The sequence below is a fragment of the Zootoca vivipara genome, chromosome Z1 (genome assembly GCF_965207765.1).
Source record: "Zootoca vivipara chromosome Z1, rZooViv2.hap1.1, whole genome shotgun sequence".
NCBI lineage: Eukaryota > Metazoa > Chordata > Lepidosauria > Squamata > Lacertidae > Zootoca > Zootoca vivipara.
The window spans coordinates 4,343,803-4,487,604 of record NC_142583.1 but is presented as its reverse complement, the minus strand read 5'-3'; the positions used below and the strand labels follow the sequence as shown (position 1 = coordinate 4,487,604).

At 44.4% G+C, this 143,802-nt stretch overlaps 3 protein-coding genes across 7 annotated transcripts; 1 reads left to right on the top strand and 2 right to left on the bottom strand.

Annotated features, from left to right (window-relative positions):
* Positions 1-31,002: 31,002 nt before the first annotated feature.
* CPZ (carboxypeptidase Z) lies at positions 31,003-73,065 on the bottom strand. Its single transcript, XM_088657660.1, has 11 exons — positions 72,731-73,065; positions 61,086-61,115; positions 60,101-60,475; positions 58,087-58,296; positions 56,634-56,830; positions 55,832-55,993; positions 54,968-55,126; positions 48,264-48,399; positions 37,407-37,546; positions 32,786-32,885; positions 31,003-31,542 (listed from the first exon to the last, which is right to left on the bottom strand). The coding sequence occupies exons 1-11, from the start codon at positions 72,813-72,815 to the stop codon at positions 31,178-31,180; spliced, it is 1,959 nt and encodes a 652-aa protein (XP_088513786.1). The 5' UTR covers positions 72,816-73,065; the 3' UTR covers positions 31,003-31,177.
* Positions 73,066-75,501: 2,436 nt separating this feature from the next.
* Positions 75,502-104,166, bottom strand: TRMT44 (tRNA methyltransferase 44 homolog). The gene is made up of 11 exons (XM_088657652.1): positions 103,646-104,166; positions 102,603-102,720; positions 98,638-98,857; positions 97,182-97,250; positions 96,402-96,509; positions 94,911-94,982; positions 93,218-93,318; positions 89,420-89,603; positions 87,238-87,622; positions 78,452-78,568; positions 75,502-75,888 (listed from the first exon to the last, which is right to left on the bottom strand). Exons 1-11 carry the CDS (start codon positions 104,073-104,075, stop codon positions 75,644-75,646), a joined length of 2,049 nt encoding a protein of 682 aa, XP_088513778.1. The 5' UTR covers positions 104,076-104,166; the 3' UTR covers positions 75,502-75,643.
* On the top strand, positions 104,130-129,778 carry ACOX3 (acyl-CoA oxidase 3, pristanoyl). Of its 5 annotated transcripts, none has more exons than XM_035112270.3 (18): positions 104,130-104,621; positions 105,711-105,885; positions 106,613-106,846; positions 109,438-109,512; positions 111,996-112,085; positions 112,781-112,924; positions 114,536-114,624; positions 116,535-116,631; positions 116,897-117,079; positions 117,774-117,896; positions 119,445-119,565; positions 119,673-119,795; positions 120,922-121,035; positions 121,901-122,016; positions 123,883-124,057; positions 126,103-126,170; positions 127,917-128,003; positions 128,891-129,778. In XM_035112270.3, the coding sequence occupies exons 2-18, from the start codon at positions 105,727-105,729 to the stop codon at positions 129,008-129,010; spliced, it is 2,118 nt and encodes a 705-aa protein (XP_034968161.3). In that variant the 5' UTR covers positions 104,130-104,621; positions 105,711-105,726; the 3' UTR covers positions 129,011-129,778. The 5 variants fall into 5 exon arrangements, with proteins under 5 accessions (XP_034968161.3, XP_034968163.3, XP_034968159.3 ...); XM_035112272.3 differs by having other exon boundaries at positions 104,316-104,535; XM_035112268.3 differs by lacking the exon at positions 104,130-104,621 and adding an exon at positions 104,828-104,959.
* Positions 129,779-143,802: the final 14,024 nt, after the last annotated feature.

The window sequence follows — 143,802 nt, the reverse complement described above, 5'->3', positions numbered from 1 at the left end:
ATGTTCGTAGCTTCGAGAACACTGTCCAACCATCTCGTCCTCTGTCGTCCCCTTCTCCTAGTGCCCTCCATCTTTCCCAACATCAGGGTCTTTTCCAAGGATTCTTCTCTTCTCATGAGGTGGCCAAAGTATTGGAGCCTCAGCTTCACGATCTATCCTTCCAATGAGCACTCAGGGCTGATTTCCTTCAGAATGGATAGGTTTGATCTTCTTGCAGTCCATGGGAGTCTCAAGAGTCTCCTCCAGCACCATAATTCAAAAGCATCAATTCTTCGGCGATCAGCCTCCTTTATGGTCCAGCTCTCACTTCCATACATCACTACTGGGAAAACCATAGCTTTAACTATACGGACCTTTGTTGGCAAGGTGATGTCTCTGATTTTTAAGGTGCTGTCTAGGTTTGTCATTGCTTTTCTCCCAAGAAGCAGGCGTCTTTTAATTTCGTGACTGCTGTCACCATCTGCAGTGATCAAGGAGCCCAAGAAAGTAAAATCTCTCACTGCCTCCATTTCTTCCCCTTCTATTTGCCAGGAGGTGATGGGACCAGTGGCCATGATCTTGGTTTTTTTGATGTTGAGCTTCAGACCATATTTTGCGCTCTCCTCTTTCACCCTCATTAAAAGGTTCTTTAATTCCTCCTCATTTTCTGCCATCAAGGTTGTGTCATCTGCATATCTGAGGTTGTTGATATTTCTTCCGGCAATCTTAATTCCGGCTTGGGATTCATCTAGTCCAGCCTTTCACATGATGAATTCTGCATATAAGTTAAAGGACTTAGCCAATACACAAGCTCAAATTAGCTTGATGGACATGTTAAAGGTGGACGTCACACGGAAGTGTTATCATCATCATTAAGAGGAGGTACCGTGTTTCTCATATTATAAGACATGTCTTATATTAATTTTTTCCTCAAAAAAACACGACATGGCTTATTTTCAAGGGATGTCTTATTTTTTAATAAAGTGCACGCGGGCGCTGTTTGCCAGGCTTGTCAAGCCCAGCAAACAGCGCCCGCCGATCTTCGGTGACAGGCAGGGGTGGGGGGAGAGCGGAGAACGATCTCCGCTTCCCCCCCACCCCGCCCGTCACACAGCACAGGGCCGAAGATCGGCGGGCGCTGTTTGCCGGGCTTGTCAAGCCCAGCAAGGAGCGCCCGCCGATCTTCGGTGACAGGCGGGGGTGGGGGGAGAGCGGAGAACGATCTCCGCTTCCCACCCCACCCCCGCCTGTCACACAGCACAGGGCCGAAGATTGGCGGGTGCTGTTTCCCGGGCTTGTCAAGCCCAGCAAGGAGCACCCGCCGATCTTCGGCTCTGTCCCCCGATGCGCTACGGCTCGGGGAAGCAGGTAGGGAGCTCCTGCTGGGTCCCGCGGCTTCGCCTCTCGCTCGGTCGGGGCTTTGCGATAGTGCTTATTTTCGGGGTATGCCTTATTTTTAACCAACCCTTTGAAATCCTGTCATGGCTTATTTTTTGGGGATGTCTTAAAATATGAGAAACACGGTAGTCTCTTCTTATCTCTCATAAAGGTCTATAAAAGAAAAGCCTGTTTCCTTTACACCTGTACACCACACCTGTAACTATCCAGCCTTCATGAAGGGCATTGAAATCACATCACTTCTTCCTTTGGATCCCCTTCCTGATTTTATTCTCCATCTCAAGAGCTTCCAGAGCCTATCATCTGGCATTGCTGTTCACACAGGTTTTGTGGAGGAACCTGCCCCATTTGATATTTCTAATTTATTTGACTCGTCCCCTCTGTGAAGTATAGAGCATCGCCCCCCCCTGTACACCATTCATTGTCTTTTCTATAGAGTTAGTATTCAGAGATAACTGTATCCCATCGTTTCTGCCCATTCCACCACATGTCTGTTATGCCTACTATACCAGGGCAGTCTCGAGCAGGTCGCGTGCCCTGTTGCTGAGGGGCGGAGATCGCTCCGGCGCCCCCCGTCCTCGCAGGGTGCAGTATGGTTTCCGCGTGGCTTTGCCGCGCAGTGCCCAGCCTACCGGCCCGGTGCCCTGGCTCATCACACCACCGGGGGTCTATCTAGAGCCGGCCCTGCACTATACATATTGTTCTCCTTTAAAACCATGTTCTCTAACTCTCTCATATTGGCTTGGAGGCTTCTGGCATTAACATAAATGCCTACACAAGGTATTTCTGCAAGGTATTTTTGCAAATATCTCTGGCTACCTCTGCCTCCAGGTCTTTAGGACCGGTTTTTAAGACCTACTTTATGCTCATTTCCTAGCTCCATCACATGCCATTTGGACAGGCAGAAATGCAGCCCTTTTCCCTCCTGATGCAGTCCTGAGGGAAATTCTTCCTCTGTTTGCAATGGAAGGAAATCCCTCTTTGGCACTAATAGGACAATTTTTGGGATTTTGGGAGGGGGTGTCCTGAGTCTGCTGATACCTCCTCCTTTTTTCTCCTACAGGCCTCCCTTTGCACACCAGCTAATTTTGCTGTTAAAGGGAATAACATACCGGTAGCTGCAGATAAAGTTCTTTGATGTTCCTGACATAGAAATCTGCCTGTACTCAAGTCTCTGCAGACAAGGGATTTATAATATTTCTATATAGGAAGGCCTATGAGGGGATTCAGTGATCTTTAGAAAGCAAAACATCTTGAAGTAGCAATGTTTTTATGTGGAATATTTTTTGAGGTGTAAGCCATATGGATCACTCTCAGGGGAAGCTCAGGAAATGAAAAAAAATGTCATTCCTCAACCCCAGAAGTGTGGGATGTGAAACACAACAGCAGTCAAGTACAACATCTCTAGAGTGGACATAAAAGGGGATGTCTGGACCAGCTAGTCAGAACTTCCTGTTTCTCCTAGGCTGGGACAGACTTCCTCTGCATGTAACTGGAGGTGGGCATGGCCTCACCTGTGCAGGTAACAAAAGCATAGGGCTGGCCTCCATCTCTCTCTCACACACCACATTCGTCAAGGACGCAACATATGCTTAGCCTAAGATGCCCTCTTGGCTTCCAGCCAAGAGAGGACAAAGGAGCTATCTCCGTATGGGATAGTTTGCTGGTGTATGTTACTTTTCTAAGCTAAGTTTGCCTTCTGGGATCCTATTGTGAACAGAATGATGTGTGAGTAAACTCTTTTTTATACTTTTACAGAAGACTGTGTCGTGTCTTATCTTTTATTGGGAAATAAAGGGGGAAATGCCAGGACAGTAGTTATAGAGGCTTTAGCGAGCCTGAGCAAACGCATCCGCTGCAAGTTTAAAAAGGGGAATGTTACTCTGCTAAATTGTGAAACTTGTTATCCCAAGTTGGAAAGGCTGTAATCAAACAATATATCCTCTCCTGCATCCCTGAACATTCCCATAAGAAGAATCACATTCCCATAAGAAGAATCACATTCAGATCTGGGTTGCTTCTGAACCTGATAGTTTTGCTGCTATGGCATTTTGCCAACTTCATCTGGCAGCTGTGTCCCTCTTAGGAAAGTAATGATAAATGCTGCCTATATGGGTATGGAACCCCATATTGGAGGCACCCCATATTGCGCATGAGGCAGTGCTGCTCTGGCCACTGAGAGTTCACATCTGACGTGGGGTCCTACATTTGAGCTATGGACCCATACCACAAGATGGCTTGTGGGAGTTCCTGCAAAGTAGCCAAGTATTATGTCTCCCATTCTCAGTCCACATGTGCAGCAGGCACCTGTGAGCTAGCCAGTGCTAGCCTAGGACCAGAAGATCCCAGGTTCAAGCTCTCTGATTGGCCCTGGGCTGTTGATCAGCCCCACCCACTTCACAGAGTGATGATGATAAAATCGGAAGTGAAGGCAGATATCATTTATGCCACCCTGAGCTATTTGAAGGGAGGACAGGAAGTAGAAACATAATGAATGAATAAGTTGGCAGTACCCCAGCCCACACCTTCACTTAAATTACAGCATGGCCAGGTTCATTAACATGGAACTACCATTTTCTTAATGTAACAGACCTTGCAGATCTACTCAACAGATAAGCAAGGAAAGGATAGTTGTATAGATTGTGCTTGGGGCTATATTATGTACAGTGTGTGTGTGTGTGTGTGTGTGTGTGTGTGTGTGTGTGTGTATGCACACACTGTGGTCTATATAAAAATCAAAGTAATGAGTAATGAGTTAAGTGTTGGGTACTTCCAGATAGCCTACAATTACAAGAGCCATTGAGTCCATAATGTATCTAAGAAAAATGTCCAAACTGAAGTTCATAAAGATCTCAGTAATCAATGTGGGGGAATCTGTGTGCACAATGCAAGCCAGACAGGTTAATCTTCATACAGGCCCTAGAAAAGCCATTATGAACAATATAAACAATTGAAGCAACACAGATCTTGACAGTGGATTACATAATATTATATTTTCTAATTCAACTATAATGCACAATGGTGAAAACTGTACTAAAAATACAATCAGTTCAGTGGCAATGGGTCAAGATGAAAGGGGAGTATTCTAATTTTCTTTAAAACTGAGCTATGAAAATTATTCATGATGATATGTCAGTTCTTATTTCAGTTCTGGTCTATGAAAGTCATGATGTTCATTCCAAACAGAACCCCTTCCAGCTTTCCTTCCACAAAAGTATCAGATGCTGTCTTTTTTAAATAATATTTTTATTAAGATTTTCTATTATATAAAGAAAAAAGAAAAAACAATTCATAACAACAAATAGATCTAATTTAACAACTCGTTTTCATTCATGGACTTCCCTGAGCTCCTTTTCTAACGGTTCATTGGTTATCATATTTCGCAGGTTCTATTCATATTTTCTATACCTAATTACAATTGTTACAATTTTTTCATACTCTTTCACTTCCATTGCAACATTCTAATCTATATTTTACAATTCTCTCTCTTATTTCATAACCTGCAGCGTACAGAAATGCTTATATTTCTCTTCATATATCAATTCTACAATATTTTTTATAATAAACTCTAAATTTCTTCCATTCCTCTTCCATCTTCCCCTCTCACATCTTTCATAGGCAATTCTTTTCCAACCATGCCCAATAGGAAGGATTCTGGTTTCTTAATAAATGTGTATTTCAACACCTTTTTTAATTCATTATAAATCATTTCCCAGAAATCCTTAACTAATGGGCATGTCCACCACATGTGATAGAATGTTCCTTCAGCACTTTTACATTTCCAGCACTTATTATCTTGGTTATGGTAGATCTTAGCAAGCTTTACAGGAGTCAAATACCATCTATAAAACATTTTCATCATATTTTCTCTTAATACAGTACATGCAGTAAAATTCATGTTCTTCTTCCATAACCTTTCCCAATCCTCCATCATTATATTGTGACCCACATCCTTTGCCCATTCTATCATGAAAAAGTATCAGATGCTGTCTTGGATATGATGGGCTAATTCAAGAACATGATAGGATTATTTTCTAAAGAAACAACCACAAAAAATCCACAAAGTAAGCTGCTATTTTACCAGATTATTAATCTTGAATAATTCCAAGACCAGCCCTTTGAATTATAAATCTGCCTCCCCCTAATTCAATCGGCATTGTCACCCCAGCAACCCCAAGTGGTGATCACCCTCCCTTAAGAAAGGAGCATGGCCGTCTTCTTAAAGGGGCTTTTCCTGAAACAATGACGATTATTCAGAAATTTGGGCATGGTTCATTTTGCTTGCTCCTTCTCCTGCTCTCTGCCTGAGGTTTCTTCCAATACAGTTTAGAAGTTTGGCTGACCAGTTCTCTATCCAACTATCACTTGACTCTCAATATCCTTTTGGATTTCAGAGTTGTATGACTGTGGTGAAGGGAGAACGTACCTTTGGCCAGTGTGGTGTAGTGGTTAAGAGTGGTAGATTTGTAATCTGGGGAACCCGGTTTGTGTCTCCACTCCTCCACATGCAGCTGCTGGGTGACCTTGGGCTAGTCACACTTCTCTGAAGTCTCTCAGCCCCACTCACCTCACAGAGTGTTTGTTGTGGGGGAGGAAGGGAAAGGAGAATGTTAGCTGCTTGGAGACTCCTTTGGGTAGTGATAAAGCGGGATATCAAATCCAAACTCCTCCTCCTCTTCTTCTTCTTGGCAGAATCCTCTCTTCATAGTCTACAGTGGGCAACCTTGGGCTTGTCTGCACTATATGTTTTCAGCTATTTGCATTTACATTTAATTTGTGTACTCTACATGGTGTTTACTTCCAACAGCACCGGACTTGATGCTTTTCTCCTGTAAATTTGAGTCCATCCAATATGGGGATAATCTGATAAATCAGGGGAAATCAGACACCAAATCACTCCACTCAGAATTGCAAACTATTTGTTTCAGTGTTTTGGAGAGCAGGGATGGGAGGGGGTGTCTGCTACTCCATTTACCATGTTCACTGCTTCCTCAATGTTTTCTTTTCATTTCTGGCTATACATATAACTCTTTCCAGCACACTCCTGGACCGAGGAGTGTAGACACACACACACACACACACACACACACACACACACTTAATGTTTGCACAAAACCAGAAAGCTGCACAAGCAAATCACATTCAAAGTTTCTACACCTGATATAATGGGCAGTAATCGGAAAGGTGCCATGGTCCATGGGGTCACGAAGAGTTGGACACGACTAAACAACAACAACAATCGGAAAGGTGTGTGCTGTGATTTTAAAATGGCTTGCATTTCTTTTCCAGCATAGTAAGGGTACGAGCGAAGTCCCAGCAAGGAGCGTCAGGACTGGGGGCAAGATGGTAGGCACAAACGTCCGATGAGCAGAGGTTCAAGGGACAAGAAGCACAAGGGAAGAAGGCACAGTCCAAAGGTCGAAGCACAAAGTCACAGTCCAAGGGTCAAGGCACAAAGTCACAGTCAGAAGGTAAGGAGGCACATGGCGAGGCAGAGAGTGCATTGCTGTGGCAAAGAGCTGAGGGAAAATGCTGACCTTATATTCCCTGCCGGCTCTTGCCACCAAGTGCAGCAAATACCAAGGGGCCTCACCTGTGCGGCCGCGCCCTGCCTCTCTGGAACAAGCCAAAGAGGATCCCAGTCCTGCAAAGCCCTGCTGGTCCCAGGGCCCGGCTCCTGCACAAACTCCTGACATACATCAAGAGCTCAGCATTTTTTATAAGCAGTTTTTCTTTTGATTCCTCATATTTGCACAAAACCAGAAAACTGTACACACTAATAGGACTAATAATGCTGGGCCAATAATGATTTTACAGACAGGTGAAACCTGCTTTCATTGCTTTCTCCTGTGTTACTACAAGAAATATTTTGGCTCATAAAGCTATACAGAACCAACAAGGCCAAGGTTAAGGAAAGTGATGTGAGTAACTTCAGCTCTCTCGAAGTCGGAGGAATATGCCATTTTCCATATTTGGTAACTTGATTAGGTAACCTAAAAACTTTAAAGAAAGAGAAAATTAGATTAAATAGTCTCTTTCCTTTTGACAAAGCAGCCTGACAGGTACAATAAAGAACTCTGTAATTGTTCCCTCTGATATTCCCTGTTATATATTCACTGGTCTGTGTTCGCCTGAGTTTGAGTCTGGACTAAGGAATCTGAGCACCTGTGTTCTGATTCGATACATGATATCCAATCACATAGCATTATCAGGATTTGGGCTACTGGAATAGGCTCTTAAGAGTTACGATTTGTAGCTTGGGGGTTTAGACAGCCAATAACATTGAGAGTGGGAGTGACCCAGGCCTTCAGAAATGTATATAAGCAGTTGCTTTGCCCTTGTTTTGTTCTGTTAGCTCAATAAAGTCTCTTGCTGTTACTGCTGCATCTCGCCTTGTAGAGACCCATGTATTTCATTCTCCATGACCAGAAGGCCCTAGGCTTTGTTCTACATGCTTAGTTAAACAGTTTCTTAATCTCACATAAAATCCTGGGAAGCTACTTCAGACCACCTCAGTGGTGATTTAAGTGGGTTTTCTCCTGCTCCCACTCTAACTGCTTCTTGTTAAATAGTTTGACATTTATGCGTCTAGACTTGGATTGTTCTGATATTGATTTTGTACATAATGATAATGGAGCACAAGGGCTACATCACTTTGGCCATATATACTAACAATATATCCTCTTGAGATGCTAAGCTTAACGATGAGAACAAAACCTCAACATTTAGCAAGGGTTTCCATGGTGCTTGGGATTGGATCTCTCTGCTTTTATCACAATTTTTAAAAATTTCCTCTAGCAGTTCTTGCAAAACGTGCAGACTTCTTTAATGTTCTCTCTCTTGGTGCTCTCATGCAGATGGCAATGATAAAGTCTGGCTCAAAGAAACTTAAATCTGCATCTGGTGGAGTGCATAGCTGAGAGATTGGGTGGTGTGAAGCTTAGTTCCACTGCTCCCTCCTGGCTGCCCTTCACAGTGCAATTCAGGAAGGGGTCTAGCAGAAGTCAAGTGCTTATTTGTATGCAGAAGGCCCCAATTAAAGGATTGTCAGTAAAAGGGGTGGGAAGAAACCTTTGTCTGAGAAGTTGGAGAGCTGCTGTCAGTCAGAGTACAAAATAACATAAAATAAAAATGGGAAGGTTTTAGACACAGGAAATATTTCTGATTTTTTTCCTGGATGCTCCTGAAACATGAGAAATATGTACAAGTTTTTTTTTAAAAGATCTACATTGGCTCCCAGTTCGTTTCCGAGCACAATTCAAAGTGTTGGTGCTGACCTTTAAAGCCCTAAATGGCCTCGGTCCAGTATACCTGAAGGAGCGTCTCCACCCCCATCGTTCTGCCCGGACACTGAGGTCCAGCGCTGAGGGCCTTCTGACGGTTCCCTCGTTGCGAGAAGCCAAGTTGCAGGGAACCAGGCAGAGGGCCTTCTCGGTGGTGGCGCCTGCCCTGTGGAACACCCTCCCATCAGATGTCAAAGAGAAAAACAGCTACCAGATTTTTAGAAGACATCTGAAGGCAGCCCTGTTTAGGGAGGCTTTTAATGTTTAATAGATTATTTTATTTCATTTTTCTGTTGTAAGCCGCCCAGAGTGGCTGGGGAAACCCAGCCAGATGGGCGGGGTATAAATAAATAAATTATTATTATTATTATTAAAAAGGAAAATTCAAATGTGATATATCTGAATGTAAACCAGCAAAATGGGAAGAAAAATGCTATTTCAAACTTAGAGATTTCTATTAAAGTGGCAATCCAATTACCACAGAGTGTTTAAGAACAGATATTGGAGAACTTGTGGTAGATTGGGTACAAACACATCAATTACAATATATCTTAAAGAGGATGGGATTCAAATGCATGCAAACTACCTGCTTTTAAAAAATGTGTTAGAAGCAACTAATTCTCTGAGCAGGGTCTAGAATCAAAACTATATGCGGAACTAATTAAAACAAAAACTGGTTTAAAGATAACCTGGGAAAGTGTTACGGAACTGTCTATAGATGATTGTGACTGTAAAACTATTTGGCTATTTAAATCCATGCAAACTATAGTATAGAATAAATGATATAGGACAAAAATACAAATTTGCACATTTTGTAAATGGAGTTTCCATAACCTGCTAGCATAATTGTGGGCATTGAGGCTCCTAGTATAACCTCTACTGGGCTTGTCTGATGGGTGTAACTTTTTGGGAGAAAGTGCAACAGGAAATGACTTTGTTTTTGAAAGAACCCATACTTTTTCTATTTGTTTGAGGGTATCCTAATCTCGATATTAAGTCCCCCAGAGTTGCTTATATTACTCATAATACCAGCTAGATTATCTATATTGAGAGACATAGGTAAACCAAGGGATTTTTGTCTAGCATGGCAAGCCTTTATTTCACATACAAATTAGAAGGGTGTGCATTATCCTCCAATTTCAGCAGCCCTGCAAATACGGAAACCATTTATAAAAAAGAATAACAATAACAAAAAAATAATGTGGTTGGACTTGTATTGTATCTTAGCATAGGCTATTCTGTATTTAAGCTTATATTTCTCTTATCCAAAAACACAATCGTAATCTTGGACCCTTTTTCTGCACAGGTCTATTCTTATTTCCACCCTTACTTACTGCCATCACTACAAAGCCTGTAGCAGGATCTCCAAATGGCTCTCAACCTTGCAAGATACGACTCTTTAGCACCATATGACTCACCCCTAAAGCACTGTCCTGTTTTATTGTAGTGTTTCTATCAGATAAAGTCATAATAGGAGAAATGTATGCTGTCTGTTCTTCACTTATAAAGAGCTAATTGAATTGAGAACCACTGGGAGGCTTCCACAAGTCAGACTTTGATTGGGCTTAAACAACATGAACTGTGAGGTCACCCATCCATTGATTTGGTTGTCTTGATGTCGCTTAGCTTTCTTTGGGAAAAAGACATGGTTTATCCTTGTTTTTCTTCAGGTTCCTGTGTTATTTGTACATTTTGTACATGCCGTGTTCTCTATGACTGGTATGGGCAGCTGCATAAAGGTAAAGGGTAAAGGGACCCCTGACCATTAGGTCCAGTCGTGACCGACTCTGGGGTTGCGCGCTCATCTCGCATTATTGGCCGAGGGAGCCGGCGAATAGCTTCCAGGTCATGTGGCCAGCATGACAAAGCCGCTTCTGGCAAACCAGAGCAGCACATGGAAACGCCGTTTACCTTCCCGCTGTAGCGGTTCCTATTTATCTACTTGCATTTTGACGTGTTTTCGAACTGCTAGGTTGGCAGGAGCTGGGACCGAGCAATGGGAACTCACCCCGTCACAGGGATTCGAACCACTGACCTTCTGATCAGCAAGCCCTAGACTCAGTGGTTTAACCCACAGCGCCTTGCTCAATTAGCCTAATATTTATTTGGGATTGATTCCTGACATCTAGAAATTACCATACACCTAACCTTAACAGCTGTATATATATATAGTTCTTCACTGAGTTCTACATATTACAAAATAGAAAGCCATTATACAATCATAATACCACAATAAATAAACTGCCACCCCCTTTACACAAAAAACAAGATCCAGACCCTATGCTGAAATTCAAGGCGGAATATGAAAAATGACAATACAATTAATATAAATCAGTAAGCTCTCAAAAGCAGTATTTGAATATTTAGGTCCTTCCCTTCTTTCCCTTCTGTTGCCTTAAGACAAACGCTATGACTGGCTGGACTCCCAAACAATCCAATCTCATGTGTCAATACCTTAACATCTAATTGAGTTGTATTGGATTCTGAAAACCCAGCTTTGTTATCGCTGTTGTATAGTAGCTGTAGTAAGGGTGTGCATTGGTTCTGTGATTTTAGGTAGCCTTTCACGTTACTGAGTCAGATTGTACCATGAACAAGGCATTTTCATGAGGACCACGGAGTGCCCAACCTTCCAAGCAGCTCTGTTGCCATAACTTTCCCTTAAACTTAACAGTGTGGATTATTTTAGTCAAATTTGAATTGGAGGGATTTGTGGATTAAATGTGGACAAGCCCTAAGTCATTATTGGCCTGCAGAGAGGGTAGTAGCATTTCTACTCCGTGTACGGAGTCAAAGGCCACATATTTTCCCTGCCCCTCTTTCTTCCATTCTGAATGGAAGGGTTTGTACTCCTACAGCTCAGACTCTGGGGAGCAGAAGTAATCCTTCATTTCTTTTCATTTTTGTCTCTAGCTTCATTGGTCTGAGTTCATCAAGGATTCCACCTTGGAGTGCATTCCACAAGATGCAGGTGTGGTCACCAACTTGAGCAGCTTTAAGGAACGATTAGACAAATTCATAGAGGACAAGACTTTTGGGGGGGAAATATATATAATAAGAAAAATATTGGAAAAACTGGGTATTGAAACCTGCTTAATCTAAATCATATACCCCAGTTTTCAGCGGCCCTTTAAAGTACGCTTCACACAGAGTATACGCAGTCAGAAGTTGACCTGGCTAAGAAAACACCACCAAGAGCGTAGGGAATTATCTCCCTTATATGAAACCCCTTACTAGTTGTACACTTGTAAAAGTACAGTATACAGAAGAAAATACAAATGGTTGGGTTTCTTTAACTGAAAAACAAACTGACTCTAAAGAGACTTTAAACTAAAGATAAATGCTTTCTCTCTTAGCAACTTTATCTACCCACATTCCAACCTTCAAACCATTCCAAACCTCCCACAAACTCGCACATAACTCCCATTAAACTACCCAAGAATTAACAGCAAACTAGCTTTATAACTACGCAACTCTCATACTAAGATTCAACTGGGAATCTCTTAAACTGAGAATTAAATCACACTGAGAGATATTTAACTGAGAGAGTGATCTACTAAGAGATCTAACTAAGAGATACAGAAGGCTTTCTGGCAGAGCCTTATATACAAGGAGCAGGGCCTACGCCTGTGAGCAATTAACAGAAATCACCGGCACCTGTTTCTCTTAAACAGACAGTATTTACATCAGACCGGCTCTAAAGTAACTTGACTATTCAAAAAATCCAACAAAGACATGATGGCTATCTTCTACCTCCAGTGCTAGAGACTGTTGCTGGGAATCACGAGTAAGGAGTCCAGTTCTACTCGGGTCCTCTTACGCAGGGTTCCCATAGGAATCTGTTTCGTCGCCTGTCAGAACAGGATGCTGGACTAGATGGGCCTTTAGTGTATACTTACCAGATTTTTTTTCAATGAATCCAGGGACACTTTTTGTTTTTTTGAAGCTGAGTAGCAACAGAGAGTCAGTAGTGGGGATGGTGAGGCAAAAGACCCTGGGCCCAAGCACACATGCATATTGTATAAAGGTGCAAAGCCCTTCTTTTGCACCCTGTGAAACATAAATACGCAGAGTGTTTTTTTAAAAAAACTGAGCAACAGCCGGGCCGCCTGCGACTCCTGAGCCTCCCCCGATCAGCCAAAACAAAGGGGGAGGGGCAGGAGATCGGGGAAGGCTTGGGAGTCCTGGGCGGTTGGGGCGCCGTTGCCCAGTTTTTAAAAAAACTCTGCACATTTATGTTTCACAGTGTGCGAAATAAGGGTTTTGCACCTTGCCCGGCAGAGAAACCACGTGCCTTGTGCCCCTCCTGGGCAATGGTGTGCCACCCGCCCATGACTCCTGAGCCTTCCCCGATCTCCTGCCCCCTTCCGCCTTTGATGTGTACCACAGGACATCCCCGGTTCCCTTTTAGCAGTGCGCAACACAATCATATGGGGTCTTCCAGTGAGGAAAATGGTGGGTGCCATGGCAGTGAGCAATGATTAGCTCCTGAAGCTAGCCAGAGCCAACTGCGCTACCAGGCTGGCTCCGTGCTGCTGAGGCTGCCATTGCCACGTTTCCTGGGGGCAAATTTGCAAATTTGGGGACATTTCGGAGATGGAATTTGTCCGGGGACAGATTTGCAAATCCGGGGACATCTGGTAACCCTACTTTAGTGTGATAAAGTGAGGCCCATCTTATATTTGTTTTTTGCAGTTATGACTCATCCACGGTCCCAACTGGTTCTAATTACTCAAATGCACCTCTGCTTTGGATATGTGCTTCTTGAGAGGAAACCATCTTCCCTCTGACATTCAACACACTCCAAAGGCTCCCCTGATAATCTTCATTCAGACAAAGATGTAACTGTAAACAAGGCTTTGTTCTTTGCATGTAATTGAATGTAAGACTCTGTTGCCCAACTACATTTAAGTCGTTTCTTAGTCTCTGAGAAATCAGAGCTTCTTACCCAACCACAAGGGGCAAACACTTTGCCTGGACATCCCGTCCTTCTTATTACACAGATAAGAAACTGATATACTAAGCTGAAATCATTGCTTAGTCTCTTCAATTTTTTACTTGGATGGACCTCAAGGGCTACAATTATCTTAAAAGCTTTACCCTCCACAAAACCGATGCTGTTGAGATAGTATGAAAAGTATAAAGGCTGAGTACATTCTGATGTTTAGGACCCTGAGAAAAACACATCTGAAATGCATAAAAAAATTACAACATCACTGTGGTCAAGGATATTGCCGAGGGAAAAAAGATGACATAAATCTGGTGATTGGGAAATAGCAGATGTTGTCCCTCAAGGGTGTAAGTAGGACTATTATTACAGGGAGAAACAATATAATGTAGAGCAGAAGAGCTCTAAGTATTCAGTCTAGGTGGACGCAGATTGACAGAATGTACCTAATTTATCTTTGATGCTAAGGAGACAGAATGAGAATCGTTTTTTCTTTACATCAAGTAGTGGTAGAAGAAAACTCAAAGACATGAACAGAATCATTAAGAACGTAAAAAGGAACATAAATGAGGAAATAGCATTCGGGCCACTGAGTGTCCAACAGCATAACAGTTTGCAGCTCTGGGGCATATTAACAGTCGCCTGATCTTTGAATCAAATAATCTAGGCCAGTATAAAGCAATAGAGGTATATATATAATAATTCCTGGTGTAGAGAAAGTGGATAGAGAAAGGCATTTGAATTTTGGAAGGGTCGGGGCAGACAAAAGAAAGTTCACACAGTGGAACATGGTTCAACTATGGAATTAATCCCTTGCAAGTGGCAATGATAGCTACCAATTTGGATTACTTTAAAATAAGATTAGACAAATTCATGGAGATTAAGGCTATCAATGGCTACCAGACATGATGGCTGTGTTCTGCCTTCGCTGTTGGAAGCTGTATGCCTCTGAATGTCAGCTGCTGGGGAGCAGCCATTGAATTCAGGTCCTGCTTTCAGGCTTTCCATAAGCATCTGATTGGCCACTGTGAGAACAGGTGCTTCACTAGATGGGCCCTTGACTCGGCCCACCAGGCTCTTCTGATGTAACTGAAATATGATGACAGTCGCATATACTGTACCTGAAATTCTAGAGTAGGGGCGGGGAACCTTTCCAGCACTTGGGAGCCAGATCTCTCTGTGGCCCCAATCCATGGGCCAGCTTTCACAGGTAGGCAGGGTGGGAAACCCACCTGTCAATCACGTGACATAATTATGATGCCCATGATTGACAAATTGGTTGCTCCACTCACTTGTCAGAATGCACTGCGTATGGATCCCGTGCTTGGGAACTACAGTGCAAGGGGTATTGCTAGCTCTATGGTTTGAAAGCCACCCACACTGCTTCCTTCTACCCAGGGGCATCCCAGGTGCCGTCCGCCCTGGGTGTCACCCTGAGGCGGTGACAAAATGGCGGGCAGAACTCACCATGGGGGCTGCAGTGCACCGCATCAAGTCTCGGGCGCCCGCAGGGTCTGCCGAGGGCGCGCATACACGGTTTGTATGGACACCACTCACGCGCTGTCCGGCAGTTCACCCCACCCCTATGGATGGTTTGCCCCACCCCTCAGCACCCTGCACCAGGTGCCAGAGAGGCCTCCTCCACCACTGCTTCTTCCTCCAATGGAGGTGGAGGAAAGGAGCCATAGAGGGTGGTTTCAAAGAGCTCCATTGGGAGGGAGAAGCAGTTTCTATTGAATGGAGACTGCTTCCCTCTCCCTGAGCAAGGTGTGCTTCTACCACCCATCAGCTGATAGGGAGAATGCCCTGCTTCAGCAAAAGAACAACCAGAAGTCCGCTGTGGGTTAAACCACAGAGCCTAGGGCTTGCTGATCAGAAGGTCGGCGGTTCGAATCCCTGCGACGGGGTGAGCTCCCATTGCTCGGTCCCAGCTCCTGCCAACCTAGCAGTTCGAAAGCACGTCAAAGTGCAAGTAGATAAATAGGGACCGCTACAGTGGGAAGGTAAACGGAGTTTCCGTGTGCTGCTCTGGTTCGCCAGAAGTGGCTTTGTCATGCTGGCCACATGACCTGGAAGCTGTACGCCGGCTCCCTCGGCCAATAATGCGAGATGAGTGCCGCAACCCCAGAGTTGGTCACGACTGGACCTAATGGTCAGGGGTCCCTTTACCTTTACCTAGTTCCTCTAAAGCCCCACCATTCCCCACCCTGTACCTGACATCTTGAAGGCATCAGGTGTAGGGGGTGTGTGGCTCCCCCCCCCAAATGGTCTCATGAGTCAAATCAACCACCTTCCATTGAAAAAGAAAACTCGACATTGCTTAGGAAGCACCTTTGAAGTCCTTCTGAAAATGTCAATAAGAACTAGATCTGTGCCAGATGCTCTCCTGTGAACATTTTGGGAGTGAAAGGTGGGCTTTTGAGAAGGCAAACATGTTATAAACACTAACTTTAAAAACGTTTACAATTCTTTTGCCACTGTTCACCACCCCAATCTTCTCCAGCTTCAGCATCCTTCTGTCCTTCTGTCAACATTCTTTGGATTCCCTTTGCCATGTGATCCTGCACCACCATTAGCCATCAAAAAAGGCAAACCAAGTTAAACCTATTGCCCTCATTCTGAACAGGCATCACGAGAATGGGCTGCACTGCCTTGACAGCTGGGCTGAAGCTCCTTTCCTATCTTGTGCTACAGCACCTGCATAGCCCGCAGTGTAGCAGAGCATGGAAATCTTGCCCAGTGGACTCAGCAGTGGAGACAGGATGCCACCCATCCCCACCCCCTGCCTCTGCATGGAGGGGGAGGGGGGATACTTCTGCTTCCTTTCACAGTGACCTCTAAATCATTGCCAAGTGGGAGGTACTTTTTGCAAGAAGTGAAAGTCTTTCATGCCCTCAGTGGGTGGCACTGTGGTCTAAACCTCTGAGCCACTTGGGCTTGCTGATCGGAAGGTTGGCAGTTCCAATTCACGGGGCAAGCTCCTGTTGCTCTCTCCCAGTTCCTGCCAACCTAGCAGTTCAAAAGCACACCAGCGCAAGTAAATAAATAGGTACAGCTGTGGCAGGAAAATAAACGGTGTTTCCATGCACTCTGCCACTTGTCACGGTCCTCCGTGTATCAGAAGCGGTTTAGTCCTGCAGGCCACATGACCCGGAATGCTGTCTGTGGACAGTATAATAATAATAATAATAATAATAATAATAATAATAATAATAATAATAGATTATTTATACCCTGCCCATCTGGCCGGGTTCCCCCAGCCACTCTGGGCGGCTTCCAACAAAATATTAAAATACAGAAATCCATCAAACATTAAAAGCTTCCCTAAACAGGGCTGCCTTGATATGCTGGCTCCCTTGGCCTGAAAAGCGAGATGAGTGCCACACCCCATAGTTGCCTTTGCCTGGACTTTAATCATCCAGGGGTCCTTTACCTACATGCCCTCGGTTTTGGTTCACTCCAGTTCTAACTTAAATGTCATTGACCTCAGTAGGCAACCAACTTTTATGTAAATTGCTTAAATGTTTGTGTTGATTCTTCTTATTCTTCTTCTTCTTCTTCTTCTTCTTCTTCTTCTTCTTCTTCTTCTTCTTCTTCTTCTTCTTCTTCTTCTTCTTCTTCTTCTTCGGCAACCACTCGTAGCCGAGTAAGATTGTCTTCCATAAGTGACTGTGGAGGCCAATCCATAATTATGTTGATTAAACTGTACATATAATACCTTGCCAAAAAAAATAGTTAACTTTCTCTGGACATCTAATGGGGAATAGATGAATATTCAAGTAATCAATGCAAGGCCAGGTAACAGAGATGGATAATATCTGATTATCTGATTATGATTTGAAAAGTCCAGACTAGTCATAGTCATTACTATTTTTATGACCCTTTATCCATAAGACAGAGATTGCAGACACAGCCTTTTGTCAATTCATGTAAGGTGGCAATCCCTTTAAAACAAGATGGACCCCCACACATCATTTTTAAAGGATGTTTCTGTTGAGTGTTTTACAATCTAGGTTCATCATTGTTCCACAAAACTGTGTATCGCTTTAAAAGAAAGAAAGAGATGTAGTGGCCTAGTTACGCAGCGGTGGGATAGCACAGCAGCTGATGTCAAGTTGTACTGATTGGGGCGTGTTAGCAATCACATACAGTAGGACAGTAAGAGCTGTTCGGCAGTGGAATTTGCTACCAAGGAGTGTGGTGGAGTCTCCTTCTTTGGGGGTCTTTAAGCAGAGGCTTGACAGGCATATGTCAAGAATGCTTTGATGGTGTTTCCTGCTTGGCAGGGGGTTGGACTGGATGGCCCTTGTGGTCTCTTCCAACTCTATGATTCTATGATTCTACAGTATAAGAGAGGTCTGTGTACCTTGCTCAGTATCCATCTCTCTCTCTTTTCCTCTGATACTCTTAACCTCTGCTTGTTGAATGGGTCATGTCTCTGTAATTATGTAACTACGATTAGTGTAACTTTTGTTGTTATATTTCTTTAATTAAATCCACTCCTATTTATACTCTGCAGGTCTCCTCCAACCGCTTTTTGTTGCGCAATAGCTACTCTGCTTATATATACGCCCGAACTTTCATATCCAGTTGTTTATAATTTCCTTCTCCTAGCCATCCATTGCATCTCCACATGGAATTGACATGTTCAAAAATGTGTGTGTGTTTGTGTGTGAGAGAGAGAGAGAGAGAAAGAGGGGGAGGGACTTGGAAAAAATGTTGAATTTCAAGATAGACAAATTTAATAAAAAATAATAACCTGGAGGGGAATTCATTTTACTGTCACTCTGTCAGCTGCCAGTCATTCACATTTATTATCCTTGTCTGATTTGTGGTTTGACCTCCATGAAGTTTATTTTGGGACATCCCCCCCCCCCCGCCTTTCATTTTAAGCATAAATGCAGATTCCAATAGTAATGTAATAATAACAGAACTATAGCTTAATACCAAGCTAATTGAAACAAGAAAAACACTTTATTAATCAGCAATTTATGGTCAAAGCTATGGCCTCTCCTCTGCCTTTCAAACACTGCCCCACCCCACCCCATTCCAACCATATTCCTACAGGCCTGACAGACATTTTCTTCTCAGTCTGAAGTTAGCCTTGTAATAAACTGCCAGGAATGTTTTATGGTTCTCTGCTTGATTTAATAGTCATGTCTTTCAAACTGGAGAACTGCTCAATTAACTCTAACCAAATGCTAACATTCTTTGGGGCATTTTTGGATGCAAGCCTGTGCAACACATTTTTCTCATGTTCCGTTTTCTTTTCCTTTATGTGTGGACTAGTGTGTGTTTCACTCTGCAGAAGTCTTGACAGTGCTAGAAAATTCCCACGTGTTGAGTCAATCCATGAAACACGCAAGACAGTTTGAACGAGCTGAAGAACCAGGCTCTTGTTTAGCAACTGTTGGTGGAGCCACTGCAACTACAAATGCGCACTGTGCACAGCTGAAAGTCAAGAACAGAATATTCTACTGTCATAATGGTAAATATTTGTGGTGTGGAGATGCTGGGTGCCATGTCAAAGAACAATGACAAAAAACCCAGGAACAAGTGAGTTGGAAGAAGAAGAAGAGTTTGGATTTGATATCCCGCTTCATCACTACCCAAAGGAGTCTAAAAGTGGCTAACATTCTCCTTTCCCTTCCTCCCCCCCCCCACAGCAAACACTCTGTGAGGTGAGTGGGGCTGAGAGACTTCAGAGAAGTGTGACTAGCCCAAGGTCACCCAGCAGCTGTGTGTGGAGGAGCGGAGACGCGAACCCGGTTCACCAGATTACGAGTCCACTGCTCTTAACCACTACACCACACTGGCTCTCCCTTGAGAGTCACTCCCTTAGAATCAGGGGTGGCCTGTAATGTTTTGCCACTGTAGGCATATGGTATATGCCCCCCACCTCCCCACTGCCACCAAAGCAAAAATGCGGCATTTGTGGTGCAAGGGTACAAGCAAGGGTGCTGTAGTGGCAGGGGTGGGGGGCAAAGGCACGGTGGTGCTGGTAGTGGAGCAACGGTGGGGGTCGGATCTAATGCCTGAGGCAAATTGCTTCACATTGCCTCACTGAAGCGCCGACCTTGCTCAGGATCCTACAGCTTGCAAGTATATAATGGCAAAGAGGTCCTCATAACAAAAAACGCCTCGGATCATTGCAAGGGAGGGAGTGTCCACTCAGCACCCATCTTGAGCCCTCACTGTCAACTTCCCCTTTCCTCCCCACACCCTGAGATCCCAAACTTTCCTAGGGCAGAGAAGGAAGAGATAGTTGAAATGAAGGTGGCATTGTTTAAGTATACCTTTCCCAAAAAAACCAGAGGCTTTTCTATTGGGACTAATGGGAGAGGAAATAGCAAAAGGAGACCAGAGATTATTTATGTATGCCACAACCGCGGCAAGGACTTTATTAGCCCCCAAATGGAAACTACAAGACTTACCAACGATTGAGGAGTGGCAGACCAAAATGATAGACTATGCAGAATTAGCAAAGTTGACCTACGCGATCCACGGCCAAGGAGAGAGAAAGTACCAAAGGGAATGGAGTAAATTCATTGACTATATGGAGAAAAACTGTAGAAGTTTAAAGACACTTGCAGGACTGAAGTAAATCCTACGAACTGGTTTAAAATGTGGGTAGAAAGAAACAGCGAGGCAAGAGTGACCAACAAAGCCGAATGGCGGGAGGGAAGTCATCGCTCGGCAGAGCAAAGTGAACTGAGATGAGGGGATATAAGAGTAATTGAAACTGTGTTTGTTGTTTGTGTGTTTTTTGTTGATTTGGAAAAGTGAATAAAAATTATTTGAGAAAAAAAATGAAATGAAGGTGGCATTGTGGGGCTCCAGATCCTTAGCAGCTTCTTAACATAATTTGAAAATAGGGACATCCTAAGCAGGGCCGTCTTAAGCATATCTGTCTCTGTGGTGCAAAGCTCCCCCTGGCGCCCCCCATTTCCCCAGAGTTGCCGACTTTTTTTAGGGAGAATGGCACTGCCGGTGGGGCCGGAGGAGGTGGGCAGCGGCTGGAGGGCAGCTCCTCTGGTGGGGAATTGGCGGAGGCTGGACGCGGCGCCTCCTGGCTCAGCTGGTCAATTCGTGCCGCAGTGGCCACGGCAGACGGAGTCTCTGGGCGCGGTGCTGCTTCGGCGCAGGCAGCAAGGCAGAGGTGGGCAAGAGTGGCGAGCTGATGCCAGGAGGCACCGCGTCCAGCCTCTGCCTTTTCCCTGGTGCCCTCCAAAACGTGGTGCCTCTATGGGTAAGACGCCCCTGAGTGGGACATTCCAGGATCAAATCAGAAATGGGGCCAGCTTCTGTAAATCCAGGACTGTCCCTAGAAAAGAGGAACACTTGGAGGATCTGAAATAACCATGGGTGTTCTACATGCTGCATGCACTAACTTGGGAGTGCACACAAAAGGGTCAAATCCCTTCGGGGCAACCCTCTTACCACCCCTGTGAAACTCCAGAGTGGGGAATGGAATCAGGAGGGAATTCCACAATCCACCTCAGGCTCTGAAATAGCCTTCCACAGTGGAATGGAAGTCCTTGTTCATAATACACCAGACAACTTGGATAATGCACTGAGAGACCAAGAGCAAATCAAGTCACCACTAAGCTATTCTGTTTGTGCCCAGGGTGACATGAACAACACTGTGTTGCCCTGTAGTCCTCTAAACATTCATGAAGTACAGCAAGTCTTGGAGACATTCAGCATTGCTTAATATAATCAACAGTACATTCATTTTTTGGGACGCGGGTAGTACTGTGGTCTAAACCACTGAGCCTAGGTCGGCGGTTCGAATCCCTGTGACGGGGTGAGCTCCCGTTGCTCGGTCCCAGCTCCTGCCCACCTAGCAGTTCAAAAGCACTTCAAAGTGCAAGTAGATAAATAGGTACCACTCTGGCAGGAAGGTAAACGGCATTTCCATGTGCTGCTCTGGTTTCAGTGCTCCATTGTGCAAGAAGCGGCTCAGTCATGCTGGCCACATGACCCGGAAAAACTGTCTGCGGACAAACGTCGGCTCCCTCGGCCTGTAAAGCGAGATGAGCGCCGCAACCCCAGAGTCGTCTGGACTTAACTGTCAGGGGACCTTTTTTACATTCATTTTATTTGTCATCACATTTATCCTTTGTCTCATTTAGGCTGATACAAAACTAGGAAGGATGGACTGAAAAAACTTCGAAGAACGGGCCAAGTATTCTAAATCAGCTCAGTACCATGGTCCCTGTTCTTTCGGTTCTGTTTTCATGGTTTAGGTTTCTAGATTGATGTTTTATTGGATTAGTCTGTTTTTATATTGGACACTGCTTAGAGATTATTATAGTAATAAACAGTTTAGAAATGCTTTTGCACACACAAATAGGAAACGAAGGAAGCTTGTTCTTTCCTGTTAGCGGGTCAGTGGGGATAAAGAGGACGTAGAAGGAGGAGATGGTGGCGAGGCCTCTGACACATCACTTGCAGGGGCGAAGAGGATTTACTGGACCATCTTCCTGAGATGGAGCTGTTACCTGGACTCTCTTGGGGTGCAGCTGCTTCACTCAGCCAAAGCTAATGAGCAAGTGGGGTGATGAGGCAGGCCTCTCTCAACACACCTGGGGCCATGAGGAGATTGGGACAGTTATATAACTGCTTCCGGGCTCAGAGCCAGGCTGGTGCTCACCTGGATTTCAGCGGATGCAGCAAGCACTGGATGAAATCCATTGTCTCAAGCCTCAGCAGTAGCATATTCCAACTGGGGGTTGGAAATAGTGGGTCGTTAGATTATCCCACTGTTAGCTAGATCCTGTGTAAACAGTCAATAAAGTTGCGGCAAGAGGTTTTTATCCCACCTCCTTATTTCCTGGGTGTGGGTGCAATAAGAATGACATTAAAAAGGTAAAGGGACCCCTGACCATTAGGTCCAGTCGTGACCGACTCTGGGGTTGCGCGCTCATCTCGCATTATTGGCCGAGGGAGCCGGCGTATAGCTTCCAGGTCATGTGGCCAGCATGACAAAGCCGCTTCTGGCAAACCAGAGCAGCACATGGAAACGCCGTTTACCTTCCCGCTGTAGCGGTTCCTATTTATCTACTTGCATTTTTGATGTGCTTTCGAACTGCTAGGTTGGCAGGAGCTGGGACCAAGCAACGGGAGCTCACCCCGTCACAGGGATTCGAACCGCCGACCTTCTGATCAGCAAGCCCTAGGCTCAGTGGTTTAACCCACAGTGCCACCTGGGTCCCTTTAAGAATGACATTAAGTAGAGACAAAATGCTTTCTACAAAGCAAAGATTACTAACAATAGGAATCTGGTCTGCAAACTGCTGATTGAGGTGGGGGGGAATCAATTCTAACCTGCCCAAACTCCAAAAAGAGTTGCAGACACCAGAAATCAACTTCTGATATGCACAGAGAGGAACTTTGGAGGGGAGAAAAAACCATATTGGTTCTGGAACTGCTATTTTTCAAATGAAGGGTGTTTTTTTAAAAAAAAAAACAGAATACTAGTAGAGCAGGATTTCCGTTCAAGAACATTTAGAAAACAAAACAAAAAACAAAACAAAACAAACCCCCACCCACATAACAAGTTTGGGCTTTGGGAGTCTCCTCCAACCATAGGATTTTACAGTTGTTAGATGGAAGTTCTGCGAAGAGAGGCAACTGCAAAATGGTGAGAACAGTTTCTTGTAAATAGCCTAGCCAGGTCTATTAAGCATCTACTTTATTAGAAAAGCTTGGGCCAAAGGCTTGTTATAGAAACTAGCTAGCAGAAGGGGATACTGTCTCCTCCTCCTCTCCCAGCTGGAGGGGATGCTGTCAAGGTCTGTGTGCACCTAAGAGCTGTGGCAGCTGGTGCGTGCTAGACTACTAGAAGTTCACCGGAACATGGCCAAGTTGTTCTGGTTTTCCCCCTTGCAAAGCTGCTATGGATGCTGAAGCACTACAATTTTACAAATGGAAAGTGAAAAGTGTCTTGCTTTAGTTCAGAAGGGGTCTCACTCAAATAAGTTTGCCTGGGTGTGCTGTGCAGGAAGGGTACCATTCTAAACCTTAAGAAAAACTGGAATGCAAAATTTTTCTATAGATCTGAAACCTAGAGACACACCTAGAACCCCTACTGTTCCAATAGCACTTTCAAGTGTCCTCCCCCATTCACAAAAATAAATGCAACCCTAAACAACATCCTTCTTCTGTCTAGCTACGAATGAGTGACAGCTTAAAAATAAAATAATAAAATACAGTTTTGAGCATGCTAAGGTGGCCCTACTAGGCCAACACTGAGAATGTTGGATAGCCTTCATAATAACCTTCAGGCAGTCCATTCAGTCACACGTTTTTCCTGCCTCAAGACTCTTTGCCATAACAATATTTTTGGATTAGGGTTAGCCGAGTGCTGCAGAGACCCCATTTGGCCAGAGAACGGGAGATGGGCAGGAATGTTTGCAGAGCTTCTGAGAGTTGGAATAAAAGTATAAAATGTGTGTAGCACAGGAAATAGCTTTGAGATTTTTTTTGGGGGGGGGGTGGGATTGTTTGACATTCTCTGTGGGAGGGCTGGGCCCCAATAGCCTTAGTAGGCCAGCCACCACTATATGAGACCATAAAGAAGGCTGATCGCCGAAGAATTGATGCTTTTGAATTATGGTGCTGGAGGAGACTCCCATGGACTGCAAGAAGATCAAACCTATCCATTCTGAAGGAAATCAGCCCTGAGTGCTCACTGGAAGGACAGATTGTGAAGCTGAGGCTCCAATACTTTGGCCACCTCATGAGAAGAGAAGACTCCCTGGAAAACACCCTGATGTTGGGAAAGATTGAGGGCACTAGGAGAAGTGGAGGACAGAGGACAAGATGGTTGGACAATGTTCTCGAAGCTACGAACATGAGTTTGACCAAACTGTGGGAGGCAGTGCAAGACAGGAGTGACTGGCGTGCTATGGTCCATGGGGTCACGAAGAGTCGGACACGACTAAACGACTAAACAACAACAACAAAAGAAATTAGCACTCAAGGGACTGGAGCAGGAAAAGAGACAGGAACTTCATGCAGACACACTCCCAGCAACTAGGTCTCTGGCTTCCCTGTCCTTTTATGCCTGCAGAAAAGGAGTTTTGTACTTCTTACCCCTGCGGAAAGCTAAGGGGAAGAAGGACCTGTGAGCCTTCCATCGCACATTCAGCCTGTATATGCGTGTAAATAAGCCTTTTATCACAGAAATGCCCCCAGTCTCCAGTGACCGTCAGTAGAAGGGAACCAAACAAGGCATGCACTGGGGTTCCAGAAATTCTCCTTGGCTGGAGAGTGCGGTGTGCGTAACAATACAGAAATGTGCACGCTCAGGGTTGGGTAGCAGTGCTCACCTGACCTCCGGTTGGCTGCATTGCTTTTGCCTGCCAAGATGTAGAGGAGAGAGGTCAGCACAGTGGAAATGCCCAGTGTAGCCAATCCTCACAGGAGGTCAAGTGCCCCCCCGCCCACCACTAGAAACATGCACATACACAAAATAGTACCATAACATTTGAAATCTGTTTACAATATTAAAATTTGGAATCTGTAATATTAGTTATGTTTTTAAAAGAGTGGATTTTACTGGAATGAACAAAGACATAGGATTCTTATCTCATTATACATGATCAAGCTTTCCTTAGCACCTCAGCCCTTGCTCCCCCCCCCGCCGCGAGACCAATTGCAGTAATTAACAGTCGTTAACAGTCATCAACCGGTTTACCACTCCTATCAGCCCATCACCCATTCCCATCACCCCACCCTCTGAATATACATAAGGGTCTGGCTACTTCTGTTTCAGTGTATCTGATGAAGTGTGCATGCACACGAAAGCTTATACCAAAATAAAAACTTAGTTGGTCTTTAAGGTACTACTGAAGGATTTTTTTAATTTAAAATAAAGCAAGAGCAGACCTTCTGTTTACTGCAGAAATGGCAAAAGAAACACAACCCTGCTTAAGAATGTAACTCACTGAAAGAAAGAAAATTACTTTCACGGCTAGGCAGAAACCTACGACGTGGAAATAACAGAAATCATTATGATGGGTTTCCCTAGTAAAATCCTACTGTAAATTACAGCAGCCTGACACAATAAACTGATAGAAAAAATGTCTCCTTGTTACTGTCTCTGAATCAGCAACCAATGCAGTGCAATGAAGCATTGACCGCTATAACCTACCTACTAGTGGCCCAATACTAATTTGAAATGACAGCCGAGAGCAACTGCTTACAACTTTCTTAGCTTCTCCAACTAATTGGTAACCTTTGACCTTATCCCATATTAGTAGCTGGGGGAACCACTCCTAGCTAAGCGGGCAGGTCAAGTCAAAGTCCAATGGCTAAGGCTTCAAGCATGGGACTTTCTTCCTCCAATTTTCTTTCTCACACCTAAACATCAGGTCACTGGGCCCGAGATCTGCACTTTGATCAGGGCTCAGAGTGATTTGTTTACCTTGTAAATTAGCCCAGTCAAATGTGCTTGAACTGTGAAGTATCGTTTTCCTCCAGACTTTAAAGTTTGCATAAAGAAATACTGTTATCATTTAACAACGATCTTGCATTTCTGCAAAAAGTCGACAACGTTAGTAATGCAAGCCTGATGAACTTTTAAAGTGCAGATTCTGGGAATAGATGAGGTTTTGCCATTTCCAGTGTTCATGTTAACACTGCAATGTTTAGAACCAGCCTCATGCAACATGGTTTAATGCACAGAAGTTTCAATATCTCACTCTCTTGGTTGTTTCATCCTGTCTCAGCAAATTTCCACAACTAAGGAAGTTGAGGAAATAATTTACAAGCCTTTACTGGTTGGGGGAAAAAAAAAGATTTTTGGAGCTGGTCCAACTGAAAATATTTTGGAGAAAATAAGATACCCTTGGAAACAAAATGGTACAAGTAGAACCTAAGAAAAAAAAGAAAAGAGTAAGAAAACATCAATTAATTAGGTATAGTGACAAAGCCTATTTTCTGACATAGACCAACGGTGCCCCCTTGAGTGTCTGTGATTCAACACTCTACTAGAGTTCCTTAAAAGGCAGTTATCCAGGGTGTTATTTCTAAAGACACTCCCCCAAATTCCTTTGACATTTAAAGTAGTAAAAAGGCAATTCTTTTGAATTTATCATTCATGCCTTCCCCCATGGTCTAGACTTGCATGGCTACTAAGCTACTCCTGCGTCATCTATGGTTTGTTCAGGTTCTGCAAAATTTGATGCCACCTGGGTTTGTAAAAGTGAACCCAAAGTTCTTTAAGATTGGCTCTCTCTTTCTGACCTTGGAGAGGGAGATCTTGTTGGATTTTTTGAAGAGTCAAGTTACTTTAGAGCCGGTCTAATGTAAATACTGTCTGTTTAAGAGAAACAGGTGCAGGTGATTTCTGTTAATTGCTCACAGGCGTGGGCTCTGCTTCTTGTATATAAGGCTCTGCCAGAAAGCCTTCTGTATCTCTTAGTAAGATCTTTCAGTTTGGTTCATCTCTAAGTAGATCACTCTCTCAGTTGTTCTCAGTTTAAGAGATTCCCAGTTGAATCTTAGTGAGAGAGACTCTCAGTTTAAGAGATTCCTTAGTTGAATCTTAGTATGAGAGTTGCTTAGTTATAATGCTAGTTTGCTGTTAATTCTTGGGTAGTTTAATGGGAGTTTTGTGGGAGTTTGTGGGAGGTTTGGAATGTGGGAGAAAGCATTTATCTTTAGTTTAAAGTCTCTTTAGATTCAGTTTGTTTTTCAGTTAAAGAAACCCAACCGTTTGTATTTTCATCTGCATACTTTTACAAGTGTGCAGCTAGTAAGGGGTTTCATATAAAGGAAATAATACCCTACGTTCTCGGTGGTGTTTTATTAGCCAGGTCAACTTCTGACTGCGTATACTCTGCGTGAAGCGTACTTTAAATGGCCGCTGGAAACTGGGATATATGATTTAGATTAAGCAAGTTTCAATACCCAGTTATCTCCTATATTATTCTTATTATATATATTATTTTCCAATAGATCTCTCCTATTGCCTCAGAGGATATAGGATTGCAAGGCTAATGTATTAAATTGTACAATATTTGCAATTGTATTTTAATAACGGTGAATTGTATAGGATACAAATATTAGAAATAAAATTGTAAATTTCCTAGTGCCATCTTTTGAGACATATGTCTCTGGGTGCTAGTTACCAGGACTCACGGGGGGGGGGGGTTTGCTGTTTCACTGAGGTCCTTCTTTCGGCCTTCCCAAAAGGCATCTGGTTGGCCACTGTGAGAACAGGATGCTGGACCTGTTGGGCCATTGGTTTGCTCCTGCAGGGCTCTCCTTTTTGGGAAGGAAAGATGTACATTATTTAGCACAATTATTAAGGTCATGGTTATACTGTATTTTTCCGTGTATGGGGGTGTGTGGGGTGTGTGTGCAGCCAGCAGCGGAATGTGCCCCACCAACACCCAAGATCACCCAAATTTGGACACCCGGGAGGGACAGTGTCTCTAGTGCTCCGGGGTTTCCGGCAACCTCTTCACTGCAGCCACAGGAAGGGAAGTAGTGCAGGGTTTTCTTAACCTGTGCATTCCCCATCCATGTATAAGACGACCCCCAATTTTTCACTAATTTTTTTCTTAGCAAAAACATTGTCTTTTACATGGAAAAATGCAGTAATTAACAAAATACAATGTTGCATACACTGCAATCTCTTCTGTTCCAGCAGAACGGCTGCTGTGTCCAACACTTGGCCTGTCAATGAGGAGCGGGCAAAAACACACAGCCAGAAAATGCAAAGACAGTGTAAAACCCACAGGCAGCCCAAGGCATCTTAGTGCAATGTGCGTAAAAGATTGTTCCGCTCTTTTCTAATATGCAAACCTCATTTTAGTTGGTATGTATTTTGAGATGCTTTTTATTCTTAATATTTTATCAATTATTATCCAATGTGTTAATCTCATTTTCTTTTATCCAGTAAAAGTATTGTATTACTGTATATAAAAAAGGAAGAATATTCAATTACTTTGCTTCCTTTTAATACCGTATTTATTGACATTATTTTCTTCTTTTAAAAAAAGAACCTCTAAAAACCAATGAGGGATGAGTAATTACATTGAGAATAAGTTCTAAAATTGAATCTTTAGGCTGCTTAAATGTACAAAATATATCTTATATGCAATCTCCTGGTCCTAATACACAATGCAGTACATTATCAAATAAGATATGTATTTTTGAGTAAATTTGTGTTCCCAGGTATTGAAACTAGTTATGTCTTTCTTCAATTTTGGACGACATTTGTACTGCACTTGCCATCAATTTTATTGTTCAAATCAATTTGTCTCCACTGATGGAAGATAATTGCAAAGTAAACAAATTATCAATGCTCCATTGAAGTTCATTCAGTATGAGATGAGAAGATTTCCCTCTGCTTCTACAAAACAATGATTGATGGCAAAGAATTGCAAAGTTTTCCCCAGGTCATTAGCTTTACTCAATTTGTATTTGCCATGATAAAGGCTGCTTTGAGGGTTTTAAGAAGAAGGAGAAGAAGAAGAATGAAAAGCCGAGTAACAATTTCCAAAACAAAACAACCTTGCTTCCAGTCTGAAAAGGTTTATATGCTGCAATTCGGGAACCTAAACTTATTTTTATTTTAGAAATGGTTAATAGAAGTGGGTTAATCGAACTGATTAGAAATGCAATGAAAATGCCTTTCTTCTTGGGAGGTGGCAACGAGGAGGGCGGGGATTGGCGGGGGGGGGAGGCTTTTGAGCTTCAAGTTAGAGCCCAGTTACAAGCATGCAAGTCAGTCATTCCCAGAACCTTCCAGGTAAGTGTATGCAGAATCTCTGCCTTTATACTAATTTCGTCCAACATTATATAATAAAACAAACAAAAAAACAAACAATCCCTCCCTGGGTAATAACATCCACATTTGGCAACACCATTATACCATTATTTGCATGTTAAACCCTATTATGATTTTCCTGTTGCTGCTCTCCTCGTTTGCCTCCCAGAAAAATCCCAATTTAATCTATTCAAGATGGGCAGCTTGCTTTGCCTGGGAGTGTTGGGAGCAGGAGGTGGCAGCCCCCTACTTCTCATGGCCTTTGGCTTTCCTGGAGTGCCTCCTTCTGGCCCCTTTAGGCCACATGTTGGGGCCACCTGGGCCTGCTCCCTCCCTTCTAGCTGACCTGTCTGCTTCCATGCCTGAGAAAACCCCGTCCATATGTGCTCACGTCAGCTTTGTTGCAACCTGAAGAGGCTCAAATGTTTCTGTGCATTTTCCTCACTTGGCCAGAGAGAGGTGTGCGCAAGTTTGCACTGCATTTATTTATTATATGGTTTTATTTTCAGGAAGCTGGCTTGTATGTCATCCAGATGTCCTTTCTCAAGCTAGGATTCTTGCATCAGGGGATTTGCATTTCCTGAGCGTTCAAAACAGCAACGTTTAGTGAGAGGAAAAATCCCCCTCCATATACACACACCCCATATTTGCATCTTCATTGCTTCCCTTGTGATGCATGATGACAAGGTCAGGAGTGAACACAAATACACCTTGTCCTATCCAGAACACAAACAATTAAACAGTACTGAGCTGAAATCATGGCCTGGCTCCTTCCTGTATCTATCTGGGACCCTTATTCCCAATATTTGCTTCCATATCCTTATGGGATGTGCTCTGACACAAACTGTTGGGCGGCTGGTGGGTCTCAAAAACTACCAGAAGCACTTTCCTCAGTAATTCCATCTGAATTAAAAAACAAGAGGAGGAGACGATGGCATGAACATAAAAGCTTCAGAAAACCCATTCATTCATCAGCACTCTTTCGGCTCAGTCAACCAGCTACAAACCCACCTAACAGTTGCCTCATCCAGCCCACTTTGTTCCAGCTTCTTCACAAGTATATCACGCGGGGACCTTTTCTGAAATCAAGATACACTACACCCACAGCATTCCCCTGATCCATCAAACACTATCAAAAAAAAGAAATGGGATTTGTCTGGCATGACTTGTTTTTTGAGAAATGCTTGCTGGATCTTCGTTTCAGCAAGAGCATGATGTCCTTTTCAGTCTGAAAGAATCCGGCTACCCCATTTATTGTCATTGCCGGCTTAAATGAGGACCTCTTCTTTCATACTTTTCAAAAGCCTACATGAAAACCAATGTAGACATTAAGTAATATTTTTTAAGAAACCATTTCAGATGGGGAAATTAATGTACCAAGTTAAGTAGAAGTAATGTGTATAGAAGAAAAGGCTTTTCCAATTTTTCCTAAAGGGTGTTTTCACTTGCAGTAATGAATGTGTTAAGACATGTATGAAAATGCATTAAAGGATCAGAAAGATTTCTCTTCAGGTACATTAGAGTCCTAATAAATAATAAATCTGATGATTAACAACAATGGCACAAGGGAAGTACAGTACTAGGGAATATTAACTGCTACATCCAGCTTTAAGAGCATACTAATTTTAATATTTTCTTTGTATTTTGAAATAAAGAAAATGCAGGGAGGGGGGAAAGCAAGGCAATTTTATATTCACAATGGAATCAGATTCAAATACTTCTGTTATCATCAAAGGTAGAGCTGGAAATGCAATTTACTGCTAGTGTGCTCAGATGAACAGTTTAGTGATGTTTAAGGAGCCACAAAGGTTTATGTTGATCTAGAGAGCTGAAGTAAGACCACCACCAAGGTTTTTCTCTCGGCTGCACAGACTGCCCTCCATCATCTCTTGGTTCTGGTTGGGCATGTTGAGCATGAGGGTCAAAGTGTTCCAGTGGGTCATAATGCTCATATGTTGTGCCCACGGCCCCATGGCCAGTTCGGGAGGGCTTACCAAGGAGGGGTCGCAAGACAAAGTCTACCCGTCCAGCCTTGGTCATCTTGGCAGGCAAAGTCACTTTCTTCAGGACTTTACTGTAGCCACGAGCTTGAGCACTGACAACATATGTACCAGGAGGCAGCAGTCTCCAGTAGTCTCCACCGGCAGCTAAAGGAAACAAATATCTTGTTTTAAATTTTCAGACATTATAGAATGATACTTCCACATATGCATATTGATTGGTCTGTTTCAGTAGTATAGGATTTATTGAAAGTGAGATGCTCTGGAGACAGTATAATGTGGTTGTAGACTAGGATTGAGGGGACTTGACTTTAAGCTCCCCCCCCCCTCTGGTTCTTCCTGCCTAAGTGCAGAATCTTATATTTGTCCCTGTTGAAATCCAGATCTCAGTTCTAGTTTGAAACCATGCTCATTTAACTTTCCCGTCACTCTTAAACCTTTATAGTAGTTTGAGACCAAGGCTCGAGAACCACAGATGTTGATGCTTCTTTGCATGTTATTCTCACACAGGCCTGGGGAACATGTGGACCCCAAAATGTTGTTGCCCTACAATCAGGGGCAGCCCATCCTACTATACCACTTGAAGCGAAATGGTCTCGGTCCAGTATACCTGAAGGAGCGTCTCCACCTCCATCGTTCTGCCCGGACACTGAGGTCCAGTGCCGAGGGTCTTCTGGCTGTTCCCTCGCTGCGAGAAGTCAAGTTACAGGGAACTAGGCAGAGGGCCTTCTCGGTAGTGGCACCCGCCCTGTGGAACGCCCTCCCACCAGATGTAAAAAAGAAAAACAACTACCAGTCTTTTAGAGGACATCTGAAGGCAGCCCTGTTTAGGGAAGCTTTTAATCTTTAAGAAATTAGTGTATTTTAATATTTCTGTTGGAAGCCACCCAGAGTGGCTGGGGAAACCCAGCCAGATGGGCGGGGTATAAATAATAATATATTATTATTATTATTATTATTAAATAGAAAGGTGCCACCCCACCTCGAAGTTTCACCTACTGGTGTCAAAACTTCCACAAAAGTTCTGTGAGTTCTGCAGGGGCAGGGGCAGATGGAAACCCCACACCCCTAATTCCATCGCCCAAAGCAACTACTATTTCCATTGGCCCTAGCCAGCATGGACAATGGTCAGAGCTGATGGGAACTGCAATCCAATATCTGAAGAGCATCACACTGGCTTTCCCCTAGTTTTGATATTTCCTTTGATATTTTGATAGTTTAATTTATTAGTTACAATTAATGTCCGAGTTGTTTTATTGCTTTTGGATTTTGTAAATTGACTTGAAGGTAAAGAAGTTGTTGCATAAGTGAATCAATTAATAAAATATTACTGTATTCGAAATGAAAAAAGTTTCAGGCCTTAATTTGCTTCTCCATCCAACTCTATTACCTGCAAGTATATCATGACGGATACCTTTGACCGAAATTCGGGCATCCTTTATCGGGTTTCCAAATTTGTCAGATACAATTCCTTTTATTCCACGATGAGCCTACAAAGAAAGAGACAGCAATTTTAACAGGTGGTAATAAAGTAACTTATTGTATCTATTCCTCACTAGCACCATTAAAATCTGCATGTGTAGTGAGAGTTTAATGGCATTTTACCTCTGTGGGTGGTTATGGTTTTTATTTTATGATTTTAATTGTATGGTGTGAAACAGAGTTGTGTTCTCGTCCCAACTCTCTTTGGCATATTCTTCTCCCTGCTGCTCTCTTTTGCCTTCAGCTCAACTGAAGACAGTGTGGACTTTCATTTGAGGAGCGACGGGGGTCTGTTCAGTCATGACCCACACCAAGACCAAAGTCCTTATCCAAGAGGTCTTGTTTGCAAATGACGCAGCCTTGACAGCACTCTCTGAGGAAGCTCTACAGAGACTCATCAACCATTTCCCCAAGTCTTTGGGGAGTTCAGCCTTACCACCAGCCTGGCAATGACCAACATCCTGGGTCAGGACATCACCAGCACCCCATACATCAGCACTGTTGACCGCACACAGTAGACAATTTTGTCCACATAGGCTCCCTCATAACCAACAGCTGGACAAGCATATTGGCAAGGCAGCTACGGTAATGGCTCACCTCTCCAAAAGGGTATGGGAGAATGTGATGTTGTTGTTGTTTAGTCGTTTAGTCGTGTCCGACTCTTCGTGACCCCATGGACCATAGCACGCCAGGCACTCCTGTCTTCCACTGCCTCCCGCAGTTTGGTCATGTTCGTAGCTTCGAGAACACTGTCCAACCATCTCATCCTCTGTCGTCCCCTTCTCCTAGTGCCCTCAATCTTTCCCAACATCAGGGTCTTTTCCAGGGAGTCTTCTCTTCTCATGAGGTGGCCAAAGTATTGGAGCCTCAGCTTCAGGATCTGTCCTTCCAGGGAGCACTCAGGGCTGATTTCCTTAAGAATGGATAGGTTTGATCTTCTTGCAGTCCATGGGACTCTCAAGAGTCTCCTCCAGCACCATAATTCAAAAGCATCAATTCTTCGGCGATCAGCCTTCTTTATGGTCCAGCTCTCACTTCCATGCATCACTACTGGGAAAACCATAGCTTTAACTATACGGACCTTTGTCGGCAAGGTGATGTCTCTGCTTTTTAAGATGCTGTCTAGGTTTGTCATTGCTTTTCTCCCAAGAAGCAGGCGTCTTTTAATTTCGTGACTGCTGTCACCATCTGCAGTGATCAAGGAGCCCAAGAAAGTAAAATCTCTCACTGCCTCCATTTCTTCCCCTTCTATTTGCCAGGAGGTGATGGGACCAGTGGCCATGATCTTGGTTTTTTTGATGTTGAGCTTCAGACCATATTTTGTGCTCTCCTCTTTCACCCTCATTAAAAGGTTCTTTAATCCCTCCTCACTTTCTGCCATCAAGGTTGTGTCATCTGCATATCTGAGGTTGTTGATATTTCTTGGTATTTGATGCCTATATCCAATACCAAGATGAAGGTCAACCAGGCTTGTGTGTTGAGCATGCTGCTTTATGTAGGCAACTTACAACTGTTAGAAGTGACATCTCAGCACCTTCCACATGCACTGCATCTAGAAGATTTTGGGCATTACATGGCAGGACAGAATCTCAAAGATGTGCTCTCTTGAGCCCACATTCCCCATATGTTCACACTTCTGTCTCAGCGACGTCTACACTGGCCTGGTCATATCCACAGATGGAAGATGGTAGGATCCACAAGGATGTCATCTACAGGGAGCTGGATTCAGGCACCAGGCCCATTAACAGACCAACTCTGTGTTACTCCCGCCCGGAAACCTATGTCCCCACTTTTAGAAGGATGTGTGGATCCAGAATTGGCCTCCACAGTCACTTACGGACTAATTGTTAAAACCGGGTTTATGGAACACAATCTTACTCAGCTACAAGGGATCGCCAAAGAAGAAGACAGAGATGTATGCAAATGTGACATGAAGGTTGGCGACATCAACCCCCCCCCCAATGTGGGAATCCCTTACAGACAACCACAGTGCCTAGGGACAGACACTGATGTTGTGCATCCATAAGAGTGACCAGAGGAGGAATGACCTCTGGGAGGTGTGCAGAGTGAAGAAATGCCATGATGCACCTGTAGCAACACTTCTGGATGCTTTCATCTGCTCCAGCTGCAACAAAACATGTCTCTCCCACATTGGTGTCTACAGTCACGGCAGGCACTCTAGAGTGACTGAGTCAAGCTTGCAGGGGAATGTATATTCCACCCAAGACTGAGTAAAACCAACTGACCAGCGCCATCAACCTTGTTTGAAACTACAAATTAAAGCTGCTGTTTGGGCCTGGGCTGTTGCCTGCAAGAAAGAGTGTATTCCAATCCTGTCCATATTTCTCCATCTTCTTGACATGAAGTAGATGTGAAGACAGAAAGATGTGAAGACAGAAAGAAGACAGAATTAACTGAATTTTCATCAGGTTTTGATGATGGGTGCAACTTCTTCAATGTTACAGATTCATTACTTATCATTCAACCTCCCCCAATCTTCCATGGTTTTTTTTTTAAAAAAATTGTGTACTTAAAAATTAGTAACTGTGTTTGGTTGCTATCTTCAAAATATTTCGTGTATGAAACATTTTTGTAAATAACCTGTAAATAGCTCATGTTTCTAATTTTTACTTAGCTGTAAGTTAATTGCAGCAGGGTAAATTCTGTCCTCCTTGTGCAAAGTCTCTAGTTCTGCAATTTCCCTCACCGTCTGGCCTTTTGCTTTCGCTGCTTATTGAACAAAGAAGAGATGTTGGTGAGTAAGGCTTTTCCCCAAGAGGTTGCCACAGAGCAGAGAGTGGATTTCCATCAATTGCTGCAAGATCCATCAATCTACATTTCTGTTTCGGGTGAAACTTTATGAGATGGCACAATCTACTGAACTTGAACAAGGTGGTTGGTTGAGCTCTTGAATTTTTAGGATTGATTATCCTGTGAAGATTTATCTACCATGCACAGGGCGGCCCTTTTTGCGATGATTGGGGAGCGGGGGCGGAATGAGGCAAAGGTTTTGACTGAGAGAACCCTCAGGAAATTTCCTTGGTTTAATGCTTCCCTGTGTGCTATATTCAGGGCTCTTTCCAGACTTTACTGGGTGAGGTCAGTGTTTTGTTACAATGGCCTATGGCTAAAGACAATCAGAGTGACTTGACTCAGTCATCTCTATTAGGGGCTCATTTATTCGCAGGCCCTTTTGTCTCGAGTGAGTCCCATTTGGATTCACTAAAGCAGATCAGCTGTAAAATAAAAATAAATTTATAGGTCTGGACTGGACTTTGTATTGAAGGATGATACCGTAAATAAAATAGGGATGCTTAATGAGGAGTAACTTAATGCCCGTGAAGGGAAACGGGCCTATTCCTAACTACTTTAAATCCCTATTATGACCAGGCTCCTCAGAACAATACGCAACAGATACCTGCTAATGACCTGGAAAGGGATGTCTTGTTGCTCCTAATTTTGCAGCCACTTATTGTTCCGATAGACTTGCCAGACTAGGCCGCTGATCTAAGAGAGCATTTGCTTGAAAAACATAAGCTGCAGCCTCCCAAATAAGGGTTTTAAGAAGGTCTGTTCTGAAGTGCCCTGCACAAAAATGACTGTAAAAATGATATTTGAATTCAGTGCTTTTCTTCTACCGTAGAAAAAAAAGGTGCCTGTACTGCACTACACATTAGAACCATAGAACTATAAAGCTCAGCTTCTTCTCCTCACTTCTCTGGCAGCGGCGATGGACGCTCATGGCGGTGCCCCTTGGATTCCGCCACCTGAGGCAGCTGCCTCAGTCCATAGCTGCCAAGTACCCCGTTTTCCCCGGGAAACCCCCGTTTTTACTTACCTTTTCCCGGTGGTCCCCCGTATCACTTTGTCTCCCGTTTTTCTCCGTTATTTTTTCCTGCCGGCGGCCTTTTTTTTCTTCTTTCTGATTTGCCCTTCTATGGGCACAAAAAATGGTCGCCGGCGGCTTAAAAAGTCGCATGTACGCATGACCAGAAGTGCGTAGACGCGACTTCCGGTGTTGGCGGCGGCCATTTTTGGTGCCCATAGATAGGCGGGGGCAACACCGGAAGTTGTGTCGACGCACTTCCGGTCATGCATAGAAGCTACTTTTGAAGCCGGTGGCGGCCATTTTTGGTGCCCATAGAAGGGCAAAGCGACACCGAAATTTACGTCAACGCAACGTCCGGTGTCACACGGCTGCCGGTCCCGGATTCTGCAGTCCGGGACTTGGAAGGTAAGGCCTCAGTCTGCTTCATAGACAGCCCTGCCCTGCCCAGGATGAACAGAATGAGAAATGAACACACGTAACTGGCTTGACAGCAGGAATTTGGAAACTGCTTGCCCTAGGTCTTCAGCTATAATCTCAAATCTGGGAGGAAGCTACATCAGAGCCAAGTGTGGACTGCCACTTGCAAGCCCATCTGTGAAAAAGGCAGCTGGGTCCCTGGAGTCAAACAGTGTCACAAACCTTCCTTGGTGAGCAGCTCAGTAAAAGGAAGGAGAAAGAAAGAAGTCACAGGAAACTCTACCATTTCTATGAACTTCAGAAGAGCTTCTTTGTTTTGCTGCCAGAGTGAGTACAGTTCTTCTTCCAGGGGAAACTTCTCGCAACCGAGCTCCACAGTAACTTCGAAACAGTTTGTGTGAAGGTAATTGAAATCTGCCATTCCTTGAAAAGAGGAAGATTGGAAGGTTCATTAGAGATCCAACAAAAGCATCAGCAATGGTATTTGATGGGGGCACTTTGATATGACACTAAGCAACTTGGAGCCTCCCAGGGTTTAGTTCTATGCATTGTGTGAATGTGGAACAGAATCACATTCTAATCAATGTAGATTCACATAGTCATGTGAAATGCGAATATGACGTAAGTAAGGATTTGGAGTTCCACTCTGGAAAATTTGGGAGGAATTATGGCCATATGCCATGGATGCTGTAGTTGGCATTCCTCCATTGCAGGGGGTTGGACCAGATTACCCTTGGGGTCCCTTCCAACTCTATCATTCTATGACTCTGTGAGTTCATTCTGTTCTGCCAAAACTCTGGAATGGATTTGTATCATCTGGAATAGATCCCACAATCCACTGTGGTTATATCTGTGCCAAGTGGGTAGCAGTCTCACTGAGGCTGGAGGCATTGTATGTCCAGAGGGACCACTTCCAGGCTCCACTAAGACTTCTTCAGTCTATTCCAAATGCCCGGACACTATTTATTCTGCCCGGACACTTCCTGGTTGGTTGTGAGCGCCGGCGGCTGTGGGAGAGATTCCTCCCAGTCCTTTGAGGGGTTCTGGGGGGTCTGCAGAGCGCGCAGCCCCCCGAAACTTCGGATAGAGAGTTCCGAAGGCTTGGGGAACCCGGCAGTTGTCTTTTTTTTGCCTCCCTTCCCCCCGAAGAGCTCTAATAAGAGTCCGAGAGCGGGAAGGTGGAAGGCACGGCACAGCGGGTACAGCGCTTTCCCTTAAAGGAGAAGCTCCGTTTAATGGCGGCGGAACAGCAACCAATCTCCTTCAAAATCTACAATATCAACATGGAACCATCTGGCCATCGTGAGTAATGAATCTAAAAAGCTTCTAAAGTCTCTAATTTGGACGGATTTGGTCAAAGGGGAACCTAAAATTTATGGAGGTCGGGTTCTTCCCTCCCCCCTGTGGAAGATTGAAAGCAAAGACAGTCTCCGCAGCACTTTAACCATAAAGCTTTGTAACTTTATTTCTTGGACTTTGAACTATCTAAAAGAGAGCAGGGCTCTGGAAAATACCCTGCAGTGGACAGCAATATTTACATTTGAGATTGCTTGCTCAAACTGGAAGCGGGACTTCGTTCTGATCTCTCTAGCCGTTCGCCATTGTGACGGCACAAAAGAAATTTCCATATGAACTTCTGTTTACCCCTTGACAGGCTTTGATCTGCCTGCAACTTTCCTTGGAGGATTTAAGGATGTTTTCCCCCCCTATTTTATAGACTATGCGACGTATCGACTTTTGAGCTATAAAGTGACTGTGTGAAATATTGTTCCTTTGCCTTGTTCCTTTGTCTTGAATTATTTTAATGAGCCAGTTTCAGTTTCAACATACAGGCAAGCATACAGAGACTGTGTTATAAGTTAGCAGTTTGGAACTCTCGTGCCAGCATTGACCTTGAAAAGACTGCCAGCTTCCACTTGTTTATACTATTTCACTGATAAAAAGACATCTGGACTACTGGCGGTGAAAGAGCTCTTACTGACTGACTTGAAGCAATCTATTGAGTGGAATTTTCCGCTGAACGGCTTGCTCTTTCACTAGACTGAATGGTTTATATTCTATTTTGTTGCTTTGATTAAAAGACATCTGAACTACTGGCTGAGACAGAGGGCTTAAGGCCTAAGTTGGGATTACTATCTGAGTGGAAATTTTTATTGAACTGTGTGCTTTGAGATTGGATTGATTGGAAGTATGGCTGGAACAGAGACTGGCAAAGAGACTGGCAAAGGAAAGAAAAAATCATCCATCTCTGCTACTTTGGAGGAGCAAATCTTAAGTGCTCTTGATCGAAATTCGAGAGAACAACAACGGACTACTGAGGAACTTCGAAAATTGCGGGAGGAAGTGGGTGCAATTTCTAAGGATATTGCGCAGGTGAGAGCACAGGTGACTGGTGTGGAGAAGAGACTGGACCATCTCGAGGAGGAAAAGGTACCTGACTTGGAGAAGCAAGCCTACAAGACCAAAGTGGACTTAGCTTTTGTACAACTACGTCAAAAAGAAGGGAATCTCAGGATAAGAGCGTTCCCAAATATTGAGAAGAGTGATCTGAAAGAGGCAATAATTGAAGAATTTGTGAAGGCCTGGAACCTATCAAAGGAAGAGCTAGAAGGACAAATGATAAAAGCATTTAGGTTTGGAGCAAAATCAAAAGGAGACAAGAAACTGATTAGTGATTGCTTGGTGTCATTTCAAACAAGAGAACAAAGAGATAGAATTCTGGGCCTACACTACGAGAAGACCTTAAAGGTGCAAGGAGCGCCAATAATAATTTTTAAAGACCTTCCAAAATTTTTTTTGGACCTGAGATCCCAATATTCGGATTTGGTAGCCATCTTGAAGAGACAAGGGATCAATTATAAGTGGGAATTGCCGGAGGGCTTGAATTTTCAATTTCAACAGAAAAAGATAAAGATCAGATCAGAACAGCAGAAGAGAGAATTTCTTCAGCAACACGAGAGAGAGTTGTCAAGAGTTGGGTTAGCAACCTCCACCCCGGGCCAACCAGGACACCCGATTGAGTTGGATTCAGATTCCTTCTTGGGAGCAGGAGCTGCGGCAGCAATTTAGAGATGTCACTGAGGATTTTGTCGTGGAATTCGAATGGCTTGAATTTAAAACGGAAAAGGAATGAAGTTTACCATACCTTAGCAAAACAAAGATTGGACATAATATGCCTTCAGGAAACTCATATTACAAGAGCACATCAAAGACTTTTAAAGAATAATAAATTTGGAGAAGAATTTATTTCTTCGGATGATGTCAAAAAGAGAGGTGTGGTGATTTACGTGAAAGAAAAATTAAAGCCAAAGTTAATATTTAAAGATGAAGAAGGGAGATACGTAGCAGTGGAAATCTCATCGCAAGGCGAAAAATTGTTGATTCTGGGAGTTTATGCACCAAATGATGGAAAATCGGAGTTTTTTAAGAAATTGCATAACAAACTCTTGGACTATTTGGATTACAAATTATGCTTAATGGGAGACATGAATGGAGTGGTCTCTACATTAATGGACAGATCACAAAGACAGTCTTGCACCAAAGAAGGAAGACTACCAAAGTCTTTCTTTGATTTGATTGAAAATTTTGATCTGATTGATACTTGGAGATTGAAAAATCCATTGGAAAAAGACCAGACTTTTTTCTCAAATTCTCAACAATCGTGGAGTCGTCTCGATTACATATGGATTACAAGAGAGTTAGGACCAAAAATAAACAATGTTGAGATCTGCCCAAGAACTTGCTCCGACCATAATGCTGTACTATTAGATCTAAGGGTATCTCTCCAGGGAACTTTCAGATGGAGAATGAACGACGCGTTAACAAGAAATGAGAAAGTAGTGGAGAAAGCCCAAAAAGTATTGAAAGATTATTTTGAGATAAATTTAAGGTCTACAACGGAGAAAAAAATTGTATGGGATGCCAGCAAAGCTGTGATGAGAGGATTTCTAATTCAACAAAATGCTATAAAGAAAAAAGAAGCCAATGCAAATAAAGAAAAGATTCTAAATCAAATGAAAGAAAAAGAAAAGAAACTGAGGGAAAATCCTAAAAATCAACAGGTGCAGAAAGAAATTAAGGCATTGCAAGTTCAATTTTCTAAATTGATGAATCAAGAAATTGAATCTAAAATTAAATGGATGAAACAGAAAGCCTTTGAGTCAGCAAATAAATGTGGAAAGTTACTGGCATGGCAATTGAAGAAGAGGCAGAAATTGAACACTATTGTAAGTTTAGTGCAAGATGGAAAGCATCTGGAGCACCCGACAGAGATACAAAAAGCTTTTCAGAAGTATTTTAAACAATTGTATAAACAGGAAAATCAAAATAAAGAGGAAGTGGAGCAATTCTTGGACAAATTTGGGCTGCATAAAATCCCAGAAGAGAACAAATCCCTACTGTCTCAACAGATATCAACGCAAGAAGTGGAATATGCTATACAACAAATGCAGTCGGGCAAGACCCCAGGACCGGATGGTTTGACAGATGCATATTATAAGACAATGAAAGATTGGTTAGTTCAACCTTTGAAGGATTTATGCAATGAAATTTTGAATGGAGGAGAGGCCCCTGAATCTTGGAAAGAGGCTTACATTACTCTGATACCAAAACCGGACACGGATAGAACGCAAGTTAAGAATTATCGCCCAATATCCCTACTTAATGTGGATTATAAAATATTTGCTAACATTTTAGCCTCCAGATTGAAAAAGGTTTTGAAAGACTTTATACATCAAGATCAAGCTGGCTTCCTTCCGGGGAGGCATTTGAAAGATAATATTAGGAATATAGTTGACATTTTGGAAATGCTGGAGCAGAAGATAAACAAAAAAGCCATTCTTATGTTTATAGATGCGGAAAGGGCGTTTGACAATATTTCTTGGCTATTTCTAAAAAGAAATTTAGAAAAAATGGGAATGGGCAATGGTTTTCTGAATGGAGTAAAAGCAATCTATTCAGAGCAAAAAGCTAAGATAATCGTGAATAATATGGTGTCAGATGAGATTAGAATTGAGAAAGGTACAAGACAAGGGTGCCCTCTCTCTCCTTTGCTTTTTATATCGGTCCTGGAAGTCCTGCTTGACAGGATTAGAAAAGATGATGAAATAAAAGGTGTAACTGTAGGGAAGAGACAATATAAACTTAAAGCCTTTGCGGATGATTTGGTGTTAACTTTACAAGAGCCAGAGTCCAGTGTACAGAGGGCTCTGGAAGTTATTCAAGAGTTTGGAAGGGTAGCAGGTTTCAAATTGAATAAATCCAAAACTAAAGTACTAGATAAAAATTTGAATAAGGAAGAGAGAGAGAAATTGCAAGAAACAACTGGTTTATCTTTTGTTTAAAAAGTGAAATACCTTGGAGTGTATATGACTGCAAAAAATTTAAATTTGTTTAAAGATAATTATGTGAAATTATGGAATGAAGTTAAGAAGGATTTAGAAACGTGGACCAACCTGAAATTGTCTTTATTGGGCCGTATAGCAACGATTAAGATGAATGTATTGCCAAAGATGTTGTTTTTATTTCAATCATTACCAATAATTGAAAAGCTGAGTTGTTTATATGGCAAGGGAAGAAGCCAAGAATCAAATATAAGATATTGACTGATGATAAACAAAGAGGAGGCTTCTCTCTACCTGATTTTAAAATTTACTATGAAGCAGCTGCCTTTTGCTGGTTGAAAGAGTGGTTTACATTGGAAAACGCTGATATTTTGGACTTAGAAGGTTATGATAATGTTCATGGTTGGCATGCATATGTGTGGTACGATAAGGTTAAGGCTCATGGAAGTCTTAAAAGGCACATTGTTAGAAATTCACTGTTCAAGGTTTGGTCCAGATATAAAGATTTATTAGAAAGAAAAACGCCAAATTGGCTCTCGCCTTTGGAGGCCAAGGTTCGCAAAAGATTAAATATGGAGACCGGTTGGTTGAAATATAGAGATTTGTTGATTCAAGATGGAGACCAATTTAAATTAAAAACATATGAGGAGTTGAAAGGTAAATTGGATGATTGGCTCCAATACCATCAGATAAATGAAGCGTTTAAAATGGATAGAGTAATTGGCTTTCAAATTGAGAGGTCAAAGGTGGAAACAGAATTGTTAGAACCTAAGACGAAAATACTTTCGAGAATGTATAAATTGCTGCTAGAATGGCATACAAAAGATGAACAAACTAAAAATGCTATGATTTTGTGGGCAAAGGATGTGGGACATAATATTATGATAGAGGATTGGGAAAAGTTGTGGAAGGAAAATATTAGATTTACTGCGTGTAGTTTATTAAAGGAGAATATAATGAAAATGATGTACAGATGGTACCTTACACCAGAAAAGCTAGCAAAGATTTACCACAACAATGACAATAAATGTTGGAAATGTAAGAAAGAAATAGGTTCATTTTACCACATGTGGTGGACATGTCCACTGGTGAATGACTTCTGGAATAAGATTTATAATGAACTTAAGAAAGTGCTAAAAGGCACATTGGTGAAGAGACCAGAGGCATTCCTAGTGGGCATTGTAGGGAAGGAGATTCCCAAGAGAAAGGTATCCTTTTTCATGTATGCCACTGCAGCTGCGAGACTGTTGATCGCTAAATACTGGAAGCAGCAAACGTTACCAACGATTGATGAATGGCAGATGAAGATGATGGAATTTATGGAATTGGCAGAGATGACCGGACGAATCCGTAACCAGGGAGAACAAGCAATTGAAGAAGAGTGGAAAGATTTTAAATTGTATTTAAAAAAATACGCTAAAGTAATATTTTAAGTATAGAAATTAAGTGGTAAATAAATCTGTGGATTAGGTAAAAGAGGTTATTTTAGAATAGAAAATAAGAATTTAGTATTAAAAGTGAATATTTAGAGGTAGAATTTGCTAAATTGGAAGTGTGTTTGAGAAACACAGGGACGGGAACCCGAGGAGGTCCCAATATACACTGTGATAAAGATAAGTTATATAGTTTTCTATTTTTTCTTTTTTATTTTCTGGTTTTTTCTGTTTTTTCCTGACTTTTGTATTTTTGCTTTTTTGTATTTCCCCCATCCCTTCTAAACCTTTGTAAATCACTTTTTTATTGTGAAAATCAATAAATATCTATCTAAAAAAAAAAAAAACCAAGGGCCTTCTGGCGGTTCCCTCATTGCGAGAAGCCAAGTTGCAGGGAACTAGGCAGAGGGCCTTCTCGGTAGTGGCGCCTGCCCTGTGGAACGCCCTCCCAACAGATGTCAAAGAGGAAAACAACTACTGTACCAGACTTTTAGAAGACATCTGAAGGCAGCCCTGTTTAGGGAGGCTTTTAATGTTTAATAGATTACTGTGTTTTATTTTTCTGTTGGAAGCCGCCCAGAGTGGCTGGGGAGACCCGGTCAGATGGGCGGGGTATAAATAATAAATTATTATTATTATTATTATTATTATTATTATTATTATTATTATTATTATTATTCAGATAGTCATATCACTGAATGTATCAACATGGGAGGTGGGTCCAGTGTAGCTTGAAATAGTCTGGTTCACTTGCACTTTTCGCCTGTCTCATTAGCCGTTCTAGAAACAGATGCTTGAAGAACAACGATTCCTCAGAAACCTTCCCATTCACCCACAGTATCAGCCAGAGAAAGAGCCTATTGTCTGGCTCCTCTCCCTGGCAAAGCATTTCCCCTATGTTCTCCCCTTAGGGATGCCACGCTACATTTTTGTTAGAGTGAATTGCTGGAGTAGTCAGTCTTCAATGTTCAGCTCCCTCATCAAGATTAGAGCTCTTAGGAGGTGCATGGATGCACTTTTGCCTCTAGAGCACACGTAGGTAAATATCTGTGCATGAAAAATATAGCACAGCCTGCCATTTCTGCCTGACTGTATTTAAGGAAAGGGCTGGTGTTGTGATGTTCTTGTTGTTATTATCTGTATGCTTTAATATATCTTTTATATGTGTGTCTTTATATGTCTGTGTGTTTAATCAGTGCTTTTTTCCTAGAACAGGGGTTCCCAACAAAATTTTCTCGAGGACCCCTCATCGAGCCACTATTGTGACAAGGACCCCCATTAATTCCTAATCCTAAAATTAAAAAGTGAGAGCCAAATTAAGAGTCTTTTTATATTTTATAATCAGTTCGAGAGTCACTGACTTACTTGCTTGAACATCAAATGCATTATCTTCCTCTTCATCTGTAGGCCTTTGTCGTTTTAACGAACCACTTTTTAACCAACGGTCCATTTTTAACTACGCGAACTGTAGCTTCCGCGAAAAACAACGCTTTGTTTACAAACACTACTGTTTTGCAAAGAGGCAGTGCGCGCCAGGGAGGAGGGAGGGGAATGGAGAAGACAGGGTACCTGCGCAGAAGCGCACAAATGAAGCCGACGCGCGCAAAGCATCTTGGGGAGGTGAGCGTTAGTAGAATGCACGCACTGCCTCTTTGCAAAACAGTAGTGTTTGTAAAGCGCCACCTAACGGCATACAGCAGAACTACTGCCTCTATCTAATTCTAGTTTTGCGCTAGACTCTGCTCATGCAGGAAGCGGCCAAAACAAAAAATCTGTTATCATACGAAATATATTTAATATATATATTATTCTAATAGCATCTTGCGGACCCCTCTGGCATAGCTCATGGACCCCTGGGGGTCCGCGGACCACCTGCTGGGTACCACTGTCCTAGAAAAATAGGTGCCGGTACTCACCATGAAGCTGTTACAGTAAGTGTCACACTTTTTAACAACAACAAGAGGTGCCAGTACTGTGTACCCTCCAGTACCCCTTGAAAAAAGCACTGTTTTTAATACTAATCAGTTTTAATTTCATTTTTTCTATGCTTTTAGCTATTTCTGTTTTATCCATAAGCCACCTTGGATCTCTTTGTAGAAAAGAGGCAGGATATCATCATCATCATCATCATCATCATCATCATCATCATCATCATCATCATCATTTCTTCACCCTGTACAGTTGCTGAGATATTTTGAACTATCCATAACAGATTGTGGGTCAGTTATGTGTCCACAGCATTTCCTTGCTTCCATTGAATCACACTTTTGGCTCTTAATTTAGCAGAGGACGGACTATTGCAAAACACGTGACTAAAGCAGGTGATGTTTCTTGTCAACAGTGTGAAATACGTAATTCTTGGTAAGATGAAAACACATCGCCGTTTCCATCTGTGAAATGTTGGCAGATATAATTCTCTTCCTTTTAATATGTTTGGTTTGATGGGTCACAAATTGGGCAAGCTTATATTAGAGCCAATGTGGTGTAGCAATTTGAGAATTAGACTAGGACTTGGGAGACTAGTCTATACTGGTGAGCTATAACATTATAAATGCAGTATAAAAATGTACAGCAGCCAATGGAAAATTGCATTTACAGATAGAACTTTTTTTCTTAGTGTTTTTTTTTAATCAGTGTTGATCAAGCCTTAGGTTCAAATCCCCACATGAGGCTCACTGGGTAACTAGGCCAGTCACTTCCTCTCAGCCTAAGCTACCTCACAGGGTTCTTGTTGTGGGAATTAAATGAGGAACAGGAGAGCCACCTTGAGCTCCTTGGACGGGAAAGTGGGATAGAAATGCAATAAATAACAAATCAGCACACTTAGCCCAAAGTTTCTCTTCCTCAACTCGCAATAGCTTCATTGACCTACTACGATGACATTGACCCATGAAATTCTAAGAATTGCTATAATATGTGAAAATAATGTGTGGCTTGTCCATCTTGAGTCTATTTCATAGAAACTGAGAATTGGAAGGGACCCAAGGGTGATCTAATCCAACCCCCTGCAATGCAGGAATCTCTGCTAAAGCCATCCAACCTATAAAAACCTCCAAGGATGGAGAGTCCACCTCCTCTTGTGGGAGTCTGTTTCACTGCTGAACAGTTCTTACTGTCAGAAAGTTATTCCTGATGTGTAGATGGAATCTCCTTTCTTGTAACCATTGATTCAGATCCTACCCTCTGGAGCAGAAGAAACAAGCATGCTCCCTCCTCCATGTGACAGCCCTTTAGATATCTGAAGATGGCTATCGTATCTCCTCTCAGTCTCCCCCAGGGCCGTCTTAAGCACCTCTGGCACCCTGGTGCTGTGGTGCGACGGATCCCTCCAGCACCCCCCGCTGCCCCATTTTCCAGTGCGACGGGCGGGCGGGCTTAGCGCACAGCGCGGCTGCCGAGGGAGCTGCTGGGCGGCGGGTGGGCGGGTGGGCTTAGCGTGCAGCGCTGCTGCCAAGGGCACTGCTGCGCGGCGGGGCGGGCGGCGGGCGGGCGGGCTGACGCAGTGGCGTCCTGCACCCTGCGCCACCCAGCCTGGCTGTAGGGCCGGCCCTGGTCTCCCCTTCTCCAGTTCCTTCAAGTGCTTCTTGTAAGGCTTAGTTTCCAGACCCTTGATCCTCTTGGTTGCCCTCCTCTGCACCCATTCCAGCTTGTCAACATCCTTCTTAAATTGTGGTGCCCAGAATTGGACACAGTATTTCCAGGTGTGGTCTGACTTCCCTTGATCTAGACACTATACTTCTGTTGATGCAGCCTAGAATAGTAGCCCATTAACTTATCTTGCTGCTGCAACACACTGTTAAGCTTGTGGTCCACTAAGACCCCTAGGTCCATTTCACATGTACAGCTAGTAAGCCAGGTGTCCCCCATCTTAGATTTGTGCACCTGGTTCTTCCTGCCTAAGCGCAGACCCTTACATTTGTCCCTATTGAAATTTATTTTGTTAGCTTGCACCCAATTCTCCAATCTGTCAAAGTCATTTTGAATTCTGATTCTGTCTTCTGTGGCATTAGCTACCCCTCCCAGTTTGGTGTCATCTACAAATTTGATAAGCATCCCCTCAATTCCTTCATCCAAGTCATTTATAAAGACGTTGAACAACAGGCCCAGGACAGAACTCTGCGGCACCCCACTTATCCCTTTCTTCCAGGATTACAAGGAACCATTAATGAACATTCTTTGGGTTCGGTCAGTTAACCAGCTACAAACCCACCTAACAGTTTCCTCGTTCAACCCACATTTGACCAGCTTCCTCACGAGAATATCATGGGGGACTTTGTCAAAAGCCTTACTGAAATGTCCTTTGAGAATTTAAGATTAGAAACTTCAGACTTCTTGCAGAGTTATCCAATTGCTAAAGAGATGTACCTCCTGCAAAGCTGTACCACTCAGCACCATTTATGATGCCTCCTCGCTTCACAAAATTTCCACCACAACGCATTTCTGACTTGTCCGAGATGCCAGGGTGTGCATCTGCGTAGGCTTTAGATAGCAATTTGAACATCTAAAAAAAAGAGAGAGTTGAATTATATTTACTCCAAATGCTGTTTGCCTTCCAGTTGTTGAAACTCTGGTCTGGTTCACACTTGCGGGTTACCTCACCAAGTGTCTCCAACGCAGAGAAGTGCATTTAGCCACAGCCATACAGAGCTTACCTTCCAAGTCCCGGACTGCAGAATCCGGGACCCGCAGCCGTGTGACACCGGAAGTTGCATCGACGTAACTTCCGGTGTCGCTTTGCCCTTCTATGGGCACCAAAAATGGCCGCTGCCAGCTTCGAAAGTCGCTTGTACGCATGTCAGGAAGTGTGTCGACGCAACTTCCGGTGTCGCTCCGCCCATCTATGGGCACCAAAAATGGCCGCCGCCGGCACCGGAAGTCGCGTCTATGCACTTCCGGACATGCGTAGATGCGACTTTTGAAGCCGGCGGCGGCCATTTTTGGTGCCCATAGAAGGGCAAATCGGAAAGAAAATAAATGGCCGCTGGCAGAAGAAAATAATAGAGAAAAACGGGAGACAAAGTGATACGGGGGACCGCCGGGAAAAGGTAAGTAAAATCGGGGTTTTCCCGGAGAAAACGGGGTACTTGGCAGCTATGCACACAGAGGCACCATTATGCAAACATCTGGCTTCTGCAGCACACAGCTTTCAGCATAATGGGAAACCGTGGTTCCCTGGAAACAAATGCCTGAATTCCAGCATGCAGTCACTATAGCATTTGGAGCTTTCTTTTTATATATATTAATTTGTATTGGTTTCCCCATTTTAACAAATCCATCCAAATTATTTAAATGTAAGACATTTTTTCAAACAGTAATTAGATTTCCCACTCCCGTTGCAAGCATACATCCATTAAATTCCTGGTGTTACTGCTTGCATTTGGACATTTCAAACAGGTTGAATGAAGGAATGAATTTATTACGGTCGGAGACCAGCTTTTAAAACACGTTTGGGGGAGCAATCCCAAAGGACAAGACATACATATAAAACTTTGTACAATGATAAAATTAATGTTTAAAAATACAGTGAGCATAAAGGTAAAGGGCCCCCTGACCATCAGATCCTGGCGTGTCCGACTCTGGGGTTGCGGCGCTCATCTCGCTCTATAGGCCGAGGGAGCCGGCGTTTGTCCGCAGACAGCTTCCGGGTCATGTGGCCAGCATGACAAAGCTGCTTCTGGCGAACCAGAGCAGCGCACGGAAATGCCGTTTACCTTCCCGCCGGAGCGGTCCCTATTTATCTACTTGCACTTTGATGTGCTTTCGAACTGCTAGGTTGGCAGGAGCTGGGACCGAGCAACGGGAGCTCATCCCGTTGCAGGGATTCGAACCGCCAAGCTTCTGATCAGCAAGCCCTAGACTCTGTGGTTTAACCCACAGCGCCACCTGGTACTTAAAGCTTTAAGATAAGCTGCCGAAGAGAACTGGCCCTGGGTCGCTCGGGGAACCGGGTTTAGGGACTTTCAAACAACCTAGTTTGGCTCAGGGGAAGGTCTGTGTCTGCACATCTGAACACAGAATCTGGCGACCGTCCGGGTTGTCTTCTGATCTTTGCCTAACAGGAGCAGATTGTATATTTGCTTTTTCGGGAGGTCAGCTAGCCTCACCAGCATGGAATCAAGGATCTCCCTATGTGCCTCTTCATAGAAGGGACATCTAAAAAAATAGATGCTCTGGGCTTCCTATTTCCCCCAATGAACAGGCGTGTATGGGACTTTTTTGTAGGATCCTTCCAGGGCAGGCTCCTTGCATTTTTTGGGTAAGAGGAAGGAGAGGTAAGCTGCTCAAACAGGTTGTGACCTGCACAGCAGCCCACCAGTATTGGGAGATTATGGGGAACATCCCCAGCCTATTCTAGTTAAATGGGCTGAAAATGTTTGGCATAACATTTTGGCTGGCTGGCTGGCTTGTTTATTTATTTATTTAAATTTAGGCACAGTTTGATTGTTGGTGGGGGAAACCCTCAAAGCCATTTACAAAAAGATACAGTGGTGCCTCGCTAGACGAATTTAATTCGTTCCATGGGTCTTATAATGAAAAAATTCGTCTAGCGAATCCCATAGGAATGCATTGAAATTTGTTTTGGATTTTTTTTTTGCCCATAGGAACGCATTAATTGAATTTCAATGCATTCCTATGGGAAACCGCAATTCGCTAGACGAAAACGAATTCGTCTAGCGAGGCAACCTCCGCTAGAAAAAACCTTCCGTTAAGCGAAAATTTCGTTAAGCAGAGCATTCATTAAGCGAGGCACCACTGTAAAACAAGAAAAACAAGAAAATTTTACAGTTTCCGATCCTGTATAATTTCCTATCATGTTACTTTCTGCTGCTCACTGCATTTCTTCTTCTTCTTTTTTAATGAATGAAAAAAAGAAAGGAAGCAGTCTAGTTTTGAACTCGGATGAAATTCGTTTGTAGGTGCAACAAAGGAACTTGATTGTCAGTCTCCCTCCTGGATCCTTGTCTGTTCTGTGTAAAGTTTTTGTTGCATTTTTTTTTTTACATTTGCACGTAGTGATCAGCAGAGTAAGGATTCTTGGTCATTAAATTTTGTTTTATTACCATATTGTCATTAATAATGATTCCACATCTGTGTCCAACCACCATTTAGAATTCACGTGTTTTAAACTGCAGCACAATTTCTAACAGCAATTGCTTTGGGTTTTTATCCTTATTTTCATTAGTCGCCTAATAAAAATATATTCTCTAGGCAACATGCAGTGATGGTATAAAACAAAGTTAAAAACCTCTCTTATATGTTTCCAAAGGTGTTAAATGCTCAGCATTTATTTGAATGGATCTGGCAAGCTAAGTCACAAATGCCCATTCCAGGGCACCTCTATTCTCTTGGCATATATTAAAAGGGCTTATTTCAGCCCTGGTTTTATGTCAGTTGTACTAGACTGCAGATATTCTGCTAACAGCATTTGAAAAACCTTAAGAGAAAGGCATTCGGCTGTGCATTTGCCTAGCTAAAATATTCTGGTGGTGGAGTGTCTGGAGGAGAGAAACCAGCAAAAGCTATGGAGGCACAAAGAAGCACATGTGCCGTGGAGATTAAGAGGGGGAGACAGCAAGGCCCAAGGACTTGTGACCGGGCAGATAGCAGAGGGGCTGCAGCTGAGGAGCAGCTTCTGGTCCTGACATAGCTGCCAAGTCTCCCGTCTTCCCTGGGAAACCCCCGTTTTTCCAGCTGTCCCCAGCCGAAAAAACGGTTCCCCCCCCCCCGGTTTATTCTGGCGCTGCGGTCATTTTGGAACTGGGCGGAGCATGCTCAGAAGCGACTTTTGATGCTGCTCTGCCTAGTTCCAAAATGGCTGCAGCGCGACTTCTGGTGCAGTGGCCATTTTGGAACTGGGCACAGCAGCATCAAAAGTCACTTCTGAGCATGCTCCGCCCAGTTCCAAAATGGCGGCGGCGCTACTTCCGGTCCGGTCCCTTATTTCTCAGGCTGAAACTTGGCAAGTATGGGTCCTGGATGCAGGGCAGATAGGCTGCAGCAGCAAGAGGAGGCAAGCCTCCCTTGGTGCAGCACATCTCACTCAAAGTTCTAGGTTAACTAATATCAGGAACCACAGACAAAGCAGGCTGCAGACCGTTGACTAAAACACATTAAGCTTCTCCTTGTTTATATTTTGAGGTCCACGTCACATATAACCCAGAACTGGCAGCAGTTCTTCTGTAAAGATGGTGTCGGGTGCTTTGCCTGGAGCGGAGCCAAACTAAAACCTTGTCAACAGTTTTTGCCTTTGCACAACAACCTGAAGCAGGTGGCTCTTTGTTGTTGCTTCTGGGTGAAGCAGCTGTGGATAAGGAACAAGGGTAGGTTTTTGTGGGCTGCAAAAGCCAAGGCTGACAATGGGCAAACGGATCCTGAGGATTCCTATTTTACTTCTTTGTGGGTCACAAATGCCTTCAGAGCTCCGGTACGTCTCTAACGTTCAGAGCTATTTGGTGAGACTCTCACCCTTTTTAGGTTGGGGGCTTTGCTTTGTTAGTTTCTGGGGCCCCCACACAATGTATCTCCCACCCCACCCTTATCCCCTGTAGGGCTGAGGGACACTGTGTCCTTTGCTCTCCCCTCAATACCCCTTCCTGCCTGACTAGCTCCCCTTTCAGTTGGATATCCAACACTGCAGGGTGTCAGAGAATGCCTCCCAGACTGTTCCAGGCAGTGACATGAGGCTATCAGGTCTTCCATCTATTCCAGGACTTGCTAGAACTGAAAAAGTGGCCTCTGAGAAAGACAGTGTGCATTTCCCTCCTGACTGAATGACCAGGGCCGTCTCAAGCATGTCGGGCACTCTGGCGCCGTGGTGCGGAGATCGCTCCGGCGCTCCTGCCCCGGATTCTGCATCGGACTAAGCAGACATGTTCTACACACCCATTCCACTGTAAATAAACTGCACTAAATAAAACTGTCTAAAGACAAGAATGTGGAGCGTCGTTACTCTAGAGTAGTCGCAACAACAACCTCTAACACATACTTAATAATAATAAAAAAAGACATCCCCTGAAAATAAGCCACCATGTGTTTTTTTGAGGAAAAATAAATATAAGACGGTGTCTTATTTTTGGAGAAACACAGCACCTATATTGTGAGAACTGCTGGAGTCAATCACTTAGATTCTGTGTTAGGAAAGAAGAACTAACTTTCCAAACAATGAGTTGTGGATCTGGACCCTTGTCTAGGACAGGGAGAATGTGTTTCTGCAGAAAAGCTAGCATTTGTAGTTTTAGAGACAGAAAGATTTGTGCTTGTGTTCTCAAGAACTGCAAGTCCCTGTGTTCCTTGTGCATAGCAGGAGAGGGATGCAGCCGCTGGAAGGGACAAAGCACCCATAATAACCAGGGACAGTGATAGCCACAGTGCTGCTGGTAGGAATCACAGGCCCAAAGTCTATGTAAGTAAATGTGTCATTCACACGGTGTACTACTGTTTCTGGGACTGGCTATATAGATCAGTCAAGGAGTCAGAAATGTAAGGAAGTTAAAAAAGGGGAGCTAAACAACACCAACCATCCTCTAGCCTTTCCCCAGAAAAACAAGCCATTTTGCAGTCTGACTCGGGTAATACACTAACTAGGGAAGTCAATGAATAAGATGATTTCAGTGTCGAGACTGTCTTTGGCAACTGATGAAGACAACGGGCCGCATGCATCATGTGACTCCAGTCTAATGCTTTCAAAAGACAGGTAATAGCACCACATTCAAAAGGCTCACAAGAAACAGGAGAGAACAGAGCTGTACTATCTGATTCATTAAAAAAAATTCCTTCCAGTAGCACCTTAGAGACCAACTAAGTTTGTCATTGGTATGAGCTTTCGTGTGCATGCACATGAAAGCTCATACCAATGACAAACTTAGTTGGTCTCTAAGGTGCTACTGGAAGGAATCTTTTTATTTTGTTTTGACTACGTCAGACGAACACGGCTACCTACCTGTGTCTGATTCATGTTTTTTGTTTGTTTGTTTGTTTTGGCAAAGATCCAGCCTTGCGGATAGTGTAAAGGGCCACTCATTAAAAACTGCACATGCTCGACCACACCCCCAGAGTGGTTAAGGCTATTTTATATATATTTTGTCTATCAAGTATATATTTGCCAGAAGAAATTGACCTTTGGGAGATAATTCATGATTTTGCAATGAAAAAGACCATAAAAATAAAACTTTGAAGGGAATGGCATGCTTTATAAAATGTTTGCAGCCTTGTGAATCCATTTGGGGGAGGGGGTAATTCAAAACACTGGTGGCATAATTCCTTTACTGAGACCAACCAAAAAGTTACAAAAATAACCCCCAAAAGCAAAATAATAGTAAAGAAAAAAGGTGTGTGTGTGTTTTGGGGATTAGTAGGCAAACACTAGCATTGCCCATGGTGAAATTTCAGAAATGTCATTTCAGAATTTGGAGAAACACTTTTCTTCCATGACTCATGAGATTGAATGTATAGGATAGAATTGTGATATATGTGTGGGAAGAGACCCATATTCCAAGTCTATACTGGCCTCCCCAAAATGATGCCTGGGCCCTGAGAATCCACACAAAATATCTTGGGCTCCATCTTATAGACATCTTACCTGCTTGGTGTGATGAATCCAGATATATAATACTACATGTATGGTTGCCTTAAAAGGGGTGGGGAGCATTTTATGAGATAAAAGTGAATTATTTCTCTTGTAATTCAGCTATTTAAGGCAATAAAATGCACAAGAGCCCCAAAGAAAGTAAAAGGGCTTCTTCTGACAGACTCAATAAAAATGACATTACTGCCCCCTTCTGTTGCCTTTTCATTTTACTGAGAGCTGCTCTTTCAATGTTTCCTGCTGATCCTTGGGACTATTTCATTGTTCCTGGGACAATGGATTCAGACATTTTCTTCTTAAATACTCTTGTTCTTAACGGCAATGGATGTGCATGGCGAGCCATTTAAATGCAAGCAATTGCTGTTTGTAGAACTATCACATTTTTCGTGTAAGGCAATTATGAGCAAATTCTTTGGTCATTTGCCATTTTGCAAATTCACACAGGTTCATATTATTCCAAATGGGTCTGTCATGTAATATTTACCTTTTCATCGGGGGTGGGAGAAAACATTTTCTCTTCCAGGGGGTGTACAGAGTAATCATAAGGGTAGGAAACGACCAGGTCCCCCCCATGGAGACTGGCAGACAGGACAAATGGGATGGATTTGAGCCACTTCATCACAGCTTTCGTCTCAGGGGCGACCTGAAGAACATTTTAAAGTGATCACATTAAGATGCATTTAATATTTCCACATTGAGATACATATTGTAAATGGAAAACACAGTCTGAAGCCTTTACACACCGCTGGAACATTTTAATGAAAGTTCTCTGTGTAAAGAAGGATATCACGGTAGCTCATGAAATTAAGAACTGAGGTCATTTTGATATGCATTACTGAAATAAGGCAGACTATGCACCAAAGGGTATTTTAGCCCCGGTGATCTAAGGATATTTTAAAGGTGCAATTAGATACTATGTTAGGGGACGCGGGTGGCGCTGTGGTCTAAACCACTGAGCCTAAGGCTTGCCAGTCAGAAGGTTGGTGGTTCGAATCCCCACGACGGGGTGAGCTCCCGTTGCTCAGTCCCTACTCCTGCCCACCTAGCAGTCTGAAAGCACGTGAAAGTGCAAGTAGATAAATAGGTACCACTCTGGTGGGAAGGTAAACAGCGTTTCCGTGTGCTGCTCTGGTTTGCCAGAAGCGGCTTAGTCATGCTGGCCACATAACTGTCCGGAAGCTGTCTGCGGACAAACGGCAGCTCCCTTGGCCTATAGAGCGAGATGAGCGCCACAACCCTAGAGTCGTCCGCGACTGGACCTAATGGTCAGGCATACCTTTACCTTTTTAGATACTATGTTAATGGCCTATAAAATAGAATACGTTTCATAAACTTTTGCAATCCATACCTTACCCCACCAGTAAGACTGTGGAACTGGGAGGTGGTCAGTACGAGCCCCTCGGATCCTTGAGAGCCTGTAAGCTTCAGATGTCAAATCTGGGAAGTTCCTGTTAAGATCCAGATTCTGCGCCGTTTGTCTCCCATTTGTCCATCCATTGTAGCCAGCCCCCTGGTCAAGCAGTGAACAAAAGGATATGCTGTACAACTCTGTTGCTACTTTGAGATGGCGCACTGAAGCACCAGAGAAAATCCAGAGGAGCCACAACAGCCACTAACATGTAATCTAAATAAAATAGTCACAGCTAGAAGTGGGCATGCTTGCCATGAAAATGAAGTAAAAAACTCAAATGGTCGGTTCAGATACTGGGGTGGTTGAGGGGGCCTCCTGCCTGCACTAGTTTGCCCTGGTCCCTAAGGGAAGGAATTTCACCCTAGGCTAGGGGAAGCAGAGGGGAGGAGTGTCTCCTTTGATTCATCATCCTGCACATGTCTTTGAAAACTGGAGAAGACACAACATATCAATGTTGCAGGATCTCCTTCTACCTGGGATTATGGGGGGTGGGAGGGGGAAAGAGAAGAACTGTAGCTTGGGTGCTACAGTCTTGCAGAGCTGAAGGAACTCCTGACCACAAACTCCTGACCAAGAGGCAGAAGGATCTACACATCAGCCCCCACCCCACCCCGAAATAAATTGGTTTTTTACATTTTGTTTTGTGAATTCATCACCTTGGGCACTAATTTTTTTAGCACTATATTTTTCCCCCCAAAACAAAACAAAAGTTCTGCCCAACCCCCTGCTAGGTAATGACCTCTTCTGCGGCAAGTTCGTATCCATCTGGATTCATGGAAGGAAGGAGATGAATTCGAGTGTTGTTGATCAGTGTCTGGATCCTGGAATTACCAGTAAGGTATTCAGAGCACAAATACTGGGCGAGGTAGATCAGCAATTCTTTGCCCGCAACTTCATTTCCATGCATGTTGCCGATGTATTTAAACTCTGGCTTAACTGTGAAGAGATGAACCAGGTTATGTTTTATCTGGCTTTCAAGGTGACTTTCAAGAAACAGACCGTGAGACGGCTCAGTGGTCACTGTGGTTTGTGTTTGCCCTCATCAAGGTGTCCATCACAAACTGCCAAAGAAAGAACCACTGGGAGACATTTGATCTCTCCCTGTCCCTGGCTGGCCTTCTCATGCCCCAAGGTGAGAGGCACCAAAGAGCTCTTTCCTGGGGTGGGTAGGCTCAGGGCTGGCACGTCCATTTAGGTGAACTAGGCAGTTGCCTAGGGCGCCAAAATGGAGGGGGTGCTGGCCAGCCTGCGGGGGGGGGGGAAGCATGCTCTTTCGAGAGGCGGCAGTGGGATGAGCGCTTTCGGGGCGCTGATCCTGTTGCCACCTCTTGCAGGGGCGGGCGGGCGCGTCTCCCTTCTCCCTGGCTCACTGTGGGGCGGGGGGAGGCAAAGCGGCCCAGACGGAGCCCTCCCTCGCCGCTCACCCCAAAGCAAGCGGGCGGCAAGGGAGGGCTCTGTCTGGGCCACTTTCCCTCCCCCCGCCCCACAGTGAGCCGGGGAGAAGGAAGACACGGCCACCCCTGCGAGAGGTGGCTACAGGATCAGCACCCCGAAAGCGCTCCTTTTGGGGCACTCATCCTGCCACCGCCTCTTGTAAGAGCAGGCTTCCTCCCCCCCTCTTTCTCTCTCTCTCTCTCTTCTCTCTCTCTCTCTCTCTCTTACCCACCTCTTCCTTCCTTCTCTCTCTCTTCCCTCCCTCCCTCTCTCTCGCCATTTCCCTCTCACCCCCTCCTCCCTCCCTCCCGCCCTTACACTCTCTCTCTCTCTCTCTCTCTCTCTCGCTATTTCCCTCTCACCCCCTGGGGGGTGCCAGAAGGTGATCTCGCCTAGGGCAGAAAAAACCCTAGCACCGGCCCTGGGTAGGCTCTGTTTCGGACAGAGCAGGTGTAGCCCCGGTGCTGGCAACCCACACTACACCGCTGCTGGAGGGTGGAAATGCGATCTGCTATAAATGTGCAATAAGTCAATTGTTCATTTATGGTTATTTGGCATGCTCATTCTATAAATATTACAGTAATTGCACATTGCTATTACCAAACTGCAAAATTAATACATTTAATTTAGTCGTTATTCACTGATGCAGGTCTCAATCCCTAGTGTAAGGGACAGGAGTATTCCTTCCAGTTCGCCATGGTTCAAGCGACGTCAATACTCTGAACAAATTTCATATAACTCTGGTGTCCATTACTCACGCAATTCGTGGTGTCCAGGACTAGTAGAAAATTCAATCACAAAGAGGTCTTTCCCTTCAAAGCTGCGGCCGATACTGTACAACTTAGTGATGTGGGAACATCTGGATGCTACCTTTTTCAATTCTCTCACCATTTGTGGGAACGAGTGGTGGGTGAACTGGATGAAAGTAGGAACTGCACTGGGAGCATCTTCCACAAATTCAGTTTCCCCTGCAATGCAAGAAAATTGATGTAGCTGTGTTTGCTCACTAATTTTTATGCCCATGTAGAAGATTATCCCAACATCAGAGGACATAATGCAATTGGGACAAATGTAATTTAAAGAAATGAAAAGATATGTGTACTGTAAATCAAACATGATACCCAATTGTAAGTACAGTAGGTGGTTAATATTCTATTTTAGGATCACACTTACCCCATGTTAAGCCATCCCATTCCCTGGGTTGCAGGCAGACTGGTCCCTAAGGAAAATATGTCTCTGAGAACTATGTGCAGGAGACCTTCTTCTCTATCATACTCTGCTTGTGAACATCTCAGAGGTATTTGGAATATCATAAAACAAAGACTAACAAGTTTGTTGTGGCAAAAGATTTTGTGGACACAAATTTAAGCCTGTAGAGTTTCACAAATTGTAGCAAAACACAAAAGCAAAAAAACATTTTTCAAGCCTGATCAACCAAAATGAAAATAATCTGAGCATATATAGTTTTACATTTTAAACTCACTTCCACTTAATTCACCATTGTTTCTGCTCACTTCCCAGGGCCATCTCAAGCCGGTCGGGTGCCGTGGTGCGGAGATCGCTCCAGCGCCCCCGCCCTGGTGGGTGGGCGCAACGCGCAGCACGGCTGCCGCACAGCACCCTCCTGCTGGCCCCGCGCCCCACGCCACCAAGACTACCCCTAGAGTCGGGCCTGTCACTTCCTGCCTTGGATCAATCACCAGCTCTCAGACTAGCCTACCCCACATGGCTGTTGTGAAGTATGAAGGAAGAATAAAATGGTTACAAGAGAGATCTTGATGCCTGGAGACATAAAATCTTGGTTCCTTCAGCTAGAGTGATACTATAAACTATATAAACTAAGAGACATGTTTTTCTGCTCCCTCCTGATCAAATGATTGCAGCTCCAAGACATCAACTAATATTAATCTGGCCTTTTTGGCATTAAAATCACTTTGAGATTTAACCAATATGTGTGGAGGATTTGTTACATCATCAATTTATTGATCACTTTCCATGTAATTGCCTCAAGGTGATGTACAATAAAAACCTTTGTCCCAACTGGACACCAAATACTTTATTTCATTCAGGACTGATTTACATGGACCTAAACAGATGTCAACCCAAGGTGATTTTGTACAGGCTATGTCAGTAATCTGGTTAGTTTATTTTTGCATAAATTACCAGCTACATACCTAATTATGTGACTGACTTCTCTGCTTTTTCCTTCTTTAAAGACTGGCTGATTGGCAATCCAGATGACAAATTCATCATCTGATTCAACTCAGGTTGAAACAAGTTAATTTCAGCAACCAATATTCAATTGTAACAAAATGAGTAACTCAGTTGACCTCTGGTCAAAGTCCCTAATACGTTGGAATTATATTGGTAGGAATTATTCTGTAGGCTACAGACATAAATACTTCAGATTGTGGCCAGGGCCTTTAGGCCTTTTATTTACAAGGACATGACAAATTTCTAGGCATGCTGACTGGATCTGAGCGTAATAGCATACAGTGGTACCTCTACTTACGAATAACTCTACTTACGAATGTTTCTACTTACGAATGGAGCTCCGTCCGCCATCTTGGATGCGATTTAGATAGGATTTTTTCTACTTACAAATTTTTAGATAGGGTTGCTTCAACTTACGAATTTTTTTCTCCCAATGCATTCCTATGGGATTCGACTTACAAATTTTTTCTACTTATGAATGTGCGTTCGGAACACATTAAATTCGTAAGTAGAGGTACCACTGTATATACAACATGCAGAGAAGGTTTTGGTCCTTACCTCGCAGCTTTGCTAATGGATCAAAGCACCCTTCCACTTCATCGACAAAAAAGCGGTCACAGTCTAAGAAATATGGCCATGCCATGTCAATTGCATCAAAGGCAGGAAGGCAGCTTTTCCTCAGAGCTTCACAAACTTTACGACAAGGCTTGACAATTTTCCCCTCTTCACATTTTGGGGCCATGATAGAGCAGCCTAGAATCCTTAGATCAGGATTGCATTCTCCCTGCAGCAAGTTATGGAGCACACTCATCAAGATATATTCGGAGCTGTATTCAATCACTCCTCTGGACTTCTGATCCAGCAAATTAGGGAAAATTGTTTTTGAATAGGACACATCGTTGCAGGATCCCAGGCTGATGTCCACGCATGTTGCTGTAAGAAATCAGGAGATAAGTAAACACATGTTTCTTGTGAAGTATTCTTTTGTTGGAAGCCACCCAGAGTGGCTGAGGAAACCCAGCCAGATGGGGAGAGTATATTATTATTATTATTATTATTATTATTATTATTATTATTATTCTACCTAAAACAATCTAGTATTAAACATAGCACTTTCCTTGAATTTATTCATCAGTGGCTTGTCTGGAAACTCTTCACAGGACTGAGGCATCTAAGTTGTTTAGGGCTTTAAACATGGTAGCACATGGAATTGGGCCCAGAAGCAAACCAGCAACCAGGACAGCTGTTTTAAAACAAGGGTTCTATGAGCATTATTATTATTATTATTATTATTATTATTATTATTATTCAGGAAGGTAAATAGTGATATCGCAAAGCACCCCCCACATTAAATATGAAGAGGTTCATAGATATTTTGGCCAAGTTCCTACATGGGGTGAAGTAGCAGCATTAACAAGTGCAATGTGGGCACTTTTGTCTCTTTTTGTCTTTCTTTGTGTGAGAAAATCTGGGAAGAGCTGCACTGTTCAGTATTTGCACACGAGATTTAAATTCAAAAAAGGAACAAAAAAAGATACCTTACCTTTATTTTCTGATGGAGTTTGACACGGAGCTGAAAAACAAAGGTGGAGGACAGATTGTCATGAAATAAATTAAAACCTGACCGCTTCAAACTGCAGCATATTGTATAGAATTTTTACACATCAAAACAATTCATTTTTTTTCCAATTCCTCCTCAGAGTGCCAGATCTTAGCTCCTTTCCCATTATTTGTTGCATGAGTGTTGGTTGGTTTATTTACCACAGAATACGTGCCAGCAAGTTAGCCACATTAACACACAAAAACATCTCTGCTCACTTGAAATTGGCCCTTACATTTCCCCCATTAATTACAGTGTCCCACTAGGAACGTCTTATGCAGTGCTTTTTTCTGGTGGCACTCAAAGGTATGCAGTACTTTTTATTTTCAAATGTTAAAAGTGTGTCATTTACTGTAACAACTTCATGGTGCGTACCAGCACCTTTCTCTCTCTCATCCTATATAATAAAGTCCAAGTGTCTCTGCATCCAGTCCCTGTGTCCCTGGGTTTGCACTACTGCGCATGTGCCCCACGGGCAGCCGTTGGGACTTGGAACGCAGAGACACTTGGAGCGCACGAGAGCAAGAGAGAGACAGGCAAGATGGCGGCGGCCAAATGAAGCGCCAGGCGGCGGCAGCCGGATCCGCTCGAACTTCTCCCTCCCTTCCCAGCCCTCAGGGCTACCTTTCCTGAGAGGGCAGAGAGAGCGCTGACAGCCACGGAAGCGTGTGGAGGGGGACGTCCGCTTCCTACAAAGGGGCCTGGTTGCGAACGGAGCCTCGGGGACCGGAGTCCTCCCTCACTCCCCCCATCCTCCATACTTCCCCCGTCCTCTTCTTCTTCCTCCTCCCACCGACAGACCCCTCGAAATCCTGGCTTTTTCGTAGCGGGAGCTCCATCTTGGTCCGCCTCCTCCTCCTCACAATCCTACCTGGCCCGTGAGAGGAGCGCTGGGGCCGCGGCCTTCCCTCCCTCTCTGCGCTCGGCCGCGGGGCACGACAGGAGAGCGAGTTTGTTTACTTGCGTTCCTGGCGCGCCCCGCGGCCGAGCGCAGAGAGGGAGGGAAGGCCGCGGCCCCGGCGCTCCTCTCACATATGTTCTAGCGCCCGTTTATTTAACGGGCTCAATGACACTAGTGTATATGTGTGTATGTATATATATATATATATATATATATATATATATATATATATATATATATTTGCACTTATCTTATGCTCCAGTAAGAATACAGAAGTGGAGTGAAATGGCTATAGAGAGTTCATGGCTGAGCTAGGACTTGGACTGCTGCCTTCCTAGCTAGCAAGTTTAGCCACTCTATATGGCACACCACTTCTCAGCTAAAATATGAATTGAGAAGCTTGTGATTCAAATCTCACCTAAATTCCAAGTTCACTGTTTGGTCACAAGGTACTGTTCCCTTAAGCCACTATTATCTCTGTCCCCATCCTCAATATGGCAATAATAATAATAATAATACATGCAAAGTGCTTTGAACAACACACAAAGAATTCTTCTTTTACTACTATTACTATTAGGAATTACCGTTACTGCAGTATCTGTGTGCCACCTAAATGGAACATGAAGTACAAGGCTGTACAATGTATGAAATCCAGATCTACATCTCTCTATTCCAAAAGATGACGTAGATAAATCCAACAAAAAAACAGTCCCAAGTCCAGCAAATCAAGTCTCATTTGCAATCTCCTTCAGTAGCTTCCTTGCCTGGCTCTGAAAACACTATTTTCATTCTGCTATCATAGCCCAACCTTCCCTAACCTGGTTTTGCCAGCTTGGGCTAATAAAGGGTTGCCAGACCCCCAGGACTGATCCGAAGTCTCCTGGTTTGTCTGGCTGCCCCTACGGTAGGTGGCAGGGGGAGAGCTTGAATCTCCAAGTGGGCGAGAGCACCTTTAAAAAACCCAAAATTATTAAGAAGACCCAGTACTTTTTTTTTTATGAGTTCAGTGATTGGATGCAAAATCTGAATGTCCCTGAAAATGCAGGAACAACTTATGGTCTGTAACTAGCTCAGGAAGAACCCTCATCATAAGTTCGTATAACTTTACATACCGTATTAAAGATTCAATATTGTAGGTTAAATCTGCACTTTAGTCACTAGGTGGCAATACAGACAGCAGCAGAGAGAGTTAAAACATTTCCAAAACTCATTCTCGGATCTCATTATTAGTGCTTGATGCATAGAAAGACCAGGGAAGGAGAGGGAAAGTAGATTGATGAACCAGAAAACATATCATCATAGCTGCCAAGTTTTCCCTTTTCTCGCGAGGAAGCCTATTCAGCATAAGGGAAAATCCCTTTTAAAAAGGGATAACTTGGCAGCTATGCATATCATAGACATAAGCATCAAACTTTTTCAGCAGAGGGCCGGTCCACTGTCCCTCAGACCTTGTGGGGGGTCATACTATATTGGGGGGGGGGGAATATGAACGAATTCCTATGCCCCACAAATAACCCAGAGATGAATTTGAAATAAAAGGACACATTCTACTCATGTAAAAACATGCTGATTCCCGGACCGTCCGTCGTGAGCTGGATTTAGAAGACCATTGGGCCGCGTTCGGCCCCCGGGCCTTAGTTTGGGGACCCCTGACATAGATCTTTAAAGGAGCCTTTGCAGCCTGCAATTTACAAAACTGCAAGAGGCTGTGCTCACATTGCTTACCAACACCACAAAAAAAACCTTCCCCGATCCATGGAGGTTGCCAGGGTTTTTGTTAGGGGCAGGCAGGACTTTGTGGGTGGGGGAGAGGACTTTGGTTAGAGGGGACAGAACCAACGTGATTGGTCAGTTAGTTAAGTATTTCTATTGCTTTATTTGATCTAGGGGGGCAGCTGCCCCCCCCGGCTACCCATGCCCCAATTCCTTCTCCTTACAGATCACCCAAACCCTGACCCATCTTTCACAGATGCCAAAGCCATGCCCAGATAATTCAAAGCGCAATAAGACCTGCACCAGCAGTTGGTAGTTCCAGTAGGGTTGCCAAGCAAAAACCAGCACACCCCAGAAAATTGTTGAGGTTTTTAGGAAGACTGCAACATTGTTGAGCTTCTTTTTTAGGAAACCACCAAAATTGTAGTTGAGCTTTTCTTTACAAAAATGATAAAAACACAATTTTTCGATTGACTTGCCTAAGATCCAGGACAAAGCACCACCTTTTGGAAATGCTCTCCCCCATGGTTTGTAAGCCAGGCTCCTTGGAGTACATTACCAGAGAATTTATTGGCGTATAACTGTCATTTTGCTTTGTATTTATGTACGGTACTTAAGCCAAGATTGTGCCCTTATGAATATATATTGAATTTATTCTTTTTTGGCCAAGTTGTTGATATTTGTCACGTTTTAATTTACTGACATGGTCTGTATTTTGTACATTTGTATTTCCTGTGTTCTGTATTTTGATGCTTTGAATGTTTGCTGTTAAGTCGATTTGGGCACAGCTCATTGTGAGAAAGTGGTGTTAAAGTAAACTCAATCAATTAGGTGTTGGTGGCTACAGCAGTGGGGTGTTTGTGGAAGAAAAAAAAGTCTTTCTCCTGTGGCCAGCAGAGGAGCCACAGGAAAGGTCACAGCAAAGGGCTCTCTGCACTGATAGGGCCTCCCCCTTTCCACCCCACCTGCTTCTGTTTGCTCCTCACCAACCTTGGCTGCTCCTTTGCCCACACAATCTGCCCAACCCAAACCCCTCCCCTTACAGCTCTGCCCATAACAGGTGGGGCAGACCAAGGCTCTGCTGCCTTCCCTCAGCCTCAGCCTCCAGAACTGGCTGCTGTGGGCTAAATGGCAGGGTGGGTGAGAGGTGCAGTGTCAGCGGAGCAGGATGGTCCTGGCTGTTCCTCTGCTGCTTGCTCGCCTCCCTGCCTGCTGTTCTGCAAGTCATGTTGCACTTTGCATGGCCACTGGCTTTTGCCCTCCTGAGTATGTTATCTCAATATGGGGTTTTAGTGTGAAATTGTGGCCTTGCTTGGTGCAGGACTCCGTGAGTGATGCATACTATGGGTAAGGGTCTAAGCCTCATGGGGTTGCCTTTCGGAAGGTCAGGGGTTCAAATCTGTGTGGTGAGGTGAGCTCCCGTTGCTTTGTCCCAGCTCCTGCCAACCTATCAGTTGGAAAGTACACCAGTGCAAGTAGATAAATAGGTACCACTGTGGCGGGAAGGTAAACAGTGTTTCCTTGTGCTCTGGCTTCCGTCACAGTGTCCAGTTGCGCCAGAAGTGGTTTAGTCATGCTGGCCACATGACCTGGAAAGCTGTCTGTGGACAAATGCTGGCTCTCTTGGCCTGAAAAGCGAGATGAGCACCGCACCCCATAGTCGCCTTTGACTGGACTTAGCAGTCCAGGAGTCCTTTGCCTTGCCTTGCCTTGCTAGAGATTTGCTCTAAGTGTGCCCCAAATAACAAGGCAAATTGGAGTGATTCTGGGCAGGTTTTCATGTGACCAAATGGAATTAACAAGGCTTCTCAAGGTGAATGCTAAACTTCAGTCCCGGCCTCTGTGGCCTTGTTTCCCCTCAAAGAAGTTAGATGTGTAGCCTCCCCCCCCCCCGGCTTTGCCTTTTCTTTTCTTAGAAATGAAACCAGACTGAATGGGGAAACACCCAGAACTCTAGTGGGGGTGGAGAGGTAGAAGGGATCTTACATTTCAACAGACGTTTAATTATTTCCCCAGTGCACTGCAATCACAGTGTTTGCGGGAAGAGATGTTGAAGTAAATAAACAGTTGTTCTTCAGTTGGGCTGTCATTCTTGTACACAATCCATTTGGCTATGAAAAGAAAGCAGCTAGAGTCGACTATTGGGATAGCTTCCTTCCTTCCTTCCTTCCTTCCCAATCATTCTTCCTCCTACCAAACAATTAAAAATCATTTCTTTCTCTTTCTCTTCTTCACAAAGGGTACTTTCAGAAAGGACTGAAAAGCATGATTTCCCCATTTTTTTTATTTCCACAGATATATAGTTCCACAGATATATAGTTGCATATATGAGAAAATCACCTAGCAAAAAAGCCCCTGGACCTTTTGTATGAACTTTGTTGAGTTTCTTACCCAGGATTGCCACCTTCGTCTCCCCAGTTTTCAAACTGATTTTGCCCATAACAAACTGAGGGAGAGAATTTGATTGCCAATTTAGGGTGGGAAAACAAAAGTGTGAGCTTGTAGAAGAACTGCTGTGTCTCCCCCCCCCCCTGAAATCTGGCAGTCTTCATCCCCTCAGAAGAGGGGACCTTGTCTTCAGTTTTAAATTGTCTTTGGTTTGCATCTAATTTAGAAAAAAGTAGGGACTTTGGGCAGTATCCAACTAAGCAGCTATGCTAGTGCAACAACATTTAGCTGCACCATGTATCTTCCCTGTCCTCTTCTTGTGCCAAATTTGGTCTGGGGGTTCCTCCAACCTTCTGGAGCAGATTTTTTTGTGGGGGAAGTGCAGGGAGTGGGGAAGTTACATTGCATAGCTAAACGTTATTGCACAAGCATAACTGTTCACTTGGATACTGCCCTAAAGATTCCCTACACACAAAAAAACCTGAATGGATCTGCTAAAAATCAGGCAGGTTTAAGCCTTTCCTATGCCTGCAAATTTCATTCACTTATTGTCAGGAGTATGGGCAGGAGTCAGGCTCTGGGGCCTGTAGTGCTTTGCAGGACTGGGGCCTGCCTCAGCTTGTGCTGGAGAAGCAAGGAGTGGCCACTCAGGTGAAGACCTCAGCTTGTGCTGGAGAGGCAAGGAGTGGTCACTAAGGTGAGGCCACTTGATACCTCACTGCACCTGGTGGCAGGAGCTGGAAGGGATAAAAGCTCAGCATTTCCCTTCAGCTCTTTGCCACAGCAACGCTATCCCTGCCTGGTTGCATCTGGCCTCTTGATCCTTGCTCCTTAGACCCTTGCCTTGCCGACGCCTTGATTCTTGCTCCGTGGACCCTTGCCTTGCCGACGCCTTGCTCCTTGCTCCTTGGACCCTTGCCTTGCCGACGCCTTGATCCTCAACCCTTGGACCTTCGCCTACTGACACCTTGCTCCTCGACCCTTGGACCTTCGCCTTGCCGACGCCTTGCTCCTTGACTCTCAGACCTTCGCCTCTGCCTTGCTCCTTGACCCTGCGACTGCCTGCTGCTGGACCCTCAGCCCTGCACCTGTTCCTGCTTCTACACCACCATCTTGCCTCTGGTCCTGACGTCCTCAGCCAGGGCTTCAACCGCCCGCCGACCGGACCGTGACACTTATGTGAAAGGGGCGGGGGGTTAATAGCAAGTTTTATATCTCCCATTATAGTCAATGGGAGTGAAACAGCCTCAAATTTAACATACAGTATCAGAGTTGGACCCAAACACTGAATCAAAATGACACAGCACAGATTCAAAACGGGTGGAGCCGTACCAAAACACAGCAGATACAAGGCAGATCTTGTGGCCACTGCACACATTAAAAAAACGGGATGAACATTCCAATGCAGCATAGCTAAATAAATAGTTTCTCCAGATTTATATTTCTGGAATTTACCCTGTAAGGAATGATGGATGGATGACAAGTCGACCAACAGAAATTATCTCTGCACATGGAAGGAAACTTTCTCTAAAACTTAACCAATCTAACTTTCCAATATGACTTGTAGCATAGCCCAGATTGCTAAAGACATTGCAGGATGTGGGGTACATACCTCCACCTTTGGTGGGAGTGCCCCCTGGTTCAATCATTTTGGTTGGCAGTTTTCAAAGAAATTGAATTTATTCAGTTTGCCCCACAGCTTTCCCTTTTGTCTTTGTTTGAAGGTAGTAATAATGACATGAAATCCAAAAAACTTTTAATTCTGCAAGGCTTTCAATTATCCAAAAATAGAAAACATTGTCTGGCCTCTGTATTTCCTCATGACTGAATAATGTTTGGAACTTTGCTTTGCTAGAAAAGATAACTTGGCATTTAGGGCTATTAATGGCACTGTGAAACTGGTCTCTTTTCATTCTGTAGGGGAGGGATCCATCTTTTATGCAAATACCTATCAGTTGCATCAAATGTTACCTGCTGCTTTCCTGGACATATGGAACATGTGATCCTTAGAAAAGGACTGACAATGTTGTTGTTGTTGTTGTTGTTGTTGTTGTTGTTGTTGTTGTTGTTGTTGTTAGTAACTTTCATGTACGTACCCTTTACATATGCACTATTGACCTGAATGCAATATCCTGTGTTTGTGATCCAGATTTCTCTTTTGGTTTTTTTCCGATAAGCTTGCTTATACAAAAATCCAATAAAAATATATATATATATATTTTAAAAATAGAAATGATGGAAGGACATAATGCACAATGGTAAGTCCTACAGTTGGATAGAAAGGAAAAATAAACAAAGAAAAGGAGGCAGGTTTCCCAACTTCCTCTCCTTTTCCCCTGATGGGGCCTCACCATGCCTGCCTGGCAACATGACTGGAGCTGTGTCTGCCGCTGAGCTGACCCAGCGCTTGGAAGTAAAGATAGGGGTTCTTCTAACCTCTCCTGCAAGCTACAACTGGGGCCAATTCCTTGGCTACCACAAGTCAGTTGTGGAGAGCTCTGGCCACGGCTGCCACCCTCTTCTCTCTGGCAGTAGCAGCCCCAGGTAGCCAGATGACCCACATGTAATGGGGGGGAAGCAGGGCTGGCCAGGGACATCCTGCCCCTTGATTTTGCTTAGGGCACCCTGCCTCCTCCTCTTCCTCCAATGCAAGCATGCCATAGCACAACCACTGTCTCCTCCATAGCTGTGCCATGCCGCCGCCACCAGCAGCAGTGGCATGTCATACCTGTGGCAGAGGCGGAAGCGGGGTGTGTGTGTGCGTGTGTGTGTGTGCCTACAGCCGTGGTGGAGTGCACTCACAGCAGAAGAGGAGGCAGCAGGAGGCAAGCCCACACTCCTCAGACCCACATCTGCTGTCTGAAGAGCCCACCTCACGTTGCCTCATGGGTGGGTTAGCCAACTCTGGGCAGGTTGTTCCTGGGCCTTAAAACAGCAACTCAATTTACAGAGATATATGGAAACAGCTATGAATAAAGTGAGGGTGCTATGGATAAGTGTGCAGGTCTTTTGTCTTAAGGGATGGAGGTACCACCAAAATTTAAATTCCAGTTTTTAATTTTGAAATTTGCACCCATATATATACATTAGCATATATGTTTTATGCAAATTTGTTTCCTCTTTTTGGTGATGTTTATCCTCCTTGTGGGACGCGGGGGGCGCTGTGGGACGCAGGTGGCGCTGTGGTCTAAACCACTGAGCCTCTTGGGCTTGCCGATTGGAAGGTTGGCGGTTTGAACCCCCGTGACGGGGTGAGCTCCCGTTGCTCGGTCCCAGCTCCTGCAAACCTAGCAGTTTGAAAGCACGTCAAAGTGCAAGTAGATATCTTAAACCCTCTATCCCTTTCCCCCACCCCTATATTAAAAAAAGATGCTTAATTCTATTTTATGCTTTGCTTCAACTTTTCATAAATCTAAGGATTGGGATTTTTCTTTTTCTTTTCTCTTCTTTGTCTTTGTTGAATGATGTTAAGAATATAATTTAGAATGAATGACTTATTATTTTCTTTTATATATGATTTAAATATGATTTGAGTATGATTTCAATTTGATTTATTATGATTTGATTTAGTTTGATATTATTTGATGAATGTATGTTTTGTGTTTCTTTTGTGTTTTGTTTGTTTTGTATGTGTTTTTAATTGAAATAAAGTTTATATTTTCAAACAAAAAAACAAACGAAGTGCAAGTAGATAAATAGGTACCACTCCGGCAAGAAGGTAAATGCCGTTTCTGTGCACTGCTCTGGTTCCGCAAGAAGCGGCTTAGTCATGCTGGCCACATGACCCGGAAAAACGGTCTGCGGACAAACACCGGCTCCCTCGGCCAGTAAAGCGAGATGAGCACTGCAACCCCAGAGACTGGACTTAACTGTCAGGGGTCCTTTACCTTTATCCTCCTTGTGTCAGTGCATAAGTGAGAGAGAGAAAATTCATCTAGACAAATGCTCTTGCTTAGTAGGACCTCTAGATCTGTCAATGCAGGTGCAATTTGCTTTGGCTTGCTCTGCCGCTGTAGAGCTGCACTCCTCTCTTGAAGAATCAGGTGTGCAGCTAGGTAGCGTTCCTGGACCCAGGTTTACTCCTGAATGCTCAGGGAGCTGCTGTGGCAAGGACTGCCTTTGCCCAGCTGAGACTGGTGCACCAGCTTCAGTAATTTGTAAAGAAGGCAGATTTGACCATGGTCACACATAACTGAGTCACATCAAAGAGTACTAGAATGCTCTTCATTTGGAGCTACCTTTGAAGAGTGTCCAGAAACTTTTTGCTGATTCGAGATACTAGGAACATGTGACTTCTTTGCTAAGATCTTCATGACCTGCTAGTCAGTCTGTAGGCCCACTTGAAAGTGCTGGTGACTTAGGACTAGAACCATCTCCTACTTTAGGAACCTGCCCATTCCACAAGGTCATCAGGGTAGGTCCTGTTTCATGTCAGGCTCACCTTGCAGAAACAAGGCTAGCCTGAGACATTTTGGCGCCTGAGGAGAACCACAAGAGAAGAAGGGGTGAGTGAAGATTTACATCAGGAACATGGGGGAGGAGTAAAGGTCTACATCGGGAACAGGATGGGGGATCAAATCAAACTTATCCAACAGTTGTGGGAATCAATAATAATAATAATAATAATAATAATAATAATAAATTATTATTATACCCCGCCCATCTGGCTGGGTTTCCCCAGTCACTCTGGGCGGCTTCCAACAGAAAAATAAATCACAATAATCTATTAAACATTAAAAGCCTCCCTGAACAGGGCTGCCTTCAGATGTCTTCTAAAAGTCTGGTAGTTGTTTTCCTCTTTGACATCTGTTGGGAGGGCGTTCCACAGGGCAGGCGCCACCACCGAGAAGGCCCTCTGCCTAGTTCCCTGCAACTTGGCTTTTCGCAACGAGGGAACTGCCAGAAGGCCCTCGGTGCTGGACCTCAGTGTCCGGGCAGAATGATGGAGGTGGAGACGCTCCTTCAGGTATACTGGACCGAGGCCATTTAGGGCTTTAAAGGTCAGCACCAACACTTTGAATTGTGCTTGGAAATGTACTGGGAGCCAATATAGATCTTTCAAGACCGGTGTTATGTGGTCTTGGTGGCCGCTCCCAGTCAGCAGTCAAACGCCATCGGGGGCGCGGGCAGAGAAGGGGCCTACTCTGAATCATGCTGGATGGACGCAGAGCCCAGGAAAACCCAGCAGACAGCCCCCGTCATTTTCTCCCTAGGGGTAGGAGACCAACAGCACCTCCTGTTTCCCCAAGAGGCCGCTGTAGAGGCAGCATTTGGGAGGGCGGGGCTGCCGAGGAGGGAGGTAGATCTGACCTCCAATGAATGTGCTGTAGTCATTACTACCACTGTGCTGGCAGCAGTGGGAGTCTGATTTGCTGCCCCCGTGAGTCCTGCCACCTGAAGTGGTCACCTCGCCTTGCCTTATGGATGGACCAGCCCAGCCCTGCCCTAGAGGGACAAGTGGCCACTGTGAGCAGGGGTTAGACTGCCATGCCAGATACAGTAGGCATAGAGCTGCCTTTGAAAACAGTGAAGAAACTCCACTTAGTTATATGATGGCTAAAAGACTGTTAACTGAATCTGAGCAATCTTGTTTTGCCATCTTCACCAGCTCCAGTCAATTGTTGGCTCCAAGTCAAGGTGCTGGTTTACAGAGCTTGATGCTTGATAAGATGCCCATCCTAGCATCAAGCTCCTCTCCTGACTCTTGCTAGGAAGCCAACCCTCCCCAATGGCTCAGATTGCCCAAGGAGGCCAGTTCAGGGTTGCAGCAGGTTCACTGGCTCTGAAAGACCCATGGGATGCCACAAAAATATGCCACGAGGGACCCTGCTGCCCGAATTGCTGGCCCAGGCCTACCAGCATTAAATGTCAAGGGCTGGGAACAGTTCCCTGGCTGAGTTCCAGGGGCAGATTGTGGAACTGGGTACAATGAACGAAATCCTTTCCCTCCCCCAAAACTTTTTGAGCCGCCACAAATGCTTCCGAATATTTATAATAATAAACAGAAAGAATGGAGATGAGTATCATACAGGAAGAAAAAAGAATGATCTTACAGAATTTGCCAATCTGGTTCTGAAAACCTGGTTCTTGAAGGCAGCCAGTAGGAGATGAGCAGGACCCCCCCCCCCCCAAAAAAGCTCCCTCTTTCTTCTTCTTCCAACCAGGAGCTAAAGTCCCCCTTATGGCTTCCCAGGGCCCGATGGAGCGCGCAGCAGACAGAGGAACCGGGGAATGAAACTTATTGGTTTTAAGGAACCCTTTGCTCCTTATTTCTTTCAGACTTGAAGGGGGTCACGCTCAAAGTTAAGTGCACAGGAGACCAAAAGCGCGCGCACAAAATCACAGGCGAGGGACCGTCCCCTTTGATTACAGTGAGTCTGGCCAAACTGTTCCTGGAAAGAGGAAATGTCACGTCTCTCCGCATCCTCCGAGGCTTAAGCCGCTGCAGGGACGGTGCGATCCTGCTATGCTCTGCAGGAGGAAGCCCCTGAGCTGGCGCTTCAATGGCAAAAGCACCCCCGGGGGCTGAGCCCCCCCCCCCAGCTCCCCTTCTCCCGAAGCGCCGCTTTGTGGCTGATCGCCTTACCTTGAGCCCCCTGGGCCGGCTGGCAGGCGGGGGCGGCGGGGTGCAGAGCGCCCACGAGGGCGCCCACGAGCAGAGGGAGCCACATGCCGGGGCCCTTTGTGCGTGGCCGTCGCCGTGATGTGGCAGCACCGGCCAGCGGCTCCTCCACGTCGATGGAGCTACACGCGCGCGCTGCTCTCTCGCCAGCCGCGAAGGGACGGAGCGCGCTGCAAGGGCGCGCCCGCGTATTATGGGAAATACGGCGCGGGGATCGGGTTACAGCGGCTGGTATTCCTGGGTGGAAAAACAGATTTATAGGAGCCTCGGGCTGGGAAGGGGAATAGGGAGGAAGCTGGGGGTGGGGGGGCTCCTTTCTCCGCCAGGCGCTCACATCCTGCCAGATCTGGCCGCTCCAGGGACGGCCCCCTCCTCCTCCTCCTCCCTGAGCGAGCAAGACCCCAGCAGCACGTTTGCTGCTGCAGCTGCTAGTGAACCGATTCTTCAAAGCCAGCCCCTGCCCCCCACCTCACCCCCGACTAGCACGTGGGTCAATGCATCTTTCGGCCAGCCTCCCCCAACTCTTCGTTTAGCGCTCAAGTCGTACCTCCAAGTGGGGAAGACAGAACACAACAGCGCACCTGTTCCAGCCAAGCCAACCTGGAACAGAAGCTATGTTCTGGCGACCTTGTTTAAGGATACCAGCCCCAAACTAGAGGACTTCATTGCTATTTAGCAGGGGGGCGGGGCGGAAGGGGTCCTGGAATGTAGAAGGGAACAAAGGTGGCTTTTCCCTCTCCTGGAACATCCTCAAATGGCATGGTTTTATTGGGGAGGAGGTTACGACCTCTTGGTGCACATTTCTCTCATGCCCATTCTAAGGCTCTTTTTACTAAGTTTTGACACATTCGGTTTCTGCAGCATCCAATTGTTCTGCGTCCAGGTGACAGCAGCAGGCCATTGAGCCTCTGGAGCTGTTTAGGGGAAATGGCACAGGCTTGCCCCCTTTTCTCTCTTCAGAGCTCTAGCCTCCAATCAGCCTCTTTCCTTTCTCCACACAAGAAGTCAGTCAGTCAGTCAGTCAGTCAGAGAGCTGTGGGGGAGCTCCTTTTCTGGGACCAGATAATCTCCAAGAGTCACAGGAAGTTAAATATTGCCCCCCCTCAGCATTTTTTGCTCATGCCCCTTTCTGGGAAGTTAGAACTGCCAAAAGGGAAACTGCTCAAGTTCTGAATGTGATCTTTCGGGAAAAGTAATGCCAAGCAGAGGGACACAGGTGGCACTGTGGGTTAAACCACAGAGTCTAGGGCTTGCTGATCAGAAGGTCGGCGGTTCGAATCCCCGCGACGGGGTGAGCTCCCGTTGCTCAGTCCCAGCTCCTGCCAACCTAGCAGTTCAAAAGCACGTCAAAGTGCAAGTAGATAAATAGTTACCTCTCCAAGCGGGAAGGTAAACGGCGTTTCCGTGCGCTGCTCTGGTTCACCAGAAGCGGTTTTGTCATGCTGGCCACATGACCTGGAAGCTGTCTGTGCACAAACGCTGGCTCCCTCAGCCTATAGAGCGAGATGAGCGCCGCAACCCCAGAGTCGGACACGAGTGGACCTGATGGTAAGGGGCCCCTTTACCTTTATCTTTAATGCCAAGCAGAACAGGCTAGAATCTACCCCCACCCCACCCCCCACACAAAGTAGAGTTACCTGAATGAAGCTTCAGTTTATCAGCATTTGTTTGTTGTAGAAACACACCCTACTTTCCCCATTTTGTCAAGTTTATTGAAAAGGTTCCCCACCCCTCAGCTACCTTAATGTGCAAACCCAGTGGGTAGGTGTGTCATGGGTGAATGTGGTCCTCTGCCCAAAACAGGTCGGCTCACCTTGCTTAAGTGGAAATCAGGGCAGGATAACAAAGGGGTGCGTATGTCCAAAAGAAAATTACAGGACATAGCTCAGGGAAGCTCAGATCTGCGCCTCCCTAGCATTGACACGTTTTCAGAGCTTATATAACAAAACTCTTCTCCCCTTCCTCTTTCACAGAAACAAAAATGATTAATTCTGTGTTCTTCGCATTACATCAAACATGTAAAAAGATATATTCCTGGATGTGTTTGTGACAGCACAAAAACAACTGTCATCGCAAAGTCATACAGTGACATTTTCCCATCAGATATGTAATTTCAGAGGCAGATTTGGCTCAAAGTTGTTCTGAGATATGATTGAAACAGGGATGTCCAACTCCCATTAGACTGTGATCTACTCACAGTGTAAAAAAACTGGTAGTGATCTACCCATTGTCGTTGGATGGATCAAAGTTGTTGAGCTTTTTTGGGGAAGCCAAGGTGGTTGAGCTTTTTTTTAGGGAGCAAATGAATGAATGGAACTGAATATATGAATGAATGGAACTGAATGAGCATTGCGATATACACAGAACATAATCAAAAGTTGATTATATGAAACAGTTGAGGGTCCTGAATCCCTAGTCCAATAGTGGAACTTAATCTGATAGCCCACTTTTTTGCTAGGAAGCAAAAGTTGCTGAGCTTTTCTGGAAAGCCCAAGTTGTAGAGCTTTTTTTGGGGGGGGGGGAGAGTAGATCACTGAGTGGCCAGAGATCTACCAGGAACACCCCATGATCTACCAATAGATCACGATCTACCTGTTGGACGTGCCTGCATAGACTATAACCTCTTAGTTATTCAGAGAATTCAGAAGATTATCAAGGTTGAAATTCAACAGACAAATGGACTTTCATATTGTTAGGAAAGCCCACTGACCATCCAACCATGGATCCCTCCAAGATAGGATTAAAAAAACCTTTATTCTCTTACCACAGGGCATTCTCAGAGAAGAGCAGGCATAAAGTGGAACAAAACATAAATGTCACCACTGTACAATCAATGTACATGAAATTCAATCAGAAATCCATCCAAGTAGCATAAGTTTAACTCCCAAATCCTTTATCTTTTGTCACTGTTTTCAGAGACGGCTTCAACTCCTCGCTGCCGTGAGCATAACAACAGAGTTCAGAAGACAAGGGGCAGCCCTGAGGATGGTGAAGGTGAAACCAACACAGGCGTGTTTTCAATGCTTGAGAAGGAAGTCTTTGCTTAACCTGCTTGCCTGGCTTGTTTTTCCTTGGCGGCTTCCATTCTCTCCAATCACGAATATGAACGTTCCCATTTAGAACTGAAATTACAGGGTGGGGGAGGGAAAGGAGAGAGAAACACAAAGGGTTACAAGACTTAGTGCCTGAATAAGAGCCACAAGAAATTTGGGTGAGTAAATTTAAACACGACAAATATGCGTGTGAGATTTGCTAGTCTCTGAGGTGCCACAACCCTTAGCGCTTAGCTGGGAGAGAAGCAAAAACTGGCATCATTTGGCTTGGCAAGACACGTGAATGAGGCCGGTGTGTAAAATCTAAATATATATTTGGATGGGAAAAACGACATTACATCTGCAAATATGTGAACGGTAATACAGTATACCGTGTTTCTCATATTATAAGACATGTCTTATATTTATTTTTTCCTCAAAAAAACACACTATGGCTTATTTTCAAGGGATGTCTTATTTTTTTCCTCCTCCTCCTGCCGCAGCCGGCATTGCTGCTGCGCCTATCACTATGTCTTATTTTCGGGGTATGGCTTATATTCCTTGAATGCTTAAAAATCCTGCTATGGCTTATTTTATGGGTATGTCTTAAAATATGAGAAACAGGGTAGAAGAACTCAAATGGGTTACAAGTAGCAACAATCTGCTAATAAAAGATCGGGGAAAATAAGAAAAATAAAATAAAATCAAAGAACTTGTGCCTTCAACATGAACTCAATTTCTGTAATGCATCTCAAGCTGAATTCAAATGCTCAGCTTTTGGTTTGTTTTTTCAAAAGGGAGCTGGGGAAAACTTCCCTTAACTTAATGTAAAATGCTCAGTGGTACAGAATGTTTTGCATGCCAAAAGGCCACAAGTTCAATCCCTTTTATCTCCAGGTAGGGCTGGAAAAATGCCTGTTTGAAATCCCGGAGAGTCTATCCTTATGTCACTGTGGTGCTTGCAGTGCTCTTAATTCACCATTACCCAGTTTCAGCCCACACATAAGAAAGTATAAGGTATATAAAGGGTATGTTCCAGTGAGCTGGTAATTCTGTTATTCCACATTAAGAGGGAGGAGGCAGGGGGGAATCCTGGAACACTTGGCCTTTCCAGTCAGAAAACAGAACTAAACTGGGAGTTGCTATCTCTCAGGATGAGTGACCGACTGGCTCCTCTAATCTATTGAGGAATTATTGTAAATATAATACTCTCCTGCATTATCAGCAAATGTTAATTGCTACTAAAAAGACTTTACTTTTCTAAACACTGTTTTTTTAAAATAAAAAAGAGAGAGAATACAATGCACCCTAAAAAATTTTTTACTATATATTTTCTAGCTAATTTGTGAGATGCCTTGGAGGGAAAGTAAACAAATACTTAATGAAGTACAGAGTTAAATAAAAAAAGGCAAATTTGATACTACCTACATACTGATGCATCAAATTATAAAAATATTTTCTGCTAGGCTTCAGCACTGAAAAAGCATATTATCTTCACAAAGAACACCCATCCTGCACCATAAAGACTTATCTTCTCAAGTTCTATCTTGACTAAATTACTGCAGCCTGCCTGTATCTGTTGAGCTAAGTTTCCACGGTAGATTTACTTCATTCCTGCCATGATCCACAATCCTCTCCCATGAGCTTGTGAAGGAAGAATTATCAACAACAAAGTGTTGGTGCTGACCTTTATTTATTTTATTTTTTTTCAAATAATTTTTATTATTTTCCATTAACCACATCACTGTAAATACATCCTAATTCCAATTTTCCTCTCTTTTTCGCCTTTTTTCTTATTTTTCTTATCTTTTTGGCCTTCTTTTTCTTAAGCCTTCTTTTGTCTTTTTTGTTTTTGGTTTTGTCTTTTGGTTCTATGACCTTTAAAGCCCTAAACGGCTTCGGCCCAGTATACCTGAAGGAGCTTCTCCACCTCCATCGTTCTGCCAGGACACTGAGGTCCAGCTCCAAGGGCTTTCTGGCAGTTCCCTCACTGCGAGAAGCCAAGTTACAGGCAGAGGGCCTTCTTGGTGGTGGCGCCAGCCCTATGGAACGGCCCCCCATCAGATGTCAAGGAAATAAACAACTATCTGACTTTTAGAAGACATCTGAAGGCAGCCCTGTTTAGGGACGTTTTTAATGTTTGATGTTTTATCGTGTTTTTAATATTCTGTTGGGAGCCGCCCAGAGTGGCTGGGGAAACCCAGCCAGATGGGTGGGGTATAAATAATAAAATTATTATTATTATTATTAAGCCATGGCTGGAGAGGAGCAGATATGATGTGGAACCAATACCAAGTTTACAGCTTCAGGACTCCTAGGAAGCCTACACTCTGCCAGAATCCCAGTGCCCGAGCCCCATTCCACTCCGGCGCCCTGCGTTACTTTTTTGAGTAGCATGGAGCCTACAGGTGCCCAAGCCACCGTGTCACTCCCAGAAAAGATGCACGGCTCGGGGGCAGCAAGTGCCACCCCCCCCATGGTGTGGCACCCAGTGTCCCCTGCCCCCCAGCTACACCGTTGCTCTTGTTTGAATCCAATACTCAACATGCTTGTTACAGAGGCGAAGCAGTCCTTAGACTAAGATCATTCATCTTCCACATACTTAAACCAACATATAAGAGACTACCTATCGCTGAACAAACCTTGTCCTTACCTTCAAACACTTGATGATTGTTTCTAAGTAAGGTCTGGAGGCCTCCATATTCATTCTTCAGCCTCTTTAAAGTGTCCTTGTCCAAATGCTCTGCAATTTCACTCAAGGGGAGACTCTCTGCAGAAAACAATATATTTATGTAAAGTAATTGCTAAACCTCAGCAATATTTTCAGTTCTGAGCTTCTGAGAACAGCAGGCCACTAATCTTAATTTGTGCTATGGAAAATACCCTTGTCTATGTAGGCAAATAAAACAAATTCCACCCTGTGCCTCCAGTCTGCATGCTTAATTTTGCTGGAAGAGGCACTAAAGGAAGATGCTCTCACTGGTCGTGGGTGCATCAGCATATTTAGCTACTACTTTTAAGCAGTAAGTTGCTCTTTTAAGAGGTCAGTTGTTCCTTGGACACAAGGTTTGTGCACTCACAATTGGAGGTTGTACATCCATGAACTAAGTTATCCTGTATAAGACAAGAGCTCTGACCAATACAGAGCAATGTAGCTACTACTGCCATTTGAGGGAATCTATTTTCTGTAATTTTCATACTTACTTATTATAATTTTGATGGTTACAGAACTTTCACATTCACGTGCCTAAGCTGCTACAATGTATATCAACATTAAACAATCCACTTCTTTCTATACAACTGTCTGTGGACCACTATGCTTATTGTGCAAGTGAGGACAGGATGCTGAGCTTTGACCAAAAAAAGGGTATTCAAAACTCCCTGTGCAGTATAATAACACTGTCTGTGGCCTCATCTTGCATGCTGACTACAGAAAGTGGGATATGGAGAAAAGAGATATAGCTGGTGGTGAAGCATCAAATATATCCCTGTGAATGTATCCTAAGGTTTCAATGAAAATGCTTCATTTCAAGATGGAATGTGTGTTGTATTGGTAAAGTTGATGTGCACAGCGAGAACGATTTCAACATTTTGCCCAGTTATATAATGTCAATACAGTGATGGTGGTGAAGGGTTTCTACTATCTTGTCACCTGGAAGTGTTATCCAGCACAGCTTTTGCAAGTGGTAAAGGGTCTTCTGAGTACCACCTGGAGCCTTCAAAGAGTCACTGTGACCCTTTTGCTAAGCATTTCCCAGAGAAAATCACTCACACCCATGATGACCTTGACACTATGGTTATGAGAAGAGTCACAGGTGGACAGGACCAACATTCTATCTAGCACTGTTCTTGGAGCCCTGCTACCTGTTTGCTGGATCCCTGCCCATCTTGTCTGGTTAAATCAGTAAAATCAAGAGTGGAAGTCTGGACTTTGGTTTGGGGGCTTTAAGATGGTGTTTGCGAAGCCATTCCTTAAAAAAAGGCTAAATTCAGATCTTCTGGCATTGGCCACTGACTAGCCATTCTTCAGCAAGGTATTGGTGTGGGTTTTGACTTGGTAACACCATAAACTTTTCATGCTGCTGATCATTTTGATCAGCTTGAGGCCCACGTATGAAAGAGAAATGGCCTTGACTGCTGTGGTGGATGACTGATGCCATAGAATGGATGCAAGGAGAGGGCAAAGAGAAGAAGAGTTAGTTCTTCTAGACCCTTTGGAGACTTTCAAGACCATCAGTCATGGTATCCTTCTGGATATCATCATTGGGCTTAGAGGGCTTACAGTGGTTCTGATCATTTCTGGATGGGTGCTGCCAGATGGTAATAGTGCTGAGGGAATATTGCTCTGCCCTGTGACCTTTGGCTTACAAGGCAATGGAGGACTTCCCTGAAATTTGTTCTACAAGGTCAGAACATGTATTCAAAGAGGTACTACCAGAAACATAGACCACTTATAAACGCCATCTCCAACTCCTCGAAAGATTCCATCAATGTTGTCTACGAAAAATTTTACACGTCACTTGGGAAGACAGGCGAACTACCGTAATATCAGTGTACTACTGGAAGAAGCAAAGATCACCACCAGTGTTGAAGCAATGATTCTTCAACATCAACTTCGTTGGACTGGTCATGTTGTGTGGATGTCTTCCAAAGCAACTACTCTATTCCGAACTTTAAAATAGAAAGTGTAATGCTGGTGGTCAACAAAAGAGGTTTAAAGACTGTCTCAAGGCAAATCTTTAAAAGTGTAGCATAAACACTGACAACTGGGAAACACTGGCCTGCGAGCACTCCAATTGGAGAACAGCCTTTACCAAAGGTGTCATGGGCTTTGGAGAAACTCAATCTTCAGGACACAAGGGAGAAACGTGCTAAGAGGAAGGCATGCTTGGCAAATCCACACCGTGATCAACTCCTGCCTGGAAACCAATGTCTCCACTGTGGAAGGACATGTGGATCCAGAATTGGCCTCCACAGTCACTTATGGACCCATTGTTAAAACCGTGTTTACGGAAGACAATTTTACTCGGCTACGAGTGATTGCCAAAGAGAAGAGAAGAAAAGAGAAAAACTAACAAATTGGTTTGCTATTAGGTAAAGGGTAAAGAGACCCCTGACCATTAGGTCCAGTCGTGACCGACTCTGGGGTTGCAGCGCTCATCTCACGTTATTGGCCGAGGGAGCCGGCATACAGCTTCCAGGTCATGTGGCCAGCATGACAAAGCCGCCTCTGGCAAACCAGAGCAGCACATGGAAATGCCGTTTACCTCCCCACTGTAGCAGTACCTATTTATCTACTTGCACTTTGACGTGCTTTTGAACTGCTAGGTTGGCAGGAGCTGGGACCAAGCAATGGGAGTTCACCCCGTCGCGGAGATTCGAACCGCCGACCTTCTGATCGGCAAGCTCTAGGCTCTGTGGTTTAATCCACAGTGCCACCCGGTTTGCTATTAATCTACTGTTAAACTTACCATGTGACCAATTTGGTATTATAGAAAACCTATGACCATCAACTGAATGCAAGTGAGTTGGCGGAGGCATTAGCAGCCAGCAGCTATTCTGTTTAGCTTATTCCAGTCTCTGGGAGCAGAGCCTGGAGTGCTGTCTCATGGTGTATGTAGGATCAAGATACATGGTGTGTGTGGGGGGGGGGGAGTTGGGCCAGTGACCTGCAACACCTGTGCCATGTTAGTCTTCCTGCCTAGGAATGTCCAAAAGTACACCTGCAGCAAGTGCAAGTTGGTTGCCTTGCTGGAAGAGAAGGTACAGCAACTTGAGGCCCAACTATCCACATGAGGAATTTCTCACTAGACCAGAGTTGACTGTCCTGGAACAGAGACGTAGGCGGGGGGCGCCTAGGGGAGGAAGAAGATCACTCAGTGGAGGAGTCAACCTTCTGGAGGAGCGTGACACACAGAAGTAGAACTGTCAGGAGCCATGCTGTGTCACTGGAGTTGGAAAACTGATTCCATGCCACTGATTCTGGGCCAGGGGAGCAAGAATAGCAGGTGCAGACCTCAGAAAACAGGTGGCTGTGGAAGGTACGGTGCACAGAACAATTCTTGCCACACCCCAGAGGAGGAAGAGATGTGGCTCACTACTGAGAGGGACAGGGGCAGCAGTGCAGAGTTAACAGGATGTCCCGGGAGGTGTCCTGTCTTCCAGGTGCAAAGATTCACAATGTGACAGAAAAGTTGCCAAGTCTTATAAAGCCTTCTGACTGCAACGCCTTCCTTCTGATTCACATGCGTACAAATGACATTGCCAGACATAGCCTTTGTATGGCAAGGGACTATGTAACTCTATGGCAAGTTCTTAAAGAAATGGGAGTGCCTGATCACCTCATCTGTCTCCTGAGAAATCTCTATGTGGGACAAGACGCTACAGTTAGAGCTGGATATGGAACTGATTGGTTCAAAATTGGGAAAGGAGTATGACAAGGTTGTATAACTTATATGCAGAATTCATCATGCGAAAGGCTGGACTAGATGAATCCCAAGCCGGAATTAAGATTGCCGGAAGAAAATCAACAACCTCAGATATGCAGATGACACAACCTTGATGGCAGAAAGTGAGGAGGAATTAAAGAACCTTTTAATGAGGGTGAAAGAGGAGAGCGCAAAATATGGTCTGAAGCTCAACATAAAAAAAAACCAAGATCATGGCCACTGGTCCCATCACCTCCTGGCAAATAGAAGGGGAAGAAATGGAGGCAGTGAGAGATTTTACTTTCTTGGGCTCCTTGATCACTGCAGATGGCGACAGCAGTCACGAAATTAAAAGACGCTTTCTTCTTGGGAGAAAAGCAATGACAAACCTAGACAGCATCTTAAAAAGCAGAGACATCACCTTGCCGACAAAGGTCTGTATAGTTAAAGCTATGGTTTTCCCAGTAGTGATGTATGGAAGTGAGAGCTGGACCATAAAGAAGGCTGATCACCAAAGAATTGATGCTTTTGAATTATGGTGCTGGAGGAGACTCTTGAGAGTCCCATGGACTGCAAGAAGATCAAACCTATCCATTCTGAAGGAAATTAGCCCCGAGTGCTCACTATAAGGACAGATACTGAAGCTGAGGCTCCAATACTTTGGCCACCTCATGAGAAGAGAAGACTACCTGGAAAAGACCCTGATGTTGGGAAAGATGGAGGGCACTAGGAGAAGGGGACGACAGAGGACAAAATGGTTGGACAGTGTTCTCAAAGCTATGAACATGAGTTTGACCAAACTGTGGGAGGCAGTGGAAGACAGGAGTGCCTGGCGCGCTCTGGTACATGGGGTCACGAAGAGTCGGACACGACTAAACAACTAAACAACAACAACATGAAACTCTGGGGCACAGGTGGTTTTTTCAACCTTCCTGGTCAAGATCATGGCCCAGGGAGAGAGAGGAAAATATTGGAAATGAAACCACTGGCTAACATTATTCTAGACCAGGGGTCAGCAAGGTTTATCTTGCCTGGGCCAGATCGGTCCCGCGGAGATCCCTCAGTGGGCCGGATCATGCACGCACGCACCTGCGATTTTCGGCATCTGTGCATGTGTAGACATGATTTCAAGCACCGCGGAAGCGAGTCCCTGTGCTGCACTGCACCAGTTTAGCGCAGCGCGCGAGCGGGCAATTTGGTTCAGGAGCAGCTCGTGGGCCCTAGGTTGCTGACCCCTGTTCAGACTACATCAACAGAAGAATAGAGTCCTGATCAAGGGAAGTAGTGGTACTACTTTCTCCTGCCTTGGTCAGACCACACCTGGAGTCGTGTGTCCAGTTCTGGGCGCCACAATTCAAGAAGAATATTGGCAAGCTGGAACCTGTGCAGAGGAGGGTGACCAAGAGGATCAAGGGTCTGGAAACCAAGACTGCTGAAGAATGGTTGATGAAGTTGGGTATGTTTAGCCTGGAAAAAAGGAGACTGAGAGGAGTTAAGACAACCTACTTCAAATATCTCAAGGGCTGTCACATGGAAGATGGAGCAAGCTTATTTTCTCCTGCTTTGAAGGCTAGGACCCCAACCAATGGATTCAAGTTACAAGAAAAATGGTTCTGAATAACATGTGGAAGAACTTTCTGACAGTAAGAGCTGCTCAACTTGGGAAATTGGCCTCCCTTGGGAAATTGTGGACTCTTCTTCATTGGAGGTTTTTAAGCAGAGGTTGGATGGCCCTCTGTCATGGATGCTTTAGTTGAGATTCCTGCATTGCAGGGAGTGGACTAGAGGGCCCTCAGCGTCCCTTCCAGCTCTACAGTTCTATGAATCTACAAATGTGGTAAAGCAGCAATAGTCAACATAAAAAGGCTTTGGGGTAGACCAGATAGAAACTTAATGAGAAACTCATGTCTTCTAGCTGTCATGAATATATTAAAGGATGTGGTCAATTTACAACATCTCTTAACAATTTGCACAATAAATCTGAAAAGGGAGAATCTACAAGTATTGGTGTACTTGGGAGGTTACTGTCTTCTACAGGAGACAACGGAACAAGCAAGAGGATGCTCTGGCCAAGGGGAGAAGCTGAGCAGATGGGAAACAGACATAAGGGCAAATGAGAAACACATTTCCATTTGGAACTTATGGCAACATTTGTTTTTAACTGAAATAAATGGGGCCCGTTGGATGAATTTCTCTATTGGTTTTAAAAAAGACTGCACCCTCAACTCTGTTGTTTACTCATACTGAATTACAACCCAGTGTTCAGAATGCAAAGGGGGCTTGCTCAGGAGAGGGAGGGAGACCCAGAGGTGCCATCTTTCTCCTTTTTTGTTGATACTTGACCCGCCAGCCCTCAGGGCTGCTGTCTGGCTCTTGCCACACTTCCCCTTTTGAAGCTGAGGACTGAAGGAAGAAATGTTGCTAGAGAGAGGAGAGACTGAGATCTACCATCCTTTCCCAAGGTACCTTCACTGCAGGGAAAGTGGTGATCTCACTGCTGGTAACCATGTTGGTGTTTATAAAGCGATGAAAGCAGGAGAATGCACATCAAACTTTTTTGGGGTATCACTCGTAACACTTTTCACTGCTTTCTTGGCATCTGTGTTCTCTAGTTGTTGAGGAGAGCAATGGTGCCTCCACTTGTGTGAAGGACAGCATGAGATCTGGCCAAGTGAAACCCCAGTAGATTGTGGTTTCTGCAACCCGAGAGGAAAGAATAGTAACGCTTTAGTTCAGCACCTTTCCTGCTCTGAGGGAGAAAGGGTGAAACTGAGTGTGGGGGGCCAAGAACTTCAGGGCTGTGGTGCAACAAAATGATCGCCTGAGTACCTCCCTATAACTGTGTCTTTCCCCCCAGAAAAGCAAAAGCAGAAGTATAATTCAAACGATGTGATATGAACGATGCTAGAGCCCTCCTGCTCCTAACCAAGCAGGGCTGATCCTGGAGCTGATGGACACCCCTCCATGCTGATGTTCTTGCTAGAGGATCCAGCCTGCCAACCAAGAAGTGGTACATGACAGGACTAAAGGCTTCCTTACCTTGGAACCACTGGACAACTATAGTTAAAGTTGCATCCTAAGTGGGTAATCTATAGTGTGAACAGACCATTGAATCTGGACTAACAGAAAATTAGGTCAGATGTAAGAGGGGAAGTCAGAGCACATGAGCACAAGGCTTGTTCACACAGAATCAAACCATGATTTTTTGGTTACATCTCAGCCAACTGAGGGAAGGTCTCCAAAAACTTTCTCTCTGCTCTAGGCTCACATTTATTCAGTACAAAAACAAGAAGTTGAAAACAGACAAAACAAAGCCTTGGACAGAGTACTATTTATTCCGAGCTTCCCAGGGATGAATCCTAAAATCTGTTTATGATCCTTGGGCTAAGTCCTAGAATATAAGAGGAAGAACTGCTTATGAGCATGTGAATAATGCATTTCACACACTGCTAGGAATTACAGTGTGTCCACCCACATATATTTAAAACCAAGAATCCAGGCTCACCACCAGACATATTACTCAGGCACGGCCCCAGCTCCTCTTTTTGGAAATGAAGCACTACCATATCCCCTCTACTAGAATTATACACATTTATCATCTACAAAAATCCACTCTTGGTTTCTCCCCTATCTCCAAGAAATACCCTCTCCCCAAAACATTAGCAATTCTACCATTATTTGGGTGCACCCAAGGAGGGCTATGGCCCAAGAGAAGCCTAGAAATCTCTTGTTAATTAAGGGCTGTATCTAAAGAATAATTTCTTTCCAGGCATGCTGTCTATGTCAAGCCTTTACTGTGACATTATAACACAATATATGGAACAACTGATTGGTTCAAAATTGGGAAAGGAGTACGACAAGGTTGTATATTGTCTCCCTGCTTATTTAACTTATATGCAGAATTCATCATGCGAAAGGCTGAACTAGATGAAACCCAAGCCGGAATTAAGATTGCCGGAAGAAATATCAACAACCTCAGATATGCAGATGACACAACCTTGATGGCAGAAAGCGAGGAGGAATTAAAGAACCTTTTAATGAGGGTGAAAGAGGAGAGCGCAAAATATGGTCTGAAGCTCAACATCAAAAAAACCAAGATCATGGCCACTGGTCCCATCACCTCCTGGCAAATAGAAGGGGAAGAAATGGAGGCAGTGAGAGATTTTACTTTCTTGGGCTCCTTGATCACTGCAGATGGTGACAGCAGTCACGAAATTAAAAGACGCCTGCTTCTTGGGAGAAAAGCGATGACAAACCTAGACAGCATCTTAAAAAGCAGAGACATCACCTTGCCGACAAAGGTCCGTATAGTTAAAGCTATGGTTTTCCCAGTAGTGATGCATGGAAGTGAGAGCTGGACCATAAAGAAGGCTGATCGCCGAAGAATTGATGCTTTTGAATTATGGTGCTGGAGGAGACTCTTGAGAGTCCCATGGACTGCAAGAAGATCAAACCTATCCATTCTTCAGGAAATCAGCCCTGAGTGCTCCCTGGAAGGACAGATCGTGAAGCTGAGGCTCCAATACTTTGGCCACCTCATGAGAAGAGAGGAATCTTTGGAAAAGACCCTGATGTTGGGAAAGATTGAGGGCACTAGGAGAAGGGGACGACAGAGGACGAGATGGTTGGACAGTGTTCTCGAAGCTACGAACATGAGTTTGACCAAACTGCGGGAGGCAGTGCAAGACAGGAGTGCCTGGCGTGCTCTGGTCCGTGGGGTCACGAAGAGTCGGACACGACTAAACGACTAAACAACAACATAACACAATATATTTATATGACTTGCTGGATGTCAACTTTTTGCATTCTAGAGACTCCATAATATTTCATGGTTGTTAGAAAACAATGGGTGCCTGCGATTTACAGTTCTGCATTCATGATGAATTCAGCATGATTACTCAGAATGCTTTCTAACATCCTTCAGATGAGGTTTGTGAATTCAAATATAATTGGCAATTTCAATTCATAGGAAATTTCCATTTTCATATAATATATGAAGCAAAGATCTCACCTCCTCGATTCCACGTGTTGGCCATTTCAAGTGGACTCCCTTTGGTTTCCTTTAACAGTAATTTTGCTACCTTCAGAACCACTTTGTCAACCAAATCCTGGGGGAGAGTAGTGCAATTTCTCACTTGTTCTTTTCCCCTGGGCAGAAATCCAGATATTAGGACTTTCCCCACATCTGTCTTTTGGGATACTTTTGTATCTGCTGCTGGGCAGATAGTGACCTCGCTTGCAGCTGGGAGGCTCTCATGTTGATGAAATCCATCTATTTGATGATCTGGTGCTACCATGGTGCTTGACTGGCGCCGACTGATATATTGTGCTCGCTGTTCATCAAGTACAGCACCTTGCGTTGCTAGATATGTTCTAGACGTCCCAATTAGGCATACCTAAGAGAAGCAGAATCAAAATTATATACCCTGAACAAAGAGACCCTCCCACTCAAGCGGTTTGCCTCAATTTTATTGTATTATAGGGCCGTAAGGCAACGCTCTCCTCCATACAACACATTAAATCCAGATCAGACAATGTTCAGCACATCAGATGTGACTGCAAAGCAGAGAGCATGATCCTCTTGTTTAAAGAGCCTATAGCCTTGGGGAAGGGAGAAGCTCACCAGAGGCAAGAGCCAAACTGGGCTAGGAATTTACTTCAGCCCCCACTCCCGCAATCCCAGAATAAGAAACTTTGCAATCAGAACTTCACCACTAAACGCTCTTCGGGATACTAGCCCAACTAGTCTTAATATTCGGTTTTTGGCTGTGGAAGACCCAGACAGGAAAAGGAACAGGGGAAAAGAACCACCAAGAGAGAACAGCCTCCCTCCTAATCCTTAAAAGTCTACCATGTAATAACTTGATCGTTTTAAGTTGCATTTCTGATGCGCCTACAGTGTGGTGCATCGTTCAGTTGGGGTATTAGATGGCATGAAAGCCCCAACTGTGATGTCTGCTTTACAAATAGTTGATTTGAACTTACAAGGTTCAAAACAACGTACGGTGCTATGGGCTGGCACTTTGATGCCAACTTCATGTGGATGTGGTATAAAACGTTTATAGATAAGCAACACCTATCTCAATAAGAAAACTTTTCTACACAGGTGTTTCTGGTGGGATTGATTCTTACTGCGTTTATATCCTGCTCTACCTCTCAAAGGAGTCCAGGGCAGCAAGAAGAAGAAGAAGACGAAGAAGAGTTTGGATTTGATATCCCACTTTATCACTACCCGAAGGAGTCTCAAAGCGGCTAACACTCTCCTTTCCCTTCCTCCCCCACAACAAACACTCTGTGATGTGAGTGAGGCTGAGAGACTTCAAAGAAGTGCGACTAGCCCAAGGTCACCCAGCAGCTGCATGTGGAGGAGCAGAGACATGAACCCGGTTCACCAGATTACGAGTCTACCGCTCTTAACCACTACACCACACTGGCTCTCCAGCAACAAGTGATTAAAAACAACAATTTAATAACATATTTTAAATGTCCAATTAGTCTGGATAATTTCAGTGTCCTGTATTTAACTCAAGTCCATATTGAAACCAGTGAGATTCTGTGCTCTTAGCTGTTCTGTATGAGAACTGTTCTGTATGCACTGATAGGACTGCTACAGCTCTACAATCTGTTTTTTTTTTAAAAAAAAAACAACAACAACTTTATTTCACTCTTCAAAATGTTACAAAATTATAAGAAAAGTACAAAATTATACAAACAAAGAAATACAAAAGAAAATACAAAAACCTTATGATTTGTTGTTGTTTAGTCGTTTAGTCGTGTCCGACTCTTATGATTTACAAAGAAAAAATACAAACAAACCAAGGAAACACAAGATCCTACGCAAAATCATATTTCATAACACATAATGACAAAAATCAGCTCTACAATCTAGGTTTATTAAGATGTTGCCAGTTTTTAGCTCTTTGACCATGCAGCCTTCCTTAACCAAACACTTTCCTGCCTTACTTTGTTATTTCAAGGGAAATCCAACCCATCAGGATTATTAGACATTTACTGGGAGAAGTGCAATTACCGGGGGGGGGGGAGAGAGAGAGAGGGGGGGGAGGAGCAAGAGCTTTCCATCACTACTTTCAAGACCACTGATTCAGCCAGGCTACAGCAAGATATTTTTTTAAAAAACCCAAGGCTATATGAAGCAATTAAAATGGATTAAGAACAATGCATTTGAAAGTTACCCTTTTTGTTGAAGGAATTCTAAGGCAATCTTCTTCCACACGAAAGCCACACACAATTCCCACTTCCATAACAAAATCAAGATATTCTCTATACTGGGTCTTCTTACTTTGCCTTCGGTTGTACTTTCCATAGAAATCAAAGAAGCAGCAAGGCAACAGAAAATAGCGGCAAGAATAGGAAGACCTGCAGTAAGGGAAATGGGCTCAATCTATTGAAAATGCATCTGCAAATACTTATGCAAAATCTACAAACTGTTGGATCTCTTAGATTTGACAGAAGTGTTACAGTTTAGGGTTTGTAAAGATCATTTAGGCTGATCTCCTATTTCCCCTTTCAACTCTACCACGCTGTCTAAGGTCAGAGCATTTCCCCGGCAAGCTGGACTATATAAGGGCCAAGGCTGCCTTTACTTCCTGGAATATGGCTTCCAACTAAAAGGACACCAGATTCCCGAAAGCTTTTTATTCTATTCCCTCTCAAGCTCCAGTTTCCCTTGCTGTTGTAGACTGCTAATGGGATCGTTTAAATATTTTTTTTTCTTGACTCATTTTCTATAATGATCAGTGGGATATAGATATTCTTTTAAATATAATGTTGTATTTTTTTCATGGCCCAAGGCCAATACAGAAATAAAACTGAATTAAGTTGATATACTTACAGTATCTAAATGGCCTGCTGCCCCCTGGTGGCTGTTCACACTACTATCTGTCAGCAAAAATTCTGTTTCCCATCACCACCAACCTCAACCTATTATTCTTCTGTTTTCAAATGGTTTTAGCTAATCTAAATATTGTATTTTACACTAGTTTAACCGGCCCTGGGAACTTATGATGAAGAGGAAGTAAGAATTTAAATAATATTCCTTTTAATTTATATCCTGTCTTTTTCTCTGGCAGGGACTCAAGGCAGCTTACAGATAAAACAAAAATAGCTTTAAAATGTCATTTAAAACAATTAAACATTAATAGAATTAATAGCACACACAGAGATCATTACCATAAACAACCCACCCACTGGAAGCCACTCTGGGCGGCTTCCAACAAAACAGTAAAATACAGAAATCCATCAAACATTAAAAGCTTCCCTAAACAGGGCTGCCTTGAGATGCCTTCTAAAGGTCTGGTAATTGTTGTTCTTCTTGACCTCTAGTGGGAGGGCATTCCACAGGGTGGGTGCCACTATCGAGAAGGCCCTCTGCCTGGTTCCCTGCAACTTGGCTTCTCGTAGCGAGGGAACCGCCAGAAGGCCCTCGGCGCTGGACCTCAGTGTCCGGGCAGAACGATGGGGGTGGAGACGCTCCTTCAGGTATACTGGACCGAGGCCGTTTAGGGCTTTAAAAGTCAGCACCAACACTTTGAATTGTGCTCGGAAACGTACTGGGAGCCAATGTAGGTCTTTCAGGACCGGTGTTATGTGGTCTCGGCGGCCGCTCCCAGTCACCAGTCTAGCTGCCGCATTCTGGGTTAGTTGTAGTTTCCGGGTCACCTTCAAAGGTAGCCCCATGTAGAGCGCATTGCAGTAGTCCAAGTGAGAGATAACTAGAGCATGCACCACTCTGGAGAGACAGTCAGCGGGCAGGTAGGGACTCAGCCTGCGTACCAGATGGAGCTGATAAGCAGCTGCCCTGGACACAGAATTGACTTGTGCCTCCATGGACAGCTGTGAGTCTAAAATGACTCCCAGGCTGCGCACCTGGTCTTTCAGGGGCACAGTTACCCCATTCAGAACCAGGGAATCCTCCACACCCGCCCGCCTCCTGTCCCCCACAAACAGTACTTCTGTCTTGTCAGGATTCAATCTCAATCTGTTAGCCGCCATCCATCCTCCAACTGCCTCCAGACACTCACACAGGACCTTCACCACCTTCACTGGTTCTGATTTAAAAGAGAGGTAGAGCTGGGTATCATCTGCATACTGATGGACACCCAGCCCAAACCCCCTGATGATCTCTCCCAGCGGCTGCATGTAGATGTTAAAAAGCATGGGGGAGAGGACAGAACCCTGAGGCACCCCACAAGTGAGAGCCCAGGGGTCTGAACACTCATCCCCCACCACCACTTTCTGAACACGGCCCAGGAGGAAGGAGCGGAACCACTGTATGACAGTGCCCCCAGCTCCCAAGCCCTCTAGACGGTCCAGAAGGATGTTATGGTCGATGGTGTCAAAAGCCGCTGAGAGATCCAGCAGAACAAGGAAACAGCTCTCACCTTTGTCCCTAGCCCGCCGGAGATCATCAACCAGTGCGACCAAGGCAGTTTCAGTCCCATGATGAGGTCTGAATCCTGACTGGAAGGGATCCAAATGGTCCGCTTCTTCCAGGCGTGCCTGGAGTTGTTCAGCAACCACTCACTCAATCACCTTGCCCAAGAATGGAAGATTTGAGACTGGGCGATAGTTGGTCATATTGGCCGGATCTATAGATGGTTTTTTAAGAAGCGGTTTAATAACCGCCTCTTTCAGCGGGTCTGGGAAGGCTCCTTCATGGAGAGAAGCATTCACCAACCCGCGAAGCCCATCGCCCAGCCCTTCCCGGCTAGCTTTTATAAGCCAGGATGGGCAAGGATCAAGGAGACAGGTGGTTGGTTTCACTTGTCCAAACAGCCTGTCCACATCCTCGGAGGTAACAGATTGAAATTGATCCCACACAACTTGACTAGACAGGACTCTAGCACTCCCCCGCCCCAGCCCTGCTCCCACGGTGGAGTCTACCTCTTCCCGAATCTGAGCGACTTTATCTGCAAAAAACTTTGCAAAATCATTGCAGGAGATCATGTGGCCCGTAGCGGGCCCGGATGGAGCAGGTGGTTCCGCTAAATTGCGAACCACCTGGAAGAGTCTCCTGCTGCTGTTTTCTGCAGATGCGATGGAAACAGTGAAGAAGGTCCTCTTCACCGTCGCCATTGCCACTTGGTAGGCTCGAAGTTGAGCTCTAGCCCGTGTCCGGTCTGATTCAGAATGACTTTTCCGCCACCGGTGCTCTAGTCGTCTCAACGACTGTTTCATCGCCCTCAGTGCCGGGGAAAACCACGGGGCTGTCCGGGCTCCATGCAATCGGAGAGGGCGCTTCGGAGCCAGACAGTCAATAGCCTTGGCTAACTCCGCATTCCAACACTCTCATCAATCCCTTAGCAACCGCTTCAGTTTGCTTCTCTGCTCTTCCCAAGGCTGTCCCCCTCCCACCAATAGCCACATTCTCATGGCATTTAGTGCACAGGAAATGTGGAGGAACCCTTCAGGCATTCAAGGCCCTTGAAGCAAACTCAAACCTATGTTGCTCTTTTCTCTGGATTGTGTACTAAAGAAACCAAACTTTCCTAGGCTTCAGAGGAGTTCATTTCTGCAAGTTTTGCATTTACTGGAGCTTTTGTTGCCATTCTCACTGGCTTCATTACTTCAGCTCAAATCCTCTCCCCAAAAACCATATTTTTTTGGGGGGGGGTGTTTTCTTTTTTACATACAGTGGTACCTCGCTTTGCGAACACAATCCGTTCCGTGGAGGTGTTCGCTTGCTGAGGCATTCGCTCGCCGAAGGCACGCTTTTGCGCATGCGCATCTGACGCCGCGGAACCCGGATGTAAACACTTCTGGGTCCGCAGCATTCGTAAACAGAGGTTTTCATAAACGGAGGTAGTCGTAAACCGAGGTTCCACTGTAGTTGATTTTTATACTATCCTTATTCTGTTTTTATTTGTTCCATGTACCATGGCAGAAAGGCGATTAGTAAATATATCTCTCCATACTGGTTCTTCATCCTAAGATCCACTTTGTTTTTTTTAAAAAGCACTGAGGTTTGGTACCTGGCTGCAATTACAGGTATCCATGGTGTCAGCTCATCAGAATGATTTCCAATCAGCCAGTCAACATCTGGATACAGATTGTCTGGGCTAACTGTATTTTCCTAAAAGGAAACAAAACAACGTCTTTTACACAGTACGTCACATAAAGTAAACAAAACTGGTAGTAGTGTTTTACTACTGAAATCCATTATCCACATCAGATTTACAGTTTGGTTATGTTTCCAAAATAGCTTGAGTTAGTGATGTTGTGCATTTTGAGAATGGTTCACCATTTGATTTACTCATCTCTCTGGGCTTCCCATGGGCTTCTCAGGGGCCAGGGTGAGAACACAATACTGGACTCGGTGGGGGTCTCTATTCTGACTCAGGAGATCTCCTTGCATTCTTATGTTTCATATATGTTTCAAAGCCTACATTTATACTACTCTTATTTTCACATTAAAAAAATAATAATTCGAATGTATTTAAGCTTATTCTTCTAAAACGAGAGGGAAGTTGAAAACTGAAGGTTATTTTACCTTCTGAGAAATTCTAACAGAAGTTTTGGTTATTTTACCTTCTGAGAAATTCTAACAGAAGTTTTGGTAGTAAACCCTTAAGACTCAAAATCTCTTTTGAGAACTCTAGGTTCTCAAAAGCCCATAGGGTTTTTCATATCATCCATTCCTACTAAGTGTGCATGCACACGAAAGCTCATACCTATGACAAACTTAGTTGGTCTCTAAGGTGCTACTGGAAGGAATTTTTTATTTTATTTTTTGTTTCTACTAAATAGAAAATATGGATTTCTTCCTGATCACTTCGGCAAAGGGTCTTCGCTTCAGTGCCACCTCACACCTGCGGCAAAAAAATTGTTTAATACACCCCCTTTCTCTGTATCCATTGCAGCTTATACTACGGGCGAGATGCTTTTATGCAATGGGTCATAGTGAATCCCAAAGGCTATTAAAAATGAAATAAAATGCAACCTTTCCCCTAAACCACCTTCATATGTTATGTATTCTCTCATAATGTATAGGTCAATTACTGTGTGATGTTCTCTCTCACTCTCATATTGATGAGGAAGGTTGAGACAGTATGAGAGTGAAAGAATCAACCATCCAAATTAAAGTGAATGTGGGATTAATTTGTTTTTACTTCATCGTTGTAAAACGTTTCTACCTCACTCTTCTTTAAAAAGAAACTAGGACAGCTTAGAACATAAAACACTGCAGCAACAAAAGCTCAGTTACAAATGATACAGGTAATACAAAGAGTCCTTATGAAGTACATGAACATCAGGTCTCTGTGGAAACCCTACAAATTGTCAACCTACGACGGCTCAGCAGTCTTCTCTGCCTCTGTTAACTACTCTTATTCCATTTGAGAGATCGAAATATAAGGATCCAGTGTTAACAACAAAACCGAAGGGGGTGGAGAACGGAAGCTGATATATTTTCTCTGCACAATTGTGCACAAATACAGACTTACAAAATGGGCTGGGCTACATTTTGATATGCTTTACATAAAGTTGTGGGGTTTTTTGCCCTTCTGCTGCAATCCTATATCCATTTTCCTGGAATAAACCTCACTGAACTCAATGAAACTTACTTCCTAGTAATCATGCATAGGAGTGCACTGTAAGTGAGCTTGTTTGCAAAAAGGAGTTCTGAGTGAGATGCACTTTATAAAGATGCCCGTGTTTCAACAATACCTCCAAGTGTGTCTGTGGGCCGTACATGTCCCATATTTTTCTTCTTCTGACATCAATCCCTTTGCCTGGATGCTGAAAGATTCCATGTATGAATGATCAGTTAAACTGTACCTTACTTTTTAGATACTCCTCCCCAAAACGATGCAAACAGTGAACAGAATGCCACCATACATCCTGAAATCAGGATGAATTCTACTAGTATTTTTTCAATTTATATCCCATGCTTCCTCCTAAAAGGAGTCCAGGGCAGAAATTATAATGAAAGTAGGGGATTCTCACAGGACTGATGCCTGACTGTAAAACCGTATTTTTACCAGAAAATCCTTACCCCTCATCCCAACGTATTGCCTGATTCTGCTTCATCAGGGCTAAGACAAGTTTTTATATTTATGCGAGTCCTACAACAAAATGTTGCAGTTCACTGTCTCCTGTTAACAGGAATGCCCCTATTAAAGCCCCTTCGAGGATACTAGACACACTGTTAGAGGCTGAAGCAGTGGTTATATTTGTAAGCTGGTTTTCTGCCAAAAGGTTTCCAAAAGCTTAAAATAAATCATAACACAAAAATATACACATACATTTAAAAATAAACAGATCCAAGTCCCCTATGACCTCAGCCAGCAGCCAAAGGCCCATTTAGAAGCTGCAAGCCTTCAATCCCAAATAAAATACCATTTGAGCCACAGCCATCGGCCAGGCAAGGAGCAGCTTAAGAGAACCTGCTTTCCCCCACCTTACCAGGAAAACTGTTCTGCTCCAACTGCCCCATTGTCCTGAGATTGCAGAAGTGGGAGAAAATATACTCTGGGCAGGCAGGCATAGGACTGAGGGACATAGCAACCCAGTAGTATTTCAGTTTATATAGCAGAATGTGTAGGTAACAGCAAACACCTTCTGTTTCAACCTTTAAATGCCTGCTGAAAACTTGTCTGTGCTGCTGGGTTGTTGCAGACATTGAGGCAAAATCTTTCTATAATAGTTGATAGCCTTGAGTTTTAAATTTTTGTGTGGTTTTATCGTATCATAAAAAATATTGAAGTTATTCACAATAATGAGGTAAAGGTAAAGGTGCCCCTGACCATCAGGTCCAGTCGTGTCCGACTCTGGGGTTGTGGCGCTCATCTCGCTCTATAGGCCGAGGGAGCCGGCGTTTGTCCGCAGACAGCTTCCAGGTCATGTGGCCAGCATGACAGAACTGCTTCTGGTGAACCAGAGCAGCGCACGGAAACGCCATTTACCTTCCCGCCGGAGCGGTCCCTATTTATCTACTTGCACTTTGATATGGTTTCGAACTGCTAGGTGGGCAGGCGCTGGGACCGAACAATGGGAGCTCACCCCGTTGCAGGGATTCGAACCGCCAACCTTCTGATCAGCAAGCCCTAGACTCTGTGGTTTAACCCACAGCACCACCTGGGTCCCGTAATAATGAGGTAGCAGTATATAAATATTTTATAAAGAAATCAAATAAGTTGACCATTTCAAGTTATTTACCCCCTCATTGTTTAAAATGTGAACCAGGAGACCATTTCCACAGCCAAGATCCACAAAAGACTGTTTCTTGGACAATCCTCTCTCAGCTCTCTCGTCTTCCCAAAGGATCTAAGAAAAAGACAAAACCCGATGTTTAAAAAACCACAGGTGGCAAAAACAGCATTAATGAAAACTATAAAAAGGTTTGTTAGTTTACAGAAATCAAGATGATTTTCTAATGGTGTTTGCAACAGGGGTATGTGGCTACATTCTATTTTGACAAGAAGGATAAAGAAATGTCCCATCTACATTCTTTAAGAAATGTAAGTTAATCAGAGGCTCCATTAACCCCCACATAAGTGGGGAGTTGCCTGTACTAGGAATAGCTCTTGAAGGAAAAGTACCAAACTCAGTGCACAAAAAAGAAGAAAATGCATAGACGCACAAGAAGACAAATGTTTAGCTCTTACTGCTTTGTCTTCTTGTGTGTCTATGCACTTTCTTCTTTTTGTGGACCGAGTTTTGTACTTTTCCTTTTCATAGATATAACATACACATAGTAAATCAAATATTTTAAAACCCAAAGCCATCATCTCTCATTATCAGGCATGCATTTCCAAGCTGAGACCATTATTCTGTCCCTATTTCACAGACTTTTATATCAACTGTGCATTTTAAAGTCAAATTCACATTTCTATTTGTTAAAATTCCATCTTGTCTTTTACAAGCACTATGTGAAATCTGTTTCTTTAAAAAAAATATAAATCTACATTTTTAGAGATATTTTGTACCACCACGCACCAACAGGTATGAAGCTATAGCAACATCTTCAAATACAAATTTTTCTGGATCTGTTACTTCAGGCCATACCTGCAGGTAAACAAGCAAAATGACAATTCATTTAACTGTGAATATTCAAAATTGTACACACACACATACAAAAAACCACACACATCTACACATAGTAGATACTAGTATCCCTCTCTGGTGATCACTGGTACCCGAGTAAGATTGTCTTCCATGAACGCTCTGTCCATATGTGACTGTGGAGGCCAATTCTGGATCCACAGATCCTTCCACAGTGGATTCTGGGCAGGAAATACACACAAATACACACACATACATAGCCCACAGAAAACGCACCAGAATGGTGGGCCTTTCTAGAAAGTGCCCCATTTTTGTAGATTCCACTGTAGGTCCACAGAGTCAGTTTTACGAATAAGAAGGCGGGAATTGAGCAGTGGCAGTTTGCCTTTTTGCCCCTTTGGCAAGGTTGAAGCATTTTGTAGGAGAGATGTTTTGGAGGCAAGCTGTTTTGAAAATCCTAAAGACTTTGGAATACGACAAGTTCGCTGACTACTTCAGTTACTTCAGGAACTTTGCAGTACAAAGCTTTTCAGCTTGTTTCTTATTGAATGACTTTCTGCTATTTGGTTCCATTCATATCAACAGGGACTTTCAGAGACCTATAGGATTTTGTTGTTGTTGTTGTTTAGTCGTTCAGTCGTGTCCGACTCTTCATGACCCCATGGACCAGAGCACACCAGGCACTCCTGTCTTCCGCTGCCTCCCGCAGTTTGGTGAAACTCATGTTCATAGCTTCGAGAACACTGTCCAACCATCTCATCCTCTGTCATCCCCTTCTCCTAGTGCCCTCAATCTTTCCCAACATCAGGGTCTTTTCCAGGGAGTCTTCTCTTCTCATGAGGTGGCCAAAGTATTGGAGCCTCAGCTTCACGATCTGTCCTTCCAGTGAGCGCTCAGGGCTGATTTCCTTAAGAATGGATAGGTTTGATCTTCTTGCAGTCCATGGGACTCTCAAGAGTCTCCTCCAGCACCATAATTCTAAAGCATCAAGTCTTCAGCGATCAGCCTTCTTTATGGTCCAGCTCTCACTTCCATACATCATATACATACCTATAGGATTTGTTTTCATGTGTATTATATGAGATATGTTCAGTTTCTAGTCTTGTGTTTGATATTACATATGTTGTAAATACATTCTGTTCGTTTGAATTTGGTCATGTGTTGCCGTTTTTGGTTTCACTTGAAAATCCTAAAGTCAAGGCTTATTGCTCATCACTGTGCCATATTACAAATACTAACATTCCCCACCATACAAATATCTAGATATGGAGTGAAAGATTCCAATGAAGTTTATTTAGCGTGAATTCAAATTTGAAATACAAACACTGCGACATACATTTTAATAAAAAACTGAATAGCAAAAACTTTATCTGGTCGTTCTGCTCTTTACCTTTACAATGTCTTTGTACTTTTCCTTTAGATCTTGATAAATTTTGCTGTATCTAGCAACAGAAATGAGAGAGAGCGTGTTCTTAAATTCACGTTTTGCGGTCTCTGTGGACCATTTAGCAAGTTTGGGCAGCAGTTCACTTCCAAGCCATGTTGTTTTAGGGCACAGAATTCCATCTGAAATGTAGTTTTCTGGAGGTGATGAAAACATTGCAATAGACCTTCAAAATTAAAAAAAGGAAAAAAAAGAATTCAGAGCTGCTCAGTAATAAAGCGCTTGAAATCATCTGTGGTTCAGTGTGTGTCTGACTATGAATTATCAGGTATCAAAAATAGGAAGCTGCCTTTGAGGAATGGCTCCTGCATGTTTATGGTATGGATGCATGAATTTAACTCTGTCAGCTAAGCCTCTTTCCAGGAAATTGGGAAAGAAATAAGAGGGAGGATAAAATAGGTTTTGATATGACTTGAGGGCCTAGCACACTACCTAATTATCCTTATCTTACTCAATTTTGTATGTGCTCATTCTTATCACAAGACAGGGTAGAAAAATGACAGACAAGCCAAGCTGGACTTATGCCACCTATTTTTCTTAGTTTAAAATATATACAAATATATATATACCCTGCTCTTGCACTGCAGACACAATGCTTTTAGAAACACCCGCAAAATCCATTAAACAAATCAATACAATCATAAAACCTTGAAGGTCAAAGGCAAGAAAAGTAGATAAACCTCAAAACTTACAGAGGACTGGTCTCTTAAAAACTACTCAGCCTGACAAGGCCAAAACACCTGCTGGAAAAATGTTTGACCACAAGTCTGAAAGAAGGGAGGTCAACCAAATTTCCTGGAAAAGGGAATTCCAGTTTGGGAATATCCATAGAGAATATGATCCCAAGCAATCATGCCTCCATTTTCCTGGGAATGTGAAGCACAGCCTCCCCTGCAGACCCTGAAGGGTGGTCAGACTCATATAAGAAAGAAATAGTCCTTTAGGTATCATGGGCCCAAACCATTTAGGGATTTAAAAGGTGTTTCCATTGACTTTCCCATGCGAAACATATTGCAGCAAGCCCAATCTGGCCGTAACTAAGGTCTATGTTATCATGGCTTCCTAATTTCTATTAAATGCAATTTTAGGTTTTAGGCTGACTATTTTTAAAAAAAGAGAAGCTTAGCATAACTGAACCACATTAATGGAAAAATTCAATAAACTTTGAAGAAATATTTTCCGCAAGTTAGCTTTCTGGGTAATAGAGATTCAGAGGTCTATGAGGAAAACAATGGGGGGGGGAGAGAGGAAATGTCACATTGCCCCCCCCCCAGTGATATAACTGGTAAATTAGGACGATAAATAATTTTGAATTGGTGAAATCATTTTTAAGGACAATGGTTTACACTCTCAAAGAATGTGTTGTAGGAAGAGTTTTAGGTAAGACAATCAATAGCATTATAGAATGATACAGGCATCCAACTTAAGCGCAATTGATTTGCGCATGACCGTGTAGACGTGTGGGATCCGGAAATAGATTCAAACCAGGGAATGGCAAGAGAGAGCTGGAGAGTCCTTGTGGCTTCAATGACAGTGGATGCTCCAGAGACTGTAGGCACAGCAGGGCTTAGCTGAAAGGAGAATTGATTGGAGGGAGCGGGGGGTGGGGTGGCATTTAGAGGATTTTTAGAGGGTGCTTCCCACTTAAGCGATTTTCGCTTATTTATGTGGGGGCCCAGAACGTAACCCTCGAGTGTGGGACGCCTGTAGTTCTGTGAACACTTAGATCTGTGTGATGCAGCCTTCGCCTCCTGTTATGTACATGCGTCAGACTCCTTCACATGAAATAAACTGACCCATGTTTAAAATTCTCACACCAAATGATATAACCAAAATGTGATGGAAACATTTGTCCCATTTGTGCAAATCTCAACTTTTTTTTCCATCCTTGGAGATAAAAATGAAGCCTCGGATTCAGGATCACAAGTTATTAATCATAGTGAAACAGATTCTGATTACAGATGCTTGTATTTATGGTACCGCAGAGCTGCAAACTTGCACATATTTTACTTATGCGATTGCAGCTTTGAATGAGTGGCATAAAAATTAATAAATGGAGAGCCGGGAAAAGTGTCAGAAGCAATGTTAGAAATTCCCCAGGTGCCAGGCACATTTTTCAAGTGTCGAGGGTCCAATTGTGACCATGTGGAGATCTCTGGATGCCAGACTGGCAACTGATGTCTCCATCTGGCTGGCTCCTCCAGCTTTCTTAAGCAGGTAAGAAGAGCTTATTTATTGCATTTATCTCCCACCTTTTTCTCCAAGGAGTACACAGTTCACCCTCCTCACTTAATCCCTACAACAACCCTGTGAGGTAGGTTAAGAGGCTGTGCCTGGCCCAAGGTCACCCAGTGAGCTTCATGACTGAGTGGGGATTTGAACCCTGATCTCCCAGGTTCTAGTCCAACACTACACCACACTGGCTTCCTAGAATACTCTGCTATGGGGCATCTCTATAAATTACCGGTAAGTTGGTAAACAACTTTGAGACTATTTTCTTTAAAATATAGAGTGGTATAGAAATGAAAATAATAATCATAACAATAAATTTCATTTTTTAAAAAATATGTTCCGTTATGGCAACCATAACTTAGGTTTAAGGTACCATTTGATTAGCTTACATATCTAAGTTTCTATCACGGGTCGGAATGGGCTGTCTCGAGAGCTCAAAAGTCTCATTAGATCTTGCATGACCTCCCCAGAGCTGGGTAAGCAAGACAGATTACTTAACAAGCTTTTTCTGTGCCAGATTTTCGTGCCCAAAAAGGGTTTTTAAGCCCACCACCTTGCTTACTGGATCTCATGGGTAGTTCCCACAGCCTTCCAGAGGCCTCAACCAACCTTTCCAGAACCTAGCAATGTAGGAATAGTCACGCAGGGTTGGTTCCGGGGGTCTTCTGGACTTTGCAAAGTTTTGCCTTTGCAGGCAAACCCTTGGAATGTAACTCCTACACAGGTTGTGGGCTTACTATATTACGGTTTTGCATACTAGCATTTAAGTAATATGCTGTGGACTCTGCCCTTAATACCATGACTGCAGGAGACCATTATGGTATAAATAAATTTTATTTTGCTTATTACAGAATTTGTAGTTTCCATTTCCATATATATATTTATTTATTTACATCTCAAAAGACAAAAACTAAGATAACTGTGCATGGGTAGCACCGTGCAGAGGTTTTGAGCACTCTTTCTCTAGGATTGGGAGTATTCATGATTTTGCTTGCCTTTTGATGCTTTTGATGCTGCAGTCCTACGTGTACAACTGGGAAACACTGCATATATCAGAGTAAGTCTGAGTAAACATACAGATAGGACTGCTTTTTAAATTTCATATACAGTCGTACCTCGGGTTACGACCACCTCGGTTTGCGAACAGTTCGGGTTACGAACTGCACAAACCCGGAAGTGTTTTCGCCGCGCGGCGCCCATCGCGTTCGGGTTACGAACTATTCGGGTTACGAACTGCGATCCGGAACGGATCGCGTTCGTAACCCGAGGTATTACTGTATAGGGTAAATAGTAAAAATTATATACAGATGGCGATCATTTTGTGTGCGCATGACCGCTGACACATACGCTGTTTTCGGCCCCAGAAGGGAGCAGAACAGTTACATACACTCGGCCGACACATGCAATGACCTGCAGTGCTACCCACACATAAATGGGGAGTTGCCTGTATGCCACCTCAGGTATAAATGCTTTTTATGCTACCAAAGGAGTGAAATAGGTTTAGGTGTGTCAGGAAGCACTCAACTGCTTATATTTAAATGTGTAAGTTGGGTGTGCATTATTTTTATTTAGTGGTTTCAGAAATTTCCAAAAATGTTATACTCTAGCCACCACACACACCATAATAATTCCACATGACAAATACATTCAAAAGAGTGAAAAATCTTCTCAGCACCCACCATTCATTGTCTTGTGTATGCAGAAGTCGAACTTGATAAATATTGCTCTTCTTGATCTTGTATTTCCCATCATGGGTTTGTACCAATGGCAAAAAAGTGACGGTCCCATTAAATATATCTGTAAATATTTCATAACAGTAGGTTTTATTCACCTTTGGGAAACAGAGTAGTGTTTAAGGCTTACGTAGCATACATCAAATTGCTGCAACCTTTACAATAACATTGTAAACAGCCAGCTTTATTATCAACACTCTATTGTGGGTGGCTGTGGAGGCTCTTGCCATTTGATGCTCAAGCCCTTTCCTAGCAAGGCCCAATGCTTAATTTCCCACCTGCGCTGGACATAGAAATACACAGTGCTGCTAGTTAGCGGAGCCACATTGACACAGGTAAGCCATTGCCTATAGTAATAAGGTGTCCCTGCCCACCAAGACCAGACACATAGCTGATTTTTGAATTTACTGTGTGATTTATATCCAATGCTTTCCATTTTTGATGTTCTGAATGTTTTCTCTTTGCTTTGGGCCACTTTGGGCAAAGCTAGGGCTCACCAGCTCCAAGAAACCCGATTTTTACCGCTGAATCAGAGCAAATGTCAATGGGATTTTCCATGGATGGACGACTGCTCCCAATTCAGCATCAAAGAGCAAGTTTTCCTGGGGAAAGTGGTGGGGCAAACGGGGAACTGCTCAGACCCATGCTTTCTAGGCATGGGCCAAGTGGAACTGTGGACAAGCCCTCAGGATTATTCGCTTGCCACGCAGAGTGGCTTTGCCTTCCATGGCGGAAAACCTGATAATAATAATAATAATAATAATAATAATTTTTATTTATACCCCGCCCATCTGGTTGGGATTGCCTTGTGTTGTAATAACACAATAAACCGTGGGGCTTTTATCACGGAGGGGAGGGGCACACAAACAAAGGCACTCTGTCCGCCCCCCCGTCCAAGGTCCGAGCTCGCTCTGGGGAGCCGCAGCCGGCGCGAGGCAGGGCCGAAGTGGCCGCCCCGATCCCTCCTCCTCCTCCCGCCCCGAAGTCACCTTTGACGACCATCTCCCTGGCGGGCGCGGGAGGACAAGCCTTGGGCACGAGCGTCCGGAGCACCACCTCCAGCTCCTCCTCCCCGGGGCCTGCGAGGCCGAGGGCTTCGAAGTCCTCGCGGCAGCAGCGGCAGAAGGCCTCGCAGGCGGCCTCCAGCGCCCTCGCGGGGCTCCCCTCCCCGCCTGCCCCAGGCCGAGCGGCCCGCCAAGCCCCGTCCTGAGAAGCGCCGCCCAGCCGCTTGTTGGCCACCTGGGGCTTCTCCAGCCACACGCCCACCGCCGCCCAGAAGCCCCCCGGGAGCAGCGCCGAGTCCCGCAGGGCGACCTCCCCCAGCAGTTCCATGACAGTCGGCGGAAGAGGACAGCTGGCGCGGGTTGACGACGTCACATCCGGGTAAGGAGCTTTCCCCGCCCCGCTCTTCCTCTCCATCTCACCCAGAGAGCTATAGAAAAGGTGAAGAGTGGCGCGCTTTCCTTGCTCATAGGGATATTCCGAGAGGAGTCGCTTGCAATATCAACGACGAGAGATAAGCAATCTCTCCCCTCTAGCACCATTTAGAGCAGGCATCCCCAAACTTCAGATTTTTGGACTACAATTCCCATCTTCCCCGACCACTGGTCCGGTTAGCTAGGGATCATGGGAGTTGTAGGCCAAAACATCTGGAGGGCCGCATTTTGGGGATGCCTGATTTAGAGAAAGTCATAGCAACATAGCATGATGTAGGAAGCGACCCCCCGAGGGTCATCTAGCCCAACCCCCGGCAATTCAGGAATCTGAACCAAAGCATCCATGGAAGGTGGCCATTAAACAAACAAGGCGCAAGGCAGGATTTCGATGCAACTTCACGGCGGCTGCAAAGCTTTCACCGCGGAAGAAAAGGCAGCCGCAGGTGCGGAAGTCCCGCGCGCGTGTCGGTACGATTCTGTGTGCCGCAAACCGCCCGGGGAGGGACCTTCGGGTGAAAGGCGGCGTCTAGTAAGTTTAATAAGGAACTGAGAACTATTAGAGGCGATGAAGAGCCCCAGTGCGCCGTTCCGCCCGGGGCTGGTTTGGCTGCCCGAGAAATACAACGCTGCGCGCCCCGGGGCCTCGTCGCCTTGCCTTCGGGCTTCGCGGGAGGAGGCGCCGGCGCTTCTGCGCGCGTCCGACGAGACCGCGGCGCGCCCGGGAGAGGGTGGCGCGTTGTGGGGCGGAGCGGAGCGGAGCGGAGCGGAGACCGAAGTCTGCCGCCGTGGGGGAAGCTGCGCAGCGCTGCGACCTCGCGTTTTCCGCGACCGTGGAGAGAGGGGCAGCGGCGAAGCGCCTTGTCCCGGGTGGGTGCGGGGGCGTCAAGCCCCGGGGGAGCCGGCAGGGGTCCTCCTCCCACCTCTTTCCCCTTCGCGCTGCAGAAAACGTCTGTTTGGCGGCGCGTCCCGCCTCCCCACCCGAAGCCTCTCGAGGCGCTCCCTTGCGCAAATCGCCGCGAGATCCCCTTCGGGTACCTTTGCCGCGGGTGGGCGCCCTTGGCGAGGCGAAGGGGGCGCAAACGCGTCGCTGGGAAAGGAGCCCGGACTGGCTGCTGCGCCTGTGCTCCGCGGGGGCTGAAGGGCCGCCCTGCTGCGCGCGTTGGCCGGGGAAGCGCCCTGGCCCGGAGTGGGAGGCAGCTGCTTGCCAGCGAACCTGTCCGGTTGCGCAGTCCGTGGAAGTTGCACTCGGGCGCTGTCTTGCATAACTAGCGGTCACCTGCTTATGAAAGGAATGGCATGTGACAGAGGCAGTGAACTTGTCAACAACAGGCCCGTAAACTAGCTGCTCCTTCTTTTGCTTTCTTTGTGCGGGGTCGATCAGTACCGAAGTTTATTTACATTGATCAAAGGCAAGTTACCACATCCAGTTAGAGAGAAAGAGAGAAGGTAAAGTTTTTAGCAGCAGCAGCAGCCTCTCTTTTAAGAACTGTTAATGTAGCCTTCATGGAGAGGATGGTCTACACAGGCTCTGTTATCCTCTGAACAAATAACTTTGGAAGGGTTTCTTCTTTTTTAAAAAAAGGCATTTGTTTTGAATAATTTTGGGCTTTGCTTACAGAACATTGCACGTTAAGATGGCATCTGTCAGTGATCAGGAAAAGGTCAGCTCTTGGAACACTTCGCTGCTCCCAGGCTTACCCAGTGGGCCGCTGGATGCCTACCGAAAGAAAGCATCCTTCAACTGGAAAGAGATGGCACTCTTCGTAGAGGAAGAAGATCTCCTACGTTTTAAAGTAAGGCTTAGAATAATATTTCTTTAAAAACGATATTGCGAGTGAAACAAAATCTGCTGTAACCCCCTTAAAGTATCCAATATGTACCATTAAATTCTGGCTCTTGTGAGCCCTGTCTGGCCAAGGGATTCACATGACCTTTTCTTAGGTCAAGAGAGCCGTGATCCTTGATAAATAGGGATTTGAGGTGTTTTTGCTTTTGTCAGTGTAAATGGCCATCCAGTAAGTTACTTTACATTTTGATAGGATTGTGCGTGATATTCATGCTTAAAGGGTTTTCAATCTAGGATTCGGTAAAAACAATATTCTCAAAAATATTGGAAGCCTTTTGAGGAGGAGATAGGTTTCTTTTGTATTGTGTTTTTGATCTGGAGGGAAACCACACAATTATACTGGTAAAATTGAAATTATGCACTTCTTTATCAAATCCAAACTTCTACTACTTTTAGTGCAGTACATGAAATGCAATATCTATAATAATAATTCAAAGAGCTTTTAATCACTGAGGCAACATTTGGATGTGAACTTATTTAGTAAAATTGCTTATCAGATGGTTGACATTTATTAAGTTTTAAACTGCTTCCTGATTGTCCATGTCCTTGTACATTTCTTATGGCATAGGGAAATGACTAAATGTGTTAATACCGTATATAAAATAAGAATACTTCAGTTCAATGACAAATTCAAATCTGACATTGAAATATTCTGATGTGTTTCTACCCTGAAGAACAGAATATTCTCAGCTCTTGAAAATGACCCTCTCTTTGCTCGTCTCACTGGAGAAGAATTACCTCTTGAGAAATACCGCGAACTAACCTTCCTCCGCTGTAGGAGACTCTTTGAATATGATTTTCTACGACTAGAAGACATAATTGAGAAACCATTAAGAGTTGTAGCACTGATTACTTGCCTGGGGATGTATGACTGGTCTCTAGGAGCCAAATATTTGCTAAATTCCCAGGTATGTACAATGCAGGTGTAAACTCCGTTATAGATTTCCTTAAAGACTCAAGCCTACTGGCAAATCATTCCATTTTTATTTTGGATAAATATTTTTGCAGATTACATCATAGCTGCTCTATGTGCGCTTTTGATTTAGAGACTATAGAGGCTTGGCACTTTTTTCACGTGGTAATTGTAGTGAAAACTTCATCGCTTGAACGTACACGCTCCACAATAGTCTATTGATATTTGTTTTTAGTTTCTTTTTGCTTTTAAATTGCTTTTCGCTTATTATTATTTCACTTATTATTACAGTCATACCTCTAGGTGCTTTCACTTCATGTTGCGGCTTTTCGGGTTGCAAACGTGGCAAACCCGGAAGTGCATACTTCTGGGTTTCGCCGCACGCACAGAAGCGTTCTGTGCGCTTCGCACATGCGCAGAAGCGCTCTATTGCACTCCGCGCTTGCGCAGAAGCACTGTTCTAGTGGCAGACTTTTCAGGGTGCAAACGGCACCCTGAAACGGATCGTGTCCGCAACTAGAGGTACCACTGTATCATTATTATTATTATTATTATTATTGAATTTATATACCACCCTATACCCGGAGATCTCAGGGCGGTTTTATGATGTTATTCTTTGGTTTTATATTTTTATATTGTTTTATACCATTGTGATATATTTTTATGATACAGTGGTATAGAAATATTTTTATAAATAAATAAATTTATAAAACTGGTATCAGAATTATAAACCATTATCTCATCATGTCATCTAATCACCTAACTGTGGGAAATGATTAAGCTACTATTTCTCTTACTTTTATTTAAACCATTTCCCTGTGTTGATGCAGAGCTTGGTCAGATTCTGATTGAAGCTAACATAATTGCACCATCCCCTTTGGGTTTAAGCTAAGCTGGTTTTTGTCATACAGGGAGCAAAGCAGACAGTCTATAAAACATCCTAGTCGCTTACAGCAGTGATCTAGGCTGGCCAGGAAACCTTTAAGGTTAAGAAGCACCTAATGGTTTAAGAGTTATGTAGCATCTTCCTAAAGTTCTCTCTTTTGGACAGACACAGTTGGGGCCACACAGGCAGAATTCCCACCTGACATTCCATTACTCCTTTTATTATCAGTTGCTTGTTACCTAAAAGCAGGGCATTTTTCCCAGGGGAACTTACAGGAACTCTATTCTGGCACCTCTCAAGTGGGCGCCATTGCCATTCTAAGAGAACGAGGTGAGCATCTCTTTTTCTGGAAAAATAGCACTCCCTAAAAGGTCTCCATGCAACTTGCTTTTTTGAAAAATGCTTAGGTCTGCTAGATGATTGGGTGGCGCTGTGGTCTAAACCACTGAGCCTAGGGCTTGCTGATCGGAAGGTTGGCTGTTCGAATCCCCGCGACGGGGTGAGCTCCTTTTGCTCGGTTCCTGCTCCTGCCTATCTAGCAGTTTGAAAGCATGAAGTGCAAGTAGATAAATAGGTACCGCTCTGGCGGGAAGGTAAACGGTGTTTCCGTGTGCTGCTCTGGTTCGCCAGAAGCGGCTTTGTCATGCTGGCCACATGACCCGGAAGCTGTTATGCCGGCTCCCTCGGCCAATAACGCAAGATGAGCGCTGCAACCCCAGAGTCGTCCTCAACTGGACCTAATGGTCAGGGGTCCCTTTACCTTTAAACCCTTTTTAAACAAGTACCGTAGTATCATTATTCTGACACCAGTGGGCAGCAGTGCCTTGAACACAAAAGTCCTGATGAAAAGGAAGAACAAACTCTCCCATTAGGAGGAGGAGGCAGGATGGGAAGACCTGAAACGTTGCAGTGGAAAGATTTACCTCTATATCCTCACTAGATCTTTACCAGAGCCTTTGCGTGTCAAAGGTTGAAAACAAACATCTACCATGTTTGATTTTATCGTGATTGTCAGACTTACTCAACAGTTCAATCCATCCTCATCACCCTATCGGGATCAATGGATGTGGCCTGGGGACATATTTTCTTGGCTCCTGCTCCTCTTTTCATGTTGGGTGTGTGATCACATGCATCCTGGGTGTATCCAACACATCCTTTTGGGACGGAGTGGTTCTGGTCATCTTGAAAGACGCAGTGATCCATCCAAGCACTCCTTGAAAAAATCTCCCTGGGCCCATTGCTTTGTGACGACTACTGCCCAGTTGCAAATACCCCCTTTTTGGAAAATTGATTGAGAGGGTCATAGGATGGTGGCAAGTGCTCTAGGATGAAACCCGTTCTCTTCACCGGCCTTGAGAAGACATTTTGCTATTGTTTAAGAGTAATCCAGAGATCAGAGATCATTTTTATTTTCATTATTTCACTTTGCAGCTGAAACCAGGAGGAAAATTATTTTCTTGTAATGAAGTTGGGTTTCCTGATGCAGAATAGCATAAAATATCACAGAATGGCATTTTCTCCTAGGGAGGAAGCAACTTAACACTTGACTTGTGGTTTGAGCTGTGAGCAGTGATGCTTCACTATCTCAAATCTTTCATGAACATGTCATTCTGACCCCTTCGCCTTCCTCTTCTTTGACAAAAATGTTTTTACTACAGTATTTATCAGTCGCATCAGCTAATTGTCTTTAATGTTTACAGGTGTTCAAAGGTGCAATTGAGAGTACAGGGTCTGAAAGACATGAAGAATTTATTAAAGATAATGCAAATATGAAGGTACGCTTTAAACTGCCTAAATCAGTGTTTCTCAACCTTTTTGGGGCCAAGGCACACTTGTTCCATGAAAAAAATCACGAGGCACACCACCATTAAAAAAGTTAAAAAATTTAACTCTGTGCCGCCCTATATTGACTATATAATTATGACTGTAAGAAACACTTGCCAATTGCTGTGTTGGTTGCAATCTCCTATAATAAGGCTTCACAAGCCGCTGATTTCTCTGCCAGCACAATCCTTTGCTCAGCAAGTTTCAGGTCGAGCTCATCCAGCCAGCTTCTTTAAGTTTGTCTAAAACCACCCTCCCGTGGTGGTGGCTGTTGAGAGCTGCGCTCGCCCCGCGTCGTGACCTGGCCGGCTTCCTTTCCGGCGAGTCAGCTGTTTATTGGCGGCCGCCAGGCACGTGACAATGCAAATCGCCCTTCTCGTCGCCGCACGTCGCGGCACACCAGCCAGCGTCTCGCGGCACACCAGCCAGCGTCTCGCGGCACACCAGCCAGCGTCTCGCGGGACACTAGTGTGCCGCGGAACAGCGGTTGAGAAACGCTGCCCTAAATCGATCTTTGCTTTAAAATATATATACAGCACTGCCACTAATTTTGAGTTAATGGTATTTCTAAAAACAAGATTATTAACTACGTATTCTAATGAAGCAATATCTGCAAATCTCTTGTAAAATAGTATCTCATATGGAGTTGCTTCATTTTTATTTACTAGTGCTTCTCTGTTACAATTGGAAAACCATAATTAAAGCTTCTTACAGTGGAAGTGATGAATTATCTGGATCAGTTTGCTTATTCATCATTTATGAAACTTGCAGGCTCACCAGCACCAATCTCTAATACAAAAGTTATAAGGCAATAGTTCAAGAAGTGCCTCGCAGCATCAGATCAGCAGCGTGGAGTCCTTCAGCACAAAGCCACAAACATACATGTCCAAAAGATGCTCACCTTGCTTCAGTTAAGGGTGATGCAGGTAGAAGCAGGATTCCACATGCGTATCCTAAGCTGTATACGTCAATTCTGTGTGCGTGACTCCTATTCCCACAACCAAACCGTTTTCAAAAGGTGTCAACTTAGCCAAGGGATGAAGAGCCTGTTGCCATGTAGATGTTGTTGAACTCCAGTTCCCATTAGCCCCAGCCAGTGTGACCAGCAGCCAGGGATTATGGGAGTTGTAGTCCCGCAACATGTGCACGGCCGCAGAATCATCCCCTCCCCCACCCGGCTTAAGCAAAATGTTCAGAAAGGGAAGTAGTGCTTCTCTGAACAGTAGGATTAGAAAGAGCGGATCCTGCTTCTAAAGGACTTTGTGCACACTCCTTTTGATAAAACAAAAGAGTTGTCTTTTAACTTCTTAAGGAAACTTTTTCATTTTGTGTTTCTTCACTGTTAATACATTGACTAAGCTTTGGATTTTGCTTGTTGCTGTGGTGACCTGAGTGTTAACATTTACCTTTAGACATTTGTACCTGTGAACTGTAATATAAACACTGAGCTCAGATGGGTGGGAGGAGAGGGAAAGGGGGAACTGCCCTGAGATTTAATAAACGAATAAAAAATGATAAATACGGTACATTTCAGGGCTCACTTTAGAGCTGCTGCAACCTCACAATAGTCATGCGTGGCCACCTGTCACTAACCCAACATTATATGGTGCCAGGTGTGGGACAAGCACAACCGTGGCTTCAAAGGAAAAACAAGGAGGCAGACAACACTCCAGATAAATCATTTGCATTACGATGCTGCCCAGTGCGTGCTGCCTGTCACTTCCAGGCAGGACCAGTTCCAATCAGGAACTCTTGACAGTAGCTGTAATCCAGGCACCCCCAAACGGCGGCCCTCCAGATGTTTTGGCCTACAACTCCCATGATCCCTAGCTAACAGGACCAGTGGTCCTGGGGAAGATGGGAATTATAGTCGAAAACATCGGGAGGGCCGAAGTTTGGGGGTGCCTCCTGTAATCCTTGGGAAGCTTTCATTGCACTGGGTGCCAAATTTGAACAGCATCATAATGCAAGCCATGCCCTGCTGCTTCCAGAAAGGATCAAAACTTCCGTCGAGAGCTCCTGAGTGGAACTGATCATGCCTGGAAGCATTTGGCATGCATTTCAGCAGAGATCAGATCCACCTGACAGGAGCTTGAAAGATGGACACACCCACTTGACACCCCCCACCTGTCAAATGCAGCCTGCAGAGGGTTGACCACTTCATGCCCTAGCCTGCCAGAGGAGATGAGCTTTCCCAAAGGGCAGCCGTTGGTCAGTGGGTGACCTCTGACCCAGCTGCAGGGCAGTGCGCACACTCTGAATCATTTAAGGACTAGACTTTGACGCTCACAGGTGAAAATCTTGAAGTTTGTCAGCTGGAGCTCCAGTGCGGCTCTTTTAGAACAGAGATCCCCCCCCCCCATTTGCTGAATGTTTGTGCTGCTCCAGTTTGAATTGTACGAGTTCTTACTCAATTTGTGTCTTTTGTCTCCAGAACTTTGGATGTTTTGCTCTGACTGAATTAAGCCATGGCAGCAATACCAAGAATATGCGGACTACTGCTAGATATGACCCGACTACGCAAGTTAGTAGCAGAGCCCTGTAAAATTCTCTAATATTAACTTTTCATTAAAATAGGACATTGTACTTCTGAACCCAGGTATTCTAATCTTTTCTATACATTGGGCCTGCAACTCACATGTAACTTACTTATATGATCACAAACGTAGACTCATGTCCAATGAATGAATGAATGAGGCAGAGGGGAATTCCACCCTGGAAAGAGATTTTTTTAGTCCTCTGCGTTGCTGGCTAGGCTCTGAGAAGATTGTGCAAGGGCCCTGAGATACTCCCAGAGCCCTTGTGCAGTAAGCAGGGCGGAGGGCAAGGCCTGATCCAGACAGGCCACTGTATTGGGACCTGCCATGGGAAGAGCCCTACCCTACAGCCTCACGTCGGCTGCTGGTAAATGGTTTGGAAAAGAGCTCCATGACTGTGGAGCAAAGGTTTTGGGGTTTTTTTAAGCCTTTCTCCTAAAATGTACGTATTGTTTACTCCTGCAAAACTATTTTCCATTGCGTTTCCGTCCTGCTCAATGAGGCTGCAGTCCTGTGTCCATTTAGTTCAGAGAAAGCCCCGCCGAACGCCAAGCAGACCGGGATTGTGCTGTGACCGCACAGAACAGAGGTTATCAATAGCTTCATCCCACTTCATATGTCAGAGAAGATATAAAGTGTGTTTCGATTTTTTCTCCCCACCCCCCTCTTATCAACTACGTAGGAATTCATTATTCACTCACCGGATTTTGAAGCAGCCAAGTTCTGGGTTGGCAACATGGGGAAGAATGCCACTCATGCAGTTGTCTATGCGCAGCTATACACTCCGGATGGCCAATGCCATGGATTGCATTCCTTTGTCGTACAGGTGAGACTGAATTCATCTAAATCTAGAATATTGGAATAAGCCAAGAGCTTTTCCTTAACCTGGATCCTTGGTGGCATTTGCCTATTATTACCGTATTTCTCAGTTGTAAACACTTTTTGTGGAATGGTCACTTGCTAGCCTGGAAATTGCATAAGATCATGCTGGCGTCACTAAAGGTGTGGGGGGGGCCCTTAAAATGTGCCCCTGTTCAGGCAAACATCTTTCTACTGGGTATGAAAGGCTTGCAAGTGCCCTTGCTCTGCTTGGGCCAAACAGAAAGTAATGTACAACCCAGTGCAAAACTAGATCCATTGGGCTAGTTACAGGTAGGTAGCCGTGTTGGTCTGAGTCGAAGCAAAATAAAAAAAAATCCTTCAGTAGCACCTTAAAGACCAACTAAGTTTTTATTTTGGTATGAGCTTTCGTGTGCATGCACACTTCGTCAGATGCACTGAAACAGAATCCACCAGACCCTTATGTACTCCAAAGGATAAATGGACATAAATCTGACATCAGGAACCACAAGACAGAGAAACCAGTAGGAGAACACTTCAATCTCCTAGGACATTCTATACAAGATCTCAAAGCAGCTGTTTTATTACAGAAAAATTTCAGAAACAGACTGGAAAGAGAAGTTGCTGAATTGGAACTCATTGCCAAGCTTAAAACCATGGAGCCACCTGGGATGAATAAAGACATTGGATTCTTATCTCATTATGCATGATCAAGCTTTCTTTAGCGCCTCAGCCCTTGCTTTCCCCCCCCAGGACCAATTGCAGTCATCAGCAGCCATTAACAGCCATCTACAGGTTTACCACTCCCATCAGCCCATCACCCATTCCCATCACCCCCACCCCCTGAATATACATAAGGGTTTGGTGGATTCTGTTTCAGTGTATCTGACGAAGTGTGCATGCACACAAAAGCTCATACCAAAATAAAAACTTAGTTGGTCTTTAAGGTGCTACTGAAGGACTGTTTTTTTTATTTTAGATCCATTGGGGCTTGAATTTGCTCTCAGCATTGCTCTCCCAGTATGCGTTTGGACAGTGATTTCAGAGACACGCAGCTGTAGATGAACATAGCTCTGTGCTGTTGAGTCCTGTGTTACTTTAGACCCAAGAAGGCGGGGAGCATCATGTGCCCTTGTAGCAGATACAAAAATATTTATCTGAAGGGGACCTGACAGTGCAATCGTACAATGAGCCCTGTACTGAGAGACATTCTGAGCTCCACAGAAGCGCATGTGGGAAATGCGAAGTTGCTGTGTTTTTGGTGGGTTCTCCCTACCCTAGTGCTGTATTGTTCCCAGGTGCACTCATTTATGTGAGAGAAAATGAAGGGGGTCTACTTAGACACCCCTCTGGTGAGCAAATTTTTCCCCAACCTCCGATAACCCCAGTGGAGGAGAAGTATTTCCGCTTCTCAGCTTATGTCTTGTCCCAGGGAACTATGTGAGAGCCCTTTAAATCATAGCTATAGAATCCAACCAGTTGCATGCATTGAAACAGACGTGCACATTTTTCTAATTAATTTTATAGAGTTCTTAACCGGAACAGAAGGGTGGTTCCATGACTTCTTGTAAATGTTTTAATGGGGCCTTTGTTACAGATCCGAGATCCGAAAACACTTCTTCCCATGCCAGGGGTGTTGGTTGGTGATATAGGTAGAAAACTTGGGCAGAATGGATTAGATAATGGGTAAGTTTAAACCAAAACACTCTGAACTTGAAAGGAATGTTGCAAAAGTTGCAAGTCACTTCTGCAGACCTCGAGAACAGAAATCCTAGCATGTGCATCATACAGCGAAAGGACCTTCAGTTTGATCGGTCCTAGTCTGAGATGGTTCAAGCACATTGCCACATCATTGTGCGCCATTACACGAAAGAGTGGAGAAATGCTTTGGAATCTCACGGTCATCTCTGCTCCCTATCAAGGAATGATTGCAAAACCCAAGCATTTTTCAAAGTCAACTAAAATATAGTCTAAAGAGCAGAAATATTCCAAATTGGAGAGTGGTACAATTAATTCAGGATGCAGGTGGTGCTGTGGTCTAAACCACAGAGCCTAGGGCTTGCCGATCAGAAGGTTGGCGGTTCGAATCCCCTCGATGGGGTGAGCTCCCGTTGCTCGGTCCCAGCTCCTGCCAACCTAGCAGTTCAAAAGCACGTCAAAGTGCAAGTAGATAAATAGGTACCGCTCCGACGGGAAGGTAAACGGCATTTCCGTGCGCTGCTCCAGTTCACCATGCTGGCCACATGACCTGGAAGCTGTACGCCAGCTCCTCAGCCAGTAAAGCGAGATGAGCTCCGCAACCCCAGAGTTGTTCGCGACTGTACCTAACGGTTAGGGGTCCCTTTACCTTTACCTTTTACAATTCATTCAGTAATGCAGTTTCATTCTATTGTATTTGAAGGAACAAGACCACAAAGCAGAAACAATTCTAGGATCAAAAACTTTGGCTAGTTGAAAAGCTAAGGGTTGTGCAAACCCATTCCTATGCCAGAAAGTATGGAGATTGTAAATTGCCCACCTTAACTTCCACACCAATTGAGCAGTAAAGATGTTCTACAGACTCTCTCCTGCTTGCCTATGGTTTAAGACTCCCTGCAGTCAGGTGCTCCCTTGGCCTGTCAGCAAATGCAGGTTGGGTGGACAAATGTCTGAAGTGCACGGTTACTGCATGTGCTTACAAGCCCACCAGGCAAAACTATCCATACACGTTATTAAACTACCACCTAGTGGCCTAGTGGCACAGGACTACAGCTGTGTCAAAAGCACAAGGCAAAGGCTAAAGCGCGAGCAGGATGCATAACACAAACTCACAACAGATTAACAGATTGGATAAGTGCAGCCTATTATTGACAAACATTTAACAGGTGTTCTAGAAAACCCTCATTTTATAGGTTGGAAGCACTGAGTTGAAGAGTCTGGTCCCAAGGATGACTGCGAAGCTTCAAAACAAATGCAGACCAGATCGTGTGAGGAAGTGAACACTGGATTATTTGTGGAATTTACTTTCTAGAAAATACGTGTTGCTCACTGTCGTTTCCTTGTGTTACACGCGTGCACATATGCACACACACAAACCCATCGCCTGCCAAGAGACAGTTGGATTGTGCTACACATAGTATTCCTGACTGCCTCCTTTAAAATGACTCGGGAAGTAAATTGTAGCAGTGGTTACAGCTGTTTATGGGGAACAGTCCCCTCCCGCAATCTTTCCATATTTTCCTTCACATCTCTAGGGAGGCCTTTAACCAGAACTGAAATGTAAGAATGATAGAGTTAAGTCACATGAAGCCAACTCGGTGCCTCCAGAACTCCTGTAATCCCAGCCACATGGCTAGTGGCCGGGGATGATGGGACTTGTAGTGCGACAGGACCTGTTGACTGCAACTGAAAGTTGCAGTGTAATCCTGCTCAGGAGTCCCCCTGCAGCTGTTATTCTGAAAGGAGAAGGAGACACACTCAATGCATTCATGCATTTAACATCATGTCTGCTCTTGGTTCTGTGAAACTAATAAGTGTCGCTGTATTCAGCATTTGATTTATACAGCTCATCGGACGCACAGGTGTTATCTCTTAATTCATTCTTTTTGGATTGGCAGCTTTGCAATGTTTCACAATGTCAGGATACCCAAAAGGAATTTGCTGAACCGAACTGGAGATGTCACAGTTGAGGGAGCGTATACGAGTGCCTTCAAGGTATGAATTGTGCTTAACTAACGTCCGTGTGCTTAATGCAAAAACTTAATTGCTCTTAACTGAAGATTCCTTTTATTGCCTAATCCTTTTACTTCTCCCTCACACGCTCTCCAGAGTTCATCACAGTATAATTAAGAACACAAACACAATATTATACAGTACTTTGAATGTTAACACTTGCTGGACTTGGGGAGAATTTGCTGGGTACAAAATGTTCAAACAAATCCTTAAAGCCTTTTCTGCTTATCCTATCTTATTTCTCCAGGATCGCAAGCAGCGTTTAGGAGCTTCTCTTGGTGCTTTGTCCAATGGAAGAGTTATGATTATATCCATGTCTGTGGTCAATTTAAAGCTTGCCATATCAATAGCAATTCGCTTCTCAGCTACCCGGCGCCAATTTGGACCAACAGATGATGAAGAAATTCCTGTTCTTGAATACCAAATGCAGGTGAAAATCTAGAGTGCTCTTTAAAAGCTTGAAGTGCTAGATTTTGCAGCTGGTGAGACTCTTAATGAAACATAAGTCTTAGGCATAGGTCAGTGGGTCCTCCTTTAACATATAACACCTTAAAAACAAACATTCTTCATGAACAAGGATAACTTGTTTTGTTGAACTGGATGGTGGCTCCTTGTTAAATGAGGAGGGATGCTTTTGTTTTGCTATTTGGAGTTTTAAAAATCCTGGCTCAGAAAAATCCAAAGTAGTGCTTGGGGAGGAGGGTTGCAGGGGCAGAATAAAGCAGGGTTGTACCGTATATTTTTTTACATGCCACCAATTTGACTGGGTTGTGCCAGCCACTCTGGGTGGCTTCCAGCAAATTATAAAACCACAGTAAAACACCACACATTAAAAATCTCCAGATACAGGGCTGCCTTCAGCTGTCTTCTAAAAGTCAGATAATTGTTTATTTCCTTGACATGTGGTGGGAGGGCGTTCCACAGGGCAGGCGCCACTACCAAGAAGGCCCTGTAACCTCACTTCTTGCAATGAGGCCCTCAGAGCGATGGATCACTGAAAGAAGGTTAAGAAAATTACCACTTTTACAAAGGGGACAAAAATGTCTCCTCTGTGTGTTTGAAAAGTGTTTTAAAAGGATGTGTATCTCTGGTTTTTCTTCATGCAAATTTCATTTTTGTTCCAGCAATGGCGCTTGCTGCCTTATTTAGCAGCCACCTATGCCTTAGACCATTTCTCCAAAATGTTGTTCATAAACTCCGTAGAATTCCACATAGGTCTCCTCATGAAAGACAAAAGTCCACAGCAGGTGAGGATTTGTCAGTAATTCTTTGTTATAAGCCATTGTGTGGGGAATGAGTTGCTCCGTTATTGGATGGGCAGAATCCAAGCATCTCCTGGTGTCTGAAGAGTGTACCTGTTCTGCTCACCAGAGGCTAAATGCTTCACAGCCCAGAACATGGCAACTTGCACTCCAATTTCATGAGAGGAAGACAGTAACTATATCGCCAGCTGTGGGAAGATGCACAGTACTGTTACCTTTCTGAACATGAATAAAACAGCCAGTTTGGTATGCATAACAGATTTAACAAATATAGCCTACTGTTTCTTCAGTGCCTTCTTTTTATATAAAGTTTTTTTTATTGATGTGAAATCAAAAGTACAATTAATAAAGTACATAATCAAAGTTACACAACATAGGAGCAGTATAGAGGTTGTATTTTCCAAATAAATAGTGAGAAGATAATGCAGAAAAGAAGAACACATAACGAAAGCCAATTTTTATTATTCATTTGGGGAAGAGCTTCTTGTAATATCTGAATTACATTTTAATTAACTGTGAAACAGGTTTTTTTGTTTATCTTTAAACATTTTAAATTGTTCTTAATGATAAATTTAATATTCTTGTAAACTGCCTAGAGGTTTTACCGTATTACAATCAAGCGATATTTTGATTTTGTTAAATAAAATCTAAAAGTCTTGGTTTACCTCAACTGAATCTCCTCTTCTCTTCTTCTTAATTTATTCTTTAAAACACATCACTTCTAAGCATGAAGGAGGGGCACTGTTGTTGCTAGGATTTAATTTCTTTTAACTGCATCTATAAATTTAATAGTACAGTAAATTTACAGTTGAGCCCTTTGCTGGGGGGGGGGAGTGTTGCATATTCTAAACACACAGGCACAGACTCTGAGCTGTATTCTGTAAAGAGCAGGAAATTGCTAGTACGTTTGTTGGTAACCCTGCTTGTGCAGTTTCCCACAGTTATTGGCAGTGCTTTTCCCCCCTAAAAAAATGCTTAGGGGTACTCTCATTTTCCTACTCATATTGAAATACTGCCCCTCAATGAGGCCAAACTTAGATTCACAAAATGTTTAGGGGTATGTGTACCCCCAAGTCCCCCCAGAAAAAAAGCACTGGTTGTTGGTAACCCAGAAACCTGCACAAAAGAGGCTTAGAGTTGAGCATTTATATCAGGTGTCGGCAACCTAATGCCCATGGGCCACAAGCCGCCCACAAGCCGCCCCCGAACTGAGCCGCCTGCTCGGTGAGTCACTGTGCACTGCGCTAAACCAGCACAACGTGGGGACTCACTTCCACGTTGCCGGAGATTGCGCATGCGCAGACGCCGGAAATCACATCTGTGCAGACGCTGGAAATCATGGACAGGCACGCAATCCAGCCCATGGAGGGATCTCTGCTGGAGTGAACCAGCCCAGGTGAGGTAAACCCTGATTTACGTCCTTGGCCTCTGGTTTGCTCTGCTCTGTGCTGAAGTTGATAGGAGGGCCCCAAAGGTTAATGCAGTATGTTGGCTGTTGTGTTCTATATTCATTGTTCGCTCTGGTTCTACAAGGCGGAACTCGGGCGCGAAATCCATGCTTTATCTACTTCGGGGAAACCCCTGGCCTCCTGGCTGACTCAACAAGGAACTCAGGAATGCAGAGAAGCTTGTGGAGGACATGGCTACCTGGCCAGTAAGTGAACTTGACGGATAATTGTGTCCCATAATTGTCAGTAACTTTAAATCGCAAGCGCAGCTCACTGATACAAGTCCCTACATGTTAACTGTTCTTTCCAAAAGTGAATCGGCTGGGTGATATCCGTAACGACAACGACCCAAATTGCACCTATGAGGGAGACAACAATGTCCTGCTACAGCAAACTAGCAACTACTTATTAGGCTGGATGAATGCCAAACACCAAGGTTAGTATGTAGAACTCGGGTGTTGCGCTGACTTAGAAGCCCACCAAGTGGGTACCGGGTAAAACTGCCAGCAGATGCAGTTGTGTGTTTGCAAAGTTGAACTACTCCATTCCTATCAGTGTTTCTGTTGAAATGGTGGCCAGCACTCAAGCACCCTGTTTTTAACTATTCTTAGTACTGTTTTGGGTCACAATGACCTTACTTGAATTCTTCATTTGAGTTCGTTGGGCTCTGTAGATGCGAATAATTAGTGTCTTTGACGGTTTTAATTTTAGAGATGAGAGAAACCTCCCAATCAGAAACTGAAATATTTCCAAAAAAGCAAAGGTGACCATCTTGCGGCGTAAGCAAAAACCCAGAAGTCCGCAGTTGGGTGATGCCTTTTTTTAGAACGGACCCAAAAGTTAAAAGCTAGGCTTTGTTTTCTCAAAGAGTGTGTGTGACCTGCTATCAGTAGCACCTGGTATGGGCTTAACAGAGAGCCTGTGGTCTGTAGAACAAACTTGTATGCATCTCAGAATAGTTACATCCTGTAAAAAGCATGATTAGCACCCATAGTATTCTGTAGTTTGGTAACTTGGGTCAACTCTTTTTGAACTCATCCCAAGCAGAATAAAAACAAGGTTCTCAGTGTGAAACAGCAGTCTGCACTCTCTGGTGTCCTCAAACAGCAGTCAGAACAGCAGTCTAAATTGTCATGTGAGAATATCAGGGAGGGCTGTCTACTGTTTCACGCTGAGTCCCTTGTATTTATTCTTCTTAGGGTGAGTTCAAGAAGAGTTGGCTCAAGTTCCTAAACCAATTAACTTAAAACGTAATTTGAATGTGATGCAGTTAGGCTAAGGAGTGCACAGTTGTGCATCATGTGCAAAGTACAGGTCAAGAGAGGTTGTTTTTAAGGCTTCCAACTTAGAAATAAAAGGGCCATGTCTCAGAAGCATAGAAGTGTTAAAGAGCATGCTTGGTTGAAGTTGGAGAAATGGGGGAAATAACTTAATCAGATTATCCATGCTGCATGTACCAGTGAGCAGATTTTTTTGACTTGCATTGACTTTCAAAGCCATTAGTGCGTAGACATTAACACACTTTGACTTGGTATTTAGTTTTCGTATCATTGGCATTTCAGACAAAGGTCCTATTGCTTCACCATTGGGATCGGTAAATTTTTTGGAAGACTGTGATCATATTCTCTGCCAGAAGTTCACAGTGTCAAATGTTCAAGATTGCATGGATTCTTCCGGTAACTGTTCAAATTGCATCCCTTGTCATGTGCTTGTAATTTTGAGTGTGGCCCCTTTCCCCTACAAACCATTGGCTATTCTTCCTTTCAGGGCTTGCGGTTAAGTCCTTGTGCATCCTCTCTTCCCTTTAATTCACACACCAGCCCCCGGGGTTGTTATAGCAAGCACCAGTTTAGAGGGTGAGTTGCCAGAGGAGGAAGGTTGTCCCCTCTTGGAGACAGTAGAATGGGAGGGAACATCTTGACATAATAAATTTGAAGTTCTTTTGTAGAGATTGAGATTCTGATTACTGGAGCTTTATGCCATATGCTACAGTGGAAATGAAAACTTTGTGAGGACAGAATGGGCTTGAGGCATGGGAACAAGAGAGCGTGTAAATCAGCAGGGGAAATGGGACCTGTGGGCGGATGATGCCTGGTAAAGACGTTCAGTACAGATGATTATGTTGTTAGTGATGAACATGAGAGTAGAGGGGATACTGCTTTGGAGATGAAGGAGAATAGTCTTACATAGGAAAAATGGGGCTTTGAAGTGCTCATGAATTAGTTCACTAGCCTTAGATAGCAGTATCAAAAAAAGAAAGCCTATCCTCTATTAGTTGGTATAATGCCAAATTATTTCTTCTGTCTTCATATGAGCAGCAAGTTGTTGGGGTGGAGCAGAGGAAGGACGCCTAAGTTTCAGCAGCAAAATACTTAATTTTGTGGATGCTTTTCAACCTTATTTCTGCAAAACGCAGGCCGTGCATTACAGAAACTCAGATTCTGATGCAAACTATCAGCATTATTTGCCGTCTGCTTTATAAGGATTTTTTTATTATTATCTTGAATGAAAACATTAAACCTTTGACATTTCTTTTTTCAGTACCTCTGAGGGGATACAAGTGGCTGGTTTGTTACTTGCTCCAAGAGAGTTTGCAAAAGCTGAGAAGCCAAGAAAAATGTGGTAGCGGTGAATTTGAGGCAAGGAACAACACTCAGGTAAACACATTGTATGGTTTTATGTGGCGGAGCAATTTCATGAAAGGGCTATTGTAATGGACATGGCCCTTTTCTGCTGCCTTTCCCCTACACATACACACTCTATACATTGCACACTTACTTTCACAAAAATACGAAAAGTAAAGCACCTAGGACCTCAAACTCAGCTGGAGCTAAAGTTCATGCTTTTTTGTGCAGCAACTAAGTTAAAAAGAATAAACCCTGCCATCAGGCTTACAGCCAAATAACCTCCTGCATGCATTTTTTACTTTAAAAGAAATAACTAGTGAGATTAACACCAAGTGGTGGAAAATGTGATCTACACATCAGGAGATTTCTTGTGTAATGAGCCCCATTCTCCTTTCTCCCAATTGCTGGGCTGAAATCTTATGGAGTGTGTCCAGGGCACCCCAAGTCCTCCATTAGGTTTTGTGTCCAGGCAGTAACAGTTCTTTCCCTCTCTATGATGGCAATAATAATTCAGTTCCATGCCCACCTTTCTTAAGAGCTCATCCAAACTTGAGGCAGAGAGATTCCAGTGAATATGGGAACAGGGATGGATTTAGGGCTTTGCAAGCAATGCTCATGTGCTGGGTGCTGAGCCAAGGGGGCACCATCTCAGAGCCCAGTAAGTGAGGGACTGGGCTTTGGGAAGGAGGCACAGGGCTCTGAGAAGCTCCTAAGGGCCTCCTGCCTCCTTCCCAAAGCCTAGTTAGCACTTTCCCAGCTTTGGGAAGGAGGTGGGAAGGCTCTAGGACCCTGCCAGAGCCTTGCGCCTCCTTTCCCAAACCCAGCACCTCACTTAGCCAGCTTTGGGAAGGCAATGCAAGGGCTGGGTGCGGGGGCACCAAATTTTGGCCCCGCACATGGCGCTATAGTACTCAGGTCTGCCACAGGTGGGAAACGAGTATGACAAAATCCTTTGGAAGAGAGTCAAAAGGTGCTGAGGACTGTTACGAGTGAGGGTGGATCAGGATGGCCTAGTATCGTTGCTCCGTCAGGAAGATAACCAGAGAAGGGGCAGAGCATGAGAAAATAGCAGGAGCAGAAAAAATGGGCAAAGTCAGCCCAGTATTTGGACTTCCTCCAAAATGCCCAGCAGCTCCAGTGCATAAATGGGCATGTCAAATAGTGGGGGTAAGTCAGGAATGGATACTAGTGAAAAAAGGGGAAAGTGGGTCATGGTGGCAGACCAATCCAAATTAAGGGTTCATGAAGCTAGAGATTGGAAATTGCCGTTCCTAAAGAGCTAGAGGGACCAATATTATCACTGTTGGTTATGATGGTTCATCATAGTTTAATATTTGCCAAGGTACCTACAGTGAGTCCCACGGTGCTGTTACTCATTATGGTACCACAGGGCCTTCTTATTTGCTGTAACACCATGTGATGTACCCTAGGAGGCAGGACCTCACGGCCTTCCCAACCAGAACTCCAGCCTCCAGAGACAGTGGCCTCGTTCTCAGGCCCAACCACTGTGAGGAAGGAACAGGAGAATTGCAGATAATGGATCAGTGGTGAAGGTTGCAATACCTGATGCCCAACCTTGCCTCATATTACAGAAGGGTCTTGTATACCTGTCCCCCTGAAATCGCATGAGAGATGTACAGCTGGGGTGCAGTCAGGGTAGTGTTGTGTTGAGTTCTGTATACGCCACCAGCATTCCTTTGCACTGTTGCTTCAGAGTACAATCTGCATCACTTTTATGCAACACAGATTGCCCTGAAGGATACAGAGAGGATAGTAAGAATGGGCCTTTCATCTTCTTTTTGGACACCTTTTACTTAACTATTGCTTTTGAACAGTTATTAATCTTTGCCTGGATTTGTAGCTACAGTTGAATTTCCCTTTCTTTCTTTTTTCAAGGTGTACTATTGTCGTTCTTTAGCTATAGCTTTTATTGAGCACACTGTTTTGCAAAGATACCATGACTACGTTCACAGTTCCAACACACCAGCCAGCCTCCAGCCGGTACTGAAGAATATATGTTCGCTGTATGGATTGTGGTCTTTAAATAAGCACATGGCAGTGCTCTACCAAGGTGAGATCAACATTCTGCAGCCTACATGGTAAAATTTAGAATCTGCAAACACTTCAAGGCTCTTACAAATTTACTACTGCATTTAAGTAAGTAAGTTGAGGCACCCAGTGTAATTTCTGCACCAAGGAAGCAGTAAATGTGTTGTCGTGTTATTGTGTTTATGAACATAATTGGTTCCGGAAGTCTGTTCATAAACTGAAGCGAACTTTCCCATTGAAAGTAATGGAAAGTGGATTAATCTGTTCCAGACGGTCCGCGGAGTACTTAAACCAGTACTCCACCAGTGTGAGCCAGTGTGGTGTAGTGGTTAAGAGCGGTAGATTCGTAATCTGGGGAACCAGGTTCGCGTCTCCGCTCCTCCACATGCAGCTGCTGGGTGACCTTGGGCTAGTCACACTTCTCTGAAGTCTCTCAGCCCCACCCACCTCACAGGGTGTCTGTTGTGGGAGAGGAGATTGTTAGCCGCTTTGAGACTCCTTCGGGTAGTGATAAAGCGGGATATCAAATCCAAACTCTTCTTCTTCTTAAACTGAAGCGTTCATAAACTGAAGTGAACTTTCCCATTGAAAGTAATGGCAAGTGGGTAAATCCATTCCATACGGGTCTGCGGAGTACTCAACCTGAAGCGTACTTAACCCGAAGCATGGGTGTAATTGGTTCCGGAAGTCTGTTCATAAACTGAAGCGTTCATGAACTGAAGCAAACTTTCCCATTGAAAGTAATGGAAAGTGCATTAATCTGTTCCAGATGGGTCCGCGGCGTTCGTAAACCGAAAATTCGTAAACCGAGGTGTTCATAAACCGAGGTTCCACTGTACAGTCTTACAGCTCTGTTCTTTTAGCCCCAGTCCTCTTCTACTGCACAGCTCAGAGGAGCTGTGTTTTAAGCTACAATACCGAATTTCCTAAAGCTTTTCTTCTGACATCCAGCCTCTTACAAAACTTGCCTGAAGCTTTTGGAGTGCAATATTCTTAAAGGCAAAACTAGCAAGGTAACTAAAGGCCCCACCTGCGCTGCACATCTGAAGCAGTGCAATACCACTTTAAACAGCCATGGCTTCCCTCAAAGCATCCTTGGAATTGTAGTTTGTTAAGTGTGCTGAGAGTTCTTAGGGAAACCCCCCATTCCCCTCACACAGCTACAGTTCCCAGAGTTCCCTGGGAAGAGGGATTGATTGTTACACCATTCTGAGAATTGTAGCTCTGTGAGGAAAATAGGAACTGATTGATTGATTGATTGATTGATTGATTGATATTTATTACGGCCATTGGCCCATCACACAACAATTTCCCATACCAACATATATGTACTTAAACCTCCAAATTTAAAACAGCCAAAAACTACAAAAAACAAACAAAACAAAAACAAAAAAACCAACAACATACAATACAATAAATTTGCAACATAAACATCGCCCTCTGCTCATAAATTAATAAAAGACATCAATGTTGATATCACCTAAATACATCCTAAAACATAAATCATGGTTTAAAAGGGTTATCCGAGCCACACAGGAGTCTGTTTTTCTTCTTTAGGGATAGGACGCTGATCAAGAATCTGGCAACCGTGAGTGATCTTAAGGGGTCTTCATCATTTAGTAGATATCTCAGTTTGGCCTCATTCGAATCATCGGCAATTCCCTTTAGATATGGAGCAAGAAACTTGCTCCTGGCCGATGAGTGAAGAGCACAATCAAGGATTATGTGATGCAACGCTTCCGGTGTCCCACAATTACAATCACATAAGAGTGATATCTGTCCATTGGAAAATCTATTTCTCAGCACTCGAAGGTAGAAAACAAAGTTTTTGCCTCAACTCTGTCTGTTCCTTCCAGGACTGTCGCTGACCACGGCCAGCTCAGCTTTGTCACTCGGCAGTATTCTTCCGACAGTTGGGACACCAGATTCCAAGTCCTCTTCCCATTCACCCATGAAGGGGGAAACATGCTCACTTTTAGATAACTTTCTTCAAACCCCACAGATCTTGCAGGTTTTTTGATCCAGTATGAGTCCTTTAGCTTCATTATCATGATGAATATCTTTCAGGTGGCTACGCTTCAGGTGCAAATGCTGGCAGATTTGTACAAGATGCAATTCTAGAACTGTGTTCAAAGGTATGTTCCTGATTGGTTTAAATATTATGCCGAGTAACCTGTAGACTAAGAGTATAATGCCTTTATTTGGAAGTTGGCATGCTGGCTGGCAAGAGGGTTGTTAAGCCATACTCCTGGCCTGGGGCCAGCAGGGGCCCCAGACTGAGCTTCCTTTAAACAAATAGTGCAAGTCTCTAGCTTTTAGATTGAAAGCTATGAAGAAAAATGTGAGACCATCATTCAAAGCAATTGGTTTGCAAGGTATATGAGTCTAGTCTTGCCTTTCATTGTTAGCTTATGAGTGAAGTCAGAGCTGTGATTGATGAGTACTACAGAGAAATTCGGAGGCATACAGGCCCAAGTGAAGACCCCAAAATGCTTCAAAATGACCTGGGACATCCTTCTTAGTGTTTTTTTTTTAGGAAACCCCCAAAATAGTTGAGCTTTTTTTTTTACACTTGATTCCTGCATTGCAGGGGGTTGGACGCAATGAGCCATGAGGTTCTATGAAAACGAAAATTGGAGAAGATTATGGAGCTTTCCATATTAGAAATCTGAAAATGCTGGCTGTTAGTGGCGTGCCAAAATAGTTATGCTACAGCTCTGCAGTTTATTGGTTGTTGTAGAAACCTACTCAGAATACCATATTTTTCGCTCCATAAGACGCACCTGACCATAGGGCGCACCTAGTTTGAAAACAAGACAAAATATTTTGCTTTCTTGAATTTTCCTAGGCATAGCAGCCAACTCCTAGAGGCCAAGGTGCCTTTGCCGCCGCCCCCCACCACATTAAATATTTGAGGAAGTCATTCCCCCCCCAATGTTGATGGGCATTGTCATTCATATAGTGTGCATGCACTTTGTCTTGAGATCAATTGCAGCGGTTCTCAACCTGTGGGTCCCCAGATGTTGTTGGACTACAACTCCCAACATCCCTCAACTCCCATCATCCCTGAGCTCTGGCCTTGCTAGCTAGGGGCAATGGGAGTTGTAGTTCAACAATATCTGGGGGCCCACAGGTTCAGAAAGGCTGATATGGTATGTGATGTGGGGCTTACCTGCCCCCCCCCCAATCTTTTATTCAAGTTGGAAGAGGGGGGGAGGGAAGGAAGGGGTGAGAGAGAGAAAGAAAGAGAGATAATGAAGGGGTGAAAGAGAGAAGGGGGGAAGGAAGGAGGGAAGGAAGGAAGGGGTGAGAGAGAGAAAGAGAGAGAGGGAGAGAGGGGTGAAAGGGAGGGGGAAGGAAGGAAGGAGAGAAGGAAGGGGTGAGAGAGAGAGAGAGAAAGAAAGAGAGATAATGAAGGGGTGAAAGAGAGAGGGGGAAGGAAGGAGGGAAGGAAGGGGTGAGAGAGAGAAAGAAAGAGAGGGAGAGAGGGGTGAAAGAGAGGGGGAAGGAAGGAGGGAGAGAAGGAAGGGGTGAGAGAGGGAGGGAAGAGAGAAGGAAGGAAGGAAGGGGTGAGAAAGAGTGAGACAAAGAGGAAGAAGGAAGGAAGGGTGGAAGGGGGAGAGAGGGGGGAAGAAAGGAAGGATGGAAGCTGGGAGGAGGGGCGGAAGGGCCTTCCTTCCGTCTCCTCTCACCTTGCTGTAAAGCAAGAAAAGCTGTCACGGAAGCAGCTCGAGAGCCGGTTTCCCATCACGCTCTCTGGCTCTCACCTTCGCGGCTCTGGCTCTGGCTCTCGCCTCCTTTTTGGGAGGGAAAAGGTGCGTCTTATGGAGCGAAAAATATGGTACCCAGTTTCTAGTCTTACTTTTTTTTTTCCTGTACAGCTGAAGCAGGAGGCTGTGGCTTTGGTCGATGTAATTGCTCCTCCGGACTTCATTCTCAACTCGCCAATTGGCAGGGCTGATGGAGAGGTAAACAAGTCTTTTTGCAAAGCTCTGACCCAGATTGAGTGTGCCTCTTTTTGAACCTTGTGTTTTCAATATTTGTGCTTTGTTGTGTCACAGCTAGAAACTGTGTGTATTTGGGAGTGGCAGAGAGGGAAGACCCACAGTCTAGCAGCATGAATTTATATGCTGCATTCTTCTGATGCTGGAAATAAATCTACTCCAGACTGCACATTCCAGCCTTTCTGATCCTTGAGCTTGAGGCACCTCTGCTTGGGGAAGGTAACCATTTTAGAAGAGGTGCCCGGGAAACCGTTGCAGCAGGCCAAAGTAAATTAAGTAACTTAACAAACTGAAGAGCTTTGACTGTAAGCACAGGCTACAGAGGAAACCTTATGATGTGCTCACCAGCTCTTTGATAATCTCGGAACCGGACTGCATTGTTCAGACGCTGCAGCTCAATTCAATGTAGCCATAATGTTCTTTTGAAATGATTTGTCTGTTTACTTATCTAAACATTGCTCTTCACTTGATGCCTTGATACCCACAAGTGGGCCCTAGCACAAGCTCTGTGCTTTTTTTAAATCTAGCTTTTGGGGTTTTTAAGGATAGAGGCAGAAATATGAAGCTGAGAAACCCCGAGAAAGAGAGTGAGAGAATACAGTGCTCTTTTCCTTTCATTTGCTGCATAGAAAGGATTTTAGCAGGAATTTTTGTCTCTGCTGAACACCGCCTGCCAGAATTCTCTGTTGTGTTGGGTCACCCTAGAAAACAGACATGGGCAAATACAGGGAAACTATTAAATGAAGATCTCATTACGCCTCCTTGACATAAAGGTGACACCACTGCAAAGTCTGAACCTTTTGGAAATGAATGCTGTTGCTGAAACCATTTCTGTTTTTCTCCCCCTCCAGCTGTATAAAAACCTGTGGAGCACCGTTCTGCAAGGCAATAAGGTGTTGGAGAGGCCATCCTGGTGGTCGGAATTTTGTACTAATAAACCTGTTGTAGGTAGGCTGAGATCAAGAATGTAAACGGAATGGTATATTGGAGAGGCTCAGCAAGGGCATAGATAATAAATCGTAATCTCAAATTATTAGTTAAAGGATCATGTTGAAGAAGGTAATTTTTGTGAAGGAAAAGGCCTTTGAAATAGCATTTCCGCCTATTTCCCAGACTACTGGCGCAACGAGGGTCAGTGCAGCCCAGTTCACACCGTTCCCACTTGTGTGTGTCAGTCAGTCAGGTCTTGCAGAAATGAAGTCACTTTAAAATGGGCTGCTACTCAGAGCCTGAAGTGGTCATAGTGGCCATGATAGTTGAAGTCTGAATTCCAGGTATGGAAATAGGTATAACAAATTGAAGGGAAATTATACCTTTGCAAAGTCAGTTCCCTTAGAGGACCATGAGAGGCACTGGGCATGCACAATTTCGCCCAAAGACCTAAAAAAAAGTTCACTCTCCTGGAATACAGAGCAGATAAGGACTTTCTAACTTTGATTAATTGTCGTATCTTGTACATCTGTAGTCAAATAGTTCCTTGTTTAATTCATGGTCTAATTGAAGTGAATGAAAATGTTGAACCTTATATCGCCTTACCAACATTCTGCGTTTTATCCGCACTTTTTAATTTTAAGTGTAAGTTGGTGTCAGAAAATCCTAGTTTAGTATCTGTGAAAGGTAAACATAATATTATATGTTATAACAAAGTTCTTCTACCTGCTACATATTTTTGAGGAAATGTTTTGTGCTGACAAGATAGAGCAAATGTTAACAATGATGAATAAAATAGTTTTATTTTATATGCATTCTTTTTAATCCATGAAATTAGTGAACATTTCTGCTTTAATTTTCTGATACACGATTGGTTCCCTTTAAAAGGATAAAAATGCTGAAAATAAAAAGCAGTTTGAAGTACAATTTTGAATGCTGAGTACAGAAACCTCAGCCTCTTGCAAGGATCTTTTCTCTTCACACTGTCCAGAAGACTGTTGTTGTTTTTAACAAGGTAAAGTCATCACGTCATTTCACAAGATGACTTTGATAGATGGCAGAGAGAATGGCTTTAACCTTACCTCTTCCTGACCTCTAGTTTTTATGTGCAGAGAAGGCACACAAGGGCATTGACTCATCTGAATGCTTTTCTGCAGCTTGAGTCCACAAACACATTGGCCACCTCAAGGAAAAACAAGTCACAAATTCTCACTGCACACTCTGAAACCAAATATTGTGTGGAACACTTGTATTATTATTATTTATCCATATACCTACTACCTCCATTACCTGGTAAGCAACACTTGGATATATTCCCCTACCAACAACCAGCACTGGGATACACTCCTGCAGTTTTGCAAAAGCTTATCTGCTTCTTCCTTTCACAAATCACTTTTTATGACAAGCACCTTTTACAAATCTGGAAACAGAGTCAGAGATTTTACTGATTACCCGCAAAATGTACTTTCACAGAATTGTGGCCTATTATCCAAGTGGACTTGCCACCTCCAGGTTTTACTTACTGCAGGTTCATACATGGAAGTCACATTTATTTGCTGTAGGATCCACCAGCACACAGTCCAGGTATAGCCTTGACCATCACACAGTGCTCTCTACCTGTTTTGTTTCCACTGTGCTCTAGTTCTTGTCTTTACAGAATGCAAACATGGGGACTTGAAGAACCAATTGAGTTTCAAGGGTTTTTTTCTATAGGAAACCCGAGAAAGTGTTGCACCTTCTCCCAAGGTGCCAAAGGAAGTCTGTGCCCTTGGCTTTACTTACAGTTAGTTTGGGGATGCAAGCAAAGACAGCAGAATTTGAGAGCCACGCAGTAAGGAATTCCAAGCAACAGGTGACAGCAGAGAGGCTGCAGCCCCAACTGGGGAGCCTCCAGTAGGTGGCAGCAGAGAACGATTTCTGTGGCTCTGCAGCTGAAGGCAGTAAGAATGGCTAAGCCAGGCATCCCCAAACTGCGGCCCTCCAGATGTTTTGGCCTACAACTCCCATGATCCCTAGCTAACAGGACCAGTGGTCAGGGAAGATGGGAATTGTAGTCCAAAACATCTGGAGGGCCGAAGTTTGGGGATGCCTGGGCTAAGCCAAGTCTAGGGCAGTGCTAATTTTCTCCTCTTAGGTCGATTGCAGCTGGTAGTCTTTCAGACAAAGAAGCTCAGCAATCCCCTCTATTGGAAGCATTCTACAGGAGACCAGTTCAGACCTTCAAGCTTCTCTTCTTCGCAAACAGAAGATGCCCTTTCTCCCTGAACAGATCTGTGGTCCTGCTCTCCAGAGGCCACTTATCTTCAGAGCAAACCAGCATCGCTGCAAGTGGCCCAGGCAGCCTTCACTTTTTTAACCATTACAATAAAATATGGTGTGCAACTCTGTCCAATGTGCAAATAAACATGGCGTGCTGGATTCTGACAGTGTGTTTTCTCTACGCTGTCTGCTTGTTGGAGAGCAGTATTCGCTACAGCTTTGCATTCTGCCTCAGTTGAAGATTTGATGTCTTGGCAAACTAGACACTGAAGCCTTTAGTGTTATTTTCCAAATTCTCATAGATGCGTAACAAACAGCTGAAGCACATTTGGAGAGTTGATGTGGCCTCCATATGTAAGGACACCCCCCTCATATGTGGCTTGGAATAATTGCCCCTGCCTTAAAAGGGGCCTGAATTTATTAGTTAATTAAATCACTCTATATTGTAGGAGTCAGCAAACTTTTTCCGCAGGAGGCCAGTCCACTGTCCCTCAGACCTTGTGGGGGGTGGGACTATATTTGGGAAAGAGAAAAAAAAGCCCACCGACTCTCCCCTCCCTTCTCCACAGCACCGGACGAGCCCCAGTGGCTGCTTACCTGTGCTGTGCGAGCGGCAGGGGCTGGCGGTGGCGGAGGGACAATGAGCAGCACGAAAGAGCTGGCTCTGGAGAGGGGATGCTTAAAATGGCACCCGGCCACCTGCAGCTCAACAAAGCCCAGCCCCCTTCCTCCTCTAGGCAGGGCAGTGAGAAGCCAGGAAGGGGGGGAGGCGCCACCGCGGTGTGCATGGGGGGGGGAATGGCACAGTGTGAATGATCAGAATCCCCACACCAATCCACGCAGCGATTCTGCGGGTCGGATCCAGAAGGCAATTGGGCCAGATCCGGCCCCCGGGCCATAGTTTCCCGACCCATGCTATATCCCATCCTTCCAGTGTGGTGTAGTGGTTAAGAGCGGTAGACTCGTAATCTGGGGAACCGGGTTCGTGTCTCCGCTCCTCCACATGCAGCTGCTGGGTGACCTTGGGCTAGTCACACACTCTCAGCCCCACTCGCCTCACAGAGTGTTTGTTGTGGGGGAGGAAGGGAAAGGAGAGTGTTAGCCGCTTTGAGACTCCTTCGGGTAGTGATAAAGCGGGATATCAAATCCAAACTTCTTCCTCTTCCTCTTCTTCCTCTTCCTCCTCCTCCTCCTGAAGGTGGCCAGGGCGGTGAAATGTGCTCTGTCAACTTTACTAGTTGAGAGTTGTGAAGGGAGCACTGTTGCGCTCATGGCCCGCTTGCAGGCTTCCTCTTGCCATCTGGCTGGCCTATGTGGGAACAGGAGGCTGAGCTAGATTCAGGAGGACTTCTCACTGGTTCTTAATGGAGCTGGGTCCTTAATCTCACACCCTTTAAATGCAGGGCTCCTACTCTGACAGAGGCAGCAGTTCTGGGAGAGCAGGGCCATTGAACCTTTTCATCCTTGGTTATTTCTGCCATCTAAACTGCTCACAAACCTCTGCTGTCAGTTTTCCATGTGTGTGTGGGGAGGGGAGACAGTAGTGTCTGGTATTGATGGGGATTCAGTTTGGGGAAATGGTGAAGGAAGAGGCAGGTACCTTTATCTGCAATCCTGCTCATCCAAACAATTTAGGTCAAGCTTGGTAGTAGAGCAACTGTTTTGCATGCAGAAGGTTCCAGGTTAAATTCCCAGGATCTCTTCTTCTTCTTCTTCTTCTTCTTCTTCTTCTTCTTCTTCTTCTTCTTCTTCTTCTTCTTCCTCTTCCTCTTCCTCTTCCTCCTCCTCCTCCTCCTCCTCCTCCTCCTCCTCCTCCTCCTGAAGGTGGCCAGGGCGGTGAAATGTGCTCTGTCAACTCACCCTTAGCAGCAGGTTCAGGGCAAATGAAGGAAAATGCTTCACACAACGCATCGTTAATGAGGAATTTGCTGCCCAAAGATGTGATGGGCACTAGGCGAGATGTTCTAAAAATAGGAACACTTCCTTTTATATGGGGGTGGGGTGTATTTTGAGCAGTTAAAATGATAGTTGTTACAATAAAGATTATATCATCATCATCATAATATGTTAAGCATATGTTAGAGTTGGTGGAGATCCAATAACGTGTTATTAGAATGTTATATCTCAATAGTTGGACATAAAATTCCTATTAAAAATGTTTTAATATGGAATAAAACTCATAGAATTTGGATGAAACCATTTTACTGGATGTGTCAGTGATTGATGGTTTTGAGGAAACTATGGCAGCTCGGGGGACTTCACTGTAGAGCTCTGTGCAGCATAATCTATTGTACGTCTAATGTAATGAATACCTTCTGGTTTAGGTCAGCATCAAGCAAACATACTTTTAAATGCACAAGGGTTGAGAGTGATGATACCGGTACTTTGGCTACCTGTTGCCCTGATACCTGATATAGGGACCCAGGTGGCGCTGTGGGTTAAACCACTGAGCCTAGGGCTTGCTGATCAGAAGGTCAGCGGTTCGAATCCCTGTGACGGGGTGAGCTCCCGTTGCTTGGTCCCAGCTCCTGCCAACCTAGCAGTTCGAAAGCATGTCAAAATGAAAGTAGATAAATAGGAACCGCTACAGCAGGAAGGTAAACGGCGTTTCCATGTGCTGCTCTGGTTTGCCAGAAGTGGCTTTGTCATGCTGGCCACATGACCTGGAAGCTATACCCCGGCTCCCTCGGCCAATAATGTGAGATGAGCGCCGCAACCCCAGAGTCAGTCACGACTGGACCTACCGTGTTTCTCCGAAAATAGGACACCATCTTATATTTATTTTTCCTTAAAAAAACCCCACAGTGGCTTATTTTCAGGGGATGTCTTATTTTTTATTACGCGTCCAGCCTCGCCTCTTCCTTGGGGCCCTCCAGAACTGCACCTATCACTATGTCTTATTTTAGGGGTATGGCTTATATTGCGCAAATGCTTAGAAATCCTGCTATGGCTTATTTTATGGGTATGTCTTATTTTAGGAGAAACAGGGTAATGGTCAGGGGTCCCTTTACCTTTACCTTGCCCTGATACGTATCTATGGTATCTGTAGAGAATAACCCAGGCTATAGAACTTCAGGAACTTTCCTTGCAAATCTTCTGGCTGGATCTATTATTTCTTCCTGTCTCACCAGAAATCAAATCTCGAGCCAAACCATTGTGTGCAATAGCTGCCCTATCTGGACCCTCTAGCTTGGGGTGAGAGGGTTGTTGTGCTAGACTTCACATATTATATACAGTACTGGAGACATATATCCCCACATGGGGTGGCTAGCTAGGCAGATCCAATGTGTAAATTGGCCTTGCTGGCAATAGCAGGGTTTAATTTATACCAGGGGCCATATTTGAATGGAGCAAATGCTGAACCGCCAGTAATATGGGCTCCACCTACTGACTCACTCCACCCAAGCCAAAACAAAGGCAAAGCTCTTTAATCCCCTTTTCTACAGTGGGAACAAGGCTTTGGCAGAGCTGCCTTCCATATGTGCTTCAGCTGCTCAGTGCCTGGAAACGAATGGGAGCTTTTCTTTCGAGGCTAATGGCTAATAATCGCCAGGATCACAGCTAGGGAGGGAAGAGCTGAAGCATTTGTAATAATTCGGTCGCTTTGTGTGGAACGCCCTGCCTATTGATATCAAGTAGGCACTTTCGCTCTATTCTTTTCAGCACCGGCTAAAAACACACTCGCTTAGCAGTGCTCATGTGGATTTTAATCTGTTCGAGTATTTAATTTTTTTGTATGTTTTAAAGTACGTATTGTCATTTTTTCTCGGTTTTCTTGTTTTAACTTTTTGTAAACCGCTTTGAGGTTGTTGTGTCGTTGTTGTTGTTTACACTCAAGCGGTGTATAAATTTTGTAAGTAAACAAACAAACATTTTAAAAACCTATCCTGCTTCCAAGGGATTTAGTGTCAAGTATAGTTTGGCCCTTTCTGAGGCAGATAATGTGGGTTGAATTCTTTCTGACGGCCTTCATTGTTGCTGCTTACTCTGGAGGAGGGAGTTGCGGGTTAACAGCCCTTTGCTTGTGTGATAAAAAGCAGCTGATTTGCCAACAGGGTGACTTTGGGATCAAGGCCCTCTTTGGCAGCCAGCTGGCAAGCCACAGGGGTGGGCCGGAACTGTTACCTGCGAGTCTGAGCTATTGCTGTTTAGTCGTGTCTGACTCTTCGTGACCCCATGGACCATAGCACGCCAGGCAAGTCTGAGCTATTATTTCCTGATATATATTTGCCATGTCTCAAAGCCAGATTTAATATGATATAAGAGATCTGTCTGCAGATCTATCAAATGCTGTTCTCTTTTTAAAGAAGCAGCCATAGGAGGGGAGTTGCATAGGAGCTGTTGCATACAGCTTGGGGGGGGGCAATTGCATATGCAAATTGCCCCACCCCAGAGGGACTGTTAGTTGCTGCAGACAAAACATGATGGCACAATATGTCTGTATTTGTGTACTGCCCTGTGACCTTTGGAGGAAGGGCCATATATAATAATAATAATAATAATAATAATAATAATAATAATAATAATAATAAATAATAATATTCTCCCAAAAGCTCTTGGGAGCAACATTTGCACATGATGGAAACTGTTTACAAGCAAAGAAACAAACAAAAACCTTCACCCTGCAAAGTTAGAAGTGAGAGCCAACCATGCATGTTCCTTGTCATGAGTAAGTTGGCCCTTGAAGTGGAATGATAACATATTTATGAAAGAAAACTTCTGCTACCGCAGTGGCGGCCAGCAAGTAAACTGAGGCAAGTGAGCTGCCTTTGTGACCAGGTAAAGTTTTGCTGAGCTGAGCTGGTGTCCCCTTGGTGAAAATTGAATGCAACTGAGAAAGAAAGTGGTCAGTGCTCAGCATATTATTTTTTTAAGCATTCTTTATTTAATGTATACTTATGACACCCTCTTGGGACCCAGGTGGCGCTGTGGTTAAACCACTGAGCCTAGGGCTTGCTGATCAGAAGGTCGGCGGTTCGAATCCCTGTGACGGGGTGAGCTCCCATTGCTTGGTCCCAGCTCCTGCCAACTTAGTTCGAAAGCACGTCAAAATGCAGGTAAATAAATAGGAACCGCTACAGCGGGAAGGTAAACGGCATTTCCATGTGCTGCTCTGGTTTGCCAGAAGCGGCTTAGTCATGCTGGCCACATGACCTGGAAGCTGTATGCCGGCTCCCTTGGCCAATAATGCGAGATGAGCACGCAACCCCAGAGTCGGTCACGACTGGACCTAATGGTTAGGGGTCCCTTTACCTTTACCCATGACACCCTCTTATGTACTGTATACATTTACAGTCTCTATGACGACAACCTGTGCTTTAATCATGATAAAAATCATGATAAAAAGGCACAAATGCAAGTCATCATCTCTGCCCTGAGAAGACAAGGCCAATGAATCTGCTGCTAGACTTACTTTAAAGAGATGCTAAAGATCTTATTTCTCTCCCCACCCCCCAAGCTGCCACTGATATGGTTAAAAGGGTCTGTCAGTTTTCAATTAGTCGTGTTCTCTTGGAGACAAACTAGACATGACGCAGAAGGACTGGGATCAGGATCTCCATCGGGTGCTTTTGTTTGTTTTTTGAAACTTCAGTTCAGCTGTTTGGGGTTAGGAACATAGGAAGCTGCCCTAAACTGAGTCACACCCTTGCTTCATCTGGCTCATTGCTGTCTCCAGTGACTGGCAGCTCTCCAAGGCTTCATGCAGGAGTCTTTCGCAGCTGCTGAGGTCCTCTCACAAATTCCACAAAAACAAATGGGAGATGAGCTTGCAGTACCTCCAAATTTGGGTGAGTTGTGTACAGCTATTAACCAAATGAAAAACAACAAAGCCACCGGTCCTGATGGGATACCTGCCAAAGTGGATGGAATTGAACTAACACAACAACTTCACAAGCTCATCGAAAACAATTGGGAGAGAGGAGATCCCAGCAGACTTTAGGGATGCCAAAATCATCAATCTCTTTTTTTAAAAAAGGTGATAGAACGGATTGCGGAAACTATCGCGGCATCTCTTTATTAGCTGCGGCTGGCAAAATCCTTGCAAGGATCTTAGCACACTGTCTCCTAACAATATCTGAGGCTACCCTTCCTGAATCCCAAAATGGTTTTCGGCCTTCTAGGGGGACAGTGGACATGATTTTCACTGCCCAGCAGCTTCAAGAAAAAATCAGAGAGCAAAACCAACTGCTGTACATGGCATTTATTGACCTGGCTAAGGCCTTCGACACTGTAAATCATAATGCCCGGTGGACTGTCCTTCTGAAAACGTTGGAAGGTGTCAATCACTTCTCCTACATCAGCAGTTATCTTTCCACAAAGGTTGACATTGATGCTGAAATCCAACATCGCCTGAGCTCTGCAAGTGTGGCTTTCTCCCAATTGAAGTGCAGAGTGTTTGAGGACTGGGACATTCGCAGGGAAACCAAAATGCTTGTTTACAAAGCTATTGTCAGGGGATTGTTGCGGCTACTCTCAAGTAAAGACGCTCCAGTCTGTTCTGTCTTTAAGGGTTTTATTGTGCGTACTATTTACAGTGCAGAGATAGCAGGAAACGTGACCTCCTAGTCACTTGCAGAATCCGGCAATGGCGCCCTTCTGCTCCGGGGCCAGCATAATAGCTTGGAGACCCCGAAACGCTGCCCTCTAAACCTGCGTTTGGGCACGCACCTCAATTCGGGCACCGGAAGCGGCTGTGCTCCCTCACTTGTTGGCTAGGGCAGTGCAGGGGCTCTGATACCTCGCTGAGCCTTCCCTCCTCCATTCCGCTCCACTCCTCATCCCCCCCCCCGTCTGACCCGCTGCTCTCTCTCTCTCTCGCTGGGCGAAGTGCTGGTCAAGATGATGGGGAGAGGCTCCCTGTAGGGAGTCCCCCTGACAGCTATTGCACTTACCAACCTTACTGTATGCTTGTGAAACATCGACCACTTATAAACACCATCTCCAACTCCTCAAAAGATTCCCTCAACAGTGTCTCTGGAAATTTTTACATATCACTTGGGAAGACAGGCAAACCAATGCCAGTGTACCGGAAGAAGCAAAGATCACCAGTGTCAAAGCAATGATTCTTCAACATCAACTTCGTTGGACTGGTCATGTTGTTCGGAAGCCTGATTATCATCTTCCAAAGCAACTACTCTGTTCTGAACTTAAAAATGGAAAGCGCAATGCTGGTGGTCAACAAAAGAGGTTTAAAGACTCTCTCAAGGCAAATCTTTAAAAAATGTAGTATAAACACTGACAATTAGGAAACACTGGCCTGCGAGTGCTCCAATTGGAGAACAGCCTTTCCAAAGGTGTCATTGACTTTGAAGAAGCACGAACTCAGGACGAAACATGCTAAGAGGAAGGCACGCTTGCCAACCACTCACCATGATCAACTCCTGCCCGGTAACCAATCTTCCCACTGTGGAAGGACATATGGATCCAGAATTGGCCTCTGCTGTCACTTACAGACTCACTGCTAAAACCATATTTATGGAAGACAATCTTACTCGGTTACAAGTCATCACCGAAATCACAGAAGATAGAAGAAGAAGAAGAAGAAGAAGAAGAAGAAGAAGAAGAAGAAGAAGAAGAAGAAGAAGAAGAAGAAGAAGAAGAAGAAGAAGAAGAAGAGATCCTGGGAATTTAACCTGGAACCTTCTGCATGCAAAACAATTGCTCTACTACCAAGTTTGACCTAAATTGTTTGGATGAGCAGGATTGCAGATAAAGGTACCTGCCTCTTCCTTCACCATTTCCCCAAACTAAATTCCCATCAATACCAGACGCTACTGTCTCCCCTCCCCACACAGACATGGAAAACTGACAGCAGAGGTTTGTGGGCAGTTTAGATGGCAGAAATAACCAAGGATGAAAAGGTTCAATGGCCCTGCTCTCCCAGAACTGCTGCCTCTGTCAGAGTAGGAGCCCTGCATTTAAAGGGTGGGAGATTAAGGACCCAGCTCCATTAAGAACCAGTGAGAAGTCCTCCTGAATCTAGCTCAGCCTCCTGTTCCCACATTGGCCAGCCAGATGGCAAGAGGAAGCCTGTGGCAGATTTATGAAGGGTGAGGAAATTAAAGAAAAAGAGAAATTGAAAATAAGTATGCATCAATCAAGAACGAAATGACTCAATATATAGGAATGGTTGGAAGTAGGGGAGGGTGGGGGGAGGGGATAGAGGGCTTTAATCTTAAGAAAAGGACAAGATGGGAATTTTTTGGGTATGAAAGAGAGAATGAATGAGATAATTAATTAAAGATTTTTTATTATTTAACTTATGATTATGTTTATGTTCTTTATAATTTAATTTATAATTATAATTTATGATTTAATTTATGATTATGATTTATGATTATGATTATGTTTATGATATGTTTGTTTCCTATTTTTGTTCTGTTTGAAGTTTTGTTGTTGTATGTTATGTTAGGTTGCTGTATGCTATGTTTTGGATATTTTTGTTTATTTTTTGGTGTGATTGTGAGTGTATTTTTTTAATGTGTAATTCAATAAAGTATTTTAAAATAAAAAAATAAAAAGAGGAAGCCTGCAAGCGGGCCATGAGCGCAACAGTGCTCCCTTCACAACTCTCAACTAGTAAACAGACAGTATGGGCAGAACATTGCCATCATGGCTGATACCTTTAATTCTGCAGGAAAGAGTGGGTGTTGTGAAAAGAGGATCAAAGTAGCTTCCCTGTGAGAGCGGGTCCTGTGGTGGATTCTTGTTTCTTCCCTTTGCTGAACGCGCCTCAACAAACATGGTGCCAACCTTGATAAGTGAAGTCCATATTTCTTGGAAATATGGCTGTCGAATCCAGATAAGGCAATTAAGGTGAAACGTAGTCAGACAATAATGTGTGTGCCTGTTCAGACTTAAGGATCCAAGTTGTTGTGTTATAAGCCACTGAATCTTGGAGTACTGTTGCGAAACACTGGAACATCGGATTAAATCCTGGATGCAGATGCTGGGATTCATTTCCAGTTTATTGGCTCTCATCCAACTCATTGCCTCCAGGAACTGATTCATCACAGATAGTGAGTGATTCATCTGGATGAGATGATAGAGAGAGCTGGAGCTCTCTCTTACACCGAACTGCAAACTCTTTGACGACCACTGCTAACGGCTCTTCATAAATGTTCAATAGCCTTGGTGAAAAGATGGAGCCCCGTGGGACTATAACTGCTCTGGGGCTGAGCAGAATTAACTGGAAGTTACTTTCTGGAAATGGCCCCCAGATAGGAGTGAAACCACCATATTTCTGCGGTTTCACTCCCAACCCACAGAGCTCCTCCAGGAGAATAGCGTGACCAATTGTATCAAAGTAGCTGAGGGCTCAAGAAGAATTGACAGGGTTCTCCTCCTCTAGTCTCTCTCCCATCCACCACAACAACCAAAGCTGTCTCGGTGCCAGAACCAGGCCTAAAAGTCAAAGTGGAAGGGGTGTAGATAATAAATTCAATCCAAGGGTGCCTGCGGTTGGGTGGCCACAGTCCTCTTGAGTAGCATACTTGAGGTACTGGTGGCTGGGTAGTAGTTATTTTAATCCTCAGAATCCAGGGAGGGTCTCTTAAGGACAGGATGCCTCACTGCCTCTTCAAAGGTGCCAGGCACCACTCTTTGGACCCATCCAGTCAGCCCCCTGGGCTTCATCAATGTGAAGTTGGTCATACTCCTGCAAGTAACCTGACTCCCATTCTTATCAGCGATTCATATTTTCACCTGCCATAGCTACATATCATAGATTAATCTGAAGCTTACGAAGCTAGATCCATATCATGTTGGGTGGGACTTCCAACCTGTCGGTCACCTGACAACACAACATACAGTAATATAAATGTATAAGCACCCGGTAAGCCACTGCTAAAGCAAACGTTCAGCAGGCTTTAATGTAAACCCCTTCCAGGTATATGGAAAGCATGGGCGTAGGCAGGGGGAGCAGGGGGGCAGTTGCCCCCCCTAGAAGCAAAAAGCTGAGGGGTGCAGCGTGGCGGCCTCAGGCGTACGCTCCCCGCGTGTCTCCAGAGCTTCGTGCGGGGAGCGAGAGCCTGGGGCCACCTCCTCGGAACAGCTGGGAGGCGCAGGCCACGTAGCCGTGCCCATATTCCCACTGTGGCCCCTCCCCTCCCGTGCCTTGGCCCTGCCCCCCCCCAAAAATTTTGATCCTGGGTACGCCCCTGATGGAAAGCCCTGCTAAAATGTCTGTGGGAAGTCGGTTGTTTGAGCCAGGTTTTTCATGCAACTCTCTTTCTGAACCTGGGAGGGGGTTTGCTTGGAAGTTGCCAAACTGAGCAGGGCTTAACCTGATGAGTAAGGTTTAAAATCCTGTTCACTTTGGTTGTACAACCCTTTTCTCTGTTGGGAACAGATACGGACAGCCAATACAGGATTTACCCCTAGCCTCCCACCCATCAGATGACTTCATTAGGTGGGCGTAGTTTGGGGGAAATAGCGGTGCATTATCTTTGCAATTTGGCATGCATGGCAGACCAAGACTGGCATGTCAATTGGAAGTTCCCCAACCCAATCCAAACATAAAAACAGAATTATCTTTTGCACTAATTGTATTTTCTTTGAGTCTAAACTTTTGCCTGTTGTCTGATTGCTATGTCCTCCTGAGAGAAGCGTAATTTGGCCCCTTGGTGCACTATAATTGTAAGCTAAAGTCCACAAAATATGTTGGTTGGGGACTCACTTGCAACTCAAGGTTTTTCTCTCATAGTATTTTTCCTGTGGAACTATTTTTTGCTAGCAGGTTGTAGCAACTCAGTTCAGCTATTTTCCCATTTTTCTCTAGTAACCATAGAAATGTAGGAATTGCCAAGACATTGTTTTGAAACAACTGAAGGATGAGGCAGTTGCTAGTCAGCACTGTGGCACCTCCTGACTTCATTCTTAACTCATTAAATGGCAGGCTCTAAGAAGGAAGCAAAGAACATTTTCTTCCTTTGTCCAGTTTTGTACTTAGTCAGTGTTCTCAAAGCTACCAACATGAGTTTGACCAAACTGCGGGAGGCAGTGGAAGGCAGGAGTGCCTGGCGTGCTCTGGTCCATGGGGTCACGAAGAGTCCGACACGACTAAATGACTAAACAACAACAACAAAATGTTAAACTGGGGGCCAAGGAGACACCCTAATCTTGTGTACAACTTGTTTGACCTGTCACATTCTAAGTTGGCCTTACACATGTGGCACCAAGTCAGAATCGGCTTTCTAATGGAGAGGGCCCACGTATCAGGAGTATGGGCAGGAGTCAGGCTCTGGGGCCTGCCTCAGCTTGTGCTGGAGAAGCAAGGAGTGGCCACTCAGGTGAGGCCTCAGCTTGTGCTGGAGAAGCAAGGAGTGGCCACTCAGGTGAGGCCTCAGCTTGTGCTGGAGAAGCAAGGAGTGGCCACTCAGGTGAGGCCTCAGCTTGTGCTGGAGAAGCAAGGAGCGGCCACTCAGGTGAGGCCTCAGCTTGTGCTGGAGAGGCTTGATATCTCACTGCACCTGGTGGCAGGAGCTGGGAGGGATAAAAGCTCAGCATTTCCCTTCAGCTCTTTGCCACAGCAATGCTATCCCTGCCTGGTTGCATCTGGCCTCCTGCTCCTTGGACCCTTGCCTTGCCGACGCCATGCTCCTTGGACCTTTGCCTTGCCGACGCCTTGCTCCTTGACTCCCAGACCTTCACCTCTGCCCTGCTCCTTGACCCTACGACTGCCTGCTGCTGGATCCTCAGCCCTGCACCTGTTCCTGCTTCTACACCACCATCTTGCCTCTGGTCCTGAGGTCCTTAGCCCTAGGGCTTCAACAGCCCGCTGACCGGACCGTGACACCACGTGTGTGGAAGCTAATTGTGAATCATCCTTGTTAAAGACCATCCTTCCCAATCATCCTCCATGAGGATCTTCCCTGGCATCCCATTGATCTTATCATATTCTCCCACTATTGTCCTCACTCTCCAGATGCCTATTGTCACGGTCCAGTCGGCGGGCGTCAGGACCAGAGGCAAGATGGTGGTGAAGAAGCAGGGTTGAGGAGCAAGGCAGAGGCGAAGGTCCACGGGGCACGAAGCAAGGCGAAGGCAAAGCAAGGGTCCAGGAACAAGAAGCAAGGCGAAGGTCCACGGGGCAGGAGCAAGGCGAAGGCAAAGCAAGGGTCCAAGGAGCAAGGCGAAGGATCCAGGAACAAGAAGCAAGGCGAAGGTCCACGGGGCAGGAGCAAGGCGAAGGCGAAGCAGGGGTCCAAGAAGCACGGCGGCAACAAGGCAAGGGTCCAAGGAGCAGGAGGCCAGATGCAACCAGGCAGGGATAGCGTTGCTGTGGCAAAGAGCTGAAGGGAAATGCTGGGCTTTTATCCCTCCCAGCTCCTGCCACCAGGTGCAGTGAGATCTCAAGTGGCCTCACCTGGGTGACTACTTCTTGCCTCTCCAGCACAAGCTGAGGACTTCACCTGTGTGGCCACGCCTTGCTTCTCCAGCACAAGCTGAGGCATGCCCCAGTCCTGCAAAGCACTACAGGCCCCAGAGCCTGACTCCTGCCCATACTCCTGACACCTATCCAGCCTGAGGCAACAGAGACTCTTACTTGAGAGTAAGGAAGAGACATTTCTTG

Excerpts from the sequence above, each read along its gene's own strand:
- CPZ (XM_088657660.1), bottom strand. The coding sequence starts at position 72,815 with ATGTGGCTCCCTCTGCTCGTGGGCGCCCTCGTGGGCGCTCTGCACCCC. Across the intron at positions 56,831-58,086 it reads TCCTGGACACCACGAATTGC|TTAAGCCAGAGTTTAAATAC; the intron begins GTGAGTAATGGA and ends ATCTCTTCACAG. Across the intron at positions 31,543-32,785 it reads CCGTCATGATATACTTGCAG|CTGCCGGTGGAGACTACTGG; the intron begins GTAATAGAGTTG and ends TGTTTCCTTTAG.
- TRMT44 (XM_088657652.1), bottom strand. The coding sequence starts at position 104,075 with ATGGAGAGGAAGAGCGGGGCGGGGAAAGCTCCTTACCCGGATGTGACG. Across the intron at positions 98,858-102,602 it reads CATACACAAGACAATGAATG|GTCTATTGCAATGTTTTCAT; the intron begins GTGGGTGCTGAG and ends TTAATTTTGAAG. Across the intron at positions 87,623-89,419 it reads GAATTCCTTCAACAAAAAGG|GTATGCCTAATTGGGACGTC; the intron begins GTAACTTTCAAA and ends TGCTTCTCTTAG.
- ACOX3 (XM_035112270.3), top strand. The coding sequence starts at position 105,727 with ATGGCATCTGTCAGTGATCAGGAAAAGGTCAGCTCTTGGAACACTTCG. Across the intron at positions 112,086-112,780 it reads GATATGACCCGACTACGCAA|GAATTCATTATTCACTCACC; the intron begins GTTAGTAGCAGA and ends TCAACTACGTAG. Across the intron at positions 117,080-117,773 it reads TTCTTGAATACCAAATGCAG|CAATGGCGCTTGCTGCCTTA; the intron begins GTGAAAATCTAG and ends TTTTTGTTCCAG.